This window comes from Sphaerodactylus townsendi, linkage group LG03, assembly GCF_021028975.2.
Source record: "Sphaerodactylus townsendi isolate TG3544 linkage group LG03, MPM_Stown_v2.3, whole genome shotgun sequence".
In the NCBI taxonomy this organism is placed as follows: domain Eukaryota; kingdom Metazoa; phylum Chordata; class Lepidosauria; order Squamata; family Sphaerodactylidae; genus Sphaerodactylus; species Sphaerodactylus townsendi.
In genome coordinates, this window is record NC_059427.1 from 39,829,825 (window position 1) to 39,974,003 (window position 144,179).

A 144,179-nucleotide genomic window follows, 5' to 3' on the forward strand; every position below is an offset into this window, starting at 1 on the left:
GACAGGGCGCTTCTCTTGCCGCTGTTACAGCCAGCCCTAAGGAAGAAGCGATTCCCTCAGTCTCCTTCCTCTTCCAGAGCCATAATCTTACGCGCTTCAAACCGGGCTAATAAGAAAGCATCATCGCCTGCCCCTGCCTCCCGGGCCAAACGCTTTCTCTCTACTCCCAGCCACTCGCGAAAAGCCACTCTGGATGCAACGAAATCACCGCCCATGCCGCTGTCTCGCGAGCGAGGGTGAAATTACCATCGTCCTCGCCGGATCACGGAAGGCTGATATGGGCTACGGGTGGTAATATGCTCCTGCTGCCAGCCCGCCAGTACAAACCGGACACGCTCACCGATCCTCCTCCTCCTCCCGACCAATATCAACTTCAACCAGGGGTCCAGGTCTGCGCTTGCAGGCATGTCTCTCCAGCAACCGGCTGCAGGGTGGTAGCACTCGGGAAGGAAGAGGGAAAACCGCTACATCCAAGCCCAGCAGCTTGTCGGCGGAGGTGGTTGGTGACAGCCAGATGTCCAACGCACAAATGCAGCGGCCACAATACAACACCTTCGCCACCTGCCTCCTAGAAGAACTGGAGAAAAGAAAGCGACAAGTTAAGGGCTTCCCGAGCCCCCGTAGGACGTAGGATCACTTCGCCCACGCCTGGTAATTCGTTATGGCCATCCTCCCTATGCCATGGCCGCGAAAGCAGTGGCCCCTGACTCCTCGAGTGCTAATTCCACGGTTCATCTGGGGACCCACCATCCAGCCAGCGTCAGGGCGGGTAATGCAAGTTTCAGTCGCTACCGGTCCCGGAAGCTGTTGTTCGCTGTCACTGCCTGCAGTGTCACTGGGGCCTTTGGCCAGCCTTGAACTGGTATCGCGAGCCAGGTGAGCAGGTGGTCACCCTGGATAGTTGTTTTTCCACCCTTGTGGCTTCCAGTCCTCGGTTTCTGTGTGGAGAGGACTGCACCAAGTTAATAAGCTGCAAAGAGGTTCCCTCAAAGGTCAGCAAGAAGGCCACCTGGAAGCAGAGGGCTTCCTATTGCCTTGGGCAGATGTATTCCCTCGAGGGCCCCTCCGAATACCAGGAGATACGGATAGCCGCCCACTGTCCGGCAGTATGTGGCACCCCTAACTTGCCAAATCGGCTATAATCACCGTGGCTGTGAATGGAAGGGAGAACCGTGGTTGCTGCCGGAGTGGTGAAAGCAGCTCAAGAGGGGAAGACTGCTCGTTACAACGCGTCTTCCTTGGGAGCGTAATAGGTGTTAACCTTCCCAGGTTTAGCTCCCGCGTCGTTCTGTGGCTGGAACCTTTGGTACTATCAGAGATCATCAGGTCCTGGTGACATCAAGGTAGTCACCGACTAGTTCCCGCGAATCTGCAGGATAATGATGCAAATGTGATCAACCAGGGTGGCAATTCTATCGCGTGAGAATGCCCCTCATGAATCGAATATCACTTCGTTCCCGACGCGGTGCCCAGACCTCGCCAACCGGCAGTCCCAGGGTTCTTCACTGCTACTCAATACTGAGTCCACGCCGAGAGGCTATGACCCCCAGGGTTGTCCGGCTACTGTCGCTTGTTCCGAAAGTGGTTCCGTAATGACGGATCCAACTCCGTATCGCCACTCCCGGTGCTAGGCCACGATCTCCCCTCGACGCCTGCGGAGTCAACGCGGTCAGCCATGCCGCTTCATCCGCTCTTGAAGATACCGCAATAAGCATGATGCTAGTCAACCCTTAAATAGGCTGCACGTTGTCTCTCAACAGGGTGCCTGATCTGCTCCAGGGCGAGAAGTGCTCGCCACCGTCAGCCTCCCAGGGGTTGCCTGCTGGTTGCCATGGCCAAACCTCCTGATCAAGAGGACATATGATGGGTCAAGGGACGCTTCAGTGCAGTCCATCGGCCCAGCTGGTGCCAGGCTCAAGCGCTTCTCGCTTGCCATGCCCGGGACTTCTGATCCTTCATATATGTCCCCTCGTCAGGGGCTGGACTGTTGGGGATGACTTCAGCGCCTCCAACCAACATGCTTCCATTGCCAGCACTAGCCACGCCTTCACCTAAAAGTTGTATGCGGCTCTGCAAGGCCGGGTTTCTGCTGGCGGTTCCTTCTGAACTGAGGCCTGGAAAATCGCGAGGGGTGTAAGTCAAGAGGACCCGGGTTTGCCGCTCGGGCCTCACTTCGTTATGGGCACTCTCGACCATCGCTCAAGTGGTTGGTATGTACCACCATCTTCCCCAGGCCCTTGCGACCTGATGGCTCGCCGCCTCCCTTAACCTGGAGGGTGGGGGAAATGATGTCAATTCCGCCACACCCCAAGGCGGGGAATGGCGCATGGAGTAACTCCGCCTCTGCTGCCCCTCAGCCACCAATCACCCAGGTGCCACCCGGGGTCGCGAGGGCGTAATCCATGCCTGAGAGACCACGGCTTTGCCCCATGTATGCTTGGTGGCTGGAAGCCGCTGCCCAAGGGTTCTGCAGCATTGTGCATCTACCTTTGTCTGGCTTATGCCTCGCCCCATGAGGAGCGACTCCATGCCTCGGGCTTTTGACTCACTCTGTAACTGCCTGCCCCGCCTCTGGTGAAGATTATCCTTCATCTCCGGCGCAGCTTTCGTTTCCCCATTGCCTCGCGGCCAGCTAAGTTGTGGACTCCTCTCCCATGTATGCTGTTGCAGGTCGTAGAAGGCCTAGGAGGCTTCTAAAGGAGTGGGAAAGGCAGGTATGAACCCAAAACCTGTGTCTCCATGGTCCTTAAGTGGCCAGCAAGTGGAACCCGGATAAAAGCGCTTTATGGTCTGGAAAAGTCTTGAGAATCCCTTTATAGGACAGAAAGGCAGGTTTAAATCCAAGCCTTTCATGTAAAGCTGGAGGTTCTCAACCTGGGGGGTTGGGACTCCTTTAGGGGTTGAAATCGACCCTTTCACAGAAGTTGCCAGGACAGAATCAGAAAATGGTCTTTTCATATTTTATCATCACTCAGTTTAATTGTTAAAGCACCACAACCTGCCTTTGACTGTATTAAAGGGCTCTCAAGCAGCATTGGGAATGTTGAGGAATCTCTTTGGCATGAAGATTCCTCGATGGCCCTAAGGAACTGAGTGGGGCCAAATCTTGCAGGGGTGGGTAAGAAAGCCTGACTCCCACTCCTCCTCCCGGCCGCTGGAGGCTCATTTGCAGGAGACAGCAGAAAACACTCTGGAGCAGCGGGTGTATCTATCTGAGCTGCCCTGGCAGTAATCAATACCCGCCCTGCTGGGGCCTTGAAGTGGGATTGCGGTGCTACGAGCCCAATCACCCCAACCTCCAGGTCGCCATGCCGAAAGGCAAGGTGTACACACACCGAAGGCAGCCAGCCAGGAAGGCTTCTCCATAACCATCACAACAACCCATGCCTCTAGTCGACCGCTACTCGAGTACTTAACGTGGCAATGGAGGCCAGCGCATAACTGTAACCGGTCGCTCGGCACCATACCTTGCACTCACATCCTCATACCAGTTGACAATAAGGCGAAGTGGGGCACGTGATAAAATGTCACTGTCCACGAGAGGTTGCAAGCCTCTTGCTCCCCGCCACATTACCGGGTAGCGCATCTCGAAGTCGCTTGACCGAAGACCAGCAGCCGAGGGGTTCCCGCGGGATGGGGAAAGTCGTTGTGGAAATTTCGCGTCTCACGGGCCATGCCGGAGGGACGGGAATGGAGCGAAGTTGCTGGGGCCCCCCAAGTAGAAGCCAAGAGAGCGCTGTGGCTGGTGGTGAGCCCTCAGCTCTCCACTACCGAGCAAGCACCAATTCGGCAGAAGACAGGCTATTCACACGCCGCTGCAGAATGTTTCCCCACTGCTCGCGGAGGCCAGCGGCGGTGAGCGGCCTCCCCAATAATACGAGAGGGAAGGAAAGCCCGGGCGATCGGGCTGCAGCCGTATTACGGGGTGCAGGTCAGTGATAGTAGCAGGCGTGTGCCTGTCATTACGGAAGGTCATAATTGCATCCCAGCCTCGCCAGCGCCACTGGGATCAGGGCTAAGAATATCCCGTTTGAGATCCCTTTGAGGCACTGATGCCAATCAAAGAGAGTAATACAGCACAGCAACCAAACTCAGGGGAAGATGACGATACTCCCAGAGCCTTGTTGAACCTAAATGGGCTTTGACTTCCAACTCCTCTGATCAAACTGTCTTTATGGCAGGTTGGACTTGAAGGCCCCCATGGTCGCTGCCAACCTTCAACCCTATATGAGCTGTATTTGGTGCTGGATTGGTGGAGCCCCTTAGGGAGTAGTCCATATCTCCAGTTGGTCTCATCTTCAAGCAGGCCTCGAGAACACCCGTCAGGGATTTGTGGAGTGGGGTGGGCTGACTCAGCAGCTCGGGACCCTCCCAACTCTATGACTTAGTGGGTCCTGATGGAGAGAGAGGCAGGCAAATTTGTTCCCTTGTCTGGTGTTTCACGTTTCCACAGACACTCTTCAAATGTCCCCGCCATTGAACTGGGCTGCAGAGGCAATAAATTCTGGTCCCGCCCTTCGCCACCGATAACTAATGGCTCATGGGCTGGGTCTTTGAGAATAATATCTGCGCTAAACCCGACACTGGAGCCATGAAGTTGAAGGCCTTAATCGCCGACACGTAGGGGATCGCCACCATGCAAAGTCTGGCACCTCCCTTCCCCTGACCACGGGCAAGAAGAAAATCATTCCGTAGTTGAATGAATTCTGTCCCAAGCCTAACGATGCAACATCGTCGCTATTATCACATCCTGCCGCACTGATGCATACGCCCTCCGCGGCATCAAGGCAAAGATGTTCGGGTGGTTTGTCTGCCCCGCATTTCTTACCCCGAAAGTGGCTGCTGGGCGACCGCCGCGTTCCCGTCGCGGGTCCACACCTCAATAAACAGGAGGGCTTATGGAGCCACACTAGGCTGCATGGAGGCGCCACCCTGGCAGCAGCAAGGTGGGCTGGAGAAAGGTCTGCGGGCGTCGCAGGAAGCAGCGGTGTGGGGAAGACGCACCTTGCCCCGCCTCATGCCCGAGGGCTTTTACTGCTGGAGGTAAGTAAAAGAGGCGCTTCCCTCGCTACGGGAAGATGGAAATCAGCCCCAGCCTTCGCCATGGGCGGTGCCTGCGTCCCGTGCCGCCAAGAGACAGAAGAGGCGCCCCGCTTATACCGCCCCTTGCTGAGAAGCGGCCTGGGAGGCCTCTTCACGGGCTGGCTGGAGGCGAGTGCTTAAAGCAGCCCCGCTTCTAAGTGGGCGGGCCTGAAGTTTTGGTCGGCCGAAAAGAGGCCCTTCCGCCGTCAATGAAAAGCCGCCGAAGCCCCGGTCCCCTGCCACGCCGGCTCTGGAGGCTCGGGCGCCGGCGACGAAGAGGTTCACCTTCCTGTTACAGGGATGCTGAAAGCAAAACCCCCCCTGGCCTTCTGCTATGGGGCAGGGCTTATTTCAAAAGCAGCCCTTCCGCCGCCTCTGGCGGGCAGTGGCTAATTTTGGCGCTCGGTCATTACGAAGAGCGCCCGGCGGTCGGCGTCGGCTGATACCAACAAAGCTGGGCTGGCGGAAGTTCCCGCCGCCGAAGCTGGCGGGCGGGCGGCACCCACCCCTTACTGGCAGCAGTGTGGTGGGCAAGTGGGCGGCTCGTGTCGACCCCGATCAATGGAAGCGCCAGGCCCGCCCTCTGCAGCAGGGCGGCGGGGAGTGTCAGCAGGCCGGTCGGTTTCCACCTCAATAATGGCGCACACTCTGCCAGCGGCAGCCGGCGGGTTTCGGGAGGGCTCGCCGGGCGCTGGCCAGGAGAGATGGAAGTTAGTACTGGAAGCGCCAAAGCAACCCCGACTCCTGCTATGGGCAGGCTTGGGAGGGTTCTCAGCTGGTCGGGAGACGAAGAGGCACTTCCTCCGCTACGGGAGGCTAGAAAGCAGCCCTGCATGGGCAGGGAGGGCTAATTTGCTGGCCGCCATAGGCCTGCGTCGAGTGCCGGTCGCGATGGGTCTCACGGGCTGGCGGAAGCCCCGCCGGTCGGTAGCTGGTCATGGGTAAGGCACCCACCGCGAGGCGTGGGTGGGCAAGTGGGCGTTCGCACGCACTCGACGCGTCAATGGTGCGCCACCGCCCCCTGCAAAGCAGTGGGCAGGCGGGGAGGCCGTGCTACCGGTGCACTCGACAAAGCGCTGGCACCAATCGCCGGCGAAGTTGGGCCTGCCCCTGCGGGTGGGAGGTTACGCGGTCGGTCGCAGTCGGTGTGCTAAGGTGTTCCAACTCTCTGGCGCGAACGGGCGTAGGGGCTGCGGAATGGATGCGCCGCGAGGTTCGCCACCTCTAGGTGAAAGCGCCCGCGGCGTAGGGCGCCAGCCGATAGTTGCGGGTACCCCGTAAGAAAATGGCGGTCCCCGAAGGCGCTATGCCGAATCCAGGCCTGCTCGCGCTGACCGAAAGGGGAGAAAGGGAGAGGTGACAAACAGCTCGCATCGCCTTCGTCCTCACCACAGCTTCACGCAAGCGATAAATAATAATAAGTGACTGCACGCTACGAGCGCCTGACAGGTCTGACCAAATCGTAGTTGACGGTTACGGTCTGGACAAAGCGAGGGGAAGCCGCTTTATAGTCCCGCCCTTTCTCCTGGTGACTTCACCCTTCAGTATGGTCCTTCCGGGCCTCCTTTAATGGGTTACTGGCCTCGCTTCATCCCCGGCAGCAACTTCATACCGTGGTGATTCATTATGTCTTTTTCACCTTCCAGCGCTTAGGAGTGAATACTTTTTTTGCACAATACGTGGAGCAATGTGGTTCTAGCTTCTACTATAACTGTTCCCGGATTATTCCAGGAACATGCAATGTCTACAGTTTCCATAATTCAGTTTAAGGACATGTTTGTGTAGAATGTCAGCAATCCTATCCTGACAAGCCGGAATTACTATGCTGTTGATCTGCAGGTGTGGAAACTTCCTTGTCAATGTGAGAAAACTCATGAAAGGGGCAACGATCATGTCACCTCATGGTGAATGTAAATCTCTATGTAAGAGGAGGAGATCTTCCTTCAGTGACATAAAATCTGCACAGTCCCCCAACCCAAATCTAAAATAATTTAAAGTTCCTAGATAATTAATGTTGTAATTTATGGATGTTGTGTATATCAATAAATTGTTCTTATAAATATAGTTGCCATACCAACTCTGAGCACAGCAACTGGAGAAGTCCGGATAAACTGAAAAGTTGGTTGTCAGCTAGCATGAGAAGTTGGAGATAACTGACATTAAGGTTTTCTGATAGTACAGCTTAACTCAGAACAGATGACACTTGGCTCAGCTAATGAGGAATGGCTTGGACTTATGCTTGCTGCATAAAAACAGGGTGCACAACATCATTGTCACATCTAAAATACAACTGTCTTTGTTTTCAGGGATTGTCTTTTCCTTTATTCTGTCCCATCCTCCCACATCTAGAATACAGCCTTTATAACTTCCTTGACAAGGAGGTGCACAAGTTGTCTCCATTGCAGCAGCTGCTACATTTCCTCAGAATGAAAGATGTGACTGCTGGAGTGAAGGATGCGACACTGTGACAAGAGAACAGGAAGCGCTGAAAGTTTGTGCCTCCTCTTTTGATATGGCCAGATAGCATTCAGCAGTTCAAAGTTCATATAGACCCACATTCTGGTTAAATGATATCATAGTCCTGTGTTTACTCATTCCTAATATCCACAGCATATATCATAATTTCTTATTTGGTATCCTGCACTTATCAAAAAGAAAAAAAAGTATTTGGATTTATATCCCCCTTTCTCTCCTGTAGGAGACTCAATGGGGCATACAATCTCCTTGCTCTTCCCCCCTCACAACAAACACCCTGTGAGAATGGTGGGGCTGAGAGAGCTCCGAAAAGCTGTGACTAGCCCAAGGTCACTTAGCTGGCATGTGTGGGAGTGCACAGGCTAATCTGAATTCCCCAGATAAGCCTCCGCAGCTCAAGCGGCAGAGCGGGGAATCAAACCCGGTTCCTCCAGATTAGAATGTACCTGCTCTTAACCACTACACCACTGTGCAGGAGGACATAGGCTTCAAGAGAGATTTTTTTCCAGTCCACTCCATCTTGACCAGTTTTTAAGTTGATCCACTCTATCTTCCTGATAAGCAGTCTGTTGTTTCCTCTGAATTTCTTTAAATTGGCAATAGGATTATGTACATCACCCTTTCAAGATGAGTGAACAAGCAACTCTGGAAATGTTATTAAAAACCCAGTGCAGTGACTGAGGGAAATTCCAGACATTGATACCATAGCAAATGCTCCTAGTTTTCAGCAGATTTATTAATCAATCCCATTGTGAAGCCTTTCTGACTGTTGCTCCCTTCCTCTACTTTTTTCAACTTTTCTTGTACTTCAAATTACAAATAAGTTTAAGAAAATTACTGAAAGGATGAAAACATGTAAATGATACATTTCCAAGTAACAATCAACAAAGTGTAGTGATTAAGAGCAGGTGGACAACCAAGTTTGATTCCCCATTCATCCACATGAGCAGTGGAGTCTTATCTGGTGAACCAGATTTACTTCTGCACTCCTACATTCCTGTTAGGTGACCTTGGGTTAGTCACAGTTCATTCAGAACCCTCTCAGCCCCACCTACCTCGCAAGGGTCAATTATGCAGGGAATACTTTCCTCCAGACTCTTCTTTGTACAGTGGGTTTGTAGAGGAAGCTCCTCGTGTTTTTCTGTCTACATGCAAGGAGGCAGCCCAGTTGCTTCCTGAAGTCTCAACTGGCCTCTTTTTTTGATGTTTCTCTTAACTCCATCAATCAGCAGCTTGGCATAAAATGGGATTAAGCTTCCCAAGACTGAATTCAAACATAAATAAATAAGGCCAGTTTTATATTAATTTTGCTTTGATATCACTTATGCAAAAAGTTGGCTCTTCTACCTCTCTCTCTCTCTCCCCCTTCTCTTTTTTCTTTTTTGAACTTATCTTTAGAAGGATCTGAAAATAAATTATTTCAAGTGGATGATGTTCCTGTCATCATATTCCGTGTCTGAATGGACAAGACTCCTTTCTTCCCTTAGCTAAATGTGTGATATCATTTTAAGAACTCATGACAGTCTCATGAATGCCACCCAAGATCTGTATCAATCTACTGCAAATTTGCTCCAATTACATCTTCTCTTTGACCTGATTGCAAAATGTTTCAGAATAAGACAGAAATGACAGAGGTTTGGAAAACGTAGCTCCAATTAGGGCAATGCAACAATTTCTTGGATATCCTTGTCCAAATCCACCTCAGGGATTGAAAGTAGAAAATAGCAACAAAGGCCCATAGCTGAGGGGCAAACAACAAATTCTGCATTAATGAAAGCTTTAGTTTAATGCCTTGTATCTCGTTAATGATTCTCAAATAAAAATAGCAGTACAGCCCATAGGCCATATTGGCAGCTATATTCAAGAAACGATACTCTTGTCAGTATTCAGCAGAACTGAAGAAACATGTCAGGAATACAATGATCCTTGCCTCCATCCGGAACCTGAAGTTTTGGGTTGGTATGTTGAATCTCCTATTTTCCTGACAACTTGCATCTCTTTCACCTCATTCGGTACACTTACTGACCAGAGCAAAGAGGCTAAAAATTGGGACGTTGACGATTTTGCTGTGAACCTGTTTAACTTTTCAGATGTGGCTGTGTTGATCACCCATTCTGTTGGTTTCCACTTTGAATGACTCAATGTCTGCCAGACAGATTTGTGTATACTATTTTCAAAACGATCCATGTACACAAAGGTACTATTAAGACAAACACTGAACAGTAAGGATTTTTAAAAACACAGCATTGATATCATCCAACAATTTAATTGCCTATTTAAACACTTGTCTGCCAACTGGTGCAGTGATGTAACAAGGGAGGAATAGAACTCAGCTGGGCTGTATGAGAATGCACATGCATGAGAAGCAGATTGTGCTATCCTGCACTGTTAAGAATGAATAGGGTGAAGCAACCAGACAAACAACTGCAAACGGTATGATGAAGAGATGAAAAACCAGTCAGAAAATCAGGTCATGTTCTTGATTCATGAATAGGATGTGAGCCAAACTGGCAGCCATTTGAGCATCCTCAGCTGCAACCGATGAGAAGGAAAAAGACACATATACACATGTGAATAGGAGATATGTGGGTAGTAATATGAATCTATATCTATAAACGCGAAATACCACTGACTGACTCACTGACTCATCAAAAGAACTCAAAAACCACCTAACCTACAAAGTTGAAATTTGGCACCCCAGTTCATTATGTGGTTTAGGTGATCACTAAGAAAGGATTTTTCAAAATATTCAGTTTTACCTGAGTTATTACACATTTACTGTTGAACTCTGGCCATCTGCGTTACTGTTGAACTCTGGCCATCTGCACGAACATTTTAAAGGTGACAGTTAAAAGCCTGCTTGCCAAGCTAAAGGATGCAGTACGGGGAGTAAAAATGATTTGTTTCACAGGAGATTTTAATGAAGGGCACTTTGACACTCTACTTCCATGTGTTGAATCGACAAGTTCTGATAATGCCCACCAAACAACAAGCACAATTGAGCCAATGGTGGCCCAACTGGATTCTACCACCAACCTCCTCACCGCATACGAACCTATTCCATCTGTTGAAACAGCTAAAGGGAGGAGAGGGATTAAATGCATAAAGTGATTTACAGATTCGATTAGAAAAAGACAACTACAGGAAGCTGTTGCAAAATATGTGAAAAACAACCCAGAAGTTCACAGACAGGCTGTGATGAGGTATGCTGAATGTCACCCTGAAATTCATAGAGAGGCTGTGATGAGGTATGCTGAATGTCGAAGTTCATAGAGAGGCTGTGAAAAAGTATTCCTCTAACAACCCTCATGTTAACCAGACCGCTACAGCCAAATACAATTTAAAAAAGATTACAAATCAAATTATCACCTTGGACTAAAAAATATTTGTCAGGTTTTGAATATGGATTTCACATTGATTACTGTGGAGACAAGGTGATTGATCTTGGACTTCAATCGCCCTGTGCTTGGTGTCATGCTCTGAAGTGGTGGGATGAGCCCCCAGGAATGTGCTGCAGTGGCAGTAAAGTTCAGCTCCCTGCCATTCAACCCTACCCTTAACCTCTTCACAGCCTTCTCACACATCAGCATCCAATGGCAGAACACTTCCTTTTGCTTCCCGGAAATACAATGAATGCTTCCAAATGACGTCTTTTAAAACCTGAGAGGTGAAAGAGAGCAATTTCATGCCAACATTCAAAGTGCAGGGACAGGTCTACCACAGGATAGGAAGCCTCATGACGGGACCCTAGCAGCAGCCGTCATTTCTTCATATATACTTTGTTGGGGGTGATAACAATGAGAGGGACATTCAGAATGCTCCAGAGTTAGTCCAACTGACAGCTTGGTCATCCTTCAACCAGAGAGAAAAACAAAGGATATTATTTACAGGGAAGTTTTGAGCACTTAATCTGAGGAAGAAATGAAAACTGTATGCTGAACAAGTTATTAGTATGGCTATGTAGACCACAAAGCTAGGGGTGGTGATTACAGTGGTACCTCGGTTTTCGTGGATAATTCGTCCGAAAGGAATCAACAAAAACCGAAATTGATGAAAACCGAGGCACCATTTCCCATAGGATTCAATGTAAATCCAATTAATCAGTTCGAGGCACTCCAAAAAGGGCCTGGAAGGGATTAATTGGCTTCCTCAAACCCCAGTGTGGAGGCAGAGGAAGCTCCTTATTTGGGCAGTGACATCAGGGGAGTCACTGCCCAAATAAGGAGCTCCCTCTGCCTCCCAGCTGGGCTTCCTCAAACCCCAGCCGGCGCCGAGGCAGAAGGAGCTCCTTATTTGGGCAGTGACTCCCCCTGATGTCACTGCCCAAATAAGGAGTTCACTCTGCCAGCTGAGAGGCAGAAGGAGCTCCTTATTTGGGCAGTGTCACCCCCTGATGTCACTGCCCAAATAAGGAGCTCCTTCTGCCAAGACTGCACTGGGGTTTGAGGGGAAGCTCAGTGAGGGAGCTCCTTATTTGGGCAGTGACATCAGGGGGTGTCACTGCCCAAATAAGGAGCTCCCTCTGCCTCCCAGCTGGGCTTCCTCAAACCCCAGCCGGTTTCAGTTTTCGTGGACTTTTCGTGGGTTTCGGGTTTTGTGGACTTTTTCTGGGTTTGAGGATGAAAAACCGAGGCAATCGACGAAAACCGAGACAAATTTTGCCCAGAAAAAGTCGACGAAAACTGAAACTGACGAAAAACCGAAGTCAACGATAACCGAGGTACGACTGTCTTTGCCTTTTAATGTTTTATCCTTTGACAGAAACTCATCCTGCCGTTTGTAAATAGTTAATAGTGTTTATGAATTCATTACATTTGAAACTTTCACGGTATTTTTATCAGGTAACTTTTATATTTTCACTATGTTTTAGTATTCTCAGTGGGCCGCTTTCTCAAGCACGTGGGCGGAATACTGGCCGCCATTCTCACTACTAGAGCGTGGCGAGCTGCTGCACAGCCAGCCGCCAACCCTCATGCCACCTACGACCGTGAAAAAGCGCTTAAGTCCGGGCGCTTCCAAACCACGCTTCCCCACAGCAGCAGCTTCCAAGCGCCTTCCCCACCTTCCACCGTTCGGCTTTACTCCACCAATCAGGCCTTCGGTTGCACGTCGCCGAGGCCTGGGGACACGCCCCCTTTGCCCTGCGACCCTGGAGCAGCCACGCAGGGCAGGGGGGCGTGTCCCCTGGCCTCGGCGACGTGCCGGAGGGCCGCGGGACTGGTGAGTCACTCTGACAATGGCGCAGCTCTGCGTCGTCGTCCCATGCGGACGGTTCCAGCGTTGTCGGGTCGGCGTGGGTTACGACGACCCAAGCCCTTCCGCCTCCGTGCAGAAGCGGCCAGTGTTTTAAAGGATCTTTATTTTTATGAATTCCTTAAATTGCAACCTTAAGGGTATTTTTATGCCATACTTTATATTTTCAGTATTTTTCCAGTATGTATATTTTTATGAATTCATGCCATTTCAAACTTCAAGGATAATTTTATCAGGTACATTTCATATTTTTAGTATTTTTCAGTGGTTTCAGTTTTTTTGCCATGCAAGGGAAGGGGAGGGATTGAGGGGTGGCATGCAAGGGAGGGGAGGGAAGAGGAGGGGGCATTTTTTATAATCTCCATAGCGAAGGGTATCCTGCTAGTTTACAATAGAGTGGGTTTATTCCCGTCAAGTGGAACAGTGCTATCCAGCTCTACTTTCAACCAATTAAATCCCCAATTTGGTCCATTACTATTTTGGAAATAAAGCTTGAGGTTGGTGGCTTTCAGATTCTTGTAGCAGAGAGCAAGCCATTGGGTTGGCTTATAGAAAGGTAATCCAGAATCAAGCCATTTTCCTTTCCAGACAAACAATCTGTGTTTCATGAAATATATTGAGACAACATTAGCTGATTACACACAATGTGCTTGTTGCATGTTGTGTGATGGGGGCAAATGTCATTTGCAGCAAGATTTCTTGTATAGACTGTTACCCCAAATGGTGGGAATCAATGACCCTCCTTGGTTGGGGAAATTAGCCACAGAGCACAAGCGTCACTGAGGAGTGTTGGGTAACTAGATAGATAGATAGATAGATAGATAGATAGATAGATAGATAGATAGATAGATAGATAGATAGATAGATAGAGAGAGAGAGAGATAGATAGATATATATAGAGAGAGAGAGAGAGATGATTGATTGATTGATTGATTGATTGATTGATTGATTGATTGATTGATTGATTGATTGATTGATTGATTGATTGATTGCCTATGTTTACAGGTTTCAACTCTTTATAAGAATGCAGCAGAGAAAAATAAATTTCCTTTTCAATGGTTTTGTCGGAAAAATAACAAATGGAACAAAACAAAATCTCACTCACAATCACTCAGTTACTGGGGTAAAACACACATATCTCCTCAACATCTCCTCCTCCTCTGTGTTCAGCCTACATTTGGATTTTCCCTATCTGCTTCCATTTCCAGCTCACTGTGCCTTTCTCACTGCATCACCCATACTCCCATTTTGTCACTATCCTCCTGCCAAACCATCCACTTTATCTTTCCTCCCTTCTCCCACATACCCCACTTGTTTACCTTCCTTGTAATTTCATTTCTCTTCATAACTCCTGCAATTTCTCCTTCCACCCTTCTTTGCCCACTTCCCCCCCCCACTCACCTCTTTTCAATGCTGTGTGCCATTTTGAGTTGATCTGATAAATGCAAAACATTAACCATATGTTTTTGTTCTCCCCAACACTATCTGCACATGGACAGACAGTACTGTTATTGCTGGGGGTGGTATTTTCTAGCATCATAACCTTTTAAAGCTCCTTTTCTTCAAGCTGGGGCCACTTTTTGCTGCTAGATGTATGATTCATTGGATGAAAGAAGAAAGGCATTTGTTTTAGTTAGCCCCAAAGCATATTCTGTTTGTTTGTAATAACTTTCTTGAACATTGAGATACTGGCGTGAAACTTTGAACATATATTCAGAACTGTGGCTTAGGTCCTACATAGCATGAGCAGAGTAGTTCTTTAAGAAATTTATTTATTTCACTTATTTACTGTTTCATCTAAATACCACGTTTCTCCCAATGCGGAACAAAGGTGACTTACACTGTCCTGCTTGCTTCCATTTTATCTTCACAACAACCCTGTGAGGTTAGACTGAGAACATGTTACTGACCTAGGAGTGTGGCTATGAATCTGGGTTCCCAAGTTCCTAGTCTGACATGAACCTCTATACTACACTGCCTTAAAACATACAATTTCTCTCTCACACTGTAGTCTTGTACATTTCTGAAATCATGCTCTGGAGTTGATTGGAACAGTATGGATGACTAAGTGGGTACCTGTGGTAGTCAGGAGGGAATAAGTAAAAATTGTTTCCCAATCTTTTCCAGTGACAAAAATGCTTTCCATCTGTAGTAAACGTGACTAGAATCTAACAATGCAATCCTAAAAACACTTTAGGGAGTGAGCTCCTTTGAAGAGAACTGGTGTGGTATAGGGGTTAAGAGCAGGTGGACTCTAATCGGGAGAATCTGGTTTGATTCTTCACTCCTCCACATGAGTAGTGGACTCTTATCTGGTAAACCAGATTTCTTTCTTCACTCCTACATTCCTCCTGGGTGACCTAGGGCTAGTCACAATTCTCTTAGAACTCTCTCAGTCCCACCTACATCACAAGATGTTGTTGTGGGGGAAGGAAATGTTGTTGTGAGGAAGGAAAAGAAGTTTGTACATCCCTTTAACAGAAGAGAAAGGAGATATAAATCCAAACTCTTCTTCTTCTTGTATAGATTTCAGTAGGATTTGAAATAAACATGCTTAGGATTGCCCTGTAAGCCTACACATTTCAAGTTTGAATGCTAGCTTACCCTTCACAGTCTTTCCTGCAGAAAGAAGAACACATTTCAAAAATAGATAGACTGCAGCTACATGATGCAGCACAAACCCATGTGTGCATCTGCCATTCGATGTTCTTGGGTATGATCAATAAACCACATTTTTGAATAATAGATGTATTTCCAAGATAATGCTACAATATACTGAACAAATTATTTACCCATGTGAATTAGAACAGTTCACATGAACTGGATGTTTGGAACATTAGTACTGTATATTATTTTGTGACTACATCAGAAATGAAGGCAAATCTTAGCAAGATTGACTCAAAGCCTCTGTTAAAAAGCTACTCTGAAATGTTCGGTGCTTTTCTGGTATGGCAAAGCTGCTTTGCTTTGAAAGGCAACTGTGAAATGCAAGACTATTACTATTTCAAAGTATTCTGGTGACATAGTAAATCATGAAAGTGAGCCTTGTGTGTTTTCTGATGTTACTAAAAATTTAAGAATTATTTATAGCCATGTTCACACTTGAGTATTTTATCATATGAAGTGCATTGATTCAAATATAAATAAAAGTGATAAAAGCTATCAAATGCAAAACCAGCTATTCCTCTCCCTAGTCTATCTAGTTCTTCTTATTCCAGGGTCTATTGCATAGTTCCTGTTTTCTGGTCATCATTTGTCAGCTTTTCCCCCTTGTAATTTATCAGTTCTCTGCTTCCTTGTTTACATTTGTGTCTAATATTTCATCATGTTGATCCCTAATGAACCACTCAAATGAAGTGAAGCTGTGTTTGTTCTTAGAGAGACAGTTTTGGCGAGCACTGTATGGTACTCCTTCATCACATTCACATTCTTAGTTGTTTTACCTTGTGTGAATGGAATTGAACTGGACAATCCAAGCATGTTCATCTCTGTAAAGCTATGCTTTACTCCCCACCATTTATCAGCATATAACGGTCTCTGTAAACAAAAGTATTTCTCATTTCTCTCCCCAAGCTTTTTTTTTAACCAGGATCATTTAAGTTGCATAGTAACAATATCAAAATATGAACATCTCAAGATGGCTGGGAACTTAAATCCAAAAACTGGACACTTGAACAAACTTTTCTACAAAAAGTCTGCAAAAAATCAAAAACACAAAAATACATCGATGGTTACATCCCTGCCCCCAATAATAGAAACTGCACCTGCAGCTTTAAGAAATAAATGCCCTTAGTGGCTGTTGCTGGGTTATCACCCTTCAAGTTTGGTTTCTATCAGTCAAAGGCAGGAGGAGGGGCAGGGTTCTTTCCAGGACTGCTTTGAAGTTTGAATAGAGCTGCCAACTCCAGGCTTGGAACTGCATGGAGATTCGGGGGGGGGGGGAGCCTGGATGAGGTGAAGTTTGAGGAGGGGAGATATCAGCAGGGTATGATGCCATAGAGTTCTCTTTCAAAACAGCCCTTTCCCCCAGGGAAACTGATTTCTATGGTCTGGAGATCTGCCAGAATTCCAGGAAGTCTCTGGCTATCATCTGAAAGTTGGCAACCCTATCTTTGAGGGAGGACTCATAGAGCCAATCAATCACATGAATACCCTGCTGCTCTCAATTGTTCAATGGCAGTCACATAATGAAAGCCAGTGGGAATAGTGGTTAAGTTTCAGACTAGGATCTTGGGGATCTAGGTTTTAACCACCAGTTTGCTGTGAGAACTCCCTGGGTGACCAATGGTTCATGGAGCCAGTCTGGCTTCTTTAGACTTCTTTAGGTTCTCCCATTTTTTTCCTTTTGATTGTGCCTTTAATATTTCACTTTTAATACATTTTCACCCGTTTAACTCCTTTATCCTTAAATATTCTTGACCTTAAGTATTTCTTATCTATGCCTAATAAAGGTTCTGGACTGGACTGGACTGGTATTTCTTATCTGATCAAGCCTATATTACTGACAACATAAGCTTTTTCACTCCTCAAGGTTATAAATTCCACAACTATCCAGTGATCACTACTACCTAAGGTATCCACTACCTTTACCTTGGCAGCAAGACAAGTCAATAATTTATTTGGCCTTTCATTTTTACTAAAGTTGATCTTCCCATAGATATCTGAGTAATTGAAATCTCCCATGACTAATGTGAGAATTTTGTAATTTGGTCTTGGAGTGTCTCCAAGTTGTCTGCCTGACTTGGTGGTCAATAGCAGACCCGCATCACTATTATTGCTTACTCCTTTTATTTTTTTTCCCCCAGATACTTTCAGTGGAACTTCCATGCTCAGATTCATGTATTCCACGCTCAGATTCTTGCCATATAATATACATCTGGCATCCCATGGGTACCAGTAAGGGGGAGGGGTGGGAGTTCTAAAGCTGTCTGTAATACAATATGGTTCTTAATTATTGGGTTTTGATTGTTTTTAATTGATTTTAAATGTATTTATGACTGATGTTGGACATCCCCCTGAGCCCTCCAGGGGAGAGTGGATTATAAAATTGATAATATAAATAAATAAATCATATTTCCTCACAAGTATACACATCCTTGACATACAATGCTACTCTTCCCCATTTCCTTATTTGTCTATCCCTTTTAAACAAGTTGTACCACTCTGTCTTAATGTTCCAATTATGAGTATCAGTCATGCCGATTAGGTCATATTTTCTGCCTGTATTGGAACTTCTAGTTCCTGCTGTATTAGGATCTCTAAGAAAAATACTTGCCAGAAAATTGTGTTGGCTAATTGGTCACTGGGGCTTTCCAACATTATATTTTATGTGAACTACTACACACCCTCTGGCCTTAGGAAGGCCTCTGGTATAGTATATTTTACCATATTACAGTTTGTCCTCATGATTCATCTAATCCTGCTATATAGTTAACATATTTTGGCATGGAAGAACACATTCTCAGATTAGTCATGTGAATTGGCAATCCAAGAATGTACTCTAACAATATCATCTAAAGCAAGTTTTTTTCAGAATCTCACTCAGATCCCTTCGGTAGGGAAGTAATCTTAGGATTGAACTGCAAGTATTTAATGTGTATTCCAGCTTTCTGAAGCTCAAAATTAAATAACTGGTAGGATCATAAAGTTTGAGGCCAAATTTACCCTAATAATAGTAATGTTTATTATGAACTGATTCCTCTTTCTCTGAAATTATTACTTCATTGGTCGTTAAAAGTCAAGTTGTAATTCATGTTTATGTACCACTTTTGTTCCATGTGAAATAGATGCCAAAGCCAGTGCTCATTGTAGGCATTTGCTCTGCAATTAACCTCTTTCTTAGTTCCAATAAAACTGTTCTTGCTGCTAAAGCTGTTTTAACAAACCACCAGAACTGTTGTTTTCTCTGCCTGTCCTCTATACAAGTTATTATTGCTATTAAGTATAAAGCATGGAACAAGGTGTCATGGTGACACACAATGCACTGATGAGGAAAGTGAGTAATCCCATACTTTCCTAGGAAATGAATTGCCTTTTTCTATTTTACCATTACAATATGCAAGCAATCAGTGCAAAAATGCCCAAGCACAAAATATGCATGTAATTTTGAACTCATAATAGAAAGTTAACATTACATTTTAATGTGTTTGCATATTCTGTTTGCAAATAATGACCCAGTTACAATTAAGCCATGGGCCTTCCCCTGTCACTACAGGAAACCATCTTTAAGAAGGGCTATTCAAGGCATAGTAGTCACTGTAGAAGTTTCAGAGGGGAAGTGGCACAGATATATTATTGCAGTTGAACTCAATTTGTTATTTTTCTGATAAATTGATCCCACAGAAATTATTGGAAAGCAATTTGATCATAATAAATGGACAGAGGAGACATCATTTGGAAAATAAATGTGAGGCATGTGGTATCAAAACCAACATAAACGTATGTATATTTTCAATTTAGTCTGGAATACTACCCTTCACTGACTTTTTTGCCAAAATCAAAATTACTTGTTAGACTGAAAAAAGAAAGTCTTCAAAAGTCTGTCCTCAAAGCATTAAATGACCTAGCTAGTATTTAGCTGCAATATTACATACCTGCCAAAGGCACTAATTAATAAGACCATTCAAAAGACTGAGCTAATCTCCCAGTCTTCCTGGTCACTGTTTCTTTCTGCTTGGAGTCCTCAACATTAGATCAGCAATATAAGACATGTTATATTCCTAAAAGTGCAGAACTGATATTACAATATTAGACATTTCTGTGCTGATCAGGGTTTTCCACATTGATTCATCTATTCAGTTGTTACTAAACTTATTCCATATTTCCTGTTACTGAACTTATTCCATATATGATCAAAAATGAGAATTTTAATGGTTAAAACCAAAGCTCAAGGTCAGCAATTTTGAAAAATCCTAGATCTGCTCCTATGTTTAAGTTTCAAAATGTCTCCCCTAACTCCTCAAAGCTCATCTTATACTAGCAGAAGATAAAAGTCAAATTGTTAAGGACATATATGTGATGCCTCTGCCCCAGCACTCATCCTCATTCACTGCTCAGGTAGGCCTGAAACAAGCAAGAGAGGTGGATTACTGCTGTAATGCTAGGGAGGAAGTTGTCCTGGTGAGGGAAGCTATTCATCTTAGCCGGTTGAGGCTTGGGGACTGTTCACATCGTAGCGTGCGAGCAGCCGCAACTCCCTCCCCAGCTGGAGAGATGACCCCACATAGAGCCGCCTCTCCTTTGGTCCCCTCTACTCACCTCTTCTTCCAGCATTGCTCTGGAGCAGGGGTAGGGAACCTGCGGCTCGAGAGCCGCATGTGGCTCTTCTGCCCTTGCGCTGCGGCTCCATGAGCCAAGCTGCCGGCCCCATCCTTGCCTGTCCTGCAGGCAGCAGGGCAGGCGCACCAACTGCCCACGGCCAGCTGGGCTGCGCCACGGGCTTCCCCTCTCGCCCGCCCCATTGGAGCGGGGCAGGCGCTTTCCCTACGGCCAGCGAGGGCGGACGCATCCATGTGCTTCTCAAAATGAGCGGAGTAAAAGGTAAAAAAAACCAATATATACAGCAGGGGTCTTCAAACTATGGCCCTCCAGATGTTCATGGACTACAATTCCCATCAACCCCTGCCAGCATGGCCAAGTGGTAGGGCTCATGGGAATTGTAGTCTATGAACATCTGGAGGGCCATAGTTTGAAGACCCCTGATATACAGTGTTATCTTTATTTTAAATGTCAAAAATTATTTGCGGCTCCAAGTGTTTCTTTTCCCATGGAAAACGGGTCCAAATGGCTCTTTGAGTGTTAAAGTTTCCCTACCCCTGCTCTGGAGGGCTGGAGGGACACGCCCATGCTACCCTCTGACCTCCAGGGGTCGGAGGGCAGTGTGGGCATGTCCCTCCAGCCCTCCAGAGCGACGCTGGAAGAAGAGGTGAGTGGAGGCGACGGTAAATGTGGCGGCATCCCGCTGGTGAGGTTCGCACCGCGCCAGTGGGAAGCCGCTGCCTTTCAAAAACCTCTAGATTAATAACTGGTTAAACATGAGGAAGCAGAGGATAAAAAATAAAACATGATGATATATGCTGAAATGTGTACTATTTAATTCTTTTTTTCATAAATGATCTGGAATTATGGGTGTTGTGGGCAAGCCTAAAGGTGACTCCAAATTACTGGAGAAAAATATCCTGCTTCATATATACACTGAAAGTGTCTGAACTGTTGATGATTAACCAAAGAAGGGTTATTAAGATAGTGGATATCTCAAAGAGAAAAAGGTGCAAGGTGACAGCTTTATTATTATACAAAGCCCCTGTGCATTTCACCATAAAAACATAATTTTACATTAGATGCTAATAATAGAAGGACCCCACAATAAAATTTATTACATAGTTAAAATTAATTACAACAGGATAAAATTAAGCCCCAGAAAGTGGATGTATATTAATTAGAGTACAATGGAATGCACAGTCTGTCTCAAAGTAAATATTACTTCAGTGCATTCAGCTGTGCGTACATTAGAGGTCTGAGAAATGAATTTATTTGTTTGTTTATAACATTTGTATCCCAATTTTCCCCCTGTGGGGAAATATTTTTTTACTTCAGGTTTTGGCTTGACACAGCACCCACTGTTAGTTTTAAAAGTTTTTTTTCTTAGCATGAGGCAGGTAGGAAGAAAAAAGCTGATTGCTTACAAATATTGCCCAAGTACCAACCTTCAAAAATTTGGAAATGCTGATAGCCCTCCTGGCCACAAATAATGAAATGGTCAGCTGATACCTTAGCTGTAGTCTTAGACCTAGAAAAGACTGGATTGTATTTTCCTGAAGATTTCAGGAGAGAATTCTTTGACCCACAAGGGGTAGGAAAAACAGAAGAGATAAAATCCCCTGGCATACAGGGAAAAATATTTATTCTGATTGATCTGTTCTGGTTGAATACATCTGGATGAATAAGTTTTCACACATGATCGCCATCTTGATAACCTCTTTTGCCACACGGAGCAGACAAAGGAGCCAGTTTGAACAAATACTCCAAGGTAATGGGAGACCTCTAGAAAAGGCAATGTTTGAATCAGAAACTGCCTTTAAAATGATCACATGTGATATCTGTCTCTTTCAAAGCTGAGCTCGTTCCAGCAATCTTGGCATCAACAAATTTGTTCCACTTCCTCACTGACTCTTTCAGTTCCTTCAGCTCTTTTGTCCCACCGATGTTGTAATGAACTTAGTGGAGAAAGTGAGCAAGCAGAGCTCATCTCAAAATTTTAGAATATCTGGGCTTGTGGAATGAGGGAGGCCATATATGAATCAAACACTGCAGCTGCTAAAGTTGCTCTTGCAAGAATACATAAAGCCACATAGTTCTCTGAGGCTCATTCCGTACATGCAGAATAATGCACTTTCAAACTGCTTTCAGTGCTCTTTGAAGCTGTGCGGAATGGCAAAATCCACTTGCAAACAGTTGTGAAAGTGGTTTGAAAACACATTATTTTGCGTGTGCGGAAGGGGCCTAAAGTACTGAGAGATTTAAAAAATCTGTGGGAGCAACCAGCTGAAGCCAACACAACACACACAAGTTAGAGCTCATATTAGTATTTTCTTCGTGGAACTGGTAGCGACAACGAGAACACACATTTCAATACTGTTGTGTCGACAAAGTGTTTAGCAGTGTTGCTCCAACAAAAGATATAGTCAAATTTGGTCAAAACCACTGTTTCAATGTATTGTCTTTCTCAGCTGTTGTAGGTTTTCAAGGCTGTGTTTCTATAGTCTGGTAGTTTGGGCTCTTAATGTTTTTCCTGCATCTATGGCTGGCATCTTCAGAGGGATGTCATGGTGAGATGTGCTTCTCTTTGTGGCACATCCCAGCATGGCATTCCTTTGAAGATGCCAGTCATAGATGTGGGTGAAAAGTTAGGAGCAAAATACCAGACCATGGCGACACAGCCTGGAAAACCCACAACATCCAATAACTGTTTCAGTTATAAACTTCAAGATCCCTTTATAGCATCTCCTTATTTTACAATGAAAGTGCGTTGGAAAAGTCTGCAGTTGCTTTTTTTTCCAACCATGCTTATGAGACTTGAAGGAAATACTGTTAGGGATACATACTTTTACTGTTTATGTCTTTTTATATAAACAACATATACATGGCTATAATGCCATAAAAGAAATGAACAGCAACAAGAAATTGGTCAAAAAAGAGGAATGAAAACAAACACATTAAAAATGTGTTTGTGCATACCAAATAATAATGCCTTATACATCATAGAAGAAACAATTTATATATTAATCGTATGCTGTGGCCAATTTGCTAAGAGCTTTGCAAATAAAATCAGTTGATTTTGGACTGATGATCCCGCTCACATGTCATTTGTCCTTTTTTGTTTTGTTTTCAATGGAACATCTTCAAAACTATGGAAACCTTCAGCAAATGCTGGTGGCATGGAGAATTTCTGCAGCAGCACAAAATGGCAGGCATGAGCTGTGGAGAAAATGAAAGTGCAGGCTGCTAAGTCAGGTGGGAAAAATAAAACATTTCCTCCTTTCTGCACAGCAAGTGGGGAATGTTTTGAAAACATCATGGGGGGGGGGGGAAAGGCTAGTTTGTGTTTTCAGAATAAAACATTTTGTGGGAAAATAAAACATCTTCCAAACATTTTGAGGAAAAATGTTCCCAACAGGAAACAGGAAAAATGTTCCCAACAGGAAGCATTTTATATTTCAGCCTCAAAAGATTTTATTTGTGTTGTGCAGAATGGGCCATTGCCATCGAAACCACATTAATTGAAACCCAGGATTGCCAAAGGGAGATGCCAGAGAAGTTCAATGATTTTTTTGCTACTCTATTCACTGCAGAAAATGTGAGGCACTCATGCCATAGCCATTATTTTCAAAAAAGGAGTTTGAAGAACTTGGTCACATTAAATAAATAAATAAACAAATTGAGGTTATAAGAGGTGAAGTTCTAGACCTGTTGGAGAACTTAAAATCCAATAAGTTCCTAGGTGGCATATATCTAAGAGTTCTTAGGGAACTCAGATGTGACACTACCAAATGTATATGTAACTCATCACTAAATTCAGCCACAGTATCAGAAGACAGGGGAGTAGCTAATGTTTTAAAAAGAGGTCCTGAGGGGAATTGGGAAATTAAAGGCCAGTAAGCTCAATATTTGACCCAGGCAAATTAACAGAAATGATCAAAAATAAAATTATTAAGTACATAGATGAACAAAACCTGCTATAGATGAAATACTCTTCTTACTTGTGATAAAGTACTTGCTTTGTTGAAACATTATATCTTATTGTCGAAGGCTTTCACAGCTTTCACGGCCGGATTCAACTGGTTCTGGTGGGTTTTCTGGTGGGCCGTTCGCACGGGAGCCTCTGCCGGTGGAGGGGTGGGGGCTGTTCACACAGGAGAGTGCGAGCGGCCCCTGCAGAGGCTGGCATGGGAGAGGCGGCTCCGCATGGAGCCACCTCTTCTCCATCCCCCCACTCACCTCGTCATCCTTCATCACCCCGCTGGACTCCTAAGAACTGCCCACGCTGCCCTCCGACCTCCAGGGGTCGGAGGAGAGCAAGGGAGGGTATCAGCAGTCCAGTAGAGTGACGCAGGACAAGGTGAGTGGGGGGGGGGACGGGGAAAACAGCGTGTTCCCGGCGGTGCCGTTTGCACTGCGCCGGCGGGAACACGCTGTTTTCCAAAAACCTCCCTCCAGGAGGGAGGTTTTTGGAGGCAGCCTGACGCTGCTCTGGGGGAGGTGGAGGGGAGCCAGGTCGGCGCTGTTGCATTTCAGCAGTCCCGCCTGTGCAAACGGCTCCTTGCGGACGGCGTTTTTGCCGTCCCCAGGGTGCCGTATTTGGCCCGTGCGGAAAGGGCCAGAGGGAAGTCTGTTACACTGTGTAACAGTATAACACCTCTGAAAATGCCAGCCACAGATGCAGGCGAAATGTTAGGAACAAGATCCACCAGACCACGGCCACACAGCCCAGAAAACCCACCAGAACCATTATATCTTAATTTTTTTTAATTTTGAAATAATTCTTTTCTTCTATTTTTCTTTCTATAAAATAATATTTATCAAACCATTCCTAGCAGTTCATTTAGACAACTGCCCACTGTTTTTGCTTGTGAATGTTTATTCATCTAGTTGCTATGTAACTCAAAACAAAATCCATTGAGAAAGACCAAACAGTTGAGCTTCTGCATGAAATGGAATGTTTATATTGAAGTGTTTTAAATTCATAGACTATTTTGTAGAAAAGAGAGAGAGAGAGTGTGAATATGTGTACAATTCAAACAGCCTGCAGGTAGAACAAAGTATGCAGAAGAGATTTGACCCAGCTTCTTGGAAAGAAAAATAGAATGTTGTTAATTAGATTGTGATGTACCAGCCAGAGAACCTCAGGCTGTGTTCTCATCAAAGTTTTAAGTTGAATAAGGTTGGGATAGGTCACTACTTACTTGAAAATCTTCTGAAGCAAAGAGAAGCCAATGAGCCCCCCAAACCCCCATCTGGATCCTTTTTATGCAATAGGTGGCATTCTTCTGTCTGCTACAATGTTCAGGAAGCTACAATGTTGAGGAAGCTACAATGTTGAGGAAGCTAGTAATTATATATAACAGATTCTGTCTAAGATGTTCATGATCAGAGCCACACATTCATCACACTGATTGCAGAAGAAGTCTGGAATGTGTGGTCCATTCCATGTATATTAGTGGAGATGAACAAAACGTTTCCTGTAGGGAAATTAGTGTACAAATCTATTGCTTCATTTTCTATGGGTAAGGATATCATTAATAGCAGGGGAACAGATCCAAATTCCCACATTCAGAACTAATCACTAGATTGTCAGCAACTGTTTTAACTGATACAACTGTCACAGATTCTCCATTTTCCTGAGCAGCGAGAAGATCTGGACACAGCACTACCAGCTATGAAAAGTGGAGACCTCTGCTATTTTTATAGTATTTGCTTTATTTACAAATTCAAAGGTAAATCGAGGAAGGAGACTACTATAGACAACAGGTCCACTGCATCAAATCCCAGATTCCTAGAGAGAGACAGAGAAAAAGCATGTCCCAATCACAGCTCCATATTTTTCTTTCTGCCTATTCCAGACAACAGTGGTTTTCCACACATGCTCATGAACTCTCCCCCCCCCCAACTAACAGGTGTTACAGTTTACAAGTTTTTAAAAAAAAAATTAAGAAAACATCTGTAGTCATTACAGAACATGAATATTTCTGATGGTTTTAGATTGAACTTCACTTTAGGCAAAAGATTAAACTTCACTTTAGGGACCCTCATACCTGCGGGACCGTCTGGCCCCATATGTCCCATCTCGGCCTTTGCGGTCGGCAGAGGCCAATTTGCTGGTGACCCCTGGCCCCTCCATGATGCGGCTGGCCTCCACCCGGGCCAGGGCCTTCACAGCCCTGGCCCCTGCCTGGTGGAATGCTCTCCCTCCAGCTGTCCGGGCCCTGCGGGACCTTAATGAATTCCGCAGGGCCTGTAAGACTGAGCTTTTCCGCCGGGCTTTTGGAGAGACCAGCCGCTGATTGTTGCCCCGTCCTCCCCTTCCCCCCCTTTTTAATTTAACAATCTGGGGCTCTGTTGTTCCCTTTTAGAGGGAGTTTTGATGATTATTGGATGCCATCTATTTTTCCGAGCTGCTGTTGTTGTTTGTTTTTATGATTATATATTGTATTTTAAAGTGTATTATCATCTCTTATGATGTGACTATTGCTTGTTGTAAACCGCCCTGGGCCCTTAGGGGGAGGGCAGTGTATAAATTTAATTATAAATAAATAAATAAAAATAAAATAAAACCATGGCAATAGACCTAATCGAAATATTCAAAGAAAGCAATTTTACAGAAATACCATTCATTCCTTCTTTAATATAAAAGGAAATACTAAATATAAGATCTGTAGGATGTATAAGACAATGTGACACCTCTTAGACACTAATTAAGCTTTAGCAAAATATTTTTTGGCAAAAATCAGATTCAGGTTTTTTAGACTTCCAAATTATCAGAAAACCTTAGCAATCTAAATATCTGATTTGGGAAACCCAAAATATTCAGGTTTACCCCCCAAAAAAAGCTGAAAAAGTTTGAGGATTTTTGGCATTTTTTGGTTTTCTGCTTGTAGGGCACATTTTTAAGGTAATGGTATCAAACTTTCAGGGTGATTTCAGGACACTCTCTTAATGAAACCACCCAAGTTTGGTAAAATTGGTTCAGGGGGCTCAATTTTATGGACCCCCAAATAGGTTCCCTATCTTTTATTGTTTCCAGTGGTTTCTAAGGGGAGATGGGGCTACCCTTTTGATGACTCATAGCACTGCCCTCCCTGAACCAAAGTTTACCAAACCTGGGTGCTGTTATCAGGAAAGTCTCCCAAAACCACTCTGAATGTTTGGCACCTCTATCTTGAAAAATGCACCCCTACAGACCCCCTCAGAAATACCTCAGATGTTCATTGTGAAGTGCACGGTTCTCCTGTGAGCACAGGACAACTTTGCCTTCATGTAGGCCTTCGCAGTCATGTACACTACTGATATCATGTTCCTCTTCAGCTGGAACCACGAGGAAGGCATGTACCAGGCAGCAAGCAAGTGGAGAATCCTGCAGAACCCAACATATTCTATCATGTTGTAGGGCGATCAGTACTTTATGCTACTGCCTGCTTCCTGCTCTTTGGCTCACTAGTGTCTCCCTCAGCAAGTATCTTGGGCCGTTTCCGCATGTCAGCGGAAACGGCTGGGTCGGTGCTTCTCGCGCCGACCCGAAGACGCTGGGACCATCCGCACGGATGGTCCCGGGAAGAGGCGAGCAGCCGGCGCCGCGGAGCGCCAGCGCCCGCACGACCCGGCTTGTCCCTGGGCCTCCGGCGTGTCGCCGAGGCCTGGGGACACGCCCCCCCTGGCCCTGCGCGCCTGCTCGAGCGGCGCAGGGCAGGGGGGCGTGTCCCCAGGCCTCAGCGATGCGCCGGAGGCCCAGGGACAAGGTGAGTGCCGGGTCGGGGAGGCGCCGTGAAGCAGCTGCCGTTCGCTCGGCAGCGGCTTCACGGCAGCGTATTCCGAAAAGAACGCTTCTTAGCGTTCTCGGAATATGCCGGCTGCGGGCCAGCTGGGCGGCGCCGGGGCAGCGCGGCTGCGCTGCAGCTGCGCCGCCCGTGCGAATGGCAGCCTGGAGACGGCGTTTTTACCGTCTCCAGTCCGTCATTTTCCGCCCATGCGGAAACGGCCTTGGTCAGAGTTACTTGGTGTTCCTGACCTACCAGAGCCAGTGCACAGCATGCACCAGGGAGAACACGAGGTGAAGTCAATGGTCACTCACTTCAGATCTGGCTGATGGCCCCCCAGCCACCTCACCAGCCTCTCTCTCCCACAAAGAAGCACCACCTGGTGGTGGTTTCTCAGATGGTTCCAGAGCTCAGAGGTTGTGAGATAATGGGTGTCTCTCCCACTAGAGGGCTCAGAAAGAGGTGATAGAAGGGAAGGGGGTTGAGATGGCAACACCTCATGGTGCATCTCCATTTGTTGTTCCTGCTTCAACTCTACCATCCTCTTCTGCACCCTCTGGGAGAGTCTGCTGGGCTCTGAAGAAACCAAGAAGAAAGATGGTGTCAGCATCACCTACCCACCTAATTCCTTCAGCATCCTCTGAGTATTTGAGGATGAAAAGCTCTGCAAAGGGATTGTACCTCTTTTCCAAGTTTACCACCAAGAACAGCTTCATTGGCCATAGGCAGACTTCTCCTCCCTCCAGTCACTAAAGATGCAAACTCTGCAAGGATCTAGTAAAGTAATGCATAGCATTCATTGGCTGGGAGCAATCCCATTTTTTTGCCCTAGAAACCAACACAAAGGGTATGCAAAGTGCAGAGGGTGCCGGGGAAGGAGAGAAGACTGCAGCCAGCTTCAGCAACATTGCTGGGCTTTAATTAGCCCCCCAGACCCCAACACAAAGCCCAACAGATGCCAAGCAAAAGTAAGTAAGGTGGAGGGAGGATTCTTGCTTTGAAAAAAAAATTCAAGCTGGTTTAAAGGGACTCCAAGCAGCTAGCATGGGAGTTTCAAACTGGCTTGAAAATTGCTAAGTATTTGGCATGGGGATTTTGTTGTGGTTTGTATTCAGGGCCAAATTTTAAAATACCCAAACGCTTCTGGGTTTGTTTGTTTTTACTGATTTGGCTTTACCAAATCAACAAGCCAGTTTCTTACCCTTCATCACCTCCAGATTAACATGACCAGATTATCAAGGAATTTCTATATATAGAAATGTTGTATGCCTCCTCACTGGTACCTGTTCAAGGCAGCTCCCAACAAAGCCACATAAAAATACCAACAAGTACATACAACAACAACAACAAAAAACAAGCCAGACCAATCTATTAAAGCAAGGAAAACCAATGAAACTAGAGCAATAAAATCTTCCAGAGCACAAAAATAAAGAGCAGTCTAAAATGGTATTGATAAAACATGCTTCAGGCTTGGAGAAGACCATACAACAATTTAAAAAATGGATGTGCTAAGTTAAAACTCTGGATAAACAGAAGCATTTGGGCCTGGCACCTTAAAAAAAAGTAAGACAGGCAACAGCAGACAATATGTCATGTATTTATAAGTGGACTGTAATTGTGGTGAAATTAATATGCTCGGTTAACATATTTGGTTAGGCTCTGTAGTATCTGTAGTAATGTGGCACAGAACCATAATCCCGGGGTTCCACACTGTTACACTAACCTTCACAAACTGAAAATTCCATTTTAAAATGGGAATAGATTATTTAAGCAAGATTAATATTGGTTTCCTTCTCTATTTCTCTTTCTCAGGGTAGAATTCAAATTGAAAATGGAACTCTTATTACAACTATGCTGAACATTTCAGACTCCGGCCTCTATCAGTGCGTTGCAGAAAATAATATAGATCCATTTATTACAATGCAGAATTAAGAGTAATAGGTAAGTTAATGAGACTAGGAAAAAAATCTGAAGACTGGAATTGAGAATCAAATTAAGATTTCTTGGGAAAAAGTCATTCAGCCGAGTCAATAGCCATGCCCACTGCAAGACAGAAAGACAATTAATGTGTTTTTACAGAAATGTCATAAAAATGTTTCAGGTGTTACTGATCCTTTTTTATTACTCTTGATTTTTCTAAAAACCCTGTGAAAAAAATGTCAGTTGGCCAAGTTAGGGGTAAAGTCACCATTGGATGTAAACCAGATGCCTCTCCCAAGGAAGTTATTAGTTGGGAAAAAACACTGAGACTTTTTACAGCAAGAGACATTACAGCAAAGCAAGAGACATTTCAGTAAATTGTTTGTACATGGGAAGGGGCAATGTTAACCATACTTTGTACAAGATCCAAAGAGATTCTTGAAAGATTCTTTGTACAGGATCCAAAAGATTCTTGAAAGGGGCATGCGCTCAGCTGGCAGAACAGTTAATTCTTTTTCCTTTTATATCTTCCTACTATTTATTTTAAAAATTGTTTAAAATTGCCATTATAAGACCAGCTTCTATAGCATATAAGTGTTTATCATTTATTGTTTATAAGTGTTTATCATTTATTGGACACAAGTATTTACAAGTATTTACTGACCACAAGTATTTACTGACTTAAACAAAAAGAGGCCAAAGTAAGTGCACTCTTTCATTCTACATACAGCAAAAACAAAACAAAAAAGCATTTTTTCTAGACCTTTATGTTTTTAAGGAGTACTTTTCCAAGTCAGAAAAGAATGATTTAATGTTACTGCAGTGTTTCCATAAGTATCTGACATATTAAATGATTGTATGAAAGTAAATTTTCATTCAAAAGTTTGTGACGCGTAGTTGCTCTCTATACCCTAAAGGTTGTGCTATGCTATATTTGCATTAATTCCTGGGCTTTTTATGAAATCGTTATTTTTGTACAGCATAAGTAAAGTAGGGAGGATCAGAAATTCAGAAAAAATGCCCCCCTAAAAGAAAATATTGGGAGAGGGAGTGTTCAATCAATAGAACTTAATGTGCGTCGCAAAATGCAAATTCATAACCTGATTAAATGAGACTGATTGCAAAGTATTAACTTTGAAAAGTTTTACCAATGCCCTAAGCCTCAGAAAAATTAATCATATCATATTAATGATGCACTGATACTAAGTAGTAGTTTTCATCCAAATTTGGAATGAGGTAGCCTTTTCAGTCACATGGTTTTATACTACAGAATGGGCCAGAGTTTAAATAGCAGCATGGAGTAATAATTGCAATCCTTATCTCCATTCTCCATCTATTTTAAAAGAGAAAGCACTTGGGTCCTCTTGCAAACATATTTGCTTCATTATCCTTTATTTAGAGGAGGGACCCTGTGACCTAAAAATAAACAGGGACCAGATGCTTTAATTTTAAAGCTAGACCTTCGATTTGGTTTGTGTAATTAATTTTAATCTGCTGGGGAATATGCTTGATTGACAACCCTCTTAGATGTGAGTTTCGGGATGACAGAACAGATAGGAGAATTTGCAACTCTTGTGTATACTAACAAATGCATGTAACTTTAGATTGACCTGAGGGGAAAAACCTCAGATTATACAATTTAGATAAAATTAATGAGGGAAAATTATATTCCTGTGCATTTCCATCTTGGTGTGTAAGTGTCTGAACCAGTGTCACATAACTGCTGTTTTAACTGCTTATACTTTTCGTTGCAGTTAGACAAGACCTCAGGCTGAAAGATTTGATATATCTACACAATTGTTGTCTTAATTATATCAAGAATATAATCCATGGAAAGCTTCAAGAGGATGTTTGAAATGAGATCTACAAAATATAATAATTACCATGTGGGCACTGAGCATGTCTACATAGAATTAATTTGTATGTAGTTTGTATGTGTGGAGACTCCATGGCTATTGTCACCAGAAATGCTCAGAGTATATGTGCTGATTCGGTACATATAGGCACCTGTAGATCTCATTATCAGGTATTCTTTTGTGTGTATTTGAATCAAGTGCAAACTTGCACAGTTCTTCAGGGATAACCTTGTAATGTGAGGGAAACAATACTTAAGTTTTAGTCTTAAACAATCAAAACCAACAGAAAGAAAAGCAGGACATTCTGTTGGTATTTTTGCTAACGTCTGTCACACTTCAGTCATGAAAGAGTTAACTATGTGTATGTAAGCTGAGGTCACTGTTTTATGACCTGCTCTATTGATTAGCTATTGGTCAGCTAGTTAGACATTGCTTACATGCTAGTGGTCACTGTAGTCAGAGGTTATAAAGTTAACTCTGGCTGATTCCGCATGGGCCAAAAACAGCAGTTTGAAAACGATGTGAAAATGGTGTAAAAGGGTTTAAAACAGTGTAAAAGGGTTTATACTGTTTTCACACCGTTTTCACACTGCTGTTTTTGGCCCGTGCGGAATCAGCCTCTGTTTTCTTTGTTTGAACACAAGAAGAGCACCACGATGCAGATGCCATCTACTGTGACCATCACAGTCTCCAACACCTGGGCAGGGTGGAAGATAGACTGGAATGAGTTCAAGGCCAATGTATCATTTTTTCCTTCCCTCCTCCATTTTTATCCTGACAACATAACTGGGAAGCTGACAAGGTTGAAACTGAGTATCTTGCCCAGAAAGCTTGATGGCTCTAAAGTCTGGGTCTTTCTGATTACACCAGGTATTGTAGTGTATCATATGTACCATTGTACAGGACTAGAGTTTCAGAAAGGATAGGGTTTATGTAGCTGTACTGTTCTTAAAATTATACATATCAGACAAAGGTCATGGAAGATATTTTTGAAGGGCTAGAATCAATATTTGTTTATTTTATTATACTGTGCTAGTCCAGTAAGATTGTTTATTATTTATTTATTTAATCATTTATGCCCCATTTATCTCCTGCATCAAGAGACTCAAAATCTGGAGACTACAAAATGAATATTAAAAAAGCAACAACCAAACAATGGAATACACAGTATGACACTCAAATATCCAGCTTAGTCACCCACTCATGAAAAGCCATGGTCTTAGAACTAAGGGCCAATAGACTTTTGGCTCTTGCCCACTGGCTTGTACTTTGGGCCACACCCAGGTGAGATACCTTCAATAAGGTGAAATACCTGCAACAAGATCCAAAGCTCATAAAGATAGCAAAGATGTTCTCAGCTTTCTTCCTTGCTTGGCTCCTGCTTTCTGAATTGCTGAGACCTAAAAATGTCTTTAAAGTATAGATGCTATTTTTAATTTTCATGTCAGTTCAAAAGTTTTAGGAGTATAGATAAATAACAACATGTTCACTTCAGGTCTTTGAAGTTTGAGTTTTGAAATGGATTTAACTTTTTGTAATTAGGGCCCCTTCCGCACACGCAAAATAATGCGTTTTCAAACCACGTTCACAACTGTTTGCCAGTGGGTTTTGCCATTCCGCACAGCTTCAAAGAGCACTGAAAGCAGTTGGAAAGTGCATTATACTGCATGTGCGGAATGAGCCTAGTATTCTTCTCTGGACCCAGTCGAGGATGGCTCAGGCTAGCCCTATGTCATCAGACAGTAGACTTGGCCTGGTTAATATTTGGATGGGAGACCACCAAGGAATTCCACAATCATTATACAGAGGAACGCCATGACAAACTACCTGTGTTAGCCTCTTTCTTTGAAAACCCTATGGGGTTGCGATGAATTGGCTGTGACTTGATGGCACTTTCCACACACACACTTCTCTGATAGAAGTTGATGACAATCGTTCCATTTCCATTGGTAACTGAAATGTTAAGCTAATTTAATTCCTCAAGTTTGTTTGAAATAAATACTGGGGGTGGGGTGTTCTTGTTTGTTTTTGCTTTGGTTTCATTTTGAACAGCTCTAATTCAGCATTTCCCAAATGGTGGGTCATGACCCGGTGCCGGTGCAAAATGATGGGTCACCTAATGTCCAGGGCTGGGGCTGACCACCCCACCCTTGTCCTTGCTTAGAGGGCACAACCCACCTGGAGCAGGACCAGCTGGAACGATACAGCAGCTTCTTCCCAGCCACCCAACCACCCAGAAAGGGGCTGGGGACAGAGCCACACCTTGCGGAAGATGCTGGTACCATGAGGGGGTTGGGGACAGAAGCAGCACCCCAGAGAATCTCTCTGACGCCGCTGCATGCAGATGAGGCTCGGCGCAGGGCTGGTCTCACCCCTGCTGAACCAGTACGGGCAGACGCCTGGTGAGATGACATTCAATTTTGTTTTATTTTACTGATAAATCAGCCATAAAAAATTTAGTGGATCATGGAGGAGAGGTATTAAAATAATCGGGCCATGGGAAAAAAATGTTTTGGAAATGCTGGTCTAATTGAATACTATATATATCCTCTCTGAGCATCAAGTGCTTTTTCATGTCCAGATTTTAATAGACATCCCTGGGCTTTGGCATTAATACTCAGAATGAAACAAGTTACTACAATCAGTTCCTCCATAAGTGTTATCTGAGATGGTAGGGGGTCTGTCTTTTTAAAAGCTCGGAAATTAGTGAGAGGAGACTGTTCACTTAGTGAGGGGTTGGGTAAGATATGGCTCTTTGTTGCCAACTTTTATTAAGAGTTGCTTAAGCGATAAATTTACAGGAAAGCAAATAAAGTTTTACAATTTTATTTGAAGGGAAAATAATAGACCTACAGTCACACAATAATCAAAGCATCAAAGCACACACACAGTCCTAGGATATGGAAAGCACTGAGTGGATAAGAACAGATGGAAAGGAGTGGAGCAATTTTCAAGGTAATACTGTGCCAGAGCAGGATGGTCTGATGAATAGAGCTGAGTGACCTGTCTAAGCTCTGGTAGAAGGAACAGCGTGTTGGGCACAATATCAACAGACAAAGAAATGTCCAGAGATATTGAACACTGACTACTAGGAAACTGGACTTCATATAGGGAAAAACTCAGGGTTAAGCAGAGTGACCATTAATCTCCCATGACAAAGGCAAGTCCTGCCTTTCCAGGGAAAGACATGAGAAAAGTGATCAATTTGAGTGGTGATACTCAAGTTGATGGGTGACATACCTGAAATGGGCTAAGCCTGGGAGTGACTCAATAATGACCACCAGACAATGGAGATGTAAAAAAGAGAGAAATTAGTCAGAGGAAGAAGTCTGAGATTAGTGAAGTGCCGTAGGGACACTGGGGGAATTCATATTGGCAAGATCTTCATCTTTAGTAAAGCAGTCTAGGGCTGGATAGAGAAGTTAGGTTCCCAAGGCAAGTATTATCTAAGGCCCCTTCCGCACACGCAAAATAATGCGTTTTCAAACCACTTTCACAACTGTTTGCAAGTGGATTTTGCTATTCCGCACAGCTTCAAAGAACACTGAAAGCAGTTTGAAAGTGCATTATTCTGCATGTGCGGAATGAGCCTTAGTTTTAATCCCTTTAGAAAGGGAGTGTCAGGCAATTATGCAAGGATAGATGTGGGGGAGGGCAAGTCCAGACAAGACTTTCTGTCCTTGTGGGTACACCAGCCAGGACAGAGAATGGAGTCTGCATTTTGGTGCTGAAATGCTGGGCACCCCAAGGGTTGGCAAAGTGCGTAGAGACCATGTTGTCCATGGGTCAGTCTGGTAACATAAGGGCAACATGAATTCAAATTTTTCTCTTCCCTTGATAGCCTGCTGGTATTGTTTAATAGACGAATGGGATTGATTTCTCAGCTGCTGAGTTTAATTAATCACTTCATCTCTGTTACCAGCTAATTGGTGAAGAGACAGAAATCAAAGACAAAGATTTCCTTTCATGTGTCCAATTGCGTCATGTACTCAGATATGTACTCCAGACTTTTCATATAACTTTCACGCTTCTTTACTGCATCATATACTCAGATATGTACTCCATGCTTTTCATATTGCAACATGTACTCAGATATGAAAATGTAGTCAAAATTTCAGATCACTCAGCAGAATTACATGGATCTTTTTGCGTGCAGAGGTGCAGAGATTCGCTCCATTAAGTACAGACCACACTTGTTTGTTGGAAATGATATCAGCCACAGCCCAATTTATTTTAACAGTACAACAAACTAGAAGCTGGGCAAGCATAACAGAGCACATCCTGGCCCCCAGGCAGCAATGCTGAACCTGGTTATCGGGGCAGCCCCAGCTGACCCCTCAGGCCCTTCGGACAGCAACAACTGTCCAGCATATCCCCAAAGGGAACTGTTACAGGAAGTTACTAGGTGCCACTTGGGTGCATACCCATTTTGTGACACCCCTTCCTGCTGGGTAGCGAGCTCTCCGCATGGCCCCAAGGCATGCACTATCAAGCTCTCCACTACCTCAGACCTCATATGAAGGCCCCCAATGTGGGAAGGTCTGACACGCAAGCTCTGCCTTCCCAAAAAGGATGTGCTCCTATGCCCCAACCGCCACAGAACTATGACAAAACATGAAACAAAACATCAATGCATGTCCCCAAGAGGAAAACTGAAAATACTGGGAGGGTGGAAGGGACTTTTCTGTCCCTTGCCTTGAAAGAGGTTGTCCTCTGGCCAGGTTCAGCCTTTTAAAGGCTTGCCCGGCCGCTGTCGTGTGACGGTTCCAGGCCACATGATAGGTGCCTCAATGACTGACAGGGAGGAGGGCATTTTGCTCCCCTGCCGCAACGGCACCTCCAGGGTAAGTCCTGGGGCGCATTTTCTCTTCGAAGTAAAATATGAACAGACTTATACCCTTTCTAAGTCTGTGGGCTTAGAAGGGCGTAACTGTTCTTGTACTGCTCTTCCACTTTTCTCAAAATGAAATAAAAACTTACACTATGTAGTACAGGATTTTAACTCCCTCAGTTCCACTCTTGATGCTCAATATTGTGAATTTCAAAAGTTAGGACTGTGCAGAAAAAAATAGTTTTCAAGTTTTCTTGATTTTTCTCCTAAGAACCCCTTCAAAGTTTTAAAAAATTCAAGTGACATTTCATGACAGTTTATTACACGATACAGCAGAATTTCAGATGTATGAGAAATGAACATGGGAGCTGGATCACGTACCATTCTGAGAAACAAATTTGATAGGAGTTTCCCAGACAGGTATGTTGATTGGATCATATTAATTTACTCCACAATCGTATAACCTGTGGCACTGTGCAAAATGTATTTGCATTTTTGAAATAGTGCCTGGCTTTCCAAGGAATAAAATGTAAAATAATTCAAGATGTTGATAGAGATACATGTGAAATACGTCTGGTAATAGAGCACGTGCTTTGCCTGAAGGAAATCCATGGTTAAATTCCTGGCATTGCTGGTTTAAATGGTTTTGGGGGAAAAGTACTGGGAAAGACATTGGAGACCCACTTCTATATGCTGTATTTTGCTAGAAGAACCAGTGATTGGACTCTGAGCGAGGCAGCTTCTTGTACTCATGCCTGCTTTTGTCTTTGCTGTTACTCCACAACTCTTCTGGACTGTACCACAGTAGTCTGTTGTTCATCATATTCATTCTTTACCTCTCTGTTTTCTGAGGAAATAAGAACAGATTTTTTAAAAAAGCAGTAGCAAAGAAACTGTAATGAGCAAAAGGCAAAACAAAATGACCAAAAAAAAAAAATTCAAGGAAATAATAGGAGAGGTGAAGGCCCCACACTTGCTTCTTTCCTATCACTCTCTTCGCTTTGGTTGTCATTTTTTCAACAGAAAATGACAATTTGTTGAACTCAATTAAAATCTTCACAGAATCCGTGTGTAGGTTTTGTTTTGTTTTTTTTTTTAAAAAAAATTGAATCCGTGTGCAACCAAGGGAAGTATGGGAAACTACTTTAATGAGTACCCTTGCACTTTCTCAAAGCTGTGACTTCTGCGTGAAGTCCATGGCACCTCAGGAAAGGTCAGCAGAGATCTCACTCAAATGAAACATGAGGCAAACAAGGTATCCTTGAGTGACAGTAAAGCTAAAAAGTACCTTTATTTTCGCACCTGTCTTTTTGGAGAGACTAAATGACAAAGAAATTAATAGAAAAAGGCTTTTCTGTGTGGGTACCTCACCAATGCGCTGAGAGAAAATGGGAGAACCGTTTGCATCTTCCAGATTTCCACCTGGAGTTTAAGTTACTTAACAAAGTGAAGGAAAAGGTACAGACGGGAACATAGTGGGAATGTGCAGGGCTGTTGTAATCCCAGAAGATCTCCAGCCACCTCCTAGGGCCGTGGTGGCGAACCTTTGGCACTCCAGATGTTATGGACTACTGTCTGAATTTACTTTGTATTCTGCCAGTGCCATAGCAGCAAGTTCTTACACAACGTTACAACTTCTGCATAACAAAGTATAAACTGTTGAGGCAGTAAGCAAGTCTTTGGGGGGGATTTCTTCCCCCTTGTGATTCACGCATTAAGGCATTGAGAGAGTGTTTGGCAAGATTTAGAGTAATTCTCCCCTGACCTAAAGGTCACAAAAAGTCTGCTTGAACTACCTATGTGCATTCTAATTAGTACATTAAAGCGTTGAGCCTTTTATGAGGCTTAAATTTAGATCTGGAAGAGGCTCTATTTCCATTCCTAATACCATTTTAGGCATGAAAATCGATCGTTAACAGTTGGGTTACATTTAATAATGACAACGTGAACAAAGTACTTGTACTTGCTGAGATTTTCCCAGATGACGGGACTTATAATATACAAGTGCTACTTTCTTTATGAGTGACCTGGGATTTAGGACTTAAAGAAAATGTGCAGCTGTATAGTAACAGTGAAGTGTGATCCAAAGACTCTTTACTTTTAGCTTGATTAATTTTGGTTTTTAAGTTAGACATAATGGCTTGAATGCACTACAACATTTCCCTCAGATGGAGCAATATGCATCCTCAAGTCTTGCTTTCTCATCTCCCCCATCATATATAGGACTGTGGATTCTGGCTCATGAATCCATATGCAAACCTCAATAGTGGGATGAGAAACATTATGGTCCTGTCACCTTATTATTTATTTATTTATTTATTTATTTATTTATTTATTTATTTATTTATTTATTTATTTATTTATTTATTAAATTTCTATACCGCCCTTCCCCGAAGGGCTCAGGGCGGTGTCCATCATTCAAATAACAGTTAAAAACCATTTCACCCCAATCCCAGTTAAAACCATATACAAATTATAAAATTCAAAGTCCCGATGGCGATTAAAATTATTTCCCCTTCCCCCTTCCTGCCCCCCCCCCACAGGAGGCCAGATTTTTCCACAGAAGTGAGATGTTATCCCAGCTGGCCAAATGCCTGGCGGAACAGGTCCGTTTTACAGGCCCTGCGGAAACTCTGTATGTCCCGCAGGGCCCTGATCTCATTTGGAAGCCTGTTCCACCAGGTAGGGGCCAGCCGGATCACTTTGGGGCCAGGGATCACCAGGAGGTCCGCCTCCAAGGAGCGGAGGGGCCTAGCAGGGCGATATAGGGAGAGACGGTCCCGTAGGTATGCTGGTCCAAGGCTGCGAATAGCTTTAAAGGTCAAAACCAGAACTTTAAACATGACCCGGTACTCGATCGGCAGCCAGTGTAGTTGGTACAGGACTGGAGTAATCCGGTCCCTAATAGATGTTCCCGCCAGCAACCTTAAGTTTCAGTGCTTCATATTGGTTTCAGAGAAATGAACTTTGTCTGCATAGTATTTCTAGGTACCAAATATTTGTTTTAGTACATATTTGTTTTAGTACATTTAGTACATTTGTTTTAGTACATATACCCTAAGAAATGCTAGGAAAATAACAAAAGTAATATAATTGCCTTTTTTTAATTAGCAGGAAGCAATATTTTTCTCACACTTCTTATTGCTAGTAATATTGTTTACTCAAATGGCTTTAATATGCCTATTCCACTAGAATTTAGAACTTTGTTTTGATCCAAATTAACCTTAGTTTTTATTGTATATATGCCGTTTGCGGTCAGATGGTGCCAAGTTGATTTCAGAGCTCATTAATATCTACTTGCAGACAGAGAGAGAACTATTTTAAACATGGTTAAACATAGTTTTATTAAATTGCCATAATATTAGCATACAAATTACACCCAAACAGGTAGAAAATTCATTAACATATCATACAAATAATAGAGTCGTCGATGCACCCCAGTGGCTCAATTAAACTATAACCAAAACTATCACAAGGCACAGTTTATTCACTTGACCTAATTCTGTTGTCACTAACAGGTGCATAAATATATCCGTGTAATGATTTTAGTATCATTCTGAATAAAACTAGATACAATGAATTATGTCCTCCATTTCATTCAGAATTTTTCACAGGCAACAAATAATTTGTAGTCTGGATAAATCTTGCAATTAGTTTATGGGGAAATGGTAGGGTTTTTGTGAAAATTTATAGACTGCACTGTAATGGAATGTACTGAATAGGGCACAAGAATTGTGATAAGGAAGATGAATGGAAGGTGATAAGGAAGGTGAATGAAAGCTATCAACTGGCTCCTCTATCCTAGGACAGGTCCCTTGTAATGGCAGCAAGAAATACTGGATTGGATTCTACCAGCTTTTTTGCTCGTGAGAAAGGAGGGATCCCCTTTGGCTACCCCCAAAATTTTATGCTAGAGATCACTGGACCAATGTGAACCAAAACCATGTGGGATGGTAGCTATAGTAAGGAAGTGAATTAGGCAATATGAAACAAAAAAAAGTCTGGCTGGATCTAACTTACAATAGATGTGACACGAGTCGACAGCGTAGGCGCAACTGAGCATACACAGAGTGCGGCAATAACCACTGGAGCCAGGGAGTTCACTCAAAGAAAGGATGTATTGGCATTGATACGATATATACAGTTTAAACGGACAGAGCCTTCGGCTTAGGTCCTGTCCCCAGCAAGGAACATGCTTAACTGAATTAGCTTACTTATATACACTATGATACATTAATTAGCCTATGGCTAGTACAGTCAAAGGTCACATGACTCATATATATAGCTGATGCAATCATGCTTAGTCATTCCCTTTGGCTGACTGCCAACAGGTGACTGTAGTTAGTCCTTCAGCAGTCCATTAAGGCAATCAAGGGTTTTGCCATGCAGCTGTTATACCTTCAGCTCCTGACACCCCTTCCCAGATGCTTGGCAAACCTACATCACATTTTTGTTTATCACATTAACAGTTACATTTACACATATATCAATTCAGTGTATGTTTTACATTCCATAACATGGCTGACTTACTTCAGAGATGCATCAGTTATACCCAACAACTCTGCGCCTCTTTCATGTTTTATAGAGGTTAATGGCTTGGTCAGGATGTCTGCCTTATTGTCCTGTGAAGGTAGGAAGCTTGCCTCCATGAGTCCTGTTTGAATCATCTGTCTGTTGTTTTGATAGCTGCATCTCCTATATACTTTGTTCTGGTCTTAACAGATTCATTTTAAGAGACTGTATACAACTTTGAGAGTCATTGAATAATATGCTTGGTTTTGGTACCTTGAGACCTAGGTCTTTAGCTAATTCAGACACTCCATTGCATGTCTAAAGCACAACTATTCACAGCACTGTATTCGGCCCTCACAGCTGCTTTGTGCTACTAGTTTAGCTTAAATGATGCACATAAAACAGGTACACCTCCGTAGGTTATTACATACGTGGTACAAGACGTATTGTTCTCTTCATTCGCAAAACTGCTATCTGCATATCCAGCAATGTTGGTAGTTTGGTCTGGACACAGCAGTAAACCTTTAGACATGGTTGCATTAAGGTATTTCAGTACCCTTTTTACCCCAGTCCAGTCTGTTTCAGTTGGTCGTTGGCATCGTCTACTGAGTACGGTGACAGCATGTGAAATATCTGGTCTGCTAATGGAAGCAATATACTGCAAAGACCCGATTACACTTCTGTAGAGACCGGAGTCATCACATTCTTGTGTCCTGTCTAGTTCTTGGAAACCTACTACCATGGGTGTTTGCTTGCTGCGTGAGTTAACCATTTGTGTTCTCTCCAAGAGCTCTTTTATTTTACCCTCTTGGTGCAGTAATAAACCCTCAGCAGTTTGTACAAATTCCATACTTAGGTAGGATTTTATTTCACCTAGATCACGCACTTTAATGTGTTTACTTAAAGTCTGAAACACTTTGTTCAGTTCCTTTTCGGTTTCTGTTAGTATTATGATGTCATCGACCCACACTACTAGGAACGTTTCTACTAGGAACGTTTCTACTAGGAACGTACCAGGAATCAGTGGCACAACTTTGAAAACCCTCTTTCACCAACAGGTCATCTAAGTGGTTTCTCCACATATGTGCTGATTGTTTTAAACCATAAAGAGCACGTTTCAGTAACCAAACCTTATTTGTTTTACACCTGTAACCAGGTGGTGGTCTCATATATATCTCCTCATCCACCTTTGAATTCAGGTAGGCAGTACACACATCTAGTTGCTTGGAGACATACCCCCTTTGTTCAGCAATAGCCAAACACAACCTGATGGATTCATACCTAGCTGTAGCAGCATAGGTTTCAGTAAAGTCCTCAGGAAAATTTTGTTTGAAACCTCTAGCTACTAATCTGGCTTTAAAAAGCGTTTCACCATTCGCTAAAAGCTTTCTTTTATAGACCCATCTGGAGTCCAACAAAGTTCTTCCTTTTGGCATATCAACCTCAGTGAAAACATCTAGGTCGATTAAAGATTTGAACTCTGAGTTCATAGCCTCAAACCATCGCTTTTGCTCAACTTCATCCCTGTGCAAAACCTCTTGATAATTGTTTGGTTCAAACCATTCATCAGTATTTGTTTGTAAAACATTCACCGCTCCATTCTCTGTTTTCATTTTGTGTTGTGTGTCATACCCAAACCTCTGGGGTGGTTTCCCTTTAGTCACACGTGCAGACCTTTTGGGGATTGGTTCTTTCTCCTTTTCACTTTCTGAGTCTGATTCAGCTTTAACAGGAACACTAGACTTGTGTCTTTCACACTCTACCTCAGAAGAACTTTCAGTTTCAGTTCTTTGTCTCATTCTCTCAATATGTTTATCAGCATATGGCAGAATGACAGATGGACTTTCTTGCTTAGAAAGCAGGGAGTCTAAATTGCTATGCAGCCGGGACCACCCAGAATGTTTCTCAAACTCAGCACTTCTGGAAAATAGTACCTGACCATTTGGTAATAGGAACCTGAAAGCCTTCATACCCACTTGGACACCCACAAACTGAAGCCTTTGTGAGTGCACCTTTCGCTTCCTTTTCTGTGGTGGCAACAGAACATTGGCATATGAACCAAAAGTATGAAGGTGGTCTAACTTAGGTGCCTTACCATACAGCTTCCTATACGGAATGTCACTGAGTGCTTCACTGAATAATCTGTTCATGACATACGTACAGTAAGCCCATGCCTCCTACCAGAGACTATCCTTTGCATTTATGCCTAGCATGGCACAGCACCATTTGTTTCAGTACACCAATCTTTCTCTCTGCTAAACCATTTTCAGAATGCACATAGGCATTAGACACTCGTCTATCTATTCCTCGTTTGTTTAGCCACTCAGTAAATTGGTTGCTTAGGAATTCTCCGGCACCATCAATCTGGATTGTTTTCACATCACATCCAAATTGTTTACAGATCCTTGTATGCCATAATTTAAACACATGGAAGGCTTCACTCTTCTTTTTTAAGAAATAGGAGAAAGTGAAGCGTGTGGCATCGTCCACAATTACAAACACATATTTGGCACCCCCGATGGAAACACCAAACGATTGTGCTATATCGAAGTGAACCAAAGAGAAAGGGTCCTTCGTTACCCTTGGGCTTTGTCTTGCCACTGGATGCGATTTCACTTTCCCACTCAAACACACTTTACACTCTAGAAAACAATCACATTTGGCGAACTGCACACCACACATTTGTGCTGTTTGTTTGAGTACTTTGAAGCTCACATGCCCACATTTCCTGTGGAAGTTGTGCACACAATTAGCTGGGTGCAGTGGGTCATTTACCCCACACACAGTAGTTGGAACATCACAGGTCACAGGGGTGTTACTGTCCACAGTCAATTTATAAAGTCTGTTACTTAATACACCCTGTGCCACAATGTCCCCATCCCTGGCTATGGAGCACCCTGTCCCAGTAAAAGTACATACATACCCATCCAGTGCCAACCTGGACACGCTTAATAGATTATGCGCCATACTTGGTATGTGTAACATGTTCTGCAGGGTAATCCCCATTGCTTGTAAAAACACTTCTCCTTGGGACTGTACAACAGCTGCAGAGCTGTCAGCAAGAGTCACCTCTCCAATATCCCGGTGTCCTCTTCTTCTGCAGCGAACTTGCCCTTGCTACTATATGTTTTGTAGACCCGGCGTCCAAAAGCCACGTAGATTTCAGTGCTTGGGTACGTTGCACCAGAAAGGCGCTTCCTTTCCCGGTCCTCTGCACAGCCTGTTGCTGACGTCTAGGTCGCTGTCGCCCTTGCTGGCAATTCCTCGCTAGGTGGTTGGTTGCTCCACAGGTGTAACATCTGCGAACAGCATTCGCCTCTGCCAATTTGTCACCTCGGTCCTTGCTGATGCTGTTGTTCACTGGAGGCTGAGGGTAGGCACGTAAATCCCTTTGCCCCTTCCATTCCAAAAGCCTCCCGGACACATAGTCCAATGTTAAATCATCCTCTGGCACACTTTGTAAGCCATCCACTAATGGGTCCCATTGTGTGCCAAGAGAAGAGAGCAAAATCAAAGCTTGCAGATTATTATCAAAAGCCAAACCTCTATCAGACAAATCAGCAAAGAGTGCTCTCATTTGTTGCAGATGGGAAATCACATTGCCTTCATGCAACTTGAGATTAAAGAGTCTACGCACCAGAATCAGCTTGGAGCCCGCTGTTGTCCTCTGGTACAACTCTTTCAGGGCAGTCCAACACCCCAAAGCTGTTGTTTTATCTCGCAGGAACACCAATTGGCTGTTTTCCACTGCTAGAACAATGGCTGCTCTGGCTTTCTCATCAGCCTCCACCTCATCATCATCGTCCATATCTGGAGCTTTCTGTGCAGCTTTCCAGAGTCCTTCCCGGATGAGGAAGCCTTTCATTTTCTCCACCCATGAGACGTAATTGGACTCATTGAGCCTTTCAAACAGCAGCCCATGTGTAGGACCCGTCATGACTACACCACACTCTTCGCTCCGCCCACTAGGCATGTTACTCACCAGTGGGTTGTACAACGCCTAGCGGCACCTGGGCCCATAACCTGACACGAGTCGACAGCGTAGGTGCAACTGAGCATACACAGAGTGCGGCAATAACCACTGGAGCCAGGGAGTTCACTCAAAGAAAGGATGTATTGGCATTGATACAATTTATATAGTTTAAACGAACAGAGCCTTCGGCTTAGGTCCTGTCCCCAGCAAGGAACATGCTTAACTGAATTAGCTTACTTATATACACTATGATACATTAATTAGCCTATGGCTAGTACAGTCAAAGGTCACATGACTCATATATATAGCTGATGCAATCATGCTTAGTCATTCCCTTTGGCTGACTGCTAACAGGTGACTGTAGTTAGTCCTTCAACAGTCCATTAAGGCAATCAAGGGTTTTGCCATGCAGCTGTTATACCTTCAGCTCCTGACAAGATGAATATCAACACTTAACAAATTTCCCTGACAACTTAAGGGAGCTCAAAGCCTAGCGTACATAACAGGAAAGTTATGAGGATATAAATGAAAAGAAGAGTCGCTCCTCACTGTGGAGAAAGGCAGAGTATACATGAACTAAATGAATAAATAAATAATATAGCTGAAGATGGGAGGTGGATAAAAGACAGGTTGATGAATTTCTGAGAAGGAGATAATGAGGAAGGGCAAAGGGAGAGAATATGGGGATTGCCAGAAGTATGGAAAGAGGAAATAATGTGGGGAGGGGAATACAACAGAAAATTATTTGCCCCCCACAAGTTCTAGAAAGTTCTAAGATGGACCCCCTCGCCTTCCTGACTTCCTGAGGCAGGGTAACCACACTATGGCCTCTTCCGCACACACAACCTCTTAGCAAATTTCTGGAAGTTTAACGCAGCAGCACAGCATTCTTCCATTTAGTCAATATCAGGCAGCATTGTCCAAATGTATGTGCTTCTTATACAATATGATAAAAAGGAGCCCTTTTTATTGTAGCTTACAAATGGAACTGAAACTTACTAGCAAGCCACTACAAACAACACCCCCAATAGGTGTTCATTAATTTACATTGCCCTCATCTCTCTCTATCCACTGCTGAAATGAGTACAAAATTATACTCTGTTTCACATAAAGATGTTAGTTTGGTCAGTTGAGGTGCAGCGGTTGAGAAAATTGTATGCTTCTGCAGTAGAATATAGTCCCAAACAAATTTTAATTTATATCCCAGCTTATCCTCACAGGACTCAAGGCAGGTCACAACAAAATTAATAACAATTCATTAAAACATTTTAAATAACCATACAAAAATTAAAACAACAATCCTATAAGGCACCCATTAACAATTTCACCATTTTAAGTTGTTAAAACAATGTTAAGTTGTTAAAAACAGATGGCAGAAAATAATCCCTTCCAGAACACCACACACACACACACACCCCGAGGCCGAAAGAAGGTGACTATATTTTATTCAATCCGGCTAGCTAGATGGAAAAGGCCTGGTGGAACAGCCAGGCCTAGCAGGTTCTGCAGAACTGTGAAAGCTCTTGCAGGGCTCTGACATCACCTGGCAACTTGTTCCACCATGCTGGAGCCAGGGCCATAAAAGCCCTGGCTCTTATTGAAGCGAACCAGATATATCTCAGGCTGGGGATAGTCAGAAGGTTCCTTTCCATCTAAAGAGGAAGAAGGGAAATAGTCTTTCATATGACTGTTACAAAATTTGGGTTTAAAAATAATTAGATCTATGGTCTCATCAGGATTGGAATACATAAGAGAAATGTTTGTCTTTTGTTAGTGAAAGAATTTGGATTTAAATGCCAGGCAAGTCCACAAGTGAAATAAATGTTTGAATAAGATATTTGAAAATCTTATTTATTTATTTATATATTTATTGTATTATTGTTGAGTATTATTTCACACTTTGGTAGGTGGGGGGGAGAACACCCCTATCAGTGGCTTGTTGCAAAGCTCAGTATTGTCAATTAAATAGTATAAGTTTCCTTTTAAGAACATAGCCCTTCTTATTTGGAAATGCCAGCTGGTTTATAGCACTGTTAAATCTACAAGTTGGGTGTCACATGCAATCTGTCACATAGTTCCCATCTTATGCCGATTCTTGATGGCTGCTAAATTCACATGTATTTCCTTGTATTATCACTAAATGTAGGCATATGGCAAGAGAGAACTTCACAACTGGTACCTCACCAAGCCAGAATAGCTCATCAACCTGGCCATTTGCCATAGGCTCAATAAATCTCCTGTTCTTGCTGCCTGCCTGGGATTGTACAACAGAAGGGGACTGAGCACTTGACAGGCCCCAGCACATGGCTAGTGCAGATCATGTAGTCTAGAGGGTCACAGGGTGTGCATTACTTGATGACTCCTGTTGAACAGACAAAATAGATGCAAGTGGTTAATACAGCAGGTTAATACAGGTTAAACAGCTCTGGAGGATTTCCCATTTCCCATAAGGTCATTCATTCTTTAATGAATTTTCATCAGAGTATTGAGGTCATTAATCTATGCAAGCTCAGACTGAAGGAAAGAAGAAAATGACACATTCAAAGCAAGTCTTTATTATTATTATTATTATTATTATTATTATTATTATTATATTATTATTATTATTATTATTATTATTATTATTATTATTATTATTATTATTATTATTATTATATTATTTATTATATTTATAAACCGCCCTCCCCTGAAGCATGCACTCCATCAAGTGAACTAGCCTCTAAGGCAACTCAATATACAGTATAAACATCCTGTTCTTGCTGTATTGAAGATACTACCAAATGAGATATTGAGTCCGGTCTCATCAGATCTTGGAAAGATAAACTCGGTCAATACTTGGAAGGAAGATCACCAAGGAGGACTCTGCAAAGGAAGGCAATGGCAAACCACTTCTGCTTAATCATCTGCCTTGAAAGCTTCTTGCTGAGGTCTCCATATGTCAGCTGTGACTTGACAATACTTTACACATGTGTGAGTTTTGATCATATGGATGGTATGCAAGTTGTGTAACTTCTACTAGGAAATTTATGTTCCTATCCTAGAACACAGGAAGAGCCATGCTTAATCAGACCAAAGGCCCATCAAGTCCATGTTTTTTTTTCACAAAGTGGCCAAACAGCTGCCTAAAGGAAGCCTACAAGTAGGATGACTGCAATAACATCCTCCCATACATGTTCACCAGTAACTGATGTAAAGAGGCATATTGCCTCTGGTACTAGAGGGAGTAGATATCCATCATGACTAGTAGCCACTGAAAGCCCTGTCCTCCACAAATTTGTCCACTCCTATTTTAAAGCCTTCCAAGTTGGAAGCTGTCACCAAAATCCCCAGCAGTGAGTTCCACAATTTAATTATGCACTGTGTGAATAAGTATTTCCTTTTGTCTGCTCTGAATATCCCACTCTTCAATTTCAGCAAATGACCCCAGGTTCTTGTGGGTGAGGGACAACACAACACAACAGCAGTTTTGACCTATCACAAGACACCAATATGAGATTAATTTTGACTAATAGGAACCAGCAGCAGAAGTAGATCAAAGGAAATCGCAGGAAGTCAAGTTGATTTTCCAAAATGACTTCCAAGGAGATAGAATCCTAAATCACTTTTAAACTATGTTTCCTTTCTTGAATCACTAGAAAATTGTGCCAAACCCTCCTTGTTTTCTCCTTGAACATTTGTCTTATATACATATTCTTTTTTTAAAAAAAAAACCAAGTCAAAGGCTCTGATGACAGTATAGATTTTCAAGATGAATCCACGCAGATCAGCAAAGCAGCTGAACAGAAGCAACTTACTGATTCAGCAATGGGGACAAGCAGGAAAAAAATTCCCATCATGCTAAATGAATCCTTGGCTCATTCCGCACATGCAGAATAATGCACTTTCAAACTGCTTTCAGTGCTCTTTGAAGCTGTGCGGAATGGCAAAATCCACTTGAAAACAGTTGTGAAAGTGGTTTGAAAACGCATTATTTTGCGTGTGCGGAAGGGGCCCTAGAGAGTTCTTTTTTAAAAAAAAAACCCTGACACCTGATCAGTAAGCACAGGTGTGAGAATTCTCTTGTGTTTGACAGTTGGTTGAACACAGCCTGTGATAATTAACTCTAAATCAGCATCTCTGGCTCCACTCGTATCATAGCTTGCATTCCTACACAAAGGATAATTTTACTCTCTTTTTACTTCAATAAAATATGGCCTAGATTCTTTCTATTTTGTCATCTGAATAAGTCATTTAAGAAACTGCATTATATACAGAGAAGCCACCAACTAGGTGCCATGTATATGATCCAAATAACCCCCAATGTCTACAGTGTTTTGTGTAACCATGTATTTTTTTTAAAAAAAAAAACAACCTTCTGTAATTAGGAAAATTTCCAGATTTCTACATAAGTGGGCAGAACCATATTGCAGAAGAAATTGGTGTGCTTCTAGAAACATGATGTCAAATTTTATTGCTGTTGTAACATCATGACATCTTGTTTTCACTTATTTTAACTTCACATCATTGGTTTCTTCTGGCAGAGAAAGGAAACAGCCAACATAAACATAGAGTATGTGTTCCTACACATTACCTAGGGAGCTGCCTGCGATGCAGAGAGCTGATGTGGTAGTATCGCTTATATGATTGTACCACAGTGAATCATTTGTTTGACTGTGCCAGGAATCATTTAACTGGAAAGCTTTGTCCCATCCAGAGATATCATCAGTCTTCCTTATGGGCAGAAATGTATGGTAGAACCCTTCACAGATTTATCCCCATCTAAGTCCAATCAAGTTAACTGGTTTAGAAGGGCATGCTTAGGACTGCACTGTTCATTCAAATAAGCAATCTCACACATGCATTCAGAGGTGGTACAGCCAAACTGGTCCTGGCCCACATAGCCCTGGTTAGTCTGATCTCACCAAATCTTGGGTGCTAAGCAGGGTCAGCTCTGATGGTCAGTATTTGGGTTGGAGACCTCCAAGGAATATGAGGGTTGCTACACACAGTCAGGTAATGGCAAAACACCTCTGAATAACTCTAGCCTTGAGGTCTCCATAAGTCAGCTGTAACTTGGCAGCAAAAAACAAACAGCCAAATTGCCTCTAATACCAAAGAACTGCCAGGGCTATTTCTGACTATGACAATGCAACAGGGTTCTTGCAATCATTTTGTGCGGCTTTTGTTGTCTGATTGGGAGGTTTGCAGGTTGCTGCCTAGATGACTTTTACTCACACTGTGAAAATTACATGGTTTATCATGCCTTATACTTAAGACACTAAACAGCTCACCAAAGGAGATTAGGAAAATATTTCACCCTGTGAGGAAAAACTACAGAATTATACTTCATATGGTAGAATTATTACTTCCTTTGAAGTAGCTGACATTGACCCCCAAAGTCTGCAAGCTCATGGTGTGGACAGATTGGTTGATTTTTGTACATCTAATCTGTGTCTAATATACAGTGGTCAATGATACAGTGCGATAAAAATTCATTTGGTATATGCTCAGCTCTGCTGTACAAAACAAGGTTGATTAATGTTGTTCCAGAAGTTAAAAGCAACATTGCACCAGTGTCATGCTGCTAAAGCTCAAAACAATATGGTGCTAATAACTGGTTTCATGGGTTAATTTGTTTATTTACTTATTTTTTTGTTCTTTGGGATCTTTATCCTAGAGAACAGCTTTCTGAAGATACATAATTCTACCAAATCAGATGCAGATGTATATTCTTGCATACCAGTAAATCAATTTCAAGTTGCTAGAAACTCAGGGAACTTGATTGTGAAAGGCACTTTATTGTCTTCATTTGTGCTTTTTGCATACTAGAAAAGCACATGCATATTTGATAAAGCATGCTGAGACGTCAAAGAACATAATAGTACTGTCTGAGGCGCTGTATGAACCAAATCTCCTTACTGGAGCAGAGTTGCTGAGATGCCTTTGGCAAACCAGAGGGTGCCTGGCCATGTGGCGTGTAGAACCTGTACTTTGATATCATTGTTAGATGTGATACTAACAATAAGTAAAAATCACACTCCAGGTCCCAGTCTGGATGCTGTATTATTTCAAATAGGTTTCTGATCTTTCAAAGATGAAGGGTGAGGATGTACTATTCCAGCCCAACTTTAGAAATGAAGCATAAGTCTTGCCTAGAGAGTTCTAATTAGGCTCTGAAGTGCTCATGTGGAAATGTGGATTTTGGATTTACAGGGATAAGTATGTATACTCAACAATGGTATAAATGGTAGATTTGGCTGAACTGAATAATTATTTGAACTAGATGACAAAAAATTGAAAATTAAGTTTAAGGGGATGTGATTGATGGACCCTGATATGACTGGCCCTCAGGATACTGCCATCAAAATGCTGCCATCAGGTTAATATAGTAGGGGGAACAGGTCTACTGGGTCTCTGGACTGCCATTTCAAGAGATGTCAGATGGGATACCCTAAATGAGTAAGATCCCTGGTTTGAGACGCGATATCGCGTCTCAAACCAATGTGACCAAGAGAAGTTCAGGCTAGTATTGAGCACTGAGGCTTGAGTGTGCAGTATTTTTATACCCTCTTGCGCAGGTAAGGCGGGAAATTTGAACTTAGGTTTTGTTTCTTTGTAACTGCTTGGGGTTTCCTTGCTGGGCTTGTGGGGTTGAGCTAATTAACAGCTCTATCGATTGTTTCTACTTCCCAGGACAATGGGGACAATTGGGCCTTGATTATATCAGTGAAACCTTGAATGGTTTATGCAGAGGTACTTCCTGAAGTCTCTGCCTAGAGTATTCAAATTTGGCTGAGGCTTAAGTGAATCAAGAAGGGATTGATTGTTAGGGAGATCGTATCTAGAGGCAGAGGAAATGCAGGGAAGGAGCAATTGTTGAGGAAATGGTTTCTCAAAAGCAGATTAAATATAATATCCAGTATTAGGGAGTTCTCTGGGATCCATTGTGTCACAACAGCTTTAGCCAGGGTGTGGTAATCAAGATATGTCCATGGTCAATGAGGCTTCCAGATTCTATTGCCTGGAGTAACTCATTCACTGATTTAATCTTGCAAACAGACCTTTTGCTTGTGGCCTACTTTTATGGTGAACACTCTGCTACCTACACAAACAAACATGGAAACTGGCATTTTATAGCACACAGTGTAAGAAATAATATGAAGATCCAATATTTCATAAGGCAGGGGATGAAGGCCATGCTAACAGAACAGACCCTGAACCCAAACTAACTTCCCAGATGGGTCATGTAATCACTAGCTTTCTTTCATTTTGCTTCTTTTCCTCATACGTATCCGTTTATGTGTCATGAGTATTTTTAACTTACTTTTCTCCACTCAGTGGTCTCAAAGCAGCTTACAGTATTGCCCCCTTGCACACAGACACACCAGAAATCCAGAAATATTGAAACTATAGTTGATTAATCTACTATCAATAAACTAGTGGACATGGAGGGAATAGGGAGTAGGGAGTAACAGCTTTGCCAGTTGATAGCAACAGTTTCTTCTCCAAGCAAGCAGTCACTTAAGAACATAAGAACATAACACTTCCTTCCTTCCTTCCTTCCTTCCTTCCTTCCTTCCTTCCTTCCTTCCTTCCTTCCTTCCTTCCTTCCTTCCTTCCTTCCTTCCTTCCTTCCTTCCTTCCTTCTCAGAGGAAGCAGCTTGCCTTTCAGCATCCAGGGGCTGGAGAAGAGGGGCAGACTTTGAACATTACATTTACCATGATTTTTCCCCAGAATGCATCTGACTGTCACATCTGCATGCTTTCAAAACAGCATGGGAAAATTAGTCGTGTCTTTCTAGAAGCTGTTGTGCACTCATCTCAAACCCTTTTCAAATCTTCCCACTTTTGAAATATCAATTCCATCATTTGTATTTGTATTGGTGCTCTGACATAAACCTGCTTGCAGTGTTTGTTAAGAAGGGCTGTGGCTTAGTGGGAGGGGCTATACTTTATACATAGAAGATCCTGGGTTCAGTCCCTGACATCTTCAGTTAAATGAACTGAGGTAGTAGGTACTGAGAAAGACAGTGCAGCTTCTCATACTTCCCTCGACAGCAGCTATCAGCCATACAAGGCGATGGTGATTTCTACACAGCAGAAATAAAATGTCTTGAGGACATTTTAAAGACCATTTCGGGGAAGAAATTTGCACAGCTCTCTCTCCCAAAACATCTTCAGAACATTGTATTCCTCTCACACTGGGTTTTTCAAAAATCGCTGAACTGGTGATCTTTTCCCCCTAACCCGAGTTGAAAAGGTTTCCTGCCTGCTGAGTGAACAAGAGCAGGCAGGAAATTCTTTATTTGTCCTGCCCAAACCTCTTTTGCTTTCACCATTCATGCCAGCCATTTTGTGTGCTGCAGCAGAGATTTTCCGTGAAGGTTCCCCATGGAGGTTTCCTCTGCTTGCACCTCATCCATGTGTGATTTCCATGTAAAAAGTAGATGAATAAAATTTGTTTTGCCTGGAGACCCCATGAACATGTCATTTTTCCTCAAAGAAATTTGAAGAGTATGTCTGCAAACCTACAGCATCATGATTACAGAAGCTGCAATATGCATATATTTGTATCATCTTAGCTCTGCAGACATTTCCCTTAAAACAAAAAAGGAAAAAAGACACATGCACAAGGTCGCTAGACAAAACAAATTTCATTTATCTGCTTTTTACATGAAAATTGCATGCAGATGAGCTGCAAGCGGAGGAAACCTCCATGGAAACCGTCTCCAAATTATGGAGGCAGGAAAATCTCTGCAGCAGCACACAAAATGGTGGGTGCTACTCTGAAATTGACCAAAGTTCCATTGGCCAGTAGGTGACAAAAAAAAACACTGTTTTGGCTGACAATGCCTGTGTTCTCCATGCTGTGGGAACACAAAAAGCCAAAATGGATCTTTTAACGACGACTGCAGGATGTTTATTTCTGCTATGCAGAAAGGAGCAAAGCTGAGCACCTTAACATATTTATAGACTTTTCTGTTCGACTGGTGAAAAGAATATGTCTTAAAGTGCTTACAGAAGGCTTCTTATGCATAGCCAAATTGGCATCCACACAATGGCTCTGCATCACAATGAAATTATCCTTGGAATTCAGATTAACGTATGTATCTAGGTGCGGGGTTTTTGTTTTGATTTTTTAACAGTGACCCTCAAACAAGGCTTGGTTAACATGTACATTTCATACGCATCTACTTGAAATGTTCAAATGTGACTATATTCAGTGCAGCACAATATTCAGTAAAGTTGAGCATCCCTGCAGGCAGCAATTGATATTGTAGTGTGCTTCTACAAGTGGACAGTGAAATCCTTCTGTGGGGAGGCCTAAGAATATCCTTTCAGGCTTTTGATGGGTGCAGTGCGTGGAAGGAAGAAAAATCCTCCCATGGCTGTCAGTTAATAGAGATTTTCATATAAGTAAAGAGATAGAAGCTTATGCTTTGATTCTGAAGGGTCTGGGTTAAGTCCTCACTGAGAAACCTACGAAGAAGATATTCAAGTGGCTGCAAGCCCAGATGTAGAGGGGCAATTTAAAGTGTTTTCCCCTCCTGGTTTCCCAACAATCTGATTTTGTTTGGCATTTTAAAATAATTGGTTTTCTCTACAAATAGCTCTTCATCCCAATATTAAATGGTAACTAGATGACGAGGAAGTGGGTTTTGTGGAGACATTACTTTTAATGTAATTATCAGCCTTCTGCAACAAAGGTTGAAGCTAGATAACATTAACAACACTGACATTTTTAAGAAAAATGGAATGCCCACTGTAGTTTATAATAAGACAATGTTTTTCCCCCTGACTGATTAGTCTTATTTTTATAATGTCAGAATAGTTTTATCTTGCCAACAGCCATGCTTGCTCAGCCTCTGCTCATCAAATGAAAGATGTTTCACACGGCCATTGTGAAAGTGGCAATTAGAACAAATGCAGTGTTGTGTGCGGGTTTTGGAAATTGTGCGGCCTTGTTAGCACTGCTTACAACTGTCAACATCCAAGCTGAAGCTCAGGTCCAGAAAGTCATGTGGTTAAATTAGGGATGCTCAAAATATTTCCATTGCTGAATTTGTCTGGCCACTTCGTGTGAAAACACATTGGGATAACCCACCTGTCTTTTTTTTTTCTCCCTTCATTTCACCTTCAGAGAAATAATTATTTAATCATAATTATTTACAAAAGAGTCTTTGACCTAATGCATGTACTCTGTAATGCCGGAAGGCACATGTGTCTATGAACTGTAAATCCTGAGCTGCACCTGCTAATTTTCTATGCATATGCAAATTTTGAAACTGATTCAGTTGTCAGGTGATTCAAATCACATTGCCCTTACATCAATGGCAATAGGAGACACAAATATATGGGGGGAAATAAGGGTTTTTGACAAATGGCAATCTGTATAATTGACACAGTTATGGCTGTTGGAGTGCCAACATTCTGGATGATTCCACCCTGATTCAAAACTCAACTGACTTTATTCATCCTAAAACAAACTACAGTCTATATCATGCTTTTTATTAGAACCAACCAAGATAATTGTAAAGATTTTTCTCTCCACCATCAGGAAAACTGCTGGCCTTGGGAATTTTTGCTTCCTGCCCCTACCCCTGTCCCCAAAACCAGGAAGCAACCTAACACCAAAGGCACCAACGTATATCTCCACACCCACTAGCAGTGAACACAAGAATGCTGGTAATGTATTGCAATGAATTAGCAGAGCAAATATCAGGGCAGAGATGCAAGTGAGTAGTTTTGTAGAGCAATACCAATGAACGAATGAATCTGCACTAAATATAGGAACAGCAAACTCCATCTATGCAAGTGCTCATTTTGGGTGTCTGTGCAGTCTATACATGATTTATGGAGGCCTCTCCTCTTTTTCTGGAAGAAGGGAGAGATCTTTGCAGAGGTTCATGTGATTCTAGGCATGAGACTTTAGCAGTTAACTCTTGCTTGACTGAATGAAGCAGGCACCTATAAAATCCTAACAAAAGACCTTAAAATCCTGGCCTAAATTTTTTATTTTGGACAGCATGTGCAAACAACTTTTTCAGTCTACAGAAAACTGGGCTGGAAGCTCCCAAGACACTCCCCTTCCCCACGCACACCCGCGCGCACACACACACACATTTGCAGTACTTCAAAAAAGTGTTTGGCTGATTCTCCTCTGCACCAAAAGAAATCTTTATATAACTCCCCAGCCGCACAGCCAACAAGCCTCCATATTCCCTAGCTGTATTATAGTAATTTACGCTTTTCCTCTCAATCCTCATCAAAGCCTAGATAATCTCAAAGGATCAGGACTATCTAAAATTACATTATGTGAACAAAATATAAAGCAGGTGAAAATAGGGCTCCTGTTTGGATCCAACCTTAAGGACCCACCCTCTCCCCCCCCCCCAAGACTCCTTGATTTCAAAGGCAACTGGCTGTTCCCACATTGCTTGGCATTGGGTAGGAGATTAAAATAACACAGTTGGGAGTTTAAATCATTGTTCCTTACTTTCCAGTGATTGGCTAGGCTGAATGAAGTGCTCTGCCCAGCCATCTGCCCATGGGACCTCATGCTCGGTTACCGAGTGTGTGGCAGGGGTGAAATCAGCTCTCAGATATCAGCAAAATCACAACAGGGGTCAGATATCAGCCATGGGAGCCAGTATATGATTAAAGCACCTTTGCTTGAACCAAATATACAGAAACTGACGTATTAAAAGCCCAAATAAAATGAGGGTTCAAATATGTGCCAGTATGTGTGGAGTGGGGTAGGAGGACAAAAATGAAAATCTAAAGGAATGGTCCCCAACCAAATGTGGGCAGATGTGGATTTCTGACATGGCATAGTGGGCACAACAACAAAACAGCTGCCATAGGAGGTAGAGCAACCACAAAATGGTTGCTACATTTTTAACTTCTGGGACATAGTGCAGTTCATTGTGCTGTGGTGGCCGTTGCAGCCAAAGCAACATGTAACCAAAAAAAATTGCACAGCCAATCAGATCTCCAGTAGTCAAAAACCTTGCTAGGCAAAAGCTCTTCCTGACTCCATCTTCTTCCTAAAAACACTTGGCAGGCTCCAGAAAAGATGTTGGCAGGTGCCATGGTGCCCACGAGCACTACAGTGGGAACCCCCATTCTGCAGTTTGAAAAGCCAAAGAAATGTATTTATTTCTGGAAGTTATACCCTTCCCCACACAGAGGTCTTAGGGTGACAAAACAACAATAGATCAGCATATAAAACCATCATTAAAACACCATAAAACAAACTTCAAAAATATTACTTACTCATATACCCTTCCCCACCCCAGACCAGCAGCCACCAGAGGGGCCAATGAGGGAGTCAAAGTCTGAAGGAACCAGAGCTGGGAGAAGTGATCATTGTTAAGCTAATAAACATAGGGGTTGTTTTGTCTTTTCTTCAAAATGGAAGTGTGCAATCCTATCCTACTGCTTCCTTCTTTGTGCATCCCCAGGATATACTCCAGGCTTCTGCAAGGCTTGAAACTAGTGAGATATGTGACATTCAGAATGTGTGCATGTGCATGCACATGAATGCATTAATGTGCACTGTTCTTTTTTTAAAAAAAGATCTGCTGTGTATGTGTAAGTACTTTTGTGCATCAGCAGGGGTTCACAGCCAGCATTTCCAGGTTCCTGAACATTACATCTCATTTTTTGCACATCATGAGTATGGATCATGATTGTGAACGATGTGACAATTATATCATTATAAATGTACAGAACAGCTTAAATTCGACAATTGTGAAATTTATTAAGAATCAGAATAACAACACGCTATCATAATGATAGAGTTTGTGGGAAACATTTGTTTTGGTTCCCCTTCAGAGAAGTTTTGGCTGTTCAATTATAGGCCTCATTGATTCAGCATTATATTCAACAGAAATGTCAGAACTCCAAAAAGCATATCTAATGTGCAAATTAAGTTTATTGCCGCTCATTGAGTTGTTTATTCCTTGTGATAGAAGTCTTTATTATACCTCAAGTGTACTGAATGTCTTCTCTGTTTTTCTGGTTTGAAAATGGGGCAAGTTCCATAATACGTCGTTGCATTTAGGAAGCAAGACAGGTAGATAATAGGAAAGAAGGAGTTTTTAAGAGGCATTTAGAAAGATTTGAGATGGAAACCTAAAGGGAAAATTCATAAAGAAAACAGCTTGAATTATAAAAAGCCAACACATTCCAGTATTACTCATAATGGTTGATGTGATCAGGCAATAGACTGACAGAGCCAGACAGTTCTGGCATCAACCTTCTATAAAACTGCATTTTTGTTTTGCTAAGAGTGTGCGCATATACTCCACATAATGCATGGCTGAATTGCTTAACCAAGCAGAACAATAGAACAAAATAAAGCAACAGAATGGAATGTCAGAGCTCCCCAACTAATGTTGATGGATTTTCTTGTTTTAATAGTACAAATAGTGCACCTATGCACCTCAGTTGAAACCCTTTCAAGACTAGTCCTTTATATGCCAAAACCCTAAAACAATTTAAAAATCAGCACACAAAGAGATAGATTTGAAATTGTTTCTTCGTATTTTTGTTTGTTCAAATTTTTACCACAGACAACATGTATTCTTCCTGGGATCCCTGAATCCCATATGTATTCAGATTGCCTACCTTCAGGTGGTGGCTGGAGATCTCTCGCTATTTCAGTTTATCTTCAGGGAATAGAGGTAATATCACCTGGAGAAAATGGCCATTTTGGCAGATGAGCTTTATGACCTTATATCTCCTCCTCTCTTAACCCTGCCCTACTCAGGCTGCACCTCCCCAAAATCTCCTGGCAACTCTGATAGTTACAGATGTGCATCCCAGTTATCACTAGTTAAAGGCTCCTATTTAGTAGGTATTGGGAAATATCTTTATTTACTAAAGTTAGACAATACTGACCTAGATGTTCAAACTTGTTCTAAAGATGGTTCCTGGTTTTTTTTAGAAAGGAACCATTAGTTGGTCAAAATACAGCAATGCCAGAGATAGGCAAACTTGACTGCTATGGCTCCAGCAGGCCAGTTGGATCAGCAAGTTGCAGAGAATGTTTGCAGCCTTCCTGCTCATTCAAGCCAGCCTCCCACTGGCATATTTGAGGCATTCTCTCACCCTCCAAGAAGCAGTGTGGGATTAGAAGATAGTTTCAGTACTGGGCATGAATGTTTAGAGTTCTCAATTGGCAAGAAAACCAATTTTATTCAACTGGCTTAGTTGCTTGTGTTGAGGATAGAGCTTCTTAAATAGATTTGCTCTCCATTGAATTGGTCAGTCCACAGCTAAGACATGTTTGTTCATTATACAGCTTTGGGTTTTCCTGCAGCCACATATCAACTGCAGGTATTTTAAAGATAAGAGGGAGTCTTTTCTAGCTTGAACTGCTGGTTGGAGTAAGGAGGGCCTCCTGCCTTGCCCCCATGCCATTTTCAGATGCTAAAATGCCCATATCTTGAGTTATTTACATAATTTAAAGTTATATAAATTACTCTTCAGGGGACATTTCATTTTCTGGGAATGGAAGCCAGGAGCCCTCCCTCAAGTTGATACAAATTGTTTTTGATCATTAAAATTATATTCCTGATATGTAGCTGATATGTAGCCTCAGGGGAAACAAGTTGGGTTTGGGAGTTTCCAGAGTCATCCAGTGAGCAAATATATTGTGGCCCTACATGGAGACAGAATCACAATGTGTTAGGTGCTTTAACTTCATTAGACTGACAAGCACCTTGAGTAATCTGCGGGGGGGGGGAGGGGGCTGCACCAGCCAACCAGTTTGGGCTAAGTGGCTCGAGGTCCTATCCACATGCACATGGGAAGAGAGTTTTGTCACTGTTGTGGTGCCATTTTTTGAACCCAGCATAGGCAATAATGTTGTCAAACAGCATATCTCTGCACAATTTCATTTGTATCCAAGGAACAGTGACGGGCAGCTTCATTGCAGCTCCAAGCTTAGAGCCAGGATGTTTCTGCCCAAATGGCAGCAAGCATGTTGAGCAGCCTCTTAGGTAAAGCACACCACACCAAATGAGGAAGTTGATACATTGCAGTCCAGCTGACTTAACAATTTAATAAAACTTAGTTTAATGGACATGCTTATTTTGAGGTATGGGACAAAAACATCTTCATATTTTCGGTTTCTCACATTGACTTGGTTCTTCAGTCTGGCATCTTCCACAATCTTCCAACACAAAGAATTCATTCAGCTTTTCTACAGTCTCCTTTAGTGATCTTTTTTGGATCTTTGGAGTCTAACAGTCCATCTGTCTCTTTGGCTCGTTTTTGCTGTGGATGTATTTAGAAGAATTGTTATTATCTTAGCCATATGCTTGTCAGACTCCTCTTCCACTTGCCTTATTGCCAACTTATATTTGTTTGCCAGAATTCGTGCTTCTGCAAAGAAAAAGAGTATGAAAATATCTAGGTTGTAATCCATAAAAGGCTATGACTTGTCCATGGCTGCAATCCATAGAGGTGTAACTTGTCCAGGAGCTTAGGAAAGCATTGCTCTCCCTTTTCCTATTTTATCCTCATAATAGCAATATGAAGTCAGGCTAAGAAGCAGCAAGTAACCACTGGATTTTACATCAGATAGGACTTGATCTCAGATTTCCGACATTATAGTCCAGCACTCTGCTAGGACACTGCACTAGCAGAACTTCCTGGATTTTCTTTTAGAGGACGCATTCAAAGTTAGAGGTTCAGCAGTTCTCAGAGGACTATATCATATCCGTTGTCATGTCATATCATTTGTCTGAAAGTTTAACCATGCATAATTTTTGAAAGAACATATATAAAATACGATTCATCTCCTTGATATAACATAATGGAGGATGCAGTTTTCATGTTGTAACATTTTCTTAAAGCTTTTCTCTCAATACAACCAAAGAAATGCAACCCCGTGGGATGACTTTACCATCCTAATTGAGTGAATCGTAACACTATTTGCAATGTGCATATAGTGTTTGCCTTGATAAAGTAAAGAATTTAAGATGTCAATGAATGGATTTAACTAGTTCATTTAAATCCACTGATCTACATCAAACAATTGTTTATGCTAATAGTTTAATTGAGGATGGGCTGTGCTAGGCAGCCTATCTGTAGCTGCTTTTATTCTAGTAAAAGAGTATGCTCCAAACTTGGCCAGCAGCTATCACCAGCCTTGTTTATCATCACATGTACTTATTGTGTTTGAGAGGTGCCAAGCACCTTCCGCTTTCCTTAATGTTCTATTAAGCCATTAGCAGGTTCTGAAAGATGCTGCTCAGCACCAAGGACAGCTCCTTCATGAGGACCCATCCCACCATAAAGCCAGTGATGGCTTGATCAGGACATTCCCTCCATCACGCCAAATGTCTCAGGGAATTCATTGCCTATACCTACCTAATTTGCACAACCTGTCCTGTCTCTGCCGAAAAGCAATTATGGCCTAAACCGGTGGTTCTCAACCTTCCTAATGCTGTGACCCTTTAATACAGTTCCTCATGTTGTGGTGACCCCCAACCCTAACATTTATCCATTTTACAGATGGAGAACACTAATTCAGAGAGTCTTAGGTGACCCCTGTGAAAGGGTCATTCGACCCCCGAAGGGGTCCTGACCCCCAGGTTGAGAACCACTGGCCTAAGCAGTCAAAAGACTAGACCTACTTAAAATTCACTGTCTTAACCACTAACCTTAAAACATTGTTAAAAGACCAAAAAGAGGCACTTCCCAATTGTCAAACATAGCAGAAACTCCCACAATTTCTCCTTAACTTTGGAAACAGTGATCAGCTAATCCATCAATGTTCCAGGTTGGTGGGTAGTTGCCAGCAAGCAGAAAAAATGAATGGACATGGTGGCAACCTTAACAAAGCACTACTGCATGCAGATGGTGAGACCCTTCTCCGGCAAATGAAAACACTACAACGACAGGCTTGGAAAAATGGATTGGGCCGCAGCCCAATTTATTAATATATATAATAACAAACTATATACAGAGAAGCTGGGCAGCAAACGGGTTGCAACATCAAGCGATCCCCAATCTCCATTGGGGCCACCTGCAGGAAGCAGGAGCCCCAGGAGCGAACCCCCAGCTTCAACCCTTCCTGCTGCTGCTGAGGAGGAGGGCACCGGCTAAGCCTACCGGCCACCTACTGACTCGCCATACTCCCCAAGCTTGCTGGGGTGTCGGGCACCGGCTAAGCCTACTGGCCGCCTCCCGGCCTGACCCAACCCCACTCCCTGGGGTGTCGGGCACCGGCCAAGCCTACCAGCTTGCCAACCGGCCCGCCACACCCCCCGGCCCTTCCACAGGGCACAAGCCAACCCGTCGGGCTGCGACAAAGCTAGCGAAATAACAATCTTGTAATATAGAGAGGGAGGGTGGGCCACGCCTTTCCGAGTCTCGCCGCCAAGAAGGACAATCTTTGGGTGTGGCGCCTTTTTATACCTAGGCTCCTCCCGCCTTTTCAGGCTCGGAGCCAATCAATGCAACCCTCCTGTAGCATGCTGGCCAGCAATGCTTTGCAAGCAACCCCCTTTGCCTCCTTTGCTCACCACAGCCGCAATGGCTGCCCCCGGTGATTCGGTTGCTGCTATTTTTAACAATTGGATTGGTCATTCACTACCTGCTCCAACCATTGAGCTTCATTGTAAAGTGGAACAGGGCAAGTCAAATCCTTGATGCAATCACTGTGGATACCTCTTTTGCAAAAGGCTGTCTAAAAGTCTTCTATAATCCTTGCGTGAGAACAAGCCACAAGTATAGGAAGGCAAGTAACAAAAGTAATATGCAGAAGTACCTGAATAAAGATAGGTGAACGTTCTTGCACGTAGTGCACTATTCCAGGCATGCTTGGTACACAGTACCCCCATTCATTCAGCAATATAGGCATGTCCCTCCTTCATTCTGTAACATGCATGCAAGAATGCAAAGCACCACATTTGGAAATTCTAAATAGATTTTCTATTCCAGCTTGATTTTCATGAACAAGTTACATGAGCTATGCAACAGAACATGAAATATCATTGAATATGGACCAGTCTGCCTTTCTGTTCACAAACAGGAATTTGAGCCCCCCTCCCGTCTGTTTCTGATTTCTTCTTAACCAAAAACGTTGTTCCTGAATATAAGCTAAAACTATTTACGTTTGCTTTCATTGTGAAACAGTAGTAAAAATGTCAAAACGAAAGGAACTGATACCAGCAATGAATAATTTAATTTTAAAACTTCATAGTTTATTAATTTCTTGGCGAGTTATAAAAATGCCCAGTATGGAAAACACATTTGGAGTGATTAGTTATCTCTTTCTCTTCATTTTACCTCAAGGAATCAGTAGGGGACTTAATGGTAAGAAATATTCAGCTAAGCCATACTGGGAAATACACATGCACAGTAAAAACATCTATAGACAGCCTCTCTGTAACAGCAGAAATTATCGTAAGGGGTAAGTCTATTAACTGTAACATTCCAACCATCCGTAACACCCAAAAGTATATGAAATATTTCAGCTTCAGAGAAGCTCTTTGCATGAAATGTAAATAAGTCATGATTTGTATCTCAGAGATATTCCTTACTACTACTGCTACCTTCAAACAAAGCTTTGCCCAGTGGGCAAGAAAGGAAGTCAGAAGGAATATCCTACACACTTTCCTCTTCACACTATTTTCCTACTCATAAAATATGTCTTTAGCCTGTTAATTGGAATCCATTATTTTCTTAGTGAGATCAAACTAGAAAATAATTATTATTTTATTCGTCCTGTACATACAAATTCCAAAATACATATTGTAGGAGTGACAAAAGTAGGATAATTGCATATCAGTGATCCTACTCATAGTTGCTCAAGTCTAAACCCATTTATTTCAGTGGGGTAGGGCTGAAGTAGCTCTCAATAGTACTCCATTGCCCAGTGTGTTTTTATATCAGTTTTAGAATATGTTTATTTTATTTTTTTGCAATTTTTATCTAATATTTTGTGTTTTATTTTTAGAAAAGGAAACATTTCTTGGTGTACAAGAAACACATTTTGTTAAGTGGAAATTTGGGAATTAAGATTTGTTTTTCTTACTGAGTAAAGAGATTGTGAAGCACTGTTAAGATTAGTGATGCTTCAAATATCCCACCTGGAAACTATTTCAAATAAATTTTACCTGTGTGGTGCAATTCAAGGTTGCTCAAAATAAGAGATTAAAACACTAGGATATTTAATAACATCTGTGACGTCACAGAGAGGCTGAGAAGACTTGTCAAGGCCACTGACCATTATCCCTTCCTTTTAATCCACATCGCAACAAATGACACTTCTAGATGTAGCGTTCAGGACTTTCGGGATTTCATGCTGATTGTGCTATGATGGGTAACAGTCAGAATAAAAGCAATGGATATGAAGATATTTCACAGTATTCACAGAGAAAATTTCGATTTCAATGTGTAGTTGGTAATATCATTTGTTTGGATGTTCCCATTCCATGCTCATATTAAATTTTGCACATGGAAATGCATGTATCCTGTAAATCACAGACTGGAATCGACCAGGGTATGGTATTTTAGTATGACTTTTGTGAAATATAGAAGATGCAAAAATGCGCACTCAATTTGAAATGCAATATTGATGGAGGAAATGCAGAAAGACAATGATTTGTGATAAGAGGAATGATGTGATTTGTTGGAATAGGAAGAACCCTTTGAAATGATTGCCAAGAAAGTGGGCAGAGATGTTCTGTTAGTCTGTTTTATTCTGTAGTCCTTTGAGGAAAGACTAGAGGTAGGATACTTTCAATCGCAGCTATCCTGTCTTAGAGCAGGAAGCTGAACTAGATGACCAACTGGGACATTTCAATTTTGATTTCTAAACCTACTCCCAGTAAATCTAGTGAGTGGATGAAGAATGCATAACGGAGCCCCAAAGAGCAACTATTTCAAACACTTTGGTTTAAGTAATATGGACTTTTTTTCTTTTTAATAAGGCACTCTGGGTCCATCCAAAGATGTTAGTATTGAACATATTTCTAGTACAACTGTGGTGCTAAATTGGAGATCACGAAAAGATAACAACAGTCCCATCTAGCTGTGCGCTATTCAGGCAAGGACTCCTTTTCCTGTTGGGTTGAGTTTCAACATGTAAGTGCTTGCAGTCTTGACTTCCAAATTTGTTTATGTTATATATTTTGGATCTGCTTGCTCTCTGTATAAACATGTCTGTTATATTCTTAGTTCCCTGAAGTTATTAATGGAAGAACCCACACAGTGACAGTGATAATCTCAGTCCTTGTGTTAAATATGAATTTTGAGTTGTTGCTGGCAACAACATAGGGATTGGGGAGCCACAGTTTAGCCACAGTGATCCACGTGACAGTCACCTCCAGGCTAGACTACTGTAACTCACCTTATGTGGACCTGCCGCTGAGACTGAATTAGAAACTAGCACTGGTCCAGAATGCAGCTGCCAGCCTCATCAGTATGCTTGTGAGAGAGCATATAACACCTGTATTTCAGCAGCTGTACTGGTTGCCTATGGATATCCCAATCAGATTCAAGGTTTTGGTTATAACCTTTAGGGTCCTGAGTGGTCTTGGACCATCATGTCTGCAGATTCTATCATGAATCCCATATTGCCCATGCAGGACGCACCAGTCCTCCAATAAAAATGTCTTAGTTGTCCTAGGCCCCAGGCATATGCAATTTGCCTTGACCAGAGTCAGGGCATTCTCTGCCCTGGCTCGAGCCTGGTGGAATTCTCTGTCACCTGACCCAAGAGGCCTGCAGGACCTTAAACAGCTCCACAGGGCTTGTAAGTCAGAGATGTTTCCCTAGACCAGTGGTGGCAAACCTTTGGCACTCCAGATGTTATGGACTACAATTCCCATCAGCCCCTGCCAGCATGGCCTATTGGCCATTGTAGTCCATAACATCTGGAGTGCCAAAGGTTCACCACCACGGCCCTAGACCTTTGGTTGAGGCCACTCCTGCATTCCAATGTCCTCTGCCACCTCCCTGTAACAAGTAAACACTTGAGTATTCTGCATTGCCCTTTTTCATACCTTGCCCATGATTGGACTATGTTATGAGCTGGGCCAGATGGGCTAACAAGGGTTAATTTTTAGCCAACTTGATTTTAGTGTTTCAGTGTTCTTACTGTGTTTTTAATGATGAATAGGTTATCAATTATATGTATTGGTGAATTGTTTAAAAATGTTGTGCATCATCCTGAGCTCAAACTTGGTTGGGGAGGGTGGGATACAAATATAATTAATAAATAAATACATAAATATTGATCCAAAAAGCCCTGCATGTTTGAATGAACTCTATCTAGTCACTTGCCTGCTTTACAGTGTTTGTTCCATAGACAACAGGAAAACATTTCTTCCATACTGCTGGTTGCTATGTCTCTGGAATGCTAATTAAAATCACCCTCAGTGTAACAGGTGTGGCAAATATTTAGCAATGGAATGGTAAGGAGAAAGTCTGTCTTGCAATGTCTACATTGTGAGCTAAAACTCAATCAAGCTTTTGTCCATTCCTGGAGGCAAATGAGCCACTGCTTAGTTCATTACATTGAAGCTGAGAATTAATTGAGCTTCTGTCAATGCACTCAACCATAACTTTTCATCTGTTTTTCAACTATGACCCAGATGAGGCTTTGTTGAGCACTAGTATAAATTTCTTTCTGATGCAAATATAGTAAATACAAAACTCATTTAACACAAGCACTAATCAAGCATTAACTGGTTCATGGAACAGTAGAATGCTAGTTGAGCTTGACTTGAATGTCTTCTTTTAATCCTTCGTTTAGTTAACTGCCCCACTGCCATTCCTTCTTAATCTTTCACAGATTCCTTCTTAATCATTCCTTCTTAATCTTTTGTATTACAATTGGCAAGAAGTTAACTGTCTGAGCACAAACTGACAAGTGATGATTTTTTTTCATTTTAGAAAGTAGTTTCATGTTTTCAGTATGCTTTCGAAAGAAGAATTGAGTAATTTAACATGAAAAAGCAAACCTATGCCTTGGTAGATCATACAGCTACTCCAGAGGACAGTCTATACTCGATACTATGCAATTCTAAGCAAAGTTAGACCCTTGTAAGTCTACTGGCATCAATTGTTTTACAAGGGTGTAGCTTTGCATAGAATTGCGCTGACAGTTTGCCTAAGGAAGCTATACAACATACAACTCCCATGTGAATGGTCTCCTTAGAGTGGTTATCTTCTCAAGATTTGCTAGAATGATAAAATCAATCTAATTGTGTCACACCTATCCTTCTGGATCCCCAAATGTTGAGGGAGAAAGATTTATCTCATGAGTCCAGGATTTACTTTCTCCACATCATAACCTGTCCAAAGTCTATTTACAATTAATAATGGAAGAGTCAGGGAGGAGAGGAAGCCTGTCTGGAACCAACCACTCTGTATCTTGTGTTACCTGAATTGGCCTGGGGTTCGTTCCCTTTTGGGTTTGGGAAACAAATCCAGTAGTGCGAGAGGTTCAAGCTGCAAGATCTCCACCCAAGTTTATGGTTTTTTCACCTTTAGAAAGTCACAGGAGCTGTTATCAAGCCATATGGTCAGAAAAAGGGGAAAAATCCCACCGTTCAACTGAACGTATGAAAAACTGCAGCCTGTTAAATATCTCTGTACCACTAAATAGAATATCACCTACTAAGACATTATGTACTCCCTCCTCCCTTTCTACCATCGTGTAACTGTGAGAATTGAATGGGATTATGAATGTCTTATTAATTACACAGAATTGCCCCCCCCCCCATGCTCTGTCTTTTTCCAATTCCTGTAGTAGCATCAATGAATGTAAGTGGAGGTGGAGGAAGCAGATGTAAACTCGTCATCATGTGGGAGGTAATTTGTAAATCAATCTCAACCTTTCATTGTAATGACAGGAAAATACAAGACAATTCTGGCAAAAGCAAGTTTGCCGTGCCATTGTTTGCTGTTTAGAGAAATAAACGGTGAGTGGCATGTTATAAAGATGTTTTGAAGTCATCCATAGCCCTCTTATCATCATTATGCAGAAGGCAGCTTAGCACTCTAATCTGTTTGGGTATTTTCCGCATTAACCATTTTACACAGTTTTGTTTGCATGTCTGCGCCCCCTCCCCCCCCCACTTCAATTTTGGAATATTATGCTAGCAACATATATTCTGTTATACATAAAAGAAGACACAGTCATTCAATTTCCAATACCATGCAGTGCATGTTTTGAAAGGATTCACATGCTTAAAGGACAGTTTGTACTTTGCCTAAGGCTGCAATCCTAACATATTTACTTGGTGGCACATTCTATTAAAATGTAATTTCAGTGTAAATTCAGAGGCTACTGAAGGAAGTCCACCAGCTATATCCAGAATCAAGGATGATGATACCACCCAGGTTTGGTTCAGGGGGTCCAAATTGTTTCCTTTTTCTTACCATATGGCTTGCTAACAGCTCCACCCAGAACCACCAAATTCATACAAGTCAGTGTGGCATTCTACACAGGGTGCAAAACAAGGCCTTAAGATCAAGACCTGAAACATCTCTCCAAAGCCCCCCACCCCAAACCACCTCATTAAAAATATTAATCATGGTAAAGGATTCTGATAGAACTCAAAATGTGTTATTTTGAAGGGCACTAATAAAATACATTAGTGGCTCAACTGTTGACAGGCAGACATGTGGCAAGACAGGGGGGGCTATTTTATAAACTATAAAAGTGAATTATAAACTATTCTTCTTACAGGGAAAGACTGGTGTGAGGTACATTTGTGTTCTGAGTTACCTACAACTTTGTTGGTTGTACCACACCCTGACTACTATAGACAGCAACCCAGTAGAGTGTCCTACTATGCCTCATTTTATCTGAGGTAGTCTACCCAGACACCTTGCCATTCTACCCCTAAGTCCATATAGGTTCCTTCACCAAACAGTGACACACAACTTCTCAATTCAGCTAATATGCACAGACTTCACCTGAGTTCAAGGAAGATTTTTTAAAAGCCTGCTGGGCCATTTCTGCATGGTCCTAATATCCTGGGATGGGCAATTGAAATATTCCGGTTCGTGCAAGTTTTCTGCACAGTTTCCTGTGCTAAATTGGACCTGCCCCAGTGTTGCCCCATGATATTTCCCTTAGCCCAGGATTTTCAAAAATTGCCAAATTGGCGATTCTTTTCAAATATCCTTGGGTGACTCCGCTGTCATGCAAACACCATGGGAGCAGAACTGATTTATTTTTTTCCCCTCGCCACTCTGGGTTGACCAATCAAGAGGTACTGCATTTTTGTGCGGGTGGCCACAACCCATCAAGGTCCTTGGGCAGGAAATGGTGGGGCCTGGAGATCATCCCCAGGCTGTGGGATTCACGCCCACTATAGTAAATAAAACCACCAGATGGACCTTGTTCTCTGGCCAAGACCCAGATTTACAAAGGTTTGCACATACGGGGATGCACTTGCGGTGTAAATACAAAAGACCTGGGCTCATGTAGAACAAACTGGAGTATTACCTCCCAGTCCTAACTCAGCTCCTGGAAAGAAATGGGCAGCTGTGTGGAGGTAGAAACTGGGATAAAATAAACCTGGTTTGTAAGTTACTGGTTGTAACCCAGTATAATTGTGCTGTGTGGAAACAGCCCTGGTTTTGATTGACATAAAAATTTCCTTCTCAGCAGTAACAGATGATGATCAGCTGGAAAACACAGACTGGCCACCAAATAGTGGGTTGGCTGCACTACTTGGCTTGTCCCTGTTGCTGATTGGGTTGGGTAGGGACAAGCCTGATATAGGTGGTTCGCACCTTTCCCTTGAACTCATGAGATCCCAGATAAATACATTTATTTTCAGGCCCAAAGACTTGCAGCTTCAAGGCATATTTTGCTTTCTCAGCCATATGTCCTCCAGAACAATCTCTATTTATTTGCTGCTGGCCATGATGCTCCATCAGGTCCCCATGTAGGCAACCCCATAATGATAGACTGTTCATGGTAATCAGATGGAAAATCCACAGCTATATACCAATCTTCCTCTATCTCTCAGAGCTAACCTGATACTTGAGCAAGTAACCAAAAGTGAAAACAGGCCATTAATCTTCTGGTTTAGAAAGCATAACCAAAGATGACAAATTCAGTATTAGCACTGCTTACATTTTCCCAGCTAAAATTTATCCTAAAAAAGCATTTGGCCTTTAGCTTTCTCCTTTAACACATTTATCTATTTCCTTGGCACCATGACACAGATATTATTATGGTTTCCTGTCAGAATCCTATCTGAGTGCTTTCTTGCACAGGTTTATGTATGCCATACATGTATGGCATCATTTGCATTTTCTTTATGAGACGTAGGAAAGCTCAGTATTTCTCATCTGCTCATGTGTTCTCCAGTTTCCTCCACTGCTGGTGGTGTTATTCCATTTTTAAATGATTGATCTATTTAAGGTGCTCATTGGCCCGGCAGGATCTTTTGCTAAGCAGCATGCACTTCTATCATGTCGCCTTTTATAAATGAGAGCTAAAATATTCTATCAGTGTTCCTTTCTCTTTGAAATAATCAATCTGTGTGTTTTTTCCCATCTCAAGAAAAACACTCACTGATGAAAATATTTCCTCAGCATATTCACCATTAAAGATTTTTGACAGCATATTTTATTAACAGGCATGTTAATTTTGTCATAAACACTAGTTGAAGATCACTAGGTTAAACTGCTAAAATATTTCCAGACTCAAGGGACTCTTACTAAAGAATTTAAATTAGAATGGTAGGCTCCTGTAAGTATGCAATCATGCAATTGGTGTGTACTTACATATGCAAAGTGCTCCCTTTCCTTCGCATTCATCCAAAATTAGCAGTCCAAACCCTGTAAAATTTCTTATACAAGTGTGCATGAGGGGAGGGGAGGAAATAATTAAACTCAAAGTTAAATCATAATGAAAAGTTTTTTTTAAAAAAAGGTACAAGCCTTAATGCTGCTGATCAGGTCTTGAGTTAGTAAATTGCTCAGATAGATTTATTTTTATTGCCATTTTCAATATTACACTGACTGAAGGGACCATCGTTAGTATCTTCTTGGACGCTAATTCAACCAAATCAATTCAACTAAAATATACTGATAGAGTGAAGATTCAATTAGAGCAGCATATACAGTGCTTGCAAGTGCCTATTGATTGATTATTATGCTTCTTGCAGTCAGTTCCCGAGGAACTACAAAATGAGGAAGGCTTTGGATACATCATCATCCGCTTTCCTGGTTCAACAAGCTGGACAAAAGCAGTGGTCAGTTCTGTGGAGGCCTCCAAGTATGTCTATAGATATGAAAACATCATTGTTCCCTTTTGAAGTGAACGTGGGTGTCTTCAATCATGAAGGAATGGGCATTCTGAGCTTAGTATATATTGTGTACTGTGGAGAAGATAGTAAGAAAAATGATCAATTTCTTTCAGTATATAATATGATTGGATCCTCATACAGTATCAATAAAGATCAGCACTATGTTGTATAAGGTTCACCATGTAGTCTTAAAGAATGGCATGGATATCTTTGCATACGATGCCATCTTGCTGTTAATCTGTGATGGCTAATATTTGAAGCATTTATTTTCTCCTTCAAAACATGTTTGGATTGTGGCATAAACTCCATCTTATTTTTGTGGATGCATGATCAGAGCAGTCTCAATAGCTCTGTGATTTGTATTTTGTGTGAATACAAATCCTACTGTGGAGACTTTCTCAACCCTAATGATGCCCGACCTACAAGACCCACCTTAGAAAAAGCAGGGGGAAAATGCAATAGCTTTTAGTTAATAAGATACCTCTTATTTTCCAACATGAGACAACAATATGCACTTTTCAGATAGACTTTTTTTTACTCTCATGTTGTAAAATAAAATGTTTCTTATTAACTAAAAGCTATTTCATTTTTTCCTACTTTTTCTAAGGTTGGTCTTGCAGGTCGGGCATCATTAGGGTTTGTATTCACACTAAAGCTTAATAACTGATTGATTTTACTTGATCAAACATATAAACTGCCTTTTTATGAAAGCACTACTCAAACTGAGCTTGCTAACTACTGTAATCATAAAACAATAAACACCATGTGTTCACAATACTGTTAAATGGCATGCACTGTTTAAAGACTATGCCCATGTTAAAAAAACTCAAACTGAGAAGCAGAATAGAGAAGAACAAGTGGCCAACTTTCAAGGACTTGTGGGGGACATCTCTCTTTCTCCTCCCTCACTACTTTCTCTTTTCCTTCCCTGAAAGACCCCATAGCCTCTCCCCTTTTCCTGCTTCCTACTCTTCTTCCTATTCTCTAGCCAACCTACCTTTCCCTGGCCTCTGGCTTTACCTCTTTTCTTCCCACCGGTAGCCTCTGTCTGGGAAAACTGAGACCCAGTTATGTCATGCCAGGCCCAGTTGCATAGTGGGGAACCTCTAGAAACTTCCGGAAGGCTCCCCTTTATCACCTCCCATACAGTATTTCATTTTTTTTCCTGGCAACCTGGCTAAAGATATATCCCTCTTAAAATGGCCAGCTCCAGGATAGGAAATTCCTGGAGATTTGGGAGTGCAGCCTTAAGAACATGAGGCTCAGGGAAGGAAGTGAGTTCATTAGGGTATAATGCCATTGTCTCCACTTCCAAAGCTGCCATTTTATCCAGGGGAACTAATCTCTGTAGTATGGAGGTCAGTTGACCTCTAGCCCCCAACTGGAGTTTGCAAACTCTAGTTCCAGTGTTTCATTCCATGCTACTCCAGTAATCTTAGATCAGGGGAAATCATGTGAAAGTAGTCAATGGCATGATTACTTCCTACATTATCTCATCCCTCTTTTATCTTCAATTTTCCAATACTACTTACAAAATTTTGGTGAGAAAGCAAAGAAACCAAAAGCCCACTTAGAAGTGTCTTTTTATGTCTTGTATGAATTGACTGTTTCCAAATCTTATATTCTCATGTATACCCATTTATAATCTACATATCATCAAATAAAATATATGTTTACCAGATTTATAATGGTTTTCTTGTCATCCTCAGATAGCACTTTCTGGACCATCTATACAAAGCTACTCACCTTCTGAAATGGAAGTTTTTCAGAATCCTTGCATGGAACTGTTGCATAGAACAGACATATTAGAAGGGTTCTTGGCTATTAGGTGGCATATTTCATACCCTACTAGATACTTGCAACCAGATTTTGATGGTTCATGCAAATCTTAGGCTGATTCCGCATGGGCCAAAAACAGTGGTGTGAAAATGGTGTGAAAATGGTATAAACCCTTTTACACCATTTTCACACAGTTTTCACACCGCTGTTTTTGACCCATGCAGAATGAGCCTTAGTTAGCAATGCATATGTAAAATACTTCTCTTTTACTGCCTGCCTTTCTTATAGATTCTAAAATTTCTGTTGTTTGTTCCTGTTCCTTTCTTTATTTTTTGTGCTCCTCCTCAGTTGAATGCTCCTCAATAAGATCAATGCTCATTAAACTATGAACAGAATATAGCTTATTTGCCTGCCCCTATCACAACATGCAAGCCACCCTTGGGAAAGTCTGTGATATAGAATGTGGACTTGCAATGGGAAGGAGAATCTAGAAAGAATTATTCTCCCCTGAAAAATAAGAAGTTCCTCTCCACTCATGCAAATCACATCTACAAGCCACATGCCAGGCCACAGCACTGCAGCCACCTGGTCCCCCACTCCCAAAGGGGTTTCCCTGTGGCATGAAGAGGCTGCAAAAAGGCAAAAGCCTCCATGATGCTGAGCAGCCCCTATGGGGCTGTTCAGACATAAGCCACCATTTTCAGTTGCTTGAGTTTGAACCGAACACCGGCAGCATTCGGAGGTGAATGACTGGGAGGGAGTCAACTGCAGTCGACTCCCTCACCTGCCACACCCCTGGACTGTCTCTGCTGCTCCAACAGAGTTGGCATGGGTGCTGGAATGCTGACATGATGTCCCAGTGCCAGGGGATGGTGGTGGCAGCTGCACGCCCTTCTGTCAGGGTAACTGCCCCATGGAGGGTGAATCTGCCAGTGCAGCCAGCACGCCGCTCCCCTGGCACCCTTTGAATAGGACTCTAAATTTGGATGTAAACTTTTACCTCCCAGTCTTTTCATTCTCCTTTTTTGCTTGATCACTACGGTTATTACCTCTTTTCTAGGCAAAGCAAGCTGACAGAGTTAAGGAGCAGTCACCGATGAGGGAACAAAAAAGGAGTAAAAGCCCACAAAAACTGTTGCAAGTGTTAGAGGCAGCTGATCCCTAAGCATGAACAGACAAGGGTGTGTTAGATCAGAGCGTGTTGCAAGCACACATATTTTATTCTACTAAATTTATAGTTTGTCTTTCTGCAATCACAAGAGCCACCAAGTTAGCTAACAAATTAAATATGATAAAATCACATTTTAAAAACATTAACTCCCCCAAAACACACACACATCATTAAAACGATTAAAAGCCAGAGACAGAAGCTGAGCCCTTTGGGGGAGGGCGGTCTATAAATTTAAAGTATAAATATAAATACATAAATAAATCAATAAAAAACAAACCAACAATGAAAATATGAGTCAGGAAGGAGGGAAATCCAAATGAAATAAATGTGGCTGAAGGTGGCAGCAGCAGGGGACAGATGAACCTTCCTAATGAGAGAGGTCCAGAGCTTTGGTGTCACAATAGAGAAAGGCCTTTTTTGGGTTGCCACCCACCTAACCCTCAGAAGGCAGAGCATCCAAAGCAAGACTTCCATAGATGACCATGGTGGTAGTGCAGATTCATAGGGGAGCATGTGGTCCCTTTACATATGGTTTCCCAAACCATACAGGACTTTGAAGATCAAGAACAGTACCATGAATTGTGCCTGGAAACAAACTGGAAGCGAGTGTGGATGGGCCAAGACTAGAATGATATTGTCCCTATAACCCACTCCAGTCAGGAAGGAGGGAATATTGTGTAATGTTCTGGCTGTAATATTCTGCACCAGTTGACGTTTCTGGATACTTCTCAAGGACAGCCCTATTCAGAGTGCATTGCAGTAAAATTAATCTAGATGCAGCCAGAGTATGCACAACAGTAGCCCAGGAAGGACCACAGCTGGCTAATCAGTTGAAGCTGGTGAAAGGCACTCTTTGTCACAGCTCAGGAGTGTATTTACACAAAACAGTACTTGGGGCAAACTGTCAAATTGTGCACCCAACCTTCAGTGCCTCCTTCCTGCCTGGCAGCTCCTTGGCCTGTGCCCAAGTAGTCAGCAGCACTGCAAACTCAATGACAGCAAGAACCAAAGTGAAAATGGTGTGAGTGCTGGGGGGGGGGAGAGAAAAAGAGAGAACTGGAAAGCAATTTGAACACCTCATAGGAACCCCCACCCCCCATGATGCCAGGCTTGTGTGACCCTAAGGGGTTTCCTGTTTTCCTTCCTCCCCCCTCACCTTGCCCCTTACCCTACACCTCACCTCAATTTTCCTTAAGCTGGTTCCACTGCCTGCAAGAGAATTGGCCCCCTGCCTGTGGAGAGAGGAGCCAGGCATGGCTTAGAGTTCTTGGAACAATCAGGAGCTGCCTGGTCACTTCCCTCCAGACTCTGCCATTGCAGTCCCAGGACAGGCACCCACCTTTTAGTCAGCAACTCTCCTCGACCTGGCCTCTTTTCTCTGCTTGGCTCTGGCAGCCTTGATGACTTGGCTCAGCAGGCCACAGAAGTGGCTGTCAAAAAGCATGCAAGCCAGAATCGCTGGTAGATGTGCAAAGGCATGACATGGCAGAGACAAGGCAACAGCACTTTCTGCTCTTTGTCCCCAGATGGGTGTCTGGTGCTGAGGGATGAGGGAAGGCATGGTCACACTTGTGGGAAGGGGCTCCATGCACCTGAGAAAGTGGCCTGAGGCAGCAGCTGCCCAAAGTGACGGAGCCCTGTGCAATGCCTGGGCAGCGAGTGGAGCGGGCCAGGCCGTCTGGTAAGGTGGAAGGGGCAAGTGGCCAAAATGCACCTTCCATGTGACCCATGCAAATGATGTCTATGTTAAATGACCCCTGCCTACCCAAAACATGCTATTGCTACCACCTGCTTATCCAGCAATAGGTCTGGATCCAAGAACATCCCCAGTCTACAGGCCTACTTCTTCAAGGGGTTGCAATCCATCTAGAATAAGTCAGACCTTCTAGTCACCTTAAATCTCAGGTCAGCCCTCGTCTTCACTAGTACCACTTCCATATTGTCTGACTAAGCTTCAGTTATTTAGCCTACATCTTCTCCAGTTACCTAGTTTTCAGCATAGTTTTTTAAAATACTTTTTTTTAAAAAAAAGTAGGCCTATATAGTTTACAAAGCACATACCTTTTCACATCAAACATTTGTTAAAGTTCAAAGCAGTGTCTGTCTCAATTGTTATTGCGTTGTCTGGACAAGAAAAATTAAGACCTTTCTAAGGGTTTTTTTCTGTTTTTGTTTTTTTTCCCTCTTGTTTGAATTACAAAGGTAGACACACTTTTAAATGTTACTCACCTTATTTATGTTTTCCCCTTGGATATCTATAAAAGCAAAGTATCCGTAATTCCTCCTCCCCTAGTTTGTAGTCAGGATACAACAAAAACTATAAATATTCATGCCTACCCTTAAATCCTGACAGCTTCAATTACAAAATCAGCCATTGCTATTGAAGCCTTCATTGTCAGCTTGTCTTCTTCCCAATCAGGACTGTAATCAGAGGAAAGCAAAGAACTGCCTTTGCTCTAGGTCTTATATGGGATGGATGATGCCAAAGGATTCTACAACTGGCAAAGTCAGAGCCAATGGCAACGTAACATCAAAAAACATTACTAGTCACAGAGCCAACACAGTGTAGGTCATCACAGTGAAAGCTTACAACACGGCTGGGTCTGGACCATCCAGCATCCCAGTCAATGTCACTACAAAAAAAATCATGTGAGTGTTTTTTTAAAAAAGTGACCAAAAAGCACACCAGACTCACAGAAATTTACAATAATAGTTTGTTGAATTATGCACCATCAAATGTGACATTGTTCTGCCAATTGTTTTGATATTTATGCCTAATAAAGGTTGAACTTGAACTTGAATTATACACCAAATATCATCTTATGTGCCCCTCTTCTCTGCTATTATGTGCTCCTCCCGCTGTTCGCATAGATCTGAGAACTTACATCCTGCATTTTATATAGTCTGGAGATGATTTTTGTTGCAGTTCCAAAAAGTAATAGTACAGAAGGTAAATCTGCAAAGCTACTTTCATCTCTTGCATATGCTGCCTCCTTGCACATAGTGTGCTGCCATGGTTTCTGTTATTTATAAAACAAGCAATGGCACTGGATGATGAGCTGTGATTAATGTGTCAATTGCTGCTTCTTTATATGTCACAGCTGTGTAGTACCTGGGCAAAGCAAAATGTGTGTTTTCAGCTGACAGCTCAGAGGTGCTAAGCAAACCACTTCCCCTCCATCTATACGCCCACTGGCACCAACCTCAGTCAAAAAAAGCTTACATCACCCACCTCTTAAAGCTAAATCATCCACAAAAGAACATTTCTAAAGAAAACCATATGGGTGCTAATCATAATTATGGATCCAGTCTACAGATCTCTGCACAATCAAGGTGGTATCTTCACTTCTAGCAGTGTTGTAGCTAAGTACAGGTAAGGCCCAGACTCACCTTGGATTGGGTGAAGGTTCATTCTATCTGCCACACTGGTTCTGCTATGTCTGACTGGAATATATTCCTGTCCTTGAACAGTGTCTTAGGCTTGTGGTTCCTTGACAGACCGTTGCAAGTGGTCTCACCAGCATCGGAGGTCTGATAGCTGCATGGTGCCATCTGTCAGTTCCAAGAATATTGGATTTCCCAGGATGGAGAGAATTGGGGCACAAATACAGCACTCCTTCCATGCTATGTGGTGCATGGCATGACTGACTTTTAAAAGACTTAATGGCAGAAGCGGTCCAAAGGAATCTAATTAGCACAGGCTTGCTTAAGAAGGGCATAGTAAAAGTCATACAAAAAGATTTAAAATACTGTGAACAACTGCACATTACAACATCAGTTATGATATGAATCAAGGAATAGGGGCCATGTTGTTATTGGAATGTGTCAATGAAACACAAATTTGAGGGGGGGGAAAGTTTTGCCATTTTGAAGGCTTGATCACATTTACAGCTGGAATTTCAATTAACCTTCAAGACAGTAAAGTGATTATAATGTTAGAAATTTCAGCAAAGAAAAGACAGCCAAAGGCAAAATGACTTGGTTATATTATAATCTCCTTTTTGGATATATTTCCTTAACCAGAGTTGCATGGTTAGTGGTTATAACTCCAGAATAAGATGAGGAAGACCCAAGTTCACATTCTTGCTCAGACATGAGACTCACTGAGGCCAGTCACTAACTATCCCTCAGCCAAACCTAACTCATGGGGTGCAGTGAGGGGAAAGTGAGGAGAGGGGACCTTATGCGTACTGTATGTGTCCTGAGGCCCTAGAGGAAAAGTAAAATACAATTTAAACATTTTCTACTTTTCCATTAAAGAAAAAATATGTTTTTTGTTTGTTTTTCAGGATTACAGCCCAATTCAGAGGATGCCACAGCCAGAGACAGCGCCACTACCATGCCGTTGCACCATTTCCAGAGACTGTCCAAGTGGCATGGGAAGGCAGCAAAAACCAAGAACCCCCCAGCCACCTAAAAAAATCTCCAAAGGGCAAAACAGACTTATTTATTTATTTGCACCCAGCAAACCCATCTTTAAAACTCTCCCTAAATGGGAAGACTGCTGGCTCCATCAATAAAAGATGTAAACAGAACAAGGATGGGAGCGGGAGCACCATCAACGGCTGGTTACTCCAAAGGCCCGGTGGAACAACTCAGTCTTGCAGGCCCTGCGGAATTCACCAAGGTCCCACAGGGCCCGGACAGCTGGAGGAAGAGTGTTCCACCAGGCTGGGGCCAGGGCTGTAAAGGCCCTGGTCCGCGTGGAGGCCAGCCGTATCATTGAGGGGCCGGGGACCACCAGCAAATTGGCCTCTGCTGAGCGCAGAGGCTGAGTAGGGACATATGGGGTAATGCAGTCCCAAAGGTACAGAGGTCCCAGGCCACGTAAGGCCTTAAAGGTCAGAACCCATACCTTGAAGATGATTCAGAACTCGACTGGGAGCCAGTGTAAGCGGCGCAACACAGGCTGGATGTGATCTCGGAAGGCGCCACCTGTGAGCAATCGAGCCACTGCATTCTGGACCAGTTGTAACTTCTGAATCAACCACAGGGGAAGACCCGCGTAGAGCGAGTTACAATAGTCTAACCTGGAGGTGACCGTTGCATGGATAACAGTGGCCAGGTCCGCTTGGGAGAGGAAGGGAGCCAGCCGCTGTGCCTGACGAAGATGGAAAAAAGTAGCCTGGGTTGTAAGGGCCACCTGGGTCACCTGCCACTCTTTCCAGTGCCAGAGCCACTCCCAGGCCAAAAGCCCGGTAGAAACCAACTAAGGTTGGCTCCACCCCTGGGAACACTGCTAGCCGATCCCCAGCTGCACCAGCATCTGACTTTAGGCTGGCACACCTGTGCAGAGTGCAGACTCTGCAGCACCCACCCACCTCCCTGTTTGTCCTCACAGCAGAAGTGGCACTCCAATTTGCCCCTGCCTCTTGGACTGGGCTGCCTGAGTCACTTCCATATTATAGCACTAGAAAGTTCATAGTCCATCATACTGTTTATACTGATTTCATAGGGATTCAGTTTGTCTTTGTGCTGAACTGTGGCCAAAATGTTTTATAACATTCATTGCATGGGAAGGCCACTGAGGGAACTGGAAAGGGGTCTGCACAGCTGAGCCAGACCAGCTGGTAACCTGAAAGGGGATAGAGGAAGGAGAACAAGGAGGGTATAAAAGGGGAGAAGGCAGTGGCATGTGGGTTGGTTGGTGAGGAAGAGGAGGGCAGAGGAATAAAAGACAGAGCTAAAGGTAGAAGAGAAGAAAGGGGCAGAAGCTGGACAGCAGCACTCAGTCACAAGAGGACCATGAAGGAAACATGAGTCTAGCTTGCTGTGGCCTTCAGAAGGACTTGGGGGAACAGCAGAGCCACAGGACTCACAGAGCCTGCCAAGGGGGCATTCTACACTCATATTGGCCTAGAAGTATTTTGTATCAGCAGCCAAAAAGAACTGCATGAAATATGTCAAGTATCTAAACTTGAGATAAACTTAAGAACTCTAGTGGAGAAATCTATAAGATTCATATTGCAGTGATCCCAACTTTATTTAAACTTCATCAAAAAAAAGTTTGAAACCTTGAAAAGTCATTCTTCACAATACATAATCACCATTTTCTGTAAATAGAGCTGGATATTCCATAGCAATATGCAATTATTTTATCAGCCAATAACTTCATTATATTTATTTGAAATCCTACTGGGTTTGTGAGGAAAAGGGTACACAACAATTGTCTTCTAATTAAATGGGAGATCATCTTGCCCATTTTTCATTTAACCTTTTCTCCTTTTGAGGTTATATGTGGGGAAGTGGTTTCCATTACACAGTTAAAGGGAGTTTTGTGGTTATTTATTTTTAATGCATACTTGTCCATATGTACACTCTTCTACATACCCTGTTTCCCCGAATATAAGACATCCCTGGAAAATAAGACGTAGTAGAGGTTTTGCTGAAGTGTGAAATATAAGGCATCCCCCAAAAGTAAGATGTAGCAAAGTTTTTGTTTGGAAGCATGCCCGACGAACAGAACACAGAAAAATAAGACATCCCCTGAAAATAAGACATAGCGCATCTTTGGGAGCAAAAATTAATATAAGACACTGTCTTATTTTCGGGGAAACATGGTAGTACACATCAAGGAGAGGGTGGGTGCGACGTGTGGTATAAGGGATATATCAAGCACTTTCCAAAAAAGCCCTGAGATTTATACTATAGAGCTGCTTTACATTTTTAATACATCTGTCCAGTTTGAAAAGGTGTATAGTAAGCATTCATTCAGACCTGAAGTAGCCTATCTTAAAATGAAATCCAAAGGATTTGGATTAAACCAATGGTTAGTGTCAAACTACCATAGTTCCATGAATAGAGATCCTGGCTGAGAGAACAGAAATTCCAAACAGAAGACCATTATGTAAACATGCTTTCTCTTGCAGTTTTCACCAGGCTGAAGCATGAAAACTAACAATGGTCCAACTCTATTTTTTTCTAAAAATTCTCTCATGTTTTGAACCGACTTCAGACTAAAACTGCTGTTTAAGAGTAATCTATATGCGATCTTTGTTTTATTTTTTCAGCTAGAAAGCTGTAATCTTTTCCCTTGCATAAAATTCTAATAGTAATTTCTTTCAGAATAGTTATATCTGTATCATTCATCGTCAATTTTGCAATAAAATGCTGATGTAAAACTTGATCTCTAGTCTTCTTCCTAACAAAATGCTTCAGGGTGTCCCAGCAAATCTAAAATGTATTCTGTGAGCCTTGTCAATTTCAGTCTCCATGTCTTCCTCTTCCCAGTTCTCTTTCCAGCTCTCTGTCAATAACTTGTAGATAACTATCTAAAATTTCCACGTTACCATTAATTTGCTTTGCCTCTCCAGAAATCTGATTTATAGAACTTCCCAGTTGTTTAACTTCTGTCCTCTCTTCTCTCAACTTTAAAAGTTTTTTATCCATTCTTTTTTCAAAGGCTTCCATCTTATTTCCCATTTGTTCAAATAATTTCTGTAAGAAATCAGGTGTAATTTTTTTTTCTGAAGGTTGTCTTCTCACCCACTCCTCTGTTCCTTCATATAATCCTAGTAGCCACCATTGTGCTTAAAATCCAGAAGCTAATTTCTCTCTGATAAGCAAAAAGAAAAGTTGCTCTGTCTTTGACACTTTTATATTCCATAGCTTCCCTCTGGATCATGAGAACAACAAAGTATCCCATTATCTTATCTTATGAAAGATCCTCCAATTAGATACAGTCTTTAAGAATAAACATTTTTTCCCCTATGAAGTTCCAATTTCTTTAGCTGGCAACTTTATCCCAACAGCACTGTCATCAGAGACAAAGATTAAAGAAACAAGGAACATAGTTGTCCCCTTTTATATTAAAAAACTTTCTGAATCTTCTCTTTGTTAAACTTTTTGCAGCAGCAAGTTTTTAAATCATTAAGTCTGTAAAGCCCCTTTTTATTTTTGTAGCCCTGGAAGAAAGGTTTAGTGCGCTGTAAGAAATCTTAACTTTGCTGTACAGAATATATCTCTTTGTTCATAGAATTAATTATATTCTCAAATGGTTAAGAAATTAGGGTGACAATGCTTAATGTCCATATTTATTTATATTTTATTTATTTATTTATTCATTCCACTTTTATACTGCCCTCCCCCAAAGGGCTCAGGGCGGTTTACAACATAAATACAGACAAGTGGATAAACAGGATAAAATGCTAAAATTTATACTAGTTAAAATGCAGCGCTCCAAATTCATAAATATTTAAAACAAATGGCGTTCAACCTTTAACTCCTCTAACTCTAAGAGGGGAACAGCGGATCTCAGTTGTTAATGGGCACCTATCAGCAGCCGGCCTCCCCAAAAGCCCGGCGGATCTGGCCACAACCATATCAACTCTACTATGGTTGTGAGCATAGATGTAATTTCCAGGGCTCCCAATTGCTCAACTCCCAGGCAGAATGCAAAAAAACTTCAATTTCTGCATTTTATTCATGAGCAACAGCTGCCTGGAGTACAAGTGGATTGTCACATGATTTCCCTTTCATTGAGAAAGATTACTTCAGCCAGAATTCGTCTTCTAACTGGTGATCTTGGTCATAGTGTTTTTCCATTCTTTCAGAGACATCAGCCCGCCATAGCTTCTCACTGGAAGCTCCATTTGTTGCACGTGCTATGCCACAAAGATGTCAGCTCTCTATTTTTGGACCATGTTAGCAGTGCTAGTTGGGTCCAACACTCAAGTATAGTAGGGGCTATGGGAGCGGAATAGATATAGAATTGGATAATGTGTCAGGAAGAATTTCAGATTAGCATCTTAAAGCCACACATTACATGACTTTAGTGCGTGTCAGTGGGTTTGGAAGAAGTTGAAAACACTTCTGTTGCTGAATCTGAGTGGCAAAATAAAAACCTCCAAAATGCTAATGTATGGATTTCACTTGTGGTCCCCAGTGCATACTTTTTGTATAGAATAATTTTAGAGTGCATTTCTGCTCAACATGGGCTCAGGACAGTCCTACATACCCAAAGTCTTGAATATTAGTGTATCTGACACAATTTGAATCCCCTCTATTATCCTGTGTTTAAATTGATAATGTACATGGTGTTTTGCCAAGTGGAATAAAAGCAGAAATTTATTCATAGGCATCTTTTATGCCAATGCAATAATATTACATACTAAAATGGAAATGATTGCAAACCACCTAGAGATTGTTGAATCAGTGTAATCTAAATGTGCAGCTCTTCTAAACCCATTGACTTCAGTTGATTTAGAAGAGTATAATTCTGTTTGGGATTACATTGTGAATGTAATATATAGACTTCAGCTGTTGACTAAACATTTGAGGGAACTTTGGTAATTGGCCTGAAGGGCATTAGCATTGGATAACTTTTGGGATGGCAAAAAGAAGTTTGGTTACACTGTTGTTTTCTTATTTCTTTCCAGTTGTGAACATGTGGTCAATCTTTGTATGGACAAAAAGGAACGATTTTAATGTCCTTTCATGTTCAATTTGGCATATTAATCAAATTCTTCTGCTAGTTTTACATGAATGCAAAAATTAGAAATTTCCCAAAGAATAAATATTTATTAAAGAATAATTATTACATTTAGTCTTCTTATCAGTAGTTGTGTCCTAAGTGACAGATCACAGTTGTGGTGAGTGACTTTCAAGTGATCCTCAATCCAGTGGTTACTATCCCTCGGATCAGGATTTAAATGCACAAAGGGACATACAGGTACAAGTAATCCTGAATTGGGGAATGATCCTAAACAGGTCTACTCAAATCTTTCTCATGTTTATTCACTGGGGCTTACTCTCTAGAAAGCACTCAGAAGAGTAGAGGAGATGACTACTCTGTAAATAACTCTTGGGTGACCTCCCCCCCTCTACTGAAGCCTATTTAAACAAGAACTCTGCATGTTCAACATATACGTCTCAACCAAAAGCAGTAAGTGGTATGAGCACAGACAACCAAGTCTTTTTACGTGAATGCTAATAACCAATCAACAGTAACATACAACTGAATAAAAATCCAATTAATACATGGATAAACCATTGTTCAAAATGTTTGTGTTAGTTTTCAGCACACAGAGTGAATTTCACTTTTATTTCAAGATTTCCAGTGTTTCATTAGTGGTAAATCTGAGAATACACATGTGAGTAAATCATTTCTAATTTATGCAAAAGCTTGAGAAGAAGAAGTGTGTGTGGGGGGGGGGACCACTGCATATACAAATGCAGGAAAACCACTATCATAGGTTTCACAAATATCACACAAGTGAACTTGCACCTTCAGCCCCCTGAATGTTTCTAAATGTTTCTACTTATATATGTCTAAAATACATATTCAGTTGTTCTTGTGTGACTTTTCTTAAATGGGCTTGTCAGTAATCTTTTACTTGTACTTCACCCTGTTAGATTGTCCACACTTGTATTATGTGAGTTGGAGCTATAGACTGTGATAAGAATAGATTTTTCTTTCTTCTCTTCTGTTTCCTTATTTGGACCCACTGGACCATATGAAAAGCCACTTCTGAGGTTTGAAGGATCCTCAAATAATTATGGGATACAGTTTGAAGGAAAATCTGTGAAAATCAGTGTCCTTTTCTGGGAAGACTGGACATGCTTTCTGGTCATGCAAGGGCTACTTTGTAGCCTTTTCATAAGAAACGAAGGGCCTCAGACTTATCTGGACCTTCTTTGAGGGCCTGCAAGGGTGAGGGGAGAAGCAGTGTAGCACAATAGAGGACTGTCTGGGGCAGGTGGCACAGCAAAGTAATGACTAGGAAGGCCTCCAGGCTTGTGTGAGCCTCCCAGACCTCCTTCCTTGGCCAATCAGGCACAAGCTGACATAGCTAGAGGTAGGACCCTGGCCTAACAGAAGGAATTTCCCTTCTGATCTGCCTGTTCAGGTTACTAAGTTACTAAGGGCTCCACTAAACAACCTGGCTCAGTTGGCCTTGTGTCCTTTGGTGTGGGAGGAGCTCTTTGATGTCAGTAAAAATTACAGATGCTTTGAGATGGTCCCTAGTAATATATAATTAATCATAATTCATCATTTGTGATAAACTATCTTGTTCAGTCCGCAGTATTGCCTGTTAAAAGGGTCAGGAAGTAGGTGATGTGAAAACCTTGACCTGAGATTCTGGCGACCTGCTGTCAGACTGAGTAGACAATATTCCCCCTCCGCCACCTGCTTTTTTCTAAGGATCTACTTTTTCTTATGAGCAACATTTGGGGTCATTTTGAGTTGCGGTGGGAGTGGAGTGGTGCAGAAGTTCAAACCTGCAGATTGAAATACTTTAAGTTCTTGGAAATCTCTGGTGGATCAAGCCTATGTCTAAACATTTAAAAGATGATCAAATACAGTTTCTGAATTTAATGTGCAGACTGATGATTTTTTTTCCTATCAATTCTGAACAGAATTCAACTTTCAGGGTAAGGCATTTATGATAAAAAATATTTAAACTATGGAGCACACATTCAGATAAACTAATCATATTCTGCAAAAAAAAACCCATCTTGTTCTTACATTTTATTAAAGAACCAAGCCAACACCCTGCAAACATTGCATGGAAATTATCAGATTCAAAGATATTCTCAAACTGGGAACTTATGAAAACAATGGAAAATGAATTTGAGGTCCTTTGCTACAAAGTATGTGATGAGTAATGAAAGAGTCATGGTGAATGCTATACGTGTAAATTATGTTTGAAGTATTCAAGTTTTTAATCTGATCTAAATGACAGTCACACATTTCTTCAGTTTGTTCACTAACTGGGCTATATTGATGTTCAGAGCACGTAGAATGTTTGCTGGATGGTTGGATAATAAAAGTGGACTGTTTGATATCCCAGAGAACCCAGATAAGTAACTTATTTGATAATGCATAAATCTGTCTCCACATCTAGCATTAGCAGTGAAAGTAAATTTGTTGATGGCTCTTATGTGGATAATGCTTCCACAAATCTATTATGTTAAAAAGATGAATATTGCTCAAAGAGCAATTGTTGCAGGTCTTGATCACCAAGGGGCTGAACATTTGCAATTTCCTTTGGGAGAAGAATGAGTTTCCTCTCCATCCTAGTAAAGACAGACTTTAGGCCGCTGAGCTCTCTTACTGAGATTGTTAAACAATTTCTCAAATTAAAGTGTAAGCATCAGAGTGGGGTAATTTCTCTTGATTTGTGTTACTCCTGTGCACAATCTGAACAGAATCTGTCAGGGAGCATCATGTGTGAAAAAAAATGCACTTATCTCCCTATCTCTTTAGCACTTCATTATAGTCCTTTCTCTTTCTCCTTAGTGTTAGTAAGGACAGAAGAAATACCAGGAGTCTACATCCGGATTCCCAGATATAATGTTGCTACTTTTTTTCTGCTCCTGCTTATGTTACAAAGATCATTCATTCAAACAAGAATTCTGAGTGATGGGTTGAATTTGAATTTTTGGGAGAAGATTTTTCTCTATTATGAGCTTGTCCCAAACATCTGTCAGTTGGGGTGGTCCATAAAAGACTTACTAGTTCTGCTCTCCCCTGCTCAATAAAGGGGAGGTTATCTTGTTAGTTTTTCTCTGACTCACTATCAGAGTATTCTTTGGAGCATTCTATTCCAACCCTTCATTCCCTGTCAGAAATTACTCTTCTGAACAATATTCAGTAACATCATTTGTTTCTAGTTGAGAAGCTTCCAGAAGTTTCTATCCTTGTCTGATTGTTTTTTGTTTAACTCAAAAAATTCATAAAGGAACCTTTCCAAAGCTTCTCATGTCTTAAAAAACAACAACACTCCTTGCTACCAGTTATCCCTTTCCCTTGCTAAGTGTGGAGCTTTTTTTATTTTTTAAATGTTAATTTGGATTTCTATCCCACTTTTCTCAACCATAAATAATGCTTTTTATCAACTGGAGCACTCCATGTTTTTGTGAATTAATTACCAGGAGGCTTGACAAATACAGTGAAACCTCATTTTATTGATTATTTTTTATTTATTTTAATATTTTTATTGCTACTTTTCACCCAGTTAGAGGCCTCAATCCTGTGAACACTTTAAAATACATCAAAAGTTCAAAATGCATATATATGTATGTATGTATGTATGTATGTATGTATGCAAATTAAAATATAAAATTAAAAATGATAAACAAAACAAAGGATCAGTAAAGGAATGAAACAGAATGGTTCTCACCCATTGGTGGTAGATAATGATAGAGGTGTCAGACAACTATATCTGAGGAATGAATTCCACTGGCCTACATGCAGAACAGTTGCAAATACAGTATGTAATATTCCTCTACAAATTCAAGTAATGGCATCATAATAAAGTCAGTTTTTCCCCTTTTTCATATTTAGATTTTGTGTAGGAAAAATCAACAAAGAGGAACTCATATAATTGAAACAAACAACACATCAGCTGAGCTGCTGGTACCCTTTGAAGAAGATTGTCTCACTGAAATAAGAACCATCAGTGATGGAGGAGAAGGTAGCTGCAGTGAGGGAATTAGGATTCCTGCAATGTCAAGTGAGTTCCCTCCTTCACCTCAACATTGTTGCCATGGTCCCTTGATTGCTAGGAAAGAAGTAAAGCCAGAAAGACTTGGGAACAGCCTCTGATTTGCCTGGCTGGGAAAGAGAACAACACATATATTTCTTTAAAAAGTACTGTTTCGAGGGGAGGGACTCAGTGGTTTGCTGATGTAATTGAACATTGCAGCTGTGTGAGTTGTGTGGAAATCCTATCTTGAGATGAATAGAAATCATTGAGACTTCAGCATAATCATCATGGTTATTTGCTATTTTAAAACTACCTAAAATATACTGAGCTGAGTTTGCCCACAGGCTCAAAGTCCTCTTAACATATGAGAGAAAAGAGAATGAGAGGAAACAGAAGGAAGAAAAACTGGTTTGTTAGTTACTAGACAAAACTAAAGAGTGGTTGGTACATGCACATCACTCCCTTGAGTTTTGTATGTCATTATGGTCAGCAGAAGTTGCAGACTAATTCACTGGAAAGTAAAATATTTGTTTGAAGATGATACAAAACTTCTGTTGTGACAATTCGGTCCTTCATGACCTACCAGCAGTAAAGCCCATTTCAAACTACAATGAAATGGGCTCTAGTCAAGATGGTAGGATAGTGTAGGCAGGGGATTGGGTGAGCTGGTGGCAGTTCACCAGACCACCTCCCTTCACCACCTCCTGGTGCTTCTCCTGGAGCTTCTCCCTCCATTCACTCCAGGGTCACTCTGGTGCTCTGCCGCCACTTTGCCTCTGCTCTATGATGAGTTACTGTGGCTTGGGTAGGAGCCTGGTTGGTTTTTACTGCATGGGGAGGAGGGCTGAGGGGATGGGGAAGCAGCTGGAAGGCCTGGCAGGAGGGTGGCTTGGCACTGCTTCTCTGTCAGACTGGGTTGGGTTCTGTTCAGTTGATTTTTGTTCACTCTTGAAATGATTCCTGGCTGTCATTGTCTGTCCCCCCCCCTCTCCCAGTGCATTTGTGTTTTGCAGCCTTGTGTTGTGATTCCCTGAGTTGTCTATAGTTGATGCTGTGAAGATTAAGCCCCCCATAAATCACAAAAATGCTCCGAAATGCTCCTGCAGGCAAGCAGTAAGCTCACAAAATGGTGGTGATGAGGAATTGCAGAGAAGACAAGAGGGGCATGGGATACATCTTTGAGGGACTGCACAGCCAACGAAGCTGTTTTAAAATGTTTCAGCCAGATAATCATTTTAAAAGGGGATTCATTTAAAACATTTTGAGGCTGCAAATAAAATGGTTTTTTGGGGGGGGGGGAAATCAGTGCTGAACTTCTCAGAGGAAATATTTTATTTCCTGCCTCAAAAAGGTTTAAAGCATCTGTGCGGAAAGAGCCAATGTATTAGAGGTAAGCAGTAGCGCATGGTGACTTCCCAAGATTAATGATAAAACAAACAGAGGCTCATTCCGCACATACAGAATAACACACTTTCAAACTGCTTTCAGTGCTCTTTGAAGCTATGCGGAATAGCAAAATCCACTTGCAAACAGTTGTGAAAGTGGTTTGAAAACACATTATTTTGTGTGTGCGGAAGGGGCGAGAGCAAGAAAGACAGGAAAAGCAATACAGTGGTGAGAAAACTTATTTCAGTAATGGATAGAGTGTTGGACTAGGACCTGGGACGCCCTGGTTCAAATCCACTCACATGAAGTTCACTAAATAACTTTGGGCCAGTTATCCATTTTCTATCTCTCTCCCCCTCTTTCTCTTTCTCCCAGAATAACGCACCTCTCAAAATTAAATGGATAAAAATAAGACAGACTTGCTAAGAGTGAAACGAAAGTATAGTAGAAACAGGGTGACAGGTGGTGGTGTTATAATGACATGGAGTTAGATTGAAATGTGCTGTTCTGCTAGTGGCAGTTATGTGGGCACAGCAACACTTACACTGCCAGCGGAGAAGACAATTGCTGACAGTTTTCTTTCCCTCCAACTACAGATGCTCCACTTTGCCTCTCATGCTAATTCAGAGAGCAGCTTAACCCCTAGATGCTGATTTTCAGAGGGCAAGTTCAGCATACTGAAATAAGAGAGGCAAGAAGGCAAAGTCCCACTCCCATCAGCTTCACGTGCAGGGGGTTCCAACCCATAGGATTTTTGATGTGGTTCAAAATGGTAGTAAAACAACTTGGTTTAAAAGTGGGGGAGAGCTAGAGAAATTTCACTGGGAAGGAAATGTGGTAAAATTGTGAACCAACCTCTTATTTCATGTTTCTGTGGTACTTAAGAAAGGTTTAACTAGCACTGGTCAGGAAGGGTAATGGCTGCTGCCTCTTCCAGGTGCACACTAATGCAGCTGGCGGGATAGGTTTTGGCATATATTTGAAGGGCCATTGGTGCTGGGGAATTTGGCCGGCTGGTTGGGCTGAAGCTGGTATACTTAGGGACATGACATTTTTGGAATTGTTCCCTTTAGTCATGGCGGTTCACATCTGGAGGGGTCTTTTTCAAAACCGAGCGGTCCAATTTTGGTGTGACAATCAGGCAGTGGTGAGGGTGGTTAACAGGCAATCCAGCCGCTCTGAGCGGGTCATGCGGCTGGTGCGCGAGCTGGTACTGCTATGTTTGACTAACAACATCTCTTTTAAGGCTGTTTTCCTCCCAGGTGTCACTAACAGCATTGCCGATGCCTTATCTCATCGCCAGGTGGACCGCTTTCGGACCCTTTCCCCCGAAGCCAACCTTCAGCCGGACCCATTCCCAGAGGAACTGTGGCTACTTGGCAGCACACAATAGCAGATGGCGTCTTGCAATCCCTGGCCCCTGCTGCACGACGTTCGTACGAAGGGGTGGTGGCCTCTTTCCTAGACTTTGCGGCTTCTTTGGCTGTGGGGACACAACCTGGGATATCGGAAAGTCTCCTTCTCTGCTATTTGGCCAGTTTAAGAGGAAAAGGGCTGGCGGCACGTACAATCAAAGTACATTTAGCAGCCATTTCCTTTTTTGCAAATACCCTGGGGATTCCGGATCCAACCAAATCCTTTTTTGCCCGTAGGGCAGTAGCGGGTTGGCATCGGGCTTACTCTCAGCCTACGGATGCCCGGCGTCCCATCACGAAGGATCTGTTGCAGTCATTGAATGCAACTGTGGTCTCAGTTTGCTCATCCCCTTTTGAAGGGGTATTGTTTAGAGCAGCATTTACTTTGGCATTCTTTGGTGTCTTTCGCTGCAGCGAGCTGGTAGCTCCATCTGCCACCTCACCAGGGGATCGGGCATTACGTTTTGGGAATGTGTTGTTAGATGACCAGAGAGCAAAATGGTCGGACAGGAAAAATAAGAGGTCTCCTGAGTTCTGCACTTTGCACAGCCAGGCAGGAGATGTCTTGCAGGCAGCTTAGGGGACAAAGATGCTCTTTGAAGCATTCTCCAAAAACGACGCCTTGAGCTAAAATAAGGCATTCTGTGGATATCTTGGGGAGAAAACTTTGTGAAGTACCTTGCCAAGGACACCTTTATTAGCGTTCCTAGAACATCTTTATTTAGGCTGTGCAGAATAGACAAGTGTTACAGCAAATTAAAATCTGAGTATAAGATGTCTACTTTATTTATTTTTGGTTTAAAGGTGGGAAAACAATTAGACTTTCAATTGAAATCATTCACATTCTACATTTTAATAAATAGCCATTAGGAAGGAGCTGTTCAGTGCCTGAAGGGGCAGACTGCTCTAATTTAGGAGGGAAAAATGTCAGGGCACTTGAGGGTACATTGCACAGGGCACCTTCATTTTATGGAAATCAGTTCTGCGTGAAGTTCAGTATTTTTCTCAGTTTTTGCAGGCTTAAGCTCTAGAGGGACACACAACTGTCATTCAACAGTCCATATAATAACATCGACGATTATGATTATGAGGTATATTCTCAGTTCCTTTATTTTTTGCTTGAATGAAGCCAACATGCAGTCATTGGACTTTTGAAAACAAATCAGCCACTAGGTTATTGCTCTTTTTAAAAGACATCTGCAACATATTTCATTCTTGAAAATATAACCTATGGGGTAAAATAATTAACTATTTAATAAAAATATATAAATATTATTCATATAATTTACTAGCAGGGCACCCGTGCTTTGCTACGCATACTTCATCTCAGGCTCTCTATGAATTTTGGGGTGACATTCAACATATTTCTTTACAGCCTGTTTGTGAACAGCCTGTTTGGGGTGACATGCAGCATATTTCCTCACAGCCTGGCTGTGGACTGATGGGTTTCGCATATTTTGCAGCAGCTTCCTGTAGTTGTCTTTTTATAATGCAATGTGTTATTGCTCTCTTTCACCTGGTGGGCTCCAAAAGACATCATGTGGAAGCAGCCGTTGTATTGTCGGGATGCAGAAAGGAAGTGTTCTGTCATTGGATGCTGATGAGTGAGAAGGCTGTGAAGAGGTTCAGGGTAGGGTTGAAGGGCAGGGAGCTGGACTGAACTGCCACTGCAGCACATTCCTGGGGACTCATCCTGACACTTCAGAGCACGACACCAAGAACAGGGTGATTGGAGGCCAAGAGCAGTAAACTTGTATGCACAGTAATAAATCTGATGTCCATGTGCAAAACCCGACAAATCTGATGTCCATGTACAAAAACCCAACAAGGTGAAAGTGTGGTTTGTAATCTGTTTTGGTTGTATTTGGCTGTAGTGGTGTTGTTAACATGAGGGTGGGTGGAAAAGTACTTTTTCACAGCCTGTCTGTTAACATTCAGCATGATTTTTTTGCAGCCTCTTTGTTGAAGCTGGGGTTTTTAACTGTAACCATTAGAATGTTTGTGCAGCATGTCTGTGGACTAAGGGGCTGGTTTGCCCTTAGAATGTTCGGGCAGATGGCCAGAGATGAGCAGTTAAAACAGTAAACGTGTAATATCTCAAGTAAAACTGAATATTTTTTAAGAAAAATAACCTTTCTTAATTTGTTAACACCCTAAACGCACATAATGAACCAAGTGTGCCAGAAATTTCAACATTATTGGGTTCGAGTGGTTTTGAGTTCTTTTGATAGGAGTCCATGGCCGATGAGTCAATTGAGTGAGTGATCTACGATTTATAGATATAGATTATCAAAATCATGTGTGTTTGAGACCTTTGTGAATGGAACAGAGGGGTTTCAAGGTATATCCACATTTGTAAAATAGGAAAACTCATTTTTGTATGGCAATTGGTGACCTACTGTAAAAAAATCTAATTTATCCATACGTGTGGCAAACATAAGCTATCAACCAAAAATCTCAGTGGCCCAGAGTTAAGATGTATAACTTTATATGATCTCTGTCCACATTTTGATCTGCAATGATACCTTATTTTTTGCATTTCAAAATGTAATTTAAAAAGTCCTTACAATTTTCCCTCTATCATTATCTTCTGAAAAGGTGTTTAACATCTGTCATGCTATGTTTTGCACTGAATATTTCTGTTAATGACCAACACAATGTTTGACTTTCTGTTGCTGTAGGCAAGTGAGTCAGTATTGTATAGAACTCCACTAGATAACCTCTTTTTCATTAAAGAAAAATGGGAGGAGAAAAGGAATGAACATTTCATTTCCATCCTCATCTTGGCATATAAAATTCTGATTAAACCTCTTGACCTATTGAATTAGTAATCCAGACCTTGAATTAATGGATATATAAAATTCCTTAGAAATAAGACTAGGTTTACGAACAGCTCATTTGTCTGTCACTCACTGGGATATATCATCTCAACTACATCACCTCAAGCATTGGCTATAAGCTGTCAAATGAATTAGCAGAAATGTGCAAATAGTAAAAGGGATGATTAAAAGCAATCCTAGGTGGTTTCAAAGCATGGACGGAGCTTTGTTTCCTGACAACTTTACCAGCTAAGAGAATGTGACCCATTCACATTTTAACAGCTAAGTTCTTATCCGGTAGCTAAGAAATGTTAAAGGAAAGTGAATCTGATATTCTGGAGAAGTAAAGTATAGCAGTCAAGATCTCTCATATCCCGACTGGAAAAGTAAATATATATATATATCAGAGGACATTGGGGGTGTATGCGGGAAGGTAGTATGGGGTAGTGGGGGTGTATGCGGGAAGGTATATATATATATAAAAGATCCTAAAGGTTTTTAGAACCTCCTGAACCAACATAATCAGAGGACATTTGGGAGTGTATGGGGAAGATGAGGTAATTGTAGTTTATTTCCAGTTGTGGACGTTGGACCCAGTGGCAACTTGAACCCATGGGTTTGGCAGCCAGTTGCAACACTCTGCAGGAAGCGCACGTAAAAGGCATTGCCAAGGGTACGTTCAATGTCGCAGTACGGCACGGCTGAGAGTGGGCATGCACTTGCTTGGGAGGCACCCACAGGCTGGGACTGCCCTTTGCTCCCACCCCTGGTTACAGATCTAGGTCTTTGTGAGGTCCCCTCCAGCTCCATGTTTCTGAGGACCAAATGTTTTTGAGGTCCCTTCCAGCTCCATGTTTCTGAGGAGCTGGGGCCTTTGGGAGATGAGGATACTCAAATCTAAAGTGAAATAGGCATAAATAAAATAGACATTACACCATCCTGACCAAGACAGGGTATAAACGAACAGCCCATAGCAATCTTTTTGTCTCTCCTCACCCCAGCATCTCAAACAGCTGACTCCTGATCCCAATGATTAAGATAAGCATGTACTTTCTCACCTCTGCAAATGGAATTAAAATGGAATGAGAAACCACTTAGACCGCAGGTCTCTACAGAAGAGTCCAGTTGATGCCCACATATAGCAGGGAACAGGGCAGGTTCTCTTCAGGATCTACTATTGCATATCATATAAGTCTTTTTTAAAAACTAGAAGTCTGATGACATAATTCTAAAAAACCAGTTCTCTTTCTCCTCATCTGAAATAATGAAACAAGTGGGAACATGTAAGAAATTTGCAGTAAGGGTACATCCCTTTCTGCCCCCGCACTTTGGTGACCTTCCAATTCTCCATCTTTGTTTTCGGATTTTCTAACCTTGGACTAGTGGAGAACTAACTTATCCATGACCCCACCTCGACCTTCCCTCTAAGCAAGTGACTATTCCTTCTCTCTGTTTCTGTCTCTCTTTCTTTCAATCTCAGCCTTGGTTTCTGTCATTCCTCCTCCCACCCACTACCGTTATTCCTTCTCTCTGTCTTTTTCATTTCACACATGCTTTCAGTCTTCCTCCCCACTGCCCACACAGTAAGTTTCTTTTAAAAATTTAAACCCCCTGTTTTTAAGTTTTCATTTTTTTCTGCAGACCCAGGGGGTCCCCCAAATCTGCAGAAAAACCTGCAGTATACCCCCCTATCTGCAGATTTAAGTATCCACAGGCAGAGCACATGTGAGAATTAGATAGTATAATAACTTCCTGAGAGAGACTGGAATACATACAGAGCACCAAATTCTTCTGAATGCTGTTAGTGCATTTCTGAATATTTTATGACAAGTGACATTTGAAAAAAAAATGGAGATATGCTAAATGAATTCTGTCAGATTTGAATAGTTAGTGTCTGTGCTTTAAGCTGCCTGGCTTTAATTTACTGGACAACTTAGCAGAGCAAGTTAAGCAGATCTACACTACAGCTTTATCTTCTAATAGCTTAATTGGCAGGTTTTATTTAATCTAGAATGTAATACAGAATAGATCAGAAAAAATTTATAGGGAACTGTGTTAAGGTGAAAAATCGGTACACCTGGTTCTTGGATTTTTACATCTTTTTTTAATGACAGTATTCTAAAATCTGGCTAAAATTCAGGAATACTGTTCTCTGTTTCACTGTTCTCTGTGAATTACTGTTTCTTATTTTTACCCCTGCTGAGGAAAAGCAAATGTAATGTGCTATCCATAGGAACAAAATCTCCTTTAACAAGTTAAGAAAACCTGCTGGCCACCACTATTCATTGGGCTGCATCCAGCAGGAATTTTTATTGGTGGAAAGAATTGACATTAGCAGGAAGGGATGCTCTTCTCTTTCTCATCCTGCAACAGCTCAAAATGGCCTGACGGGAAGCCTCAGGAACAGCACTAGGGGGAAATTAGAGATTGTCATTGGAAAGGAGTAATCAGTGAAACTCGCCCTGCTTCTATTAATGCTAATCTACAGCTAAATCTATCTTTAATTCAATCAACAGTGGGGAAAAACAAGAAAAATAGTATATAAAAATAGCCTATCCAAGTTTTCTACTGGCAGGCATTATTTGTTAAATTTGAGGGAAGTTTCAAACTGTAGTTCTGGACTATTTCTTAAGTTTCATAAGTGATACAGTCCAAGTTTACCATATGATCTGCTATTTACTGAAACTGTTACTTGGTAAACTTGCATGGGGGTATTCCAGATAGATCAGTTCGGTAAATCTCATGATTTGGCATCAGAACCAAATCCATTCAAATATTAAAGAAATGCACTGTTAAGACCTTTCTATCCTCGATGGCTGGCTAACACACAATTATGTTCCAGGACAAGTAAATAAAATGAGTTGACACCTTTTATTATAAAATCTAGAGTCCACTAGCTGTCAGCTATACCTTGATCAAAAGACTCCTCTCCACTCACCCCAATGCTTACTTTCCTGAATCACAGAACCTTCAATCTCATTGTCTTCAAAACACCTCGCATTTCATCAGGAGGTAAAATGGGCTCCTTTGTGTTTTGAAGTTGCTAGTTGGGGAATAGCAATGGTAGCATGGAACAAGAAACCACTATAGAAATAACCCGCTGAATCTTTTCAACTTGGATTCTATTCAATATTAGAAAAGATTACGTAACTGAAAATGAAACATTGAAAGAGAGTGTGTACTTTTTGAATATCCCAATGCTAACCATATAAACCATTCATTTACTGAACACCCAAAATTATGATTGAAAATAAACAGTATTTAAATCCCCTTTCTCAATTGCAGGATATAATTTTTTCCATTTGGGTATAGAAGCTGGAGACAAAGGACTCTCCATGGAGATCAAGACAACCTTGTTTCCACCTTGGAACGCATATGCACAGATTCCAGAGAAAAGGGGTGGGGGATACTCAACCAGATCTCCCTATATACTCAGCCAGCTTATTGAGCATAACTGATACACATGTATTTCTATCAAGAAATTTTGAGCTGCCTTTATTATGTAATTTCACCTGCTTCTTTCCCATTAAGATTTTAAAACTTGCAGTTAAACGATTCTATATATTTAGAAATACTCTTGCTTCTAATTTAAACACGTGGACTTATCAGGAATTTGTCTGGATTAATAGCCCTTAGTAAAAACATATTCCTTTTTATCAAATTGATATCAGCCCATAATAATATCTACTCATCTTTTTAATTCTAAGGTGAGTTTTGAAGATCTACAAAGAATAAACCATAGATATTTTTGTTACTTTCCTCATCTGTATCTCAGATAAAGGAAAAAAAGAACTGCCTAATGAACAGCTAGAATGACAAATGTGAGGCAGTAAAAATAACAAACATGTCAGAATGTGCATCACTTGTTCTCCAGTTGGGTCTGTTATGTGTATCAATGGCCATTTCTTCACAGGTCACTGAAAACATTTGCAAAACGTTTGCTAAACACTTTCAATCCTCCCCATTTGTTTGCAATTCACCCACTTGAAAATGCTTCCTGGCCGCCATTTTGTGATTCTCCTGTTTTATTTGAATGTCTCCATGGATTCATAGCTTTGATGCTTCAGTGCCTAATGCTGCGATTCTTCATGGGCTGCGTCTTCATAGCATCAAAGATATCACCTCCCAAAGTTAAAAACAAAATGACACAAGTTAACAGGCAAGACAAAGCGAGCTCAGAAAATGGTGCCAAGGAGGAAGTCCAGGGACTGCAGAAAGCAGTAGGAAACATTTTGAAGACCTCTGCACAGCAAGTTACAACATTTTGAAAATGTTTTCATAAAAGAATCCCTAAAATAGAGGATGCAAATGTTTTGAGCCTGGAAATACAATGTTTTGGGATAAAAAAATATGCTGAACCTTCAGAGGTAATGTTTTATTTCCTGCCTCAAAATGTTTTATTTTGGTTGTGTGGGAAGGTCCTAATAATCCTTATAAATTTCAATCATATGTTCTCCAATTTACAAAGAAACGGTCATACACCCAAATGCCTCTCAGAAGCAAATGAAAGAGTTAATGTTATATGATATATACAGTTCTGTAGTTAGACTCCAGAGATTTGGATATACATTTTTCTTCAGCCATAAAACATATTGGTTGACTCTGAACTAGAAACTATCTCTCAATTTCAACTATCTCACAGGGTTCTGTAAAAGAGGAAATGTGGTATCAATTTGTATTCAATGAATAAAGGGTAGAATACAAATTCACTTTCATAAGGAAGTAGTACATAAACATACTAATAATGGCTAAAGTACCATTCATAGCACTGAGATTAAAATTGTCCTAATGTCTTAGTTGTGTTAAGAATTTTTTCACATTACTATGCACTTGCACACATGCACACAAAATTCCTCATTTGTAAGATTAAACATACTCTGTCTACAATACGATCTCAGTCTTTTAAATACAACCCCTGAGGCATAAAGGTAGAGTTATAAAAAGTTTTCTATATATCTGCACCAGGGATATTTGAAATTAAATGTGCTTTATTAAACCAAGCAGGCCCTTGCTAGCCATGTAAAGCTCAATAGCAGTTCATCAATGCATTTATATTGTGGTTCTTATGAAGTAAAATGCTATCCACATGTGTTCCACTTGCTTTTTTGTGCGTCAATTAGCCCTCCTCCCCTACTATAGCCCTGTAACTAATGCTCGGTTGCGCTTAGTTCTAACTGTAAGGAAGGATTGCTGTGAGGTAAAGCAAGGGAGCCCTTTCCCATGTGATCTTTTGTTGTAGAAAAGAAGAGCCACACCCCACTTTTTGTATTCATAGGACAGACATGTAAACAACAAATATGGCTATTCTTATTATGTCTGCTTTGACTCACAGGAGATCAAAGTTTAGAAATACAGGCTTATGAAGACCTTGAATCACTTTGAGTTTTGGGGGTGTTTTTTTGGAAAAATGAAGGTTATAAACATTTTAAATAAACATTTTCTACAGCCATTAAAAATATACAAAAATACACATGGAATCTCTTCTTCAGTCTGCAGCCTCCATCTCATCTACTTATGTGCTGAAATGTTCTCTGCTGTCAACAGTCTATGTGGAATGTGTTTATAGAAATCATGCGAAAGGATGCTCTGTGCCACTTGGCTGCCTTTCCCAACATATGCCCATTCCCTTAATGCCCATTTGCCACAGGGTTCCTTCTGGCAGTTTTTAGTGTAATATCTGAGCATGTGCTAGACTTTCCATTTTCCGCAGGGTGTAGGTTGCTTCAGGCTCACTCGTGAAGCTGCCAGGCCTTAAGGTACCATCTCTCATTGCCTTTTAGGGCAGAATATACTGTGGAAGCTTGCTCCTCAGATCAGCAAAAGGCTTGTTTTTCAGTGGGCTAGTTCTACTTCTTGTCATGATTTTAAAAAGCCCTTATTTTTCAGAGAATCTGGACTGAGGATACGAACTCTCTCAACCTGTCTGACCAGCTTCATTATTTATTTATTTATTTATATTTATTTATTAATTCGGCTTTTATACCGCCCGATCCCCGAAGGGCTCCGGGCGGTGAACAGCAAGGATTCAGAGACAACAGGAGCAAAACACATATACAATATAAAGACATAAGCTCCATCTCATGTCAGCACTAAAATAACCTAAAACCTGCGGAAACAACTTAATACATAAAAGCATAAAAGCAGGCGTCCAACCTCAAATTTAAAACCTACCCCCCCCAGAAGAGGGGACGGTAGAGCCCCTCAATATGAGGGGACCTGATGTAACAGCCCTGAAAACCAAGAGGGCAATATAAGGAGTGCGTAGGGGGCACCATATCAGCCTGGCTGGGTAGACACTCCAAAGCGCCCGGTGGAACAACTTTACAGTCTTACAGGCCCTGCGGAACTCACCCAGGTCCCGCAGGGAATCCGGACAGTTGGAGGAAGGAGTGTTCCACCAGGCGGGGCCAGTAGCTGTAAAAGTCCTGGCCCAGCGTGGGAGGCTACAGCCGCGATCATAGAGAGGCCAGGGGATCAACCAGCAAATTGGCCTCTGCTGATGCGCCGAGAGGCCGAGTAGGGATATATGGGGTGATCACGGTCCGAAGAGTACGAGGGTCCCAGGCCGCGAAGGCCTTAAAGGTCAAAACCCACACCTTAGAAGATGATTGAATTCGACTGGAAGCCAAGTGGCTGGCGCCAACACAGGCTGAATATGGATCTCCTAAAGAAGCCTCACCTGTAGAGCAGGCGAAGCCGCTTGCGCATGCTGGACCAGCTTTAACTTCCGAATCAAAGCGCAGCAGCGAAGGCCCGCGTAAAAGCTGAAGTTACAATAGTCTAGCCTGGAGGTGACCCGTTGCATGGATCACAGTGGCCAAGGTCCCGATTTGGGAGAGAAAGGGGCCAGCAGCGGGCCTGGCGAAGATGGAAAAAATGCAGTCCGGTTATTGTAGGGCCACCTGGAGTCTCCATAGAAGAGAGAGCGAATCCAGGTGGACCCCAGACTCTTGCGGACGGGGCAGGAAGAGTCGGTCGCTCAATGGAGACCCCCTCCCACACCGGAGGCTGGAAATCCCCAGCTTCTCCCTTGTGGCCCAGCCAGAGGACCTCCGTCTTCGATGGATTCAGTTGCAGCCTGCTCTGTTTCAACCAACCAGCTACCGCCTCCAAACAATGCTGGAGAGCCACAGGGGCGGCGATCGCTCCCCCCTCCATCAACAGAATGAGCTGAGTGTCATCAGCATACTGATGACAGATCAGCCCAAAGCTGATCCAAGATGATTTGTATAGAACTCCAGTTCTTTTTAGGAAGAAACTCACACAAAGAATAAAAGCTGATTTTCAGAATGTGACGGACCATCAGAAGGTTGTAAATGCCTTGGTTTGGCTTTGTGTTTCGGACTGAGAACAGAGCAAAGTGTTATCCACCTTAAGATCATCATACATCAACGAGGAGCTTCATTTGGTGAATTACAAAACTTGTGAAAGTCTTTCATAGAGGGAACTTGCTTATTAGTATCTCTAATTTAATGCTTGCAGGGACCTGTAAAAAGAGAAGGGGAAAAATAGGAAGGTTTCTTAAACCCTGATCTCTCCTTCCATAATACTATTCATTTATTTAGAAACTATATACACTGCCTCTTCAGAAACCTGTATGAGAAAACTATCAGCTCCCATAGTCACCAAATAATCCTGAACTCCAAAATTGCCTTTGGATTATCCTCTTGTGCTGCCTTACTAATAGCTATCTCTACTATTAGCATCAGAGGGACTTACATTGACGATAATCTGTATCGTATATTTACCTCACACACTAAGGCAGTCAATGGGGGCCAAACAGCTTACCCGGGAATGACTGGAAAATACTGGGGTGCATTCACAATTTTGAAGGCAAAAGGAGGGACTTTAGGGTTTTTAGGCAGTCCTTTCTGTCCACTTACTGTTTTCTTACAGTCAGCAAAAAAGAGCTATTTTATAATTTTACCACACTTCGTGGGTAAAACTCAGATTCTAAGACTGTTTCTGCACGGCGACGATGGGGGTTGGGTCAGCGTATTCCACGCTGACCCAACCCCCCTGGGACCGTTCGCACAAACAGTCCCAGAAACAGCCGGAAAGACAGCGCCGCGGAGCACCGTCGCCTGGCCAACCTACTGTGTCCATGGCCGTCCGGCGCATCGCCGAGGCCTGGGGACACGCCCCCTTGCCCTGCACGAGTGCTCCAGCGTCGCAGGGCAGGGGGCATGTTCCCAGGCCTCGGCGACTTGCCGGACAGACACGGACACGGTAGGTAGAGGGTGGAAGGGGGGGAGGGTGCCTTGGAGGGCGGAAGGGGGGAGGGTGCCTCCAAGCCGCCGTTTCCCATAAACCTCATTTCCCAAGCGAGGTTGGGAAATGGTGGCTTCGCGCCGCTTGGGCGGGGCGAGGGCGGCACGGCTGTGAATGGCTCCCTGGGGATGGCGTTTTTGCTGTCCCCAGGGCGCCATAATCCGCCCGTGCGGAAAGGGCCTAGGTTTCTTCCCCTGACCAGTTCCTCTAAAAAAAGTGGTATGGAGCAAGGGCATAAACATTCCAATTTCCTGGGGGAAGGGCCAGGCTGGGACAGAGGTCCAGTGACGCTATAGAGAGGGACTTCCATTGCCACTGTGGAAGTGGGGCCATGAAGAATTTAGGGAGGAGCAATGTACAGAGTTCAGAGTAGTAGCTATCTTCTTCTCCCTTCAAACTCATATCCTATAAGTGAGTATAAGCACATTTTGAGGCAATTCAGAACAGTCCCCATAGTCATCCCCAAAGAAAACCCACAGGTATGTCACCTATGATTTTATTTACCTTGTTTTCTTAGCACACTGCTTAAAATCTCCACCTTAAAAACACAGAAATTCAGAATGAATTATTATTAAATCACATAAATCAGTTTATGAGAAATGGCTGCATTAATTTCTGCTTTTTTAAGGTTCAACTTGTAAAACACATTTGGCTTTAACAATTATGTTCAGGTAGCTGAAATGCAACTTTAACTTTTAATTAACTATTTAATTAACTATTTCTTTATTTACATTTTAAAAATTGCAATTCAATTTTTCTCTTAATCCCCTATTACCCTTCTCCTGCTCCCACGAGCATCCTCTTTTGCCATATCCCACCTATCCTTCCCAATTTCCTTATACAGATTGCCTTACCTAAGCAGAACTCACTTGTTACAATTCAAAAAACTCTGTATTTAAATGTCACTGAATGTTTGTTTCAATTGACATTCTTTGAATGAACTCATTAGCTATAACACTAAGATCAATTTCTTGAGAGATCTTTTTATGCCCATGAAGAAGATCCATGTGATTGAACCTTGCCTGTCTCATGCTTGACCTTAGAAAGATGTTTATTCTATGATGGAATGAGAACGACCTTTCTGAGGTGCAGGAGGAAGCAGGTATGGTAAAGCCTTTTTTGATAAGTTTAGCTAATTCTGGTATTAGCTTACACAGACATTGTCCTTGTTCTCCCCTGAAGAGATCAATCGCATCCCAAAGAGCTAAAAGTTTAACTCTCTGTTCTCTTGCAATATCCAAAAACATGTTCTGACGAGCCACAGTCAGACAGCATCCAATTCAGTTTTGTAAAAGTTTAGAATCTATCAGTGGTGGGGCTACCAGGGGGAAGGGGGGTGTACCATGCACCGGGCACACGGCTTTGGGTCATGTGGGGGGCAGAAAATTCCCCCTCCCCCCTTCCCCCTCATCAGTCGGCCGCTCAGATCACCCCCAGCCCCTGCGACGCCCCCCTCACACTTACTTTAACAAATGGAGCAGGCTGAAGAGGAGGCCTGCCTGTGTTCCCTTCCAGCCTGGTGGGAGACCCTGGAAAATGTAGTTCCCACCAGGTCATTTGCAGCTTGGAAGGGAACAGGCAGGCCTCCCTCTTCTCAGCTCTGCCAGTTCTTAAAGAGTATCAGGGAACACCCAAGGGGGGGCATGCACTGTGGGAAGCGTGGCAGGGGGGGGTTGCGGGGGGACACAAAAAATCCAGAGTGTGCACCGGGTGCACTTTGGTTCAGCTATGCCTCTGGAATCTATATACTATTGCTCTCTCCTATAGAAAACTTCAATTTTGCGCATGTGCTGGGACACATCTGAGCAAAAGTGCTTGTGTAAACTGCTGTAGATAATATCAATATTTCATAAAAGATGTTGAGGTCAAGAGAGGGGATCTTGTACACAAAATCTGACTGTTTTTTTGCTTCATGGAAGAGTGAGATGAAGGGCTATTCCTTTGCACAGATACTGTTTGAGACTTGCAGATAGAGGTAAGTCGATGGGGGAATTTGGACCAAACTGGACTAATGCAAGAGCCACACAGAATAAACTTCAGATGTTGAGAGCAACAAGACATGAACATATATTACATTTTTATCACAGTATGCACACTTTGTTACAAACTTTTTAATATAACTATTAAGAAATACACATACATAATAATGATTATTCATGTATGTAATTTTTATTAACATTAAATGAGACAGCCAAAAATAGAAACGAAAGAGGTTAAACAGATATTGCTAATTATACTTCTTTGTCTAAGACTCTAAATATCTGGTCAAAACATGGAGAAAATATGTAAATTAGGGATAGTTACTGGCTATTACTGTTAGTAGAAATATTGCGAGTCTCCGTCTTTGCTGTGAGTCATTTAAAATCCAGCTGATATGCTGTCAACGCTGTATGAATTAGCTCTGTCAGGTGTCGATCTGTAAGGATTGCACGACGCTTTGACTTCACAAACTTCATTACAGCATACAATGATTCACAGCAGTATGTTGTGCTGAAAATTGAGATAAGTCCTACACTGGTTTTCTTCAGTTCAGGATATTTTATTTCTGGAACTTGTCTCCAGAACTCATTTATAGATTGGGATTTATGTACCATCTTCAGACCCAGGTCCTCCTGTAATTTAATTAGTTTCCTTTCTACAGCACTAGGTGTTTGGAAACTAGACAATCATCATTGATTACATCATTGGATTTACAAGAAAGGTGAAGCAGGGTTTTAGATTTCCCAAGTCCTTAAACCTGTCTAGGAAATTATCAAGAAGACCTTGTAATTTATCTTTGTGTTCTTCCAGTTTGTGATCTTTTATTTCAATATAAGAGGACGCACTGACTCACCTTTTGAGGTTGTGAAAGTAAATGAAATTTCTTGACAATACGTCTCTTTGAAAACTGCAGCTTTATTTTATTGCCTGGAAGCTTGAAAATTGAGGTAAGAATCACAGAATGACTCAATCTTTGTCACTTTTCCCTGGAGTGCCTAGGTGTTAAGAATCTGTAGATCAGGAGTCTGCAACCTGAAGCTCTCCAGATGTTCATGGACTACAAATCCCATCAGATCCTGCCAGCATGGCCAATTGGCCATGCTGGCAGGGGCTGATGGGATTTGTAGTCCATGAACATCTGGAGAGCCACAGGTTGCACACCCCAGCTGTAGATGATTCATTGTATCAGTGAGAAACATTAGACCTTGCATCCATTCATAATGACAAAAGATCCAAATGACAATGCTTAGGGCACATAAGGACTTGTAAGAACTCTGCAGAACTGGGGAGGTCTGGTTTCAAAACTCCACCCAACCATGAAGCCCTTGGGTGATCTTGAATCAATCACTTTCTCTTTCTCAACCTAACCTACCTCGCAGTATTGGTTTGAGAATAAAAAAGAGGAGAGACATATATATGTTACATTCAGTGCCTGAAAGAAAGGGTAGCATTCAAATTAGACAGATCAATTAGGAAAGGTCAAACAGTCTTCTTCAGCAAGAGGTGCTGTTACTGCTCACCACATGTAATTCTCACCCCACATTCTCTGCTCTTATGGAAGTGAGGTGGGCATCAACTACAAATGGGGCCTTCTTCATGGTAGCTCCCCATCTTTAGTATCCCACATCTGCTTCTGCTGCCTCCACTAGTGATACTAGTGATCAGAACAATGAGAAACTCCACTAGTGATCAGAACAATGAGAAACTCCACTAGTGATCAGAACAATGAGAAACTCCACTAGTGATCAGAACAATGAGAAGGCTGAGTTCTTGTCCTGCCAGTTGGCTTCTTTACATCTTTTTAGGTACTTACATGCTAGCAAAGAGTTTTACTTATGACTCAGGTGTTTGCTGCTGTTAAGCTATGGGGTTAATTTTCACTGTTTGTGCCATGAGACAACTCACACTGTTTTTGTTGCATACAAAGTTCATTCTGCACATCCTAAATAAGACATACTGGGGATACTAAAGATGTGTCCTGGTAAGGCACCCTGCACAGCTTTCTTCTCAATACAACCTTATGATGCCTTATTTTAACTCAATGTGACTTTCTTTGAGAATGCTTCAAAGTGCACCTTTTCCACCTAAACTGCCTGCAAGACATCTCCTGCCTGTCTGTGCAGAATGCAAAGCTTAGGAGGCGTTTTACTTTTTCCATCTGATCATTTGCTCTCTGGTCAGTTTCACCCTCAGTTTGAGCCTGACATTTAGTGTGCAGCTGAAGGAATTCTCCCTGCCAATATTTGCGGAAGGCTGCACCAGGACAGGCTCTGATCCTGGGCATCTTTGGTTTGCTCTGCAGGCTCTGATCCTGGGCATCTTTTCAATGCAAAAAGTACATAGTTGTTCTCAGCTGATCCAGCAGATTCTGGCAATATATAGTTTCCCTATTTTTTTAATTTTCTATGAGCTATCTCCATAGTTACACAGACACAAATGCAAGAATGTATTGTCGAAGGTTTTCATGGCCGGAATCACTAGAATGCTGTGGGTTTTTCAGGTTGTATGGCCATGATCCAGTAGTATTTTCTCCTGACGTTTTGCCTGCATCTGTGGCTGGCATCTTCAAGATGAGTTCCCCTGCTGCTGTGTGCGCAGAGTGGATCTCTGACTAGAGGCCTGCTGCCCGATGGAGCTCCACTATGACTGCACAAGGTTATCAGTTTCCTCCAACAGGGTGGTTGGAGGAAAGGTTTCACTGGGGGGGGGAGGCACAACTTGGTCCCATGTTGCACCTCACACTTCTTGCATCACTGTCAATAAAATGGTGCGGCTATGGCCAAAATGTTTACCCACAGATGTGAGTGTGGTGTGGTTATTGGGGTACGGGGGCTTCTGAGCAGTACTGGTCCTGTCTCTGGTGGCAATGTAGATATGTGTGGTTAGTGTGTGGTGAAAGTCAGGTACTGTGCATATATTCAAGAATATATTGGGTATATGTCATCTATTGTCATCTATTTCCAGCATTGACATTGAGAGCTTCACTTATCCTTAGACCAAATTTATTTAGAATGTGCCCTAAAAATTATTTTACCATATCAGGAAGTAACAGGATTAAGATTACCTGGATCTTGTGCCCCCTGTTCTCTTGGCTCTATTCAATATATTGTTCCCTATTCAATATAGTACATTTTCTATTGTGAAATGGTGTGGGGTTTATGTCTGCTTGAACATTATGGTTTCTGCATTTTTTAAAAAGTTCCATTCCTATATTTGGCAAGAAATTTGTACTAGAGCTTCATAGTGATTATTTTGGTGAAGAAAAGGTGTTCTGCATATGCTCAATGGCACATATTGCAGGATGATGACATGCAATATTTTTTTAAGACACTCAACTGAGCAAGGCTGGGCATTTGTTTTCCCCCTACTGCTCCATTTCCCATTGATCCAAAATACTTCTGAAGTGATTCCCACTTTGCAAACGGCGGAAATAACTCCCAAACAGTAGATTTCATCTTTCACTAACATTGAAGCAAATAAGAAAGAAAGAATGGAGCCAAGGAAAGGGGGGTTATGAAACAGGATGCATGAGAATGAATTCAGTCACTAATGGATTATGAAACAGGATGCATGAGAATGAATTCAGTCACTAATGGGTTAATTGATCCACAACAAGAGCATCTCAAGAGCTACCTCTTTTTCCCTCTATCCGATGCAACACAAACAAGAGAAAAACTGCTTTTTTGCAAGGATTACAAAAGTAAGGGTAAGGATTAGAATTTTCCTTGTTAAACATGAAAAGCTAAACATTCAGAGAGGTGTATAATGGTATTCTAAAGGGGCTATGCCCCCACATACTCTCCCATATCTGCCTATAAGCCTAAATAACCCATATAGCTAGAACAAGGGTTCCAGCCCATAGGATTTCTTTTAAAGAAAGGTCATTTTGGAAACATTTTCTCTCAGATGGTTGGCCCCCCACAGTAGTAGTGATAGTATCAAAGCAATATTTACTGCAGTATGCACTTTCATCATCCAGGTGCCTTCTGGGCATCCAGGTATTTTTAAAACAGACAAGAAATTTTTAATCCAATGATCAGTAGATTATCAGAAAGTACATTCTCCTCCATATTTCATCCAGTGAAATCAACATTTTACGGCTTATTGATTAATGTGGGTTGTGAATCGTGGTTTGACTCTGCTGGCCAGCTACATATGGCCATGGAGAAGGGGCTGCATTCCAAGAGTGATTGACTTCTTTCTTTATTGACTAAAATGAGCTGATACAGATTACCCTTCTGAGCGCACATATGCTACCATTTTGTATTCCAACTTCAAACCATAGTAAATGTGTTAGGATTTTACAAGTGCCTGTGTAACCTCTATCTGTGGGTTCTGTGGGGCAGAAGTTGGAAGGAGTTGCAAAGAACTAAATTTAAAACAAAATAACACTTTTAACATTAACATTTAACATTAACAATTTACAGTCCTCTTAGGTTGCATTTCAAGTCCTTATATTTACAGTTTACTGATAATGCCAAGTCCAATTCTTCCTGCTGGTGGTTGGCTTAGGAAGACTTCAGAGGCTTGGTGAACGGGTTCCAAGATGATGAAGGTCCCCAAAAGAACTCCCATCAACTACATACATAGCAAGCCCTGAAACAATAAATTTTAACATTTACAATATAGCAAAAATGAACAACTCCCTTCCCACTAGTTCCCAACAACTTTGCAGTTATCTTAAACAAGGTGTTAAGAGCTTATAAAGAATTAAATCAAGGCCCCAGCCTGGTAGCCTTGCTTCCTCCAACTTCACCAGTTTTTGCAGCCTTCTGGGTCAACCCATTCTGAACATAGGGGTTACACCTGCTTCATTCAGTCAGGCAAGAGTTAACTGCTGAAGTCACATGCCTAGAATCACATGCACTTCTGGAAAGCTCTTTCCCTTCTTCTTTCAGCAAAAGAGGAGAGGCAGAAACGCAGACACAGATAGCTACCATTTTGTATTCCAACATTTACCCATAGTAAATGCAGGAGAAAGATTTGGAAGGAAAGACAAAAAGGAGAGCCTTTATGTGTATATATAATACAACGTAACATAAGATAACATACTATATTATATACAAGGAAAGCCTGTTATACAATTCAGTGGGCTAGAAGCAGCCACCTGCTGGTGCAAGAACTGGAGATCTTCATGCCAAGACTGTAGACTACATCTGTAGTCTCCCCTTCTCCCAGTAATCATTTCTGACCCTGAGAAATTTGATTCCTAGGCTTACAGGACCCACATGGAATATGTGCCTTGTGAAAAGGTTTGAAGGGGCTGAAATCTTTCTCCTGCCTCGACTGTGAGAAGGGGACCAAAGGATGATAGCGTGTACTTCCCCTCCCTTACCACAAAGCTGCTGTTTGTCTTCAAAATCATCTGAGAACATTCCATCATCGATCTCTCTGCTTTTGTCTAGTTAGAGCCTGAGAAAAAGAGATTGTATGCCATGTATGATTTAATGAATTGTGGACTGAACTGGGATGTGAACCTAAAATTTTCCAGTTCTGTGAAAAATCTCTAGCTGATCCTTTCAATTGTATTCTGGATTTAAATAAAAACATCTGCATTTTAAAAATGAAAATCATATAAGAAAGTCAAAGTCGGAAAATAGCCTAGGGTTATGTCAAGTTTTAAGTGGAAAAAACAAAGCTGTTATTCAAGTCCAGATTTCACATCAAAAATGCATGGAGTTATTCTGGTCTCCAGAAATGTGAAATATGCTATCACGTATAACATATAATTTCTTAACTATTCTTAACACTGTGGGAATACGAACTAACAAAATTGCCGTAACGTTTCATGATGTACAAGTGGGGATGAAATCAGAGCTTCTGCTTGGGAAAAAATTTGAAACATTTTAAGAAAAGCAAGGAGTTTCATTAAGATTAAAATAGTCATTAAAGCAAGATTTCTTGAAGGTGGTTTAAACCTTTTACTTGTTTGCTGTAGATGGTGAGACTCCCTCGCTCAATAAGTACACCACAACGACAGGCTGGAAAGGAATGGGCCGCAGCCCGTTTATTAAACAACAAACATATAAACAAGAACTATTTACATCAGAGCTCGGCGGCAAACGGGTCGCACATCACATCCCAATGAATGGGAAACTGTCGGGATGGGTATCCCATAGATCTTACTCCTGAATGTTTCCTCACTTCCCGCCCCTGCTGTGGAGTCGGGCACCCGGCTGAAGCCCCAAAGGCAGCCCCAGCCCGCCTTTCCTCCTCGTGCTTGCTGGGGTGTCGGGCAACCGGCTAAGCTCCATGGTCGCCTAACGGTCAACCCAACCCCATCTCCCTGGGGTGTCGGGCAACCGGCCCGGCCTGCCGGCCTGCTGCAGCCTGCCGAAGCTGCGCCCACCCCCCGACCCTCATAGAGGCGCCAAGCCTGGGAGCCCCAGCCCGGAAGGCGTCGTTCTCTCTCCCAGATGTGCGACAACCGTTGCAAAACCATCGCCACTGGAAGCTGCCCACCCTTGCAGCTCACCGCCTAAGCTCCTCTTAAGCCTGGAGCCTGTCTCTATCTTAACCACCGGCGAAGGGTAAGAAAGCTGTGAGACTGACTGGAAAGGCCACAAGTCCATGCCCCATTGGGACAGGCGGGGAGACGCCATCCCACGGCTGAAAAAGGCCTTATATGATGTCCCGAGGTGATTTCGGAGTGCGTTCCGCCACCGCCCTCCCGAGGGAAAGCACCACCTTGGCGGCCGCCATTATTGACTTTTCTGCAGGTCCCTGTCCACTGCAGAGGGATCAGCAACGCTCCGCTCCAATGGGCCCGCTGCACCATCTTGGACCAAACCAAGGTCATATTAGGCGGTGCCTGGCGAAAGCTTCTGAGCGTGGCGGCCACCGCATAAAAGCGCAGGTCAAGTCCCCGACCTGGCGGGGAGATTCTTCCCTCCCCAAGGTGTGGCGGATGACCAGGAGGAGGTCCGGGTATGTGGCTAGCGCTGTGAAAAAATGTATTCAATGACCTTGGGCTCTACGCTCATGCCAAAGCATGTGCCCCTGCCCCATCCAGGAAATTCTTGACGATGCTCGAGTCCGAGATGCCGGCCCCATTCAGAATTGCAGGCGAAATGGTCGACTTTCTGTTGACGTGGCTGTGCCCCCACCGACCCACACCTGCCGATGAGAGCAGTCTGGCGGGCAAATCCCTGGAGGCACTTCGAGGAAGGAAATCAACAAGTCAGGTGTGGGCGGCGAATCGTAGAGCCGAAAGGCCCTCGACCGCCCACGCTTCCCAAACTAGCGGATATCCTCCAGGGGGCCCTGCCTTTCTGCTGCCGGGGCGTCAGGTGGCGGCCCCTATTCTGGCGAGTGCAGGCCGAACTCCAGCGGCCCGGTATGCCCAGCTTGAGCCAAGCATGCCCTGAAGCACCGCCATGGCATTTGGAACCTGGTGAGGGGGACCCATCCTCGTACGCACCAAAACGTACATGCCGCCCACCTCGGTGGCCTTCCGTGCCGTAGAGCCACTCAATAAGGGGAGGGAGGGGCAGGGTAGGCGTAGCTCGATAGGGCCGGCATGGTAACCCAGGCCCCGCAAGTGGCCCCTCTTGGTCGGTTTTTGAATGGGCCAGCCAAAAGCGGGTAGACCATGACTCCCCCGACCTGGGACGAGGGTGTTCCCCGCTTTGCAGCAGCGGTGCTGGAGAGTTGTCGCATCCCTGGTAGCCAGGGGCGACCAGTTCCCCAGGCCTGAAAGCCCCTGTGGTGTGCCCAAGATGGAAGGCGTGCAGCGAAAAGCAAGCGCTGCAGTAAAGCGGCGGCGCACCTACCTGCCTTAGCACCCCAGTGACCGCCCTCAACTTACTTCACTTGGTGACTGGGCGCCTGAGGTCCCTCTGCTCTGGTGCCCACCGCCTCGCCGCCACCCAGCCACTGAGGCGGCGGACTACAAAGCTTTGGTGGCGATCAAGGAAAAACCCGGAAACCTTGCGGTAGAAAGCGATGCCCCCGCCAGGTGCACCCCGCATGATGCGTGGGTGCATCCCCTGCCTCATGGAGCCGGACCGAAATACTTCGGAGGAGGAGTGCGCCAGGTGTCCACCCCACCGCAGGACCGGGCACCCGGAGGACGCAGCGAAGCTCAGGAAATTCGGCCAAGCCGCGGCTCCGTCGGTGATTGCCTGCGAAACGTGGGTCGTGCGCAACGAAGTTCAAAACACCTGTGATGGCGATCATTACCGTACTTGCCCAGGCTCCAGAGGGACGCCGGCACTGTCGCCGGAACGGCTCCGCTTCCGGGGAGCCAGGCGCCGGAAACGCTTGATCCACCTGCTGGCGAAAGATAAGGCATCAGCAATCTCATTCTGCAAACCTGGAACAAAAGCAGCTTTGAAAAGAGATGTTATGAGTGAGGCAGGTGAGAATCCAAATTGCCAGACTGCTGCGCATAACCCGTGCCCGATTTTGCTCGACTGTCTGTTTACCACACGCCACTCACTGCCTGGATTTTGTCGCATACCAGAAAAGCACCCGTTTGTTAAGCCATGAGGTCGTGCTCAAATGTGCACCACCACCAGGATGGGGAAACAGCTCCAGAAAAGTGAGATCCCTGGTGATGCCCTGCTGGCGTGCGTTTCACTCTGGGGCCAAAGGCCCTCGCCCACTGACCCCGAGAGAGAACACACCGAAACCAAAAGCCCCAGAGGCATCCAGGAGTGCCACCTGCAACTCCAGGCCAGGTTCCAAAGCTGATTGCCACAGGAAGATGTCGTTGAAGTTTGGGATGAAGGACGAAAACCAGACCTGTAGGTCTTCTTTTCATGCCCGAGAGACCCCTGATGTGATGGTCAGGGGGACTTGCAGCGGGCCGACACCAGCGACCTCGCCAGTCGGGAGCAGCAGAAAGCCCTGCCTGGGGCCACCACCACCTGCAAAGCCCGAAATTGAGGTCGGCGAGTAAAGGACTGGACCAGGCGCACCCTGCAATCTTTCGGAGGAGTGAGAACGGACTGGAGCAGGGCTGAAAGGGCTGAAAGCTTATCAGCCGGGAGAGACGGCGATGCCCTAGGACCGTGTCCAGGTGAATGCCCAGGTAGCTGGAGGGCAGTGGCGAGGCCCCTCCGTCTTGTTCAGGGAGCCAAAGGGGACCCCCCAGCTCGGCGGCCAGGACCTGGAAGGCCTGAAGGGCCAGCTCACACTCCCGGGTGCCCTGCCTGCCGATAAACAAGAAATCATCAAGGTAATGGGTCACCAAACCGGAGGGCACCCGCTGCCTGAAAGGCCCGATCTCAAGCGAAGTGCTTTAAAGAGTCTCAAAGGCGGCGCAGGCAAAGGGAGCAGCTCCATGGGCATGGCGCTTTGTCCCACATACCAATTTCCTTGGAAGTGGGATGCCCAGCAGCTCGAAGTCCACAGGGGAAATGTGGCAGGAGCCGGAAGGCGGACTGAATGTCATCACACTTTGCTAGGGATGCCCCCGGACCCAGCTTCTGCCTAATGCAGAGAGATGGCTTGCAGTCCAGGGTGGCGTAGCAGGACCGAACAAACCTCTGGGTCAATGAAAATGATTCACAGGAGATCACTCCGAGGGGGTGAGAGGAGGTGTTGAATTAGCGAAACTCCCGGGGCTTTCTTTGGAGGCACTGCCATCGCGTAATTGGGGATATATGAGGAGCCACGAGGGTTGGGGAGAGGAGGGGTGACCTGAAAGGGCCAGCAATGCGGCCGACCTGGATTTCCTTGTTGAGCTTATCAGCCACCACCCCCCAGGAGATGTCGCTGTGGACAGATTTTAGATTGCTGGCTTAGTGGTACCAGCCCCTCGCTCCTGGGCCTTGGTATGTGGGATCACGCGGAAGCCAGAAGAGAAACCATCCCCCAACCGTAGCGCAGCCCTGTCTGGATAACGCTGCAGCCACTCCAGCAGCACCCCTTCACTTCTGAGCGGTGTAAGAGCCAAGAGACTGCAGCTGAGCGGGCATCTCCAGTGTTTTGACAAGGCGGTGATGCACCCATGCTACAGCCACCGGCATCTTTTTGGGAGGGCCCGGCGCCCGGGCTTAACCGGGCCTGCCTTTTAAAGGGAGGGCGTCCTGCCCGGCTTGGGGACAGCTGATCCCCTGCACTGGTGGCTGCCGGAACAAAAAAACAGAGCAAGAGTGCTCATATATCTACATTTAGACGCTGGCAAAGCACCTTTGTTGAATTCCCAACGCACAAACCACCTTAGCCCCCCACCCTACGCCCCGGGTGAGGCCTCTTGCCGGGTTTTGAGGAGAATCAGGAGGATCATGCGCCCCTCCCATGGCCCGGGAAGCTGGACCCACCATGCCAGGAGTTTGGTCGTGCGGATGAGGTCCCAACGGAAAAGGCACTTGTGCGAGGCGTTCTTAGCGGATGGCCTGCGTCGTGCTAGTTTAGCGATGGCCGCAGTTTCCCCAGCCAGCGCCCGAGCCTGCAGCACATGAGCCATGTGAGCGCTGCCAGGTGCCAGGCCCGCCAGGGATACGCAGCCCCGATGAAGGGGCCAGGAATTTCAGTGAAAAGGCCCTCGCGCGCCAGTTGTTAAAATTCGCTTCTGGCTGCTGCCGGGTCCTTCCGTTTTTTTGTGTCGGCCTTCCCGCCCGACACAACCCAACTTCCACGCCCGCGGGAACTTAAAAAATGTCCACGTAATACCCATCCAGCGCCAGCTCCCTGGAGCTTCCACTGGGAGAGGTGGGACCCGGGCGAGGTTGTCAGCGGTGCGTCTTGAAGGCGTGGGCCGGGGATGGCACTTCGCCGCCCAAGCGCTTTGCGCTTTGGCAAGCCCGCATTGGAGAGAAGCAGGGACTCTCTCCCCCCGCTAACCCAAAATTCCCACTGTAGCCTGCGCGTCATCATCCTCAGTAGACTCACCCGACGACGAAGAGCTGGGGGATCGCCTGGAGGAACGGGAACGCCCTGACGACTGCTTCCTCCTCCTGCCCTCTCGCCCCGAGGGGCCGACGGACGCATCCACTGACGTGGATGCGCTAACCGGTGGCGAAAGGTGCAGCTCCTCCGCTGCTCTGCTCGAGGCCCCCGCCGGCGCCGCACCGGCCGCCGCCGGCGCGGTGGGCTCAGGGCCCCCGACCCCCGAGGTGGGGCCCGACTCGCCAGCCGCTCCGCCGAGGACTTGTGAAAGATGCAACAGGGTGTCCGCCAGGTTGCGGACCAAGGCAGGATCGGTGCCTATATGGCCGACATGTTCGGGCCGGGAAGATGCCGGGCCAGCACCCCCCGGGACCACGGGGAGGGCCCCTGTAAAGGATTCAGTGGTGTTGATGAGCGGGTTAGCCGCCTGGCCTTGACTACATTCCACAACCCGGGCGATGGGCCAGCTTCTGCGGCGGAGACCTTATCTCTGCGAGGGAGATGAGACCTACGTTCCCATGGGAAACCGGGAGGGGGATGGGATGGACAGAGTTATAACCTGTGCTTCTGGCGGGAGATATTATTCCTGCCACGGCGTGTACGTGAGCTTTCTAGGATGTCTGAATAAACGGTCTTTTACACCCAAAAAGCCTTTTATTTCTGCTTCTATGGAATTCCTTACAGCCCCTCCTGGGGGAGACTGCCCCGCCATGCCGACCGGCCGTCCCCTGCCGATGGGAGACAAGCCCGAGCCCGCGGCCGCCCTCGCCGCTGCTCCGATTTGCCCGACAACCGGGCCGTCGTCCGACGTCCCCGGGCCAGTCTGGGCCCGGACCCTGTTCAGCAGAGTACGCGCTCTGCCCGATGGCACCGCCGCCGCAGCAGCAGGCTCCCTGCTCTTGGCCCTTTTCGGCCCCATGGCGGCTGCGAGACCGGCCCAGAAGAGGTCAGTAGTCACAAGCCTTTATTGGCATAAAATAAACATACAAAATCAGCATACAAAATTTGCCCATTATTGCTCACAATTGTGAGCAATAATGGGCAAATTTTGTATGCTGATTTTGTATGTTTATTTTATGCCAATAAAGGCTTGTGACTACTGGCCCAGAAGAGGTGAAAAGAAAAGAAAAGGTTGAAACGAGAGAAGCGAGGAGGGCAGAGGAAGAAGGAAAACCAGCTAAGAAAGGAAAGGAAAGAAAAGGCCAGTCTCCTTCCAGGCCTTACGCGAGACGCCAAACACACGACCACGCCTTGTTGGTTCTCGCCGCCGGGAAGGGCGCGGACCGGGGAAGGCGTCTAGATATACCCAGGCTCCTCCCGCCTTTTTCGGTGGGAGCCAATCATTGCACCCGTTTCTGCAGCTTGCCGCCAGGCCATGCATGCCCCTTATCTTGCTGCGTTGCTCACCACGGCAGCAATGGCTGCCCCTGGTTATTCAGGTGCATCTTATTTGTTGGAAACCTATGTCTGGTGAAACAGACTCTTTATGAGCAAAAATAATGAAAGGTATATAATTAGGTGCCACTGAATTTCACCAAACCTGAAAAGTTTCGACAAATGTGATACTTCCTTTGGTGATGGAAAGTGCTGTCAGTTTGCTCCCATAGAGTTTTCAATGCAAGAGAAGAACAGAGGCAGTTTGCCCTTTCCTGCCTCCGCATAGCTACCCTGGACTTCCTTGGTGATCTTCCATCCACATACTAAACGGGTCAACCCTGCTCAGCTTCTGAGACTAGCCTGAGCCATTCAGGTCAGGGTTCCTAGCTGAACTGTAATACCAAAGGGATTTCAAAGAGGGAAAAATGACTTTGACAAGATCAGAATAATTTTCAAGATTTGGGATAGCACTATATAATTGGAGGTGTGTGAAGCCATACTGCAAAATGGATTTACTTTCATCAAAAACTCTTTTCTCTCTAGAAATCCCTCTGATGATTGCAGAGGAAGGACTTGCCCCCTTTTTTTTCAATTAATAAATGCTGTACCACCCGAGGAATAGGTCAGCATTAAAGGTTTGCCTGCATAGATCAAGTCTTCACAATAATGTTTAGAGATGCTTATCCAGTTGTGATATTCTAATATGTGAAATTTCTTGGTTCAGACCAGCAGAGAAGCAGCGAACAGTTCTTGCTTGAGAAAATTTTTGAAGAAACACCAAATGAACGTCCATGAAATATCAGGGCAGTCACCAAAAATATTCATTTAATTGCTGAAAAAGTTTTCAGAGAAGGAAAAGATGATATATATCTGGTTCCATCCTGTTACTAACTTTTTACATGTAAAACAGGCTTGTAAAAAAAGGTGAAAAAATCACTAAGCCTGAAGATCTAGATATATAGCCATTTTACCTTTCCGTTCTTTTTTTAAACTGTCAAAAGAAACACAGAGATTTTTTATAAAAATAGCTCAAGGTCAAAAGAGGTGCCAGGGAATAACAGGTGCAATTCTACAGTTAACAAGCAGATCCCTTCCAGCCAAGTTCCTGTCTTAATGAATGCTGTGATTGTTATTTCCATATACACTTGTAGAATCAGCAACAATGAAGGACTACTTTGAGACTAAAGATTAAAAAAGTGTACTTTATAATTGGAATCTAGCTGACTTGAAGACAGCCTAGGTCAGGATGATTATAAACTTACAATGCTGGAAGGAAATTGAAAGTCACCTGGTCAAATTCACCCTGCCTTCAAGGGTAGGAACCTCCATGCATTATAACATACTCCCCCAATCAAATAATTTGTAGACCTAGACAACAGGTATATTGTTGTAGAGATAAATATTAATTTCAGTGCATCTAGTGAGACTTGAACTAAACAAGAGCCTCTAGCAAATTTAATCATCCGTAGAATTTGTATGTATAGCAGCCACACTGAAACTAGAAAAGAGTATAATCTTTGCATTGACCCAAGATTTAGGCATTTACGTGTGTCTTCTGCTTGTATCAAGGGATGGAGGTGAAGCTGAGATGCCGACTCTGCTGGGAATTCAATGTGTAACTTGGACAACACACAATTTCCCAACCTAACCTACTTCATAGTAGTGTTACAATTGTAAAGTGGGGCAGATAAGTCATGTCATGTGTTCACTGAAGGGAGAGTCATCTAAAAATGTGATAGCAAAAATATCTGCCTTTGACGGGACTTGGTATTAGTTCGCCATGATGCTTCTGTTTGATTTCTGTCACCCACCAATCTGTCACCCATCAAGCTTGGTACTAAAAAGACCTGCATGTTTCCACATTCTGTGCTAACCAAATAAACAAGTAGTTGGCATAGAGGGAACCAAAGGAAGCAACCACACAATGTTAAATAATGCTAACTGGAGCTCTAGGCTCTAGAAGACACCAAATAAAAGCTCTATCTTACCAAAACATGGCCCCTTCCGCACGGAGGCAGAAGGGGTTGGGTCGGAGTAAACCACGCCGACCCCATGACACTGGGACCGTCCGCATGGACGGTCCCAGAACCGGCTGGGACGATGGCGCCATGGAGCGCCGTCGCTCGGCCGACCAAGCTTGTCCCTGGCCCTCCGGCACGTTGCCAAGGCCTGGAGACACGCCCCCCGGCCCTGCGTGCCTGCTTCAGCGTCGCAGGGCAGGGGGGCATGTCCCCAGGCCTCGGCGACGCGCCAGAGGGCCGGGGACCAGGTAAGTCAAGGGTGGGAGTGGGGGGGAAGGGCGCCTTGGAACCACTGCTGTTCACACGGCAGCGGCTCCAAGCCAGCATTTCCTAACAACCTCGCTCCCCGAGCGAGGTTGGGAAATGCCAGCTTCGCACCAGTCAGGCGGCGCGAGGGCGGAGCGGCGGCGCAGCAGCTGTGCCCCCTGTGTGAATGGCTCCCTGGGGACAGCGTTTTTGCCGTCCCCAGGCCACCATTTAACGCCCGTGCGGAAAGGGCCATGGTGTTTAGATTATAATCAACAAACCCCAGATATCCTCCTTTCTTTAGCTGATCTATTGACACAAAATCGTCTGCTGCTATTACCATGTTCTGTTTCCTTCCCTCTGTCCATATTTGGACTAGCTATTTCTGATACATATCAGTCCTTTACACAGATTTGAATCTACCTGCCCAGCTTAACAGTCACCTTTCCCTAGTAGAGTCATCTCCAATTTTATATTATGTGGTGCTGTCAGGGGGATTTGTATCTAGGTGATTGAGATGCAACCCTAACTGTAAGATATATGTAACCAGCCTGTTATAAGTTACCATTGCCATTCTGGGGCATTCTTTCCTTGATCTTTATTTTATGGCTTCACATACTGAGTATATAACTAGGCTTTCCACTGACACTTTGGTCTCATGAGAATTAGGATTGTTTCCATTATTTCATGGGGGCACGATGCCTGGTGGCTTTCTATCTTTATTTGTCACTGACCTTGGGACGCCTCAGCTCCGAACTAACTATTTCTCACATTTCTTGGGAAAATGAGAGGGGGAGCTAACATCGGAATAAAGGGAATAGCAAAAGCCAGGTTCACCAGAACTGGCTTTGTCAAGCTGGGTGCTTCAATGCCTATCAATAAACAGTGCTGATCAACAGTACAGACTCTGTTTATTGCTTCAAGTTTTGAGACCTAACAGGTGCACCAGCCTGCCTGTTCCTAGACACACACCTGATCTTTTCAGTTCCCAAGTTACTAATGTTTTCCCCATATCACTGAGGATATAAACCTTCCCTAGATGCTTTTGCCTGCTCCAAGACTGTTGAACACCAAGATACACATAGTCTAAGGATGGATATAGTATTCATTATCTCCTTGAGAACGAGAAGCAAACAAATGGAGCTGAATTGATAAACAGTGCATTGCAGAGGACATTTGTATCTAAAATTCACCATAATAATTTATCTAATGTATCTTGGGTGCAGAGAAGAAGGAGAGTTGGTTTTATGCCCTGTTCTTCTCTACTGGAAGGAGGCTCAAAGCAACTTACAATCACCTTCCCCCTCCCCAACAGGCACCAAGTTGTGAGGTAGGTGGGGCTAAGAGAGTTCAGAAATAACTTTGACTAGCCCAGGCTTCATGTGGAGGATTGGGAAAACAAACTCAATTCACCACATTAGAGTCTGCCACTGTTAACCACTACACCATGCTGACACTCATAAATCACCCATTTTCAAAGACTGTCCTACTCCCTTTCCTTCTGTATCCACACTCTCAGTTTCTGGAAGATTTCTTCCATAAATACAGCTGAGAATGTTGTTCCTCATCACTCATCGGAAATTAAAAACAAAGAAAAGATAATATGTCTTACGCTTTAATAACTGTTTGCACAATGTTTTGAAATAAACTCTAAGAGACAAATGTGAGATTAAACCATGGTCTATTGCTTATTATTATGCCAGCTAAAGATTTGGACATGAGGGATGGAAGTTGCAATTGAAGACGTGAACCATGATTTGGTCACTTTGTGGCAGTTCATTCCTTTCAACCAAATAAAACTGCCATCGTTTATTGATTCATAAGTTGTCCAAACAGTGTTGGTACAGAGCCTGGCATTTAATATCACATTAAGTGTCCCAGACCAATTCTCCCTGTCAGTTTTAAATCAAATCGCCTAGTTGGTGTCTAATGTTTAATAAGGTGTTTTTCATTATTCACTGTGAACAGACACTCCTTTCGGATTCATTCAGCAGGATTTTGCTGCCGACATCTGGTAATATGATATTTCTTTTTGCAGATCTTAGATTGAAACCATACATAAAACTTTATTTAATGCACAGAGTTCTTCAGATGATAGCAGTAACATTCAAAGCTCCCTCCAGTACAGCTGTAATTGTTATGTTTGCATTCAACAGTCATAGTTTTTTTTAAATAAATCACCTCAAGATTTGACTGCTGCAACATCCATTGCATAGGACAAGGTAGAGGCAGAAGTTCTGTTGAAATTGCAATTGAGCTTCAGATTACAAAGATTTATTCCCTTTAAGAAAATGGCCATTCCAAGGGCAAATTCTATGGAATCACATCCCTGCTGAGCTCCTTGGCCTTTCTGCTCAACCAAAATAAGACAATCTGGGGACGTCTTTAAAAAACCTGTCTCTTCATTTTTTTGTCCAGACAGGATAAAAAATAAAATTTCTGAGGAGAGAGTGGGTTTTTTCTCCTGCTAAGTAAAGCTCTCACTTTCATTTTTGCTGGTGCCTGCCATTTTTTGCTGCTTGGCTCCTCTGTTGTGCATGCCATTTGCTGAACTTGCCCTGAGATGTTTGCTCTGCATGCATTGTGCCCATGCTGATTTTTAGCTCAAAAAGCACATGGTTTAACTTAGTTCTTCCTACCAATTCCTACCAATTTCCCCATGTAAAAAAAAATCGATAAGCTGTCTTTGGAGACAGTTTCTGCTGTTTGAAACCTCCATTGTACACACCTTTTTCTAAGTTGCCCGAGACGTTTCCTCTAAATGCATGCCTGTGCTTCTTTTCAGCTCAAAAAGTACATGGCTCTATTCAGCTCTTCCTGCCAATTCTGGCAATATATAGTTTTTGCATTTTTAACTTTTCAATTCGTTTTCTTCAAAGACACAAACACACATCTGACACAAAATCAACTGAAATTCTCATATTGTGTGTTCGTGTCTTTAAAGACAGCTTATCAAAAAAATTAAAACGGGGAAAATATATATTGCCAGAATCAGCCAGAAGAGGTGAGTTGAACCATGTACTTTTAGAGCTAAAAAGAAGCACAGGCACAATGCATGTAGAGCAAACATCCCAGGCAAATTCAGCAAATGGCATGTGCAATGGAGGTTACAAGCAGCAGAAAATGGCTGGTGGGAGAAAATGAGAATGAGAACTTTTTTGATTGGGCGGGTGAAATAAGTCATCTCCTGAGCTCCACAGAGTAAGCAAGAGACAACTTTAAGCTGACTTGGCAAAAAAAGTATCACTAGTATAGTCCTTTCACAATAACCCTGGTTGAGCAGAGATAAAACATCCTGTAGGCGTCTTGGGGGAAAAGCTGTGCGAACTTCCTCCCCCAAATACTTTTTGTTTTCTGTCCTCAGCATGTTTTATTTGTTCTGTGCAGAAAAGGCCATTGTCTCCAAATCTCCAGAAGTTTTCCAAGCCGCAGTTGGCAACCCTTCGTAGGACTGATAATGAAGAATATCTGTCAAAAACTAGCTGCTCCAACACTGACAGGAGTGGATGTTGGCAACACTCCAGGCTGTCTGCTGTCTTTCAGTCACAGTTCAACTGCAAGGTTTGACTTTAAAAAAACCTCAAATCAACTAGAATCAACCTGAGATCTGACCCTCCCTTGTGTGTCGCTGCAGCCTCCATGATGAGCTGGAAGATCCATCACTAATGTTCCCACTTGTCAAATGTGAATGGCAAAAAAGCATGGAAAATCATATTCACAGCAAATGTAATCCAATAAGTACTGTTTCAATTCAACTTCTCCAGCCTCGTACCAATTATAATGGAACAGCCCACCCCTAAAATCCAAGACTGTTCTGTATGAATGAAGCATGCAGTTCTTGATTCAGTATGCCTACAATTAATTGCCCAGCCATTTTAAGCAACAAATTATTTAAAAGAACAATTTGCATCGTTAAAAAGCCATAGAAAATCACTTGACACATCTTAGTGTCTGAAGTGACAACACACATTGTCTAATAATAAAGAATTATTTTTTCAGAAATGTTTTATTCCCATGCAAAATATCAATTAATCATTAATCAATTTATGACTAATCAGTTATTTCTTGAATTGACAAACAGCATAATTCTCCTTGTACCAATGATCTCAAGTAAGGGCATGAAACACCAGTATGCAGTTTAACTGATTTATTATTGGTTGATCTATAATAGTTAAATATCCCTTAATCAGTATGAGTTGGTGTTAACCAGCAGCCTAATGGGGCTGGCAACATTTTGGTCAAACTCATCGAGGCTCAGAACTTAGCCAGCCTAACCACTGGCTCAATTTATCCTCACCAGCACAAGACCAACAAGTGTTACGCTTCATCCCGCACATGCTGTTCCAGCAAGTAAGGGTTCAGTTGATGCTGCTCAACTACCAAAGTTACTTGCTTGCTCAAATAAGTAGTGGCATAGTGGTTAAGAGCAAGTGTCCTCTAATCTGGAGGAACTGGGTTTGATTCCCCACTCTGCCGCCTGAGCTGAGGAGGCTTATCTGGGAAATTCAGATTAGTCTGTATACTCCAACACATGCCAGCTGGGTTACCTTGGGCTAGTCACAGTTCTTCTGAGCTCTCTCAGCCCCACCTACCTCACAGGGTGTTGTGAGGGGAGAAGGGAAAGGAGTTTGTAAGCCCCTTTGAGTCTCCTTGCAGGAGAGAAAGGGGGATATAAATCCAATTCTTCTTCAAAGGAATTCCCTTCCCAGGTCATCATTCCACTTGAGCCAATGATGAGAACACCCCCAACCTACTGGTTTAGGGTTCTTGTCAATTATCACTGTCAATTATAGCAACTCACACTATTGCTGACATGACGAGTTAGGAAAAATTGTTTACAATTGACCCAAATCAAAATCCAATTAAAAAAACCACATAATAGCTTTTACAGGGACCAACCAAAATGACCTCAAACAGTGTAAAAGAATTCAAGTTCTTTAGAACTATTCCGAAAACTACCGTAGACATCCAGCAAGGAAAATCCATGTCTGGTACCACTACGGCCCACTGCCATAGTCATTATGTCTCACCATACAAAAGGAATGAGTATGGTATATTTCCTATTGGCACTATATTTCCTATATATATTTCCTATATTTCACACTCATTTTATGGCAAGTTTGACTTTTGACATCTATCCTCCAAGCTCTGTTATCCATTAGACTGTTATTAATTTAAGAGTTCTGAATTTTACAAATATGAAATGACAAATGCAACAGATTCCTCCCATCATGTACTTGACTCTTCAGCCACAAAAAAGATTTGCCATGCAACATAATCTGACAGTATAGTTTTCAACAACGGAGTTAGTTGGGTGTAACTCTGTTTAGAATTTCATTGTAAATAATCCAAAACCAGCATGGTGTAATGGTTAAGATCTGTGTACTCTAATTTGGAGAATTGTGTTTGATTCCCCTCTCTTCCCCGTGAAGCCTGCTGGGTGATCTTGGGCTGGTCACAGTTCTCTCAGGACTCCCTCAGCCCCACCTCTCTCACAAGATGCCTGTTTGCTGTGTGTGGGGTGGGGAGGGAAGGCAATTGGTAGATGCTTTAAGACTTCTGTCAATAGAGAAAAACAAGGTAGAAAAACTAACTCTTCTTTTTCTTCAAAATAGAATAACCATGCCTGTCCCTGCCAGCACAAACCCAGTAGTGTTATCAGTGCATTTACTATGATGTTCTATAGTAAAATTCTATGGTAAAGCCATTTTATTTTTATTGTATGGTATTTTTTACATCAAATTACAGCTGACTTACTGTGACATAGACTTTTCAAGGCAAGTATTGTTCAGAAGTGGTTTGTCATTGCCTGCACCTGTGTACCTTAGGGTAAAACTCCATGGTAAGATTCTACACCATCACACTGGTGCCGCATCGCATGACCTATTTTGAATGTCCCAGAGCCTTACAGCTTCCGCCACTTCTAGATCTCACCTGGAAACAGTAATTCAAAGTAATGCTGAAAATCCGTTGTCCTATGACACAATGCACATCTACACAGTCCTTGTTAGTAGGAAAGATGTACTTCAATATATGTTACCTCTTTTGTTTGGCAAAAACTTTTGGATGCTATTAAAGTTTGACTCATTTTAGACTATAACCAACTTCATATTTGCTACATCAGTATCATTATTTCACATTTTCATATAAAGCTAAATAGAACAGATTACTTTGGAAAATAAATGTCTCTATTACATTTCATAAAGCTGAAGTTAATTTACAGCTCCTTACTGAGAGAACTAGACAGGAGAAGTAAAATTGTGTTTGCTATGTGTGATTCCCAAAGATTAGCACTCATGCGTGTTGTGAAAATATTATGTGATTTAAATAATGTTTGCCATTCGTCTTCTACTAAAAGGCCTTTTCTCTGAACTCACTTTTATCTCTTAAGCAGCTATGTCTTTGAACTCTTCCTGTTGCTCAAGCACATCACTGAGAAATTGGACTGTGAAACTATCATACAAAAGGGAATCATTACTATATAAAATATTTTCCATTGAAAGGTTATAGAACGACTTTGATATTTTGTACTATGGTAAGGCAAGATTATGCCAAAGGCAAGTGTGACACAATTACTTAACAATATGGTGAAGATGATTCTCTAAAAATTCACTCTTGAACTGGAGTGTTTGTTGACTCAGCTGTTCCACTGAACATAAATGCAAGGTGTGCATGTGTGCCGTCCAGTCATATTTTGACAGCAACTGTATGGGGCTTTCAAGGCAAAAGCCATTCAGAGATGGTTTGCCATTGCCTACATCTGTGTGGGCTAAGAGAATTCTGAGATAACTGTGACTAGAGTCATAGAGTTGGAAAAGACCACAAGGGCCATCAAGTCCAACTCCCTGCCTGCAGGAATACACAATCAAAGCACTCCTGACATATGATCATTCAACCTCTGTTTAAAAACCTCCACCACTCTCCCAGGCAGTGAATTCCACTGTCAAACAGCCTTGAAAGACAGAAAGTTCTTCCTAATGTTTAGGTGGAATCTCTTTTCCTGCATCTTGTCTCTGACTAGCCCAAGATCACCCAGTAGGAAAGCTGCTAAGAGTGACAAACTAATCTGGAGAACCAGATTAGGGGCCTTTCCCCACTTACCTTAAGCCCCGCGCTATTCTCCTCAAGTAGCGCAGGGTCCCCCTGCACTCCCCACGACAGGGGCAGCGACAGCACAGCCGCCCCGACGCTGCCGCTGTCACGCCCCCTCAGCGTGCGGCATCCCTGGCGCTGGAGAAAACTGCACCTTTTGATGACCCCATGCAGCGCGCGGGGTCGTGGGGACGCCCGGGCTCGTGCCGGGGATGCCGCGTGCGCTGAGAGCAGCACGCAGCATAGGGGGGATCCTTGTGAGTGGGGAAACGCCCTAGGTTTCTCACTCTTCCACATCCAGCTTGCTGGGTGACCTTGGGCTAATCACAAGAATTCTCAGAATCCTCACAGCCCCACTGACCTCACCAGGTGTGTGTTGGGGGTGGTGGGAAAGGACGATGATTATAACACTCCTTAAAGGCTGACTAAAACAGGGTATAAAACCAACTCTTCTTCTTCATGCGGAGAAGTGGGGAATAAAAGGTTAGATCTGGTTCTCCAGATTAGAGTCTGCTGCTCTTAAATCTGCGCCATGCTGGCTCTTAATGTAGGACATAAATTGACTAAAAAAATAACAAACAATTCTTGAAATAACACATCCAAGGCTCTCCCACTAAGTCTAGGTTGGGGACAGGGGGCTGTATCACATTTTTACAATAAAAAAGAACCTGGTGTGATTTCAGAGGATGTTTTAGGGAAATTTATACTGTCTGATAGAATACAATGTGTTTATATTTCCATATACTTCCTGTAAAAACATACTACAGGGACTTAAAAGCCAGCATGGCTCTTGAAAGCTATTTTTTAATTGTGGAAATGCAGAGGAATAAAATATGTTGAGCCAAAGTTAGCCTGCTTGATGGCCCTTCTGAGGAATGAAAGGCGGGATACAAATTCTGCAAACTAAATAAAAATAAAGTATATTACATATTTCAAATAAAAATACATGATGGCCAACTATGCACCTAGGAACACCCTGCTTCAAGTGGCCCTTAGCTTTGGATCAGATTTTTAATCACACTATAGATTTGATATATCATTTAGATTAGATTTTCCCTTACAGAACGACTCTGCAGTGCCTGTGCTTTTTTAGCAGGAAGCCATTTTCCAGGTGCAGGGAAAAACTGATTTTTTTTTCACTTTGCAGGGAAGGCAAAGTAAACATAAGTGCAATGTCTCTTTGGGTTTTTCCTCCCTCCCCTTTTTCCCTATCCATAACTATCACGAATAGCCAGGATTAGGGAAGTTCTATCCTGCATTTATCAAACTGGGTTCTCTTCTCCAAATACTCCAAACCGCTGAGTTCTCAAAGATTTTATTGTAAAACTGAAAACAAAGTAAACAAATTCCTATTAACAGAGATTTCTAAGCCAAGCACATTCCCATTATGTTTCTGTTTGGACCAGAGGCACAGCTGGGCCAAACTGCGCCTGGTGCACATTTTATATTTGCCACCCACCCACCCCCTGCGGTGCCCCCCTTCCCCCCTTCCCCCATTTACCTTAGTTCCTTTCCTTTTTGAGAACTTTTTCAGGCTGCAAAGGCCTGTTCTCAGCAAAAATGGCCTGATGGGAACTATACTTCCCAGGAGACTTTGTGAGTCCCAAGGTCTCCTGGGAACTGTAGTTCCTCGGGGCGTTTTTACTGTGAACAGGCCTTTTGCAGCCTGAAAAAGTTCTCAAAAAGGAAAGGAACTAAGGTAAGCGGGGGAAGGGGCGCCACGGGGGGTGCCATGGAGGGAAAGGGGGAAATGGCGATTTCTGCACCCCCAGGCATGCACCCGGTGCACAGCGCACCCCCCCCCCGTTCCCTTGGAGCTTCGCCACTGGTTCAGACCTCCAGCTAAGAGATGCATCCTCTTGCTCAGTCCATACTTGAATTAATTTACCTGTGTTCCTTTACCTCTTAGGAAAACTTTTTTCCTGCCATGCGCTTCTAAACAATCCTTTTGATCTCAGCCATTTGGCTGGCCAGTTTAGTTTCTCGGAGGATCAAAGGTTTTTAACAGGCCAGTGTGACTTTTGTAATACAGTTACAGGACAACTTCATCACAACAACAGTGTCCTCCTACACTTGCATCATCCCACCCACCACCTACTTTTTTGGCTGTCCCTCTCCTCGTCCCCTCCAATCTCCACCTTTGTTCTACTCTCTGCTTGAATAGCTTCCAGTGGATTTTATTTTATTATTTTTCTTTTTGATGCATTAATGTATTCATTATTTGAAAAATGGGCCAAATATCTGTGAACTGTAACTGTTCAGACTTCCGTTTGTCTGGGGATTCACCACTCCTGAAGAGCTCATTGCCAACCATGCCTGCACCAATTGGGGAGGGGGGAATTCCACCAATTACAACTTGAAACCCTTAGTTCAACTAGTGACCATCAGTGGATCACCACAGAAATACTACACAAATATTTATTTTGTGAAATTGACTTTGATTGGGAGTTTTTGCCATCCCTGGCAGGTTTGCGGTTGTCAGGGTTGTCATGCCTTGTGTGCTTTTGAAATATGTAACCATTGCAGTCTGAGCTATATTCTATGCATTTTGCCTTGACCTGAATTTATGGCTTCTGCACTGCTTTGTAGACAACTAGGCCTCCCCTGACATGCTGGCCCTATGGGAAAGAATTCTTGTTATCTTGTCTCGGGCTGGCCGCCAGGTACTCCAACTTTATTGGCTTTTGACCTTGGTGCCAGGCACAACTGAAAGTAATGGCTACCAGATGTTCTGCTCTGAGAAAGTGAGAGGAAGGATTTGGTGGGGATAAATGTGTATCAAGAAGTCGTGTTTTTTAGAATTAGCTTTGCAGCTGTGTACCAAGTCTGTTTATCCATAATAAAGACTTCTGAGCAATATACCAGAGTCTAATTATTGGAACAAGATCTGAGGATCTAACAGCAGGGCACTGCCCATCTTGCTGGCAAAATGGCTCAAATCCTTTCTGGGTTTCCCTGTGCTTAAGGGTCTGTTACCCCAGTCAATAACAAGTCTCAAGAATGGTTCAAGAGCTTTATTAGAACTGTGTCAGCCCAACAGCCAGATAGCCGAAACTGAGGCTTGGCTCTCTGGCTCCCGGTATATACCTGAAGGTTACAGTTTGACTCAACCCAGTATCCCCCCCACCCTTGCATTCCCATAGTATCAGCATGTGAAAGGACAGTGAGAAAGAGACATTATTTTTGGGACAGGCAGTTACTCCCTCAATAAGGCAGATAAGGAGAAACAGTTTAAGCGCTGGTTGTGGTGAGAAGGCTGGAACATGAAGCTGAGATTAAGGCCTCTTCTATATGTACCTGGGGGACCAGGATTGCCAGGGGATCCAGGCAGGCTATTCAGGCTGCTTTTACCAGCAGATCCAGAGGAACCAGAATGGGACCCTTGAGACCAGTAATGCTATCAGCCCCAGAAGGCCTTTGTGTAATAGAAAAGCCAAGGACTTCATATCAGAAAACATATTGTAGCCAAGACTATTCTCAGACAAGATAGCAGTTGCTGTACTTCCTTCTATCAGCCTGTCCGACATTGCAGCTGCAACATGTAATATTCCTTCCTTTAAGCATGTCAGAACGACTGAGCAAATAATCTTTTTAAGCTAAGAATATATGAGCTACACAACTTTTCAATTTAACTATTTGAGTGCAAGTTATCACCTGAGTTTGAAGGAAAACATTCATTTGTAATTTAAAGTACTTATTGAAATGAAACTTCAGGAAGAAAGGGTTTTAAAAACAGTCTTTTAAAAAAGCCATTCTTTCAAGTCCATTTTGAATCCTATGAAAGAATCATACATAACTATTCTAGTGTTATTTTTTTAAAAAAAATCGTTCTTAAGACATGTGTATACAAGTCTGTACTGTTTGGAAAGGATATTTGGAAAGGGGCACAGGTGCTTGCAATGTAGTAGTGTCTTGAAGTGAATATATTCATTTCCTTCTCAGGGTTCAGGAGTACTAAAAGATGCAGAAGGCTAATTTCTCACACTGTGTTACAAAGGTGAAATCAAAAGAGAAAAATTAGACTAAGTGATGTACCATGCTGGGACAAATATGCATAATTTTATGCTGGAAAAAGTATCCCCCCCCCCCCCACACACTTAGTACCTGCTATAGTACCATTGTGAAAATTGTCCCAAAGATTTTCCTTTTAAATTCACATGCATGGTTGCTATTGTTGCTATTTATGTCTCCTGCAAATGAGATGAGATGAGTCAGAAACAGACAACAAAAGAATCAGGTGTATTTCTTCTATTAAAAGAGTGGATATATTTTTGTACTAGTTGCCATCATGCTTGATCTCCCACTGATGGTTCTTCGTAAAGTGATTCAGGTGTGGGCCTAAGATCTTTTTTCTTTTCCATTTATTTATTTAATGCTTGTAGATCAACACGTCATGAAAAAAGGGAAAAGGATACATTTATAAGCAACCTAATATCTAAAATTCAAAAAAGAGTTTACATTTACAGCAGGGCTTCCTTTTGGGTTATATCCAATAATCCATTTTCCTTGGGTCGCACTGTATTTCTTACAGTCAGCAAAGAAATGCCAGATGGTATCTTGGTCCCCTGATTTGCAGTCGCAAAATTGCTTAGAGAAAAGGATCTCTTGGAGTCTGCCTGTTAGTTCCCCTAATGGCAGGGCATTTAGTCTTGCCTTAGAAAATAGTATTCTATATTTGGGAACCGATAGAAACTTACAGTATTCAGGTAGAGTCTTCAAAATTGAGAGGCCCAATTAATACATGGGCATACTCTTTGTAATCTGAAACACATAGCCTATGATCTGGAAGGTCCAAATCATCATTCTGCTATGAAGCTTGCTAGGTGACCTTGAGCCAGTCAAACATTGACAGACTAACCTACTTCACAGAGTTGTTGAAAGGGTTCAACGTCTGACAGAAGAGCCATGTATTCTAGCCTGAGTTTCTTAGGAAAGGTGGAGTAAAATGTGGCAAATGAACTCTTTGGCTGCATCAGAGTGAATTCATTTTTACCCTTTCTTCCTCCAAGGGGCTAATGGTAGCATACACTGTCTCCCCTCCTATTTTTAACATTCACAACAATCCTATGGTCAGGATGAGAACATGTGACTGACTGAAATGTGATTGCACCAGGAATGGAGATGAAGAAGAAGAGTGTCGATTCATACTCCATTTTTCTGTGCCTTTTAAGAAGTCTCAAAGCAGCTTCCAAACATCTTCGATTCCTCTCCTTGCAACAGACATCTTATGAGGTTGTGGGGGGAGGGCTGAGAGAGTTTTGAGAGAACTGTGAGTAGCCCAAGGTCACCTAGCAGGCTTCATGTGAAGGAGTGGGGAAGCAAATCCAGTTCACCAGTAAGAGTTTGCAACTCAAGTGGAGGACAGGTAATCAAACCCGATTTCCAGATGAGAGTCCACTGCCCCTAACCACTACACCATGCTGGTAGATGTGAACTTGGCTCTTCCAGATCCTAGGTCAATGCTTTAACCACTGCACAAATTGACTCTTACTATTTAATGCCCATAGGATGAAATCCCAAGGACATTTTCCTGGGGATAAGCCCAATGAATAACATTGGTCTTACTTCTAAGTAAACTTGCTTTAAATTACTCCCTCTGGGTGTCCTCAGTGTCTTTCAGAACCCGAAAAAAATTCTCACAATCGGTTCTTCTGACTTCAGGCCCACAAAGGAGGAAGGAAAGGTGGGAGGGGAAAGGAGCCCCACAGCTCTGATCAGGCTTGCACCTAGCTTGCTCTGACCAGAACCATCTTTCCCAGGCCAAGTGGGATTTGCAGCCACTGGAAACCATCTTCACAGGGCAAGGCAAGTTTCTTGAGTTGGGCAGATGCCTCCCTTCCCCTCTCTATTTGGGAAACCTGCTAAAGGGGGGGGGGGGTCTGGTATTTTTAAAAAGATAGCCCCAAGTATTTCCCAATATTTCCAGGAATATACAGGACATGAATACCAGTATTCTTGAGACTAGTGAATAGCACGTCACATTCCTGAATGTACCTCCCAAATACCAATAAGTCATTTCTGGTATATAATTGAGGCAGATTTTTCCGAGCTCAAATCACTAGTTTGCATAGCATTTGTGTAGTGTTCTCTCCCACCCCAGCCTGTAAAAAATAAAGATAAGTACTTAATAGTATTAATAGATAAATAAAAATAGGAACATTGTATATAACTGCTGACTACAGAGGCTATTCAATTATCTCCCAGTACTCAATTGTTCTTTTTCTACAGCCAAATATGGGTGACAATTACTCTGGTCCTTGGTCCATAAGAAACTGGTAGCCCATTTTCTGCTGTGTTGAAGATGAGGGCACTGGAAGACTTCTCTTTTTTTGCACCTGTTCTTTTCTGCAACTCCAACTTCCCTGAGAAGTTAAGAAAATAATTTTATTGCCGAACAGGGGGGAAGGTTGCCTTAATTTTGTTGTCACTGGGAGTCTAAATGTATAAGGACATCTGCTGTGCTCAAGCAACAATGCAATCAGTTAATGCTTTCAGCAGGGAGACATTAGCCTTCTCTCCCTGCTAGGCAGAAGGAAAGAACTTATTTTGGGAACTTTCTGAAGAGAATTTATCTTTTCCTTAAGTTGCAGAAAGACAGGGAAACCCCAAATAAACAGAGAGAGAAAGAGAGTGCTAGTGCATTATCACATAATTACACACCAGCAAAATGCCCATCATTATGACAAATGGGGTATGTACAGGGAAGGCTGCATATTCCAAAGCCTCTTTCTCTGCCCATCCCTGGTGATTCTGGCATTTGTGCTGAAAAGCAGATTTCCCCGTAGTCAAGTCTCATCTTTTTCACAGATTGCTGCTCATTTATTTTATCCGATCTTCTAGCCAGTATAACAAAATGCAAATCAAGCAAGCTCTGTCTGCATAGCCCTACCCTTAATTTTGACATGCAATGCCGGCTTTTGTGTACCATGATACTCGCAAAATGTCTATCATTATTAATGAGTTCAATGCGTGTTTACTTGGACACGGGATTGGTTGATTGCAAGATGCTCTGGCCCAAGGATTTTCAGAGCCCTAGACAAATATTGATGGCACTTAACACACACACAAACAGACAAACAATGACTTTGTTCCCCTTCCTCAACTAAATGCAGAGAAAAATGAAGAATCTTGAATGAAAATTTGACTCACCAGACATTTAAAATGAAAGATGTAAAATACAAATAAATAAGCCCCTAAAAAGCCCTCTAGATATTCTAATGCCTGTTATAATAACCCAAAATCAGTAGATATTAAGATTCTGTAGAGGAGAGGAGATGTCTCTCATCAGCATGGTGTGCCTAAAGAAAAGTCTAGGTGCCTAGAGCCAGTATAGTGTATTGGTTAAGACTAGTGGATTCCGCATTGGTGAACCAGGTTTGATTTCCCACTCCTCCACATGAGTAGCGCTCTCTAATCTGGTGAACCAGGTTTGTTTCCCCCACTGAAAGTCTTCAAAGCTTTGAAGATAACATCACCAAAAATGTTAAAAGGGAAAAATGACACATTGCCAAAATTGGCAGGCAAAGCTGAGTTGATTCGTATACTTAAATCAGATGCAATGCCAGAAGAGGAAACATTCCTGGGGAAAACTCTGCAAATGGCAGGCGGCACAGAGAATCAAACTGCAATGGCAAGCAGGAAACATTCTGAAAATGTTCCAGGGGGGGAAATTGCTAGTTTAGTGTTTTCAAAATAAAATGTTTTTGGGGAAAATAAAACTTTTTTTCAGTTGTTTTGAGCAAAAAGCTTTTCAGACATCCTACAGGAAACATTTTATTTTCTGACCTCAAAATGTTTTATTTGAGTTTTGTGGAATGGACCTCTCGGTAGACAGAAGTGAAAGTAAAGAACCTTACTGAATGAATCGATCATGGGTGGAGCTAAAGCCAATCCCTCTTCTTGATGTCCACAGATATTAAGAATCAAGCACATCCATTCTACAATGAAAATTGTAATCTGTTGCTTAAGCTTAGTTTCTATCTATTTTTAGGACTGTGGTGAATTTTATGATTGTGTAGGTACTCTTGCATATATATTTGGCTAGATGCCACATTCAACTATTAAACTATTATTATTAAGTATCCTGATTGCATAACTTTGTCCTTACCCAGCCCTACTAGAATAAGAATGAAAATTGGCAAAATCAGACAGGATGCTGGGAAATAGTTTTTGTGTATCTGTTGATACCACCTATTGATTGTGTCACAGAAAATGTTGACACAATGCATATAATAATTTAAAGGAACAGTAACAGGATTTTCATAAGACGGTAACTTTCTATACTAGGCTGCTGCTGTCTGAATGTTGATATTTTATCTGTATATTCATGTATTTAATTTGCATTCCACCATCCTTTCAAGGAGTTAAAACATGAGTCTCCCACCTCACACTGCTCCAAGCTGTGAGATAAGTGGCTGACAAGTTACCAACACTACTCACTACAGCACATCAAGCTCTATAAGACCTCTAGTGTTGTGAGAGAACTTATACTTTCAAGATATTCTCTTATGATAGTCTAGTGTGTTGACTTGAAGACCTCCCCTAAGGTCATATGTCGAAGTACGCAGTTCAGCTAGCTGAAAGTGCTTGCATGAATCTGTGTGAGTTGCTCTTTAGATAAATGCTGTTTGAACTACTCCTTGTTTCTTTAGTCTCTGTTCTGAAATCCAGAAGCATTACATCTAGGACTTCACATATACTGGGGCAAAGTAAGCAATATTGCTGACACTATAAATAGATATTTGAGCTACTACCTAAAACAAATTAATGATATCAAATTTCCCAAGATGAAAGTAATATTTTAGTTATAAGTACTCAAGCAGCTGCTGCTTTAGCTTGTGTTGTGTCCATCAGTCACAAAGATGGAGTTAATTTTTTCATTGATTATTCAGATGCCTGTGAAAACTTAAAACCTTTTTATTAGGTTACCTTTTGCATATTCAAGCAGTACAGACCAGTACAATGTGTTTCACACCTCTGTGTTCTCATATTTTATTTATTTATTTATTATTAGGGTTTTTTTATACTGCCCAATCCCCGAAGGGCTCCGAGCAGTGAGCAACGATAGTATAAAACAGTTTAAAAACACAACATAAAACAACTAATATCATTAAATAAAACCAGGAACCATATAACGTCAGATGGCTCCATTTCCCTCCCCCTCCCCACCCTTATGCCCACGGGAGGCCAGATGGAACAGCAGCAATGTATTTAGCCAGGCTGGCCAAATGCCTGGCGGAACAGGTCTGTCTTACAAGCCCTGCGGAAATTCTGCAGGTCCCGCAGGGCCCTGATCTCCCTCAGAAGCCTGTTCCACTCATAGGGGCCAGCCTGATTGCTTTAGAGCCAGGGATCACCAACAGGTCTTCCTCCGAAGAATGGAAGGGCCTAGCTGGGTGATATAGGGAGAGGTGGTCCCTCAGGTATGCAGGTCCAAGGCCGTGAATGGCTTTGAAGGTCAAGACTAACATGTTAAACATGACCCAGAATATCCAGATGCGTAGCAGCAATGGGGACATCCAATGGGGCAGCTTGTTCTGGGCACCGCCATTACCGTCATGTGTTGGGGGCATTTCGATGGCAGGGCAGGGCAGAGCAGGGGCGGAAGGGAGCACATGGGCAGCTTATGCCCCAGGTGTAGTTCACCCTCCCTTTGTCACTGCTCACATCATCTAGTTCTAGTTTTCCTCTCTCCCATGGACCTGTCCTCTCTGCTTATTATTCACCAATCAATCAATATATAGATAAATGGAGTCCAGATAAGTCATCCACTTCTTCTAATGTCTTTCTGCTTCATGTTCATCTTCTAATGTCTTTCTGCTTCATGTTCATTTACACCTACCTTATTGAGGTTGTTTTATGCAAACCTTATGGGAGGTGCAGTTCCAGTGGTGGGATTCAGCAGGTTTGCACCACTTTGGTAGAACCGGTTGTTAAAATGGTGCTTGTAAACAACCAGTTGTTAAACTATTTGAATCCCACCACTGTGAGTTCCCCACCCATATAATTTAATTGCCTGACCCAACCATCCATGCCCCTAGGTGAGAATTAATTTCACCCACTGTGCACATCTCAAACACCTGCAGTGCAAAGAAATGGAACTCTTCCACCACAACTACAGAGGAGCAGAAGAGATGTTCAATTGTTCATTTTGGATGGCAGCAAGCCGACCAGACCTGAGGCTCAGTTCACAGCTATTGAACTGAGTACATTCACCTGTCAGACCTGTTTTCCACAAAGTTTACACCATCATAATTATACTTTATAATATAGTCTTCTGGTTGCCCCTGTCATGCAGAGTGGAACATGTGTTGTTTCTGTGAATCAAGATTAGGATATCCTAAAAAGCAATTATTGATTCATTAATTGTGGTATCGGACAAAAGATATAGAGGATAATAATAAATGGTTGGCTGTGCAGTTCTGGGGGAGGAAGGTATAGATTAGCAGTGGCTCAGCATGGCACAGCCATGCCACCTCCAAATTGGCATGTGGCACTGCACCAAGGAATGAAAGAAGGAATATCCTCTATGCCCAATGAGCTGTGCCATCTTTTTTGGTGACACAAGTCCATCTTAGGAAAAGAGGGCATTCCTGGGCTAAAAGGGCTCCAGAAACCTACAAAGGTTGGCTCCACCCTGGGAATGTCCCATCAACATCAGGACAGGTTCATCATTGCAAGCAAGGAAATGCCAGACAGAGCATTCACCTGCTTTTTGCAGAGCAAGCAGGAACAGGGAAGAGCCAGGGCCACCTGGGCGCAAGCCTGTGGGGGGGGGGGGGAACAGCAGGCTCCTGCCCACCATTGCCCGTCCTTCCTCTAAGTCACTCACCTTTTCCTTTCCCCTGCCGGCTCTGAAGGCTTGGCTCCAGGGAAGCTGCCGCTCGGGCAGGGTGTCTCTATCATTCTCTTAAAAGGCAAGCAATCTTTGGAGCATTTCCCTTTTAAGAGAATGATAGAGACACCCTGCCCGAGTGGCAGTTTCCCTGGAGCCAAGCCTTCAGAACCGGCAGGGGAAAGGAAAAGACAAGTGGGTGAGTGAGGGGAATGACAGGCGGCGGCGGGCAGCAGGTGGGTGGCTCGCGTATAAGACGAGGAGGGCTTTTTCGTCACAAAAACTGTACTGAAAAAGTCGGCTTTTATGCGAGTATAATGATACCTCATAAGTTATAAGCAGGATACCTCATAAGTTATAAGCAGGATTTACAGCCCACCACTGAAGAAGTTTTTGCAAAAATGCAACTTATAAACCATGGATTGCATTTTGGTCGGAGCCAGGATAAACAACCTTGTGGCTGAAGCCACGAAAACAACTTGATAACAGACTATTCATGACTCATGTAGTGAGCCAATTAAGTGCTGCAACTTTTGTGCAGACAAAAAGACAGTTGTTATCTGTACACTGCTTATACTCCTTTTTAGGAATTACCATCTCCAAAAGTTGGAAGTCGTTCTGTTTGTCCCATTGACAAAATTATATCTCTTTCTGGTAGGCATAAGGCTGCCATGTTCTTGTAATGTGTAATGTTTCTGATATGCTATGCTTGTTTATATTAGAGCACCTGTCACTATTAAAATTGCACTGCACTTTATCTCCTTTGTAATACCTTTGTAACACCATTGTTGCCAGTGGGCATAGTGTTTCATTTTATATTCCTGGCATACACTTTGCCCACAATTGTTACATTTTGTAACATGTACAAAATTTGTCCCAATGCCACCACAGTTCTGCCTAAAACGTTGCTGAAGTGGTCATGGATTTAACAGCTTTGAAGTTTAACTCCCCCTTACAGCCTACCAGGAATCTTTCCAGGGGTCAAGGAGTGGATTTTTTTTAAAGGTACATGCATCACATTTGCAGCATAGCTGCTGGTGACTCTCCTAAGAATAATACCATGTTTGGTAAGCATTGGGTTAAGGAATCCTATTTTTTGGCCCTCATTTTTCCTCCCAAATTGGGAGAGTGGGATCCCGGATAAATGCAAATGCACTTCACCCCACGTCCCACCTGTGAGGTGGACAAAACATATACTCCACCACACAAACAATGCACACTGGGTCATGGAGAGAAATGTATCTCACCATGACATTCATCTGTATATACCAGTCATACATGCAGGCAAAATATTAGGGAGCAAACGCTACCAAACCACAGTCACACACAGCCTGGAAAACAGACATCAGCCAGTTGATTCCTGCTGTGAAAGTCTTTTAACAAAACATTTTTTCACATCACCTACTATCTGATTCCATTAACTAGATATGAAAAGATTTAACTTGGGATCTCCTACATCCACAGGAGATGATTATTTTATTTCTTTACAACATTTACACATCACCTTTCTGCCCTCATAAAGGCCACTAAGGAACCTAACAGATTAAAAACATGTTTAATAAAAACACATATTAAAAACCACTAAATCTAAGCAAATACATATCATTAAAACAAGACCACCACTAAAATACACAGTATGCAGTATTTTTTTTAAAAAAACTAAATTGTTCATATACGTAGGCCTTTTGTGCTTGCATCTGATCAGTTTGCAGCATTCCTCAGATTAGTGCATGCATAGGATTTACTGAATCAATCTGTACTTCCCTGGTGGCAGTTTAAGAAAAGCATTAGTCCTAAAGGTTCCTCTAGATCTCTGTTTATTTTTGCTGCCATAACTACCGCTCTGGTCAGTATAAAAAACATTCTAATACTCAAGTAGTATAAGGGGAAATCCTGGTATAATATGAATTCACTGGACTCAGGGAACTATGCTCCAATACTTGTTTGATTAACTGAATCCAGCTGGATTACTGATCCCCACTACTAAGATTACTATTGTTCATCTCTGCTATTAGACTACTAATAGGAGGAAATCATTAGTAAATCACTGCCTGCTGGAGACAAATATTTTTTCTAATCCAATTATCGGTATAGTGCAAAAAAAAAAAAATCCATGGGAAATGTGTGAAATCTGGCATGAAAAAGCAGCTCCAGCAGCAAGATCCTTGACATGCAGGTCAAGAAAAGCACACAGGAACTGACTTGATTTAACATCAGAGGTTGTGATAAATGTTTAACTAGCTGGAATTTTCCACCTCCAGAGTTTAATGGGCTTCATCCTTGGTGAAGCAGAGAAATGGGACAGTATACACCTTCCCAGCTTATACTTTATGTACGGATATACCTAAATCTCTAGACTTGAATACCACAGCATCTCCACAGAAATGAAGAAAGGGGAGAAAGAGAACTTATTCTTCCTCTGCTAGTGTCAGTCCTCTGGGGTAGCCAATGAAGTTGATGGGCAAGTATACATTCAGCATACTTATTTACTCAATGGCATACTTATTGACTCAATGAGTAATTGACTTGTGAGATTCACTTCCAATAAACATAGTAATGGTCAGAAACATAGGCTTTATAAGTGAATTGTACATATTCATGGAGGAAAAATCCCTCAATAGCTGCAAACCTTGTTGACTAAAGGGAACTTACATATTCAGAGGCAACAAGAGTCTGAGTACCAGTGCTAGCAGACACCATTAGAAGGTGGCTTTGGCCACTGTGTCTTATCTGTTGCCCTTCTAGGGTAACTGGTAGGTCACTGTGTCAACTTACAACTGGTCTGATCCAGTAGTAGTCTGGCAGTGAATTCCACAATTATGTCCATAAGCAAAAGAGACAACAAACCTAGAAAACTGAAATTAGATGTAGGATTTCTAGGCTTCCTGATATATTTAATTCAAGTGCTAGTGGGATGGGGTTTTTTTAAAGTTACTGTTTCCCACAATACTTAGAGCTACCCTTTAGAGTATCAAATTGTCAGCACCATTTCTGACATCATGCCCATCCCTATGTCCCCATCCCATGCCTCCAGCAAGCTTGGCCTGGCAACCCTAGCATAGGTTAAAAATGCCAGCCTCCAAGCAAGACTAGGGGATTGCCAAAAATTACAGCTCATCTCCAGACTCCAGAGATCACTTTCCCCAGAGAAAATAGATGTTTTGGAAGGTGGACTCTGTGCCATTGATCCCCACTGAAGTCCCTGTCCTCTTCCAAGCTCCATCCCCAAATCTCCAATTGTTGGATCTGACAACCCTACCCCAACCCCCATCACTAGCCAATGGGGACCTTACCACTCTGACAGAGGTGATACACAGATTCTTCACTGACATGCATGAACAGGCTCCCAGTAAAACAAAAAAGTTCAGAGAAGTAACCTCAAATTCAATACACAGGAGCAGAAGAGTAAAAGGGAGAAGCTGCTTGACCCTTTCCCTTTCTGCTGTTTGGCTATCTTGCTGTGAAATATTCAATGGAATACTTTCTTGCTCAGGAGAAGTATAAGCCAGCCATACCAGCTGAATCTGAGGCTCCTTCCGCACAGGCAAAATAATGCATTTTCAAACCACTTTCACAACTGTTTGCAAGTGGATTTTGCCATTCCGCACAGCTTCAAAGAGCACTGAAAGCAGTTTGAAAGTGCATTATTCTGCATGTGCGGAATGAGCCTTTGTCTACTCAAATTGCCTCTTTTCACCTGCTTTCCCTCCTGTGCTAGGATGGGAAACGGTTAAGCAGCTCTCCCAGTCCATCATTCTGTGCAGTTTGCCTCTAGGATATTTCTATATTTGAAAAACTAACCTATAGGATGGCATGCTAAGTGTTTTTGTTTAAAAGTGAATTCTATTGAGAGGACCTACTTGGGAGAAAATGTTTGAAGAATTATGGCATTCAAAGGCATTCAAAGCAAAAGGATGCATTCTTATCTAGATAGTTCTGCCTGAATAGCTGTTCAACATTTCTTTAAAATAGAAGTTGAAAGTAATAATGGAATCATAAGAAAGTTACAAAGGGTATCTGTATTAAAAATGTATGTAAAAGATATGAAGTTCAGCAAAAATGTATGAAGAGGTGTTTTATATACTATATAATTCTTCCCCAAACTGGAATAAACTCAGAGGTATTCTGGGATGTATAGTAACAACCATGTCTTTCTCTTTTCTGGGAAAGTTAATGCTGTGAGAGAAACAGTATCATATGAGCATCATGTGTACTGGCCATCATAGATCCACTGAATGATGTTGTAAATATTCAATTTTACCTGTAAATGGAGGTTTAGTTTATTTTGTTAAATTACAATTTATTTCATACCTCTCAGTCTTTAAGCAATTTCATGGCTAAATTCCTGTTCTTGAAATAAACTCTTATATAAATTTCCTTTTGGTATTGTTGTGCTTTATTTATATAAATGCAAGTGAATACAAGCCACTTACTAAGTTTTTCTTTGCTTGATCAGTGCTCCCTCCCCTCCCTTGCAAGCCACCCCTCACTCACTCCCCTACATGTTACATAGTGTGTAACAGACTTCCCTCTGTGATACACCTCTGAAGATGCCAGCCACAGATGCAGGAGAAATGTTAGGAACAAGATCCACCAGACCACGGCCACACAGCCCGGAAAACCCACCAGAACTAATGCAGAATAATCCACTTTCAATCCACTTTAGCAGTTGTTGCAAGTGTATTTTGCCATTTCACACAGTAAGAAGCAGTTGCAAAGTGTGTTGAAAGTGTGTGACTGTACCCTGTGTCAAACTGTATGGGCTGCTTTTCAAAGAAGCTCCACAGAAAGCAGGTCTACCCAATGCTTCTCAATGGGAGGTAAAGCAGTCCTTCAAGTGGTTAAGATTGTCTTATGTGTGTCTGCATAGCTATAAAGATAGCTCCTCAAAATTATTTTAAAAGGAAAACTCTCTTTCTCTCTGATGGCTTTGCTGTCTGGAACCAAACCACCAGGCGCCCCTTTTTAAGATGTCCCACAGACATCTTTTTTTTCTGCTGTGCAGAATGGACCACATATTTTCATTCAAATTTGCAATTTAAAAAAATGATAGAAGTACCAACCTTATCTCTCACACATAGCAAGGTAAGACTGTTATGTCCTCCACTCCGGAGCTTAAGTAAACGCTGAAGGAAGAGGTATGTGGACAAACAAGCAGTAGGCCATTGAGGAAGTCAATAATTTTCTCTTATTAATTTAGACCCCTTGATGCTACTAATGATGCACTGATGGTACTGTGTAGTTGGCATGATCCTGAAAACTTACAATGCAGTCCTGAACAATGTTACATCCTTCCAGTCCATTGAAGTAAACGAGTATAGAAGTGGATAATTCTGCTTAAGTTAACCATGTATGAAGCTTGAGAAAGAAGTGCAGATGTATATTGGAAGAACTGGGTCTCAATCCTCCTCAGACTTTCTAGGGGAATCCCTCCCCCTTCTTTTGTCAGATCTAGACTCCAGGGATGTATTAAGAATGGTTGTCAGGATGTCTCCACAGACATCCATCATTTAAATACTGTGCTTAACATATACTCATAAAGCTGAAAAGCAAAACCAATAAGAGGGCAGCTTGATGGGTCAACATTTGCTTTTTGAGTGTCCCAGTTTTAAATGTCAGTTTACATACAGACTCACTGGGATGGCCTTGGGTCACTCACAGCGCACAGTGTTGGCTTCTTAACAAGTAGCCTTCAAAACAACAATCCAGTTTGTTTTGAGAAGAAATCAGTGGATAGGAAAGTCTTTGCCTATTACAAATACTATGTAAACAAGAAATTGTAGTCATAAATTCTAAAGATAAACAAGCTGAAACGCTAGGATCGGGAATCATGGCTTAGATGGCTTTCAGAACTATTAGCCCATTAACAACTCCAATAAAAACACATTTCCTCACACACTTTAAGCTCCAGCATTAATCTTATTCATCATTATTAAATGTTGGAAGTTTACATTTTTAATGGAGAAGAGATGCCATGAGATGAAAAGATTTAACTGATGATGGAAGCTTTTTCCAGCAAAACTCGGTAATCTTCAAACACTCAGGAAATCGGCAAAAGACCAAGGCAACAAAGAAGGGGAGGGGGGGACCCAGAAGACTAAAATAAATTGTTGGTTTAATCCTTTATTTGTAACATTTGTCTTAATTCCTAAGATCTGTTGAAAGGGGATTTAAAGAAGATGAATCAGTACTAAAACTTCTTAGGAAATGACAAACTAAGACTTTAGATGAGCCCTCTTTGGAGAGCAGTGATTATCTGAAAGTGCATAGAAAATAACAAGAAAGCAAAGATAGCTGGCCTTACTGGTTGGATTCTGCACTGTAAGTTATATTCATATGACTCCAAGGACATGTGTTACATTTCAATAAATGTGATGGTTAACCTTGGAAATGGCTACTCTGATGCTGAGTCACAATGAATTTATGGCTGTATTTAAGCCACAGACATTGTGCCATCTCCTCTATGTCAAGTGTAACCCAAAAGCTTATTGGTGAAGTTATGCCAGCATCAAGCAAACAGGAAGGCTTGTAAATGATTCAACCGTCCCATGTGGCACCCACCTTAGATATTAGAACTGCAGTGTGGAGACATTACCAATCGGGAAAAAAGAATTGTTACAGCATTATATAAGATGTAATTTGTCCCTATGAACTTGAAAAAGTTCCTTCCCTGCTGTTAAGTAGTACTGTAAATTCCTGTTGAAGAGCCAGATCTGGTACTACTAAAGCTGAAAAAGGAATCCTGTAGTCAGGGCACTTTGCTGATGCCTTTTCCAGCATTGTAGTGAGAGCCAGAAGTAAATTCACCCACATATGCTGCTTGCTCTAAATAGTGGTCTGTGGCCTTATTTATTTATTTATTTATTTATTTATTTATTTATTTATTTATTTATGAGTCTTCTAAATAGCAAGTTGAAATGTAAAATTCTGTAGAAATTGGAAGTTGTAATTAGTGGTTGTTCTTTGAAATGTGATGCTTTGAAATGGGTTCCCTCTAATTTTCCTCTTGAAATTATTTGCATTTAAACAGCTTTTAGAACTTCTTAGAAGGCTGTGAAAAGTTTCTGTTCAAAGCAATCAAAAGCAAAACATAATTATAGATATATGTATGTACACTCACCAAATATGTGTGAGAGAATGTATAGAGTTTTCACTTTCAGATTGTATATAAACAAGTGCCACTGTTCCCTGTTTTGCTTTCTAGAAAGCCCCATATCTTCTCCCCTTTTCCTGCTTCCTTCTCTTCCTTCTCTTCCTCCTATCCACCAGCCAACCCAACCAGCCAGCCCTATCTATCTGTCCCCTATTTTCAGCTTCTTCTCCTTCCTTTCTCTAGCTGGTCTCTACCTTGGAAAATTATGTCCCAGTTGCATGATGCAGGCAGCTGGGCCCACCCATGCAGTAGGGAATCCACAACAATTTGGTGTGGGCACTTAACTCAAGGTGACCAGACGTCCCATTTTTGGCGGGACAGTCCCGCTTTTCAGCAATTTGTCCTGCGTCCCGCGGGGTTGCTTAATTCTCCTGGGCCGTTTCCGCACGGCCGCCATGCGCCCCCACACCGCCAAGAGTTCTGCCGGCATGGGGGCGCAAGCCCGTTCACACGCAAGCGTGCAAGCAGGCCAAGCAGAGGCCCCCCAGGAGTGGCAGCTCCGCACGGAGCCGCCTCTTCCCCCTTCTCCACCCCACTCACGATGTCTCCGTCGTCGCCTGCTGGCCGTGGAAGCCCGCGGCTGCCCCTCCGACCCTGGAGGTCGGAGGACAGTGTGGAGTGGGGCCTCCACCTGCGGCACTGCTGTCGTGGAGTGGGCGAAGGGAGACAGCCGTCTTCCGGCGCGGTTTGCACTGCGCCCGCCCGGAGGGCGCCTTTCAACAACAACCCCAAAGGGTTGTTGTTTGCTTAGGAAGTGCCTGGCCGCCGCCCTGGGAACGCAGTCAGGTTAGCGCTGCTCGCGTTGCAGCAGCGCCCGCCTCTGGCAGGACCTGGGGGCGTTTTTTACCCAGGCTGTCGGATTTTGGGCCGTGCAGAAGCGGCCCTGATTTTCGGAAGGCTGCCGCTGCCACTGCGCAGGCTCCCCTTTTCCAGCCCCTGTGACAGGAAACGAGGAGATGCCCCAGAAGGCAGTAATCTTATCCGCTGCCGCATTGCCTAAAACAGGGGAGTGCCCCAGAAGGCAGTGCAGCAGCCTCCCGCATTTAAAATGTGAAAATCTGGTCACCTTAACTTCCCCCAGATCTCCTTATTCACACAACTTCTCATGGCAACCCTCACAGCCCCATATCCAGCAACCTAATGAGGCCATGTTGAGTTG

At 42.8% G+C, this 144,179-nt stretch overlaps 1 pseudogene; it reads left to right on the forward strand.

Moving 5' to 3' along the window:
• Nucleotides 1-29,675: 29,675 nt before the first annotated feature.
• Nucleotides 29,676-91,546, forward strand: LOC125427771 (annotated as a pseudogene).
• Nucleotides 91,547-144,179: the final 52,633 nt, after the last annotated feature.